The sequence below is a fragment of the Periplaneta americana genome, chromosome 7, assembly GCF_040183065.1.
Source record: "Periplaneta americana isolate PAMFEO1 chromosome 7, P.americana_PAMFEO1_priV1, whole genome shotgun sequence".
NCBI lineage: Eukaryota > Metazoa > Arthropoda > Insecta > Blattodea > Blattidae > Periplaneta > Periplaneta americana.
In genome coordinates, this window is record NC_091123.1 from 85380040 (window position 1) to 85517206 (window position 137167).

General features: G+C 34.7%; 2 protein-coding genes across 3 annotated transcripts; one reads left to right on the forward strand and one right to left on the reverse strand.

Moving 5' to 3' along the window:
• Nucleotides 1-374: 374 nt before the first annotated feature.
• Nucleotides 375-72015, reverse strand: SecS (Sec synthetase). Its single transcript, XM_069830976.1, has 10 exons — nucleotides 71904-72015; nucleotides 71377-71547; nucleotides 54861-54990; nucleotides 51234-51377; nucleotides 45427-45585; nucleotides 33311-33575; nucleotides 30482-30603; nucleotides 25452-25637; nucleotides 18792-18932; nucleotides 375-5443 (listed from the first exon to the last, which is right to left on the reverse strand). Exons 2-10 carry the CDS (start codon nucleotides 71488-71490, stop codon nucleotides 5133-5135), a joined length of 1572 nt encoding a protein of 523 aa, XP_069687077.1. The 5' UTR covers nucleotides 71491-71547; nucleotides 71904-72015; the 3' UTR covers nucleotides 375-5132.
• On the forward strand, nucleotides 71996-114356 carry LOC138703249 (grpE protein homolog, mitochondrial-like). Of its 2 annotated transcripts, XM_069830977.1 has the most exons (6): nucleotides 71996-72152; nucleotides 83590-83788; nucleotides 92816-92929; nucleotides 103473-103592; nucleotides 110603-110686; nucleotides 114006-114356. In XM_069830977.1, exons 1-6 carry the CDS (start codon nucleotides 72064-72066, stop codon nucleotides 114114-114116), a joined length of 717 nt encoding a protein of 238 aa, XP_069687078.1. In that variant the 5' UTR covers nucleotides 71996-72063; the 3' UTR covers nucleotides 114117-114356. The 2 variants fall into 2 exon arrangements, with proteins under 2 accessions (XP_069687078.1, XP_069687079.1); XM_069830978.1 differs by lacking the exon at nucleotides 92816-92929.
• The last annotated feature ends 22811 nt before the right edge of the window (nucleotides 114357-137167 follow it).

A 137167-nucleotide genomic window follows, 5' to 3' on the forward strand; every position in this document is an offset into this window, starting at 1 on the left:
TAGTCTGATATCTGTAAGAGTGAAAGAACAGCAATCTTGGAACATTATATTGAACTCAAGAGTCAATACACAGAATATAGTAATATAATACATTTGCTTGATATGATGGAAGGAAAAGTAGCTAATTTAAATTACAAGGCATTTATTAATGCAATATAAATAACTGAAGAAAAAAATACTGTGAGGATAAAATTAAAAAAAACTGTAGGAAGGAACAATAAATTCTACAATATAAAATAAAAAATCAATGCAGAACATGTATTCCATTCTGCTGCAAGATATCTCAGTTGAGAATAATAATTTTTTCATTATCTTGTGCTTATTTTCATACCAATGAACGTAGGATTATATTTCGGGAAATAATGCTCTTCATAAATTGTCAAGTAATTTATTACTGTTTGAATCAGTCATTTATGTAACTTGCAATATCTATATGATACACTGTTTATTATACAAGATTAAAGCTTGGTTTAAAATCCCCAACACGGAAATTGGAATGACCTATACTGTTGTGACCTATATTTACAGTCATGCACGTAAAATACACCAAGTGTATATAATGATTTAAAATTAACTCTAAGGAATGTTCCCATGAAAATTAATTCTGAAAAAACTAATCGATTGTAAAATATGGATGCTACCTAAGTGAAGCTTCCACACCACACTGTATTGTGTTGTCAACATACGTGACTACTTTCATAGGACTTGTGCAGTGACCACCTGCACCAGCTCTGTCATAACATCAACACTTTCTACATTTGACTAATGTTAGTAACAGCACTGTAAACTAATGTAATTATCATAGGTTCTTAAGAGGATAAAATCTGATTAAGTCTGTTACACGAAATGGTGAACAGTAAATGACATATTGTAATAGTATGGGGATAGTGTCTCACGGAAGCATACTGCATCTTGCTGCTGGTTTTTAGACTAGACACTTGACACAATTAGTGCATTCCAGAACTGTTCAGAAAATACAGAGCACAAGAAAAGCCCCATAAAAACTGGGGGTGCACAGACGACAATAGTCAATTTTCTGAACAGCTCATCTAGTGCAGATTCGTAAAATTGCAAAATAGTTACAAATGTTGTCACTCATTTTCTGATACACAGCAGACAAAATCTCCATAGGATCAAAATTAAATAATCAATTATGCCAAGTATTATACTTTGTATTAATCCTATGTTATTGCCTAATGACCATAAAAAAGTTCTTTCTGGTCTACAGCTTTGAAGAACACAGTGTATGTGAGAAACTAAATGCCTTTGTAATCACAACCTATTACCTCAGTAACAAAGTAGATTAATTTTCCAAATGGGAATTATGGGTTACTGAACACAATATATATTTGTAATAAATATTGAGGAACGCCATGTTTTTATGGTAACAACCATCAGATCACTTTCATATTCACACTCATACGTCACTAGTTGTGGAACGACACAAAATTATAATAAAAAGACAATTCTTCTTGTAACATGTCACACCAATTCACTATAACTCCATTTATAAATAAACCTATACAGTCAAATTTTACATAAAATAATACAATTTAATACAATAGCACTTCTGAATTTCTAACGGTCTGTGATATAAATTAAATTGGCCGGATATTTCAAAGGGTCCGTTGGATGGACACACATGGATGGAATAGGTTAATCTACAGGTTTACAAGAAATTAAAACTTCTATTAACCCAATTTAAAATCTGAAGTGCAAACAATAACATTCATTATAACAATTTCTTCTTAAAAATGTAAACACTTTAAATATATTAAATATCTAATCAATTATGTAACTTTAATATATACAGTTACACAGTTCAAAGCATATGTTTTCTCAAATAACGAGATTTATTTTGTTGCTGAAGAGTAATTCTTTGAAGTATATGAAAATGGAATAGGAAAATTTTGATACAAAAAATAATTTATATAAAAGGAATATATAGAAAAATAATCAAAATATAATACATTTTACACTACAGAGAAACAAGTACTGCTCTATTTCAGAATGGCCTAAATTCTTAAAATGTAGATAAAGCAGAAAAAATATATAAACATGTTACAAAAGTAGGATGATAGGACAGTAAGAAAGCACTGAAAAGGCTTAAAGAGATTCTAAATAAAAATTTTCAAATTTTAATTATCACAATACATAACACTGTACACCACCAAACTTTCTGTTAAAGGAGGGAACCAACAGTAGAAACATCCAATAGAATTAAGGCCTAATTCTCCTACATAAAGAAAATAACAATTATATTCTATAGATATATTCACATTGAAAAAAAAAGATACAAAAGGCCAATCAGCATGTAAGAATTAATATAAAATACCACTTGGGAAAAATTAAAATTTGTTCAAGAATACGATATTAGGCAAGTTGCAATCAATTTACTTCCAACATACTCAACAGACTGATACTAACAATTAAAGCTGTATAATTTCTCTCACCACAATGCTCACTCATTATTGTCAGCAAACCATTCTCTATGAAGAACGACCTAAATACTGTAACTTCTCTCTTATTAATTAACTGCAATACCCAATTAAAAATACAAATTTCCTGTTATTTCTGAATATTATCACTTACAAGTATGTTCCCTTCAAATCATGAAATAAACATGTAATAAATGATGACCTCTTATGGTCACAAAAGCACATGTTCTGAACAGATGCTGCCTTCCACAGAGACACCTACTATTAACTATTACACCCGTATATAGATTGGCAACAATTGCAGAAAACAAAACATTTGGTTTAGATACACTAAATTGACAAGAACAATCTTAATATGTTCTTAGTATGTATTTGTCTGTTGGTGTCCAAAGAAATCCCTGTTCTTTAATTTGACTTCAGGGACTCTTAATTTGCCTTTAGTTAAATTCCAGTCAGCTATGAGCTCTAACCACATGATTAAAATTTGCACTCATAACCATTTAAACATTACTTTGTCCCATTTGAAAGTTATTATACATAATCATTTCTCTTTGTTTGTAAATTATGAACACTCACTCACACAAACTAACATTCACACTTGTAGTCAGTAACAAACATTTCTACTTACATCAAAGTGGCATAATGAATAAATGTACAACTTATAAGTAATACACGCAGGTATAAATATCTGCAAAGTGTCTTTTTTTTTTTTTCTTTTCGTTGCTGTCATCATTGGTACTCTTTAAAAAACACAGGAATAATTATTATAGGCGAGCAGCCGATTGTTGGCTTATGAAACATTTGTAGATGATGATGATGATGATGGCAAACTCACTGCAATACAATACAGTATTTTAGAATCATTTTAAAATATGTGTGATCTATAAATAAATGAACTAGATGAGATAACACAGATGGTACTGATCATGATTGCAACGAAATCAGATGGCTTGTCAAATTAAGGAACTTTAGTATCAGATAAAAATTACTGGGTTCATAATGCAGTAAACGTAAGAATGATAATTGCATGACTGTTCCCAGTAAAAATTATTTTAAAGGAGTTGTTCAGAGGGCTCGTAACAAGCCAGCATTTCCATCGTTACTGCAAGAATTAAATCTACATCAGACATAAAGCCAATTTACAAATACCAACACATGGCACTATTTACTGAGAGGACTTTCTTCACCATGGAAGCCACTAAACACTTGCGACAAAAGCATATGGCATTTATTTCTTGACAATACAATCACATGGCCAATCACGACTAAGCACAGTGTTTGTAGATAATTCATCAAATAATTAATCTTTGTGTGAAGAAGTGAGACCACTGGATGGTTCCTTCTATTTCGGTATTTTTGAGATTGTAAAAATGTAACGAAATCTAATAATTCCATACCATGGCAAACATGTCAACAGACATATGCTCCGTAAGTGAACTGTTTCATTTGATGGATTAATAACAAACATACTGCACTATTTCCCTAAACCCCATTTATTCGATCCTTTTCCCATTATTTACATAATATATACAGTGTATGCTTGCCATAGAGTGTGGTACATTGATTGAAACTCTAGCAATTGTTTGTACTGCGTGTCGGCGATGCAGCTGGCAAAATCCATCAAATAATGGATGCGAACTGCTTTATGATTCTACCATAGACTGACTGCAACAGCTTAATGAAAGTATTGCAAATTCTATTGCAAAAGAAAATTCACCTTTGGACAAGAATCACTCCCTTCATTTTTGTATAACTTCAATATTAGTATTGGTTTGTGTTTTAATTTAAGCGAACATAAATATGTCATGGATTCCAATCATGGCTATACAATACCCATAATAATGGCTGTGCCCTACTTAAGTTTCCTACAATTCCATCAGTGATAAAATGTGATGTTTTCATATCCAGCTGTGACAAATACTTACAAAGTAAGACACGGATATTGCAAAAGCATATTATGGACTATGTCATGATATGGACCCAGAATGAATTCCAGAATTGCAGTCAGACCTTGTGATGTGATCACCGGGCACCGTAGAAAAGTCTGTGTGATTAACATAGTGTTTGGGCACAATTTGAAAATATCTGTGCAAATGTTTCCATACCTTTTATGCACAAAAACACATTACTTAAATTAATCCCAGCAATATATTTATTTGAAGGGTATGGTAGTTTATATTTATTATTATTATTTTATTTTTATATACTTTTTTTACTTTTAAAGAAAGATATCGTGAAAAAAGAATTCAAGCACAGTGCTTCCTGTATGGGAGTGCGAGATGAGAATTGGGCATGAAGGTTTCAATTAGTTTGTGTCCCAGCCAGAGCAAAGATGTGAAACATGGGAAGAAAACTAATGCACACTTCCACAAAAGAACTGGTAGAAATGCAGACTCTTACTGCCTCCACTTCAGAGTGATGCAGGTCCTAAGGAAAGACTTCAAAGGCAATCTCATTCCTTATAATGGAAGGAAATATGATCGCGATTTCAGGACTGCCATCACTTTATCCCCTATTGATATTTAAAGGTCTTGATAATTGCTATGTTTCACCAACACATTAAAACAAAACAATGTTTGAAAGCCATACTTTTTATATTATGTACTGTACAGCAGAGTCTACATCTTCTCAGCAGAATTCTAGCCACGTTTCACCTGCCCACTGGGGTTTGTCCAGCTGGTGAGAGCTGTGCTATCACTTACGCAGGCTATCTTTGCTGCTGGCTAGTGAGGTGCTGGTGCTGCTCTGGCTGTGTTGTTCTCCACCACTACCACTGCCACTTCCACCTTCTCCATTAAGGGTGCTCGAGCCACCTCGCATCACTCGTCGCATAACTGCTAACTCTTCTACAGAGGTAGGTGTAGGAGGAGCACTACGTCCCTTTAACTTGCTTAAAACCTTGTCCAGACGATGTGAAAATAAATCCACATCAGATTTGCGCATTCCAAGGGCAGCTGCTGCTGTGAGGTATGGCACAGGGTAGCTACTGTTGTGAGCACCCCAACCTAAACATTTAAAACCACATATATTTTTCAAACGCCTCTTTACCGAAACTGATAGCTTACTGCAAAACAATGCTTACTAGGTAAACAGTATTATTACAATGATAGAACTTCACATATCTTGTAAACAATTAATGAACCTTCCCATAACAGCAAATTTCATTTACGCAAATGTTCTTAGAGAAGAGAGTACGGTACCATTATGGCATGGATGATTCCATAGAAAACAAACTTATTTTCATCTTCATTGAAATTTTATTTGATGGAAAACAAAGTGAATTTCAATATCGAGACTAATTAATACCTTGAAATACTCAAATTTGCAATGACTGTGATTTTCGAAAGTAGCACTTCATAAAATTCTCTAACTTCTGAACAGTATACAATCAATCAATCAATCAATCAATCAATCAATCAATCAATCAATCAATCAATCAATCAATCAATCAATCAATCAATCAATCTTCTTAATGTATCCAGCTGTTTGCTGACAACATAAAGTCCACTATAGTCCACTGTAGTCTATTCAGTTGTGTTTTTCACAACAAATGAGGGGTATTTTGATCGGTGTTCATTATAGATGCCTGTTGCTAGTAGCCAAAGTTGGGGTGTAGTCAATATATACTACAGGACTGTGTCTTCTGCAACTGGTACTGATGATTTTAATTTACTTCTTTAACAGTATACTTTCATAAGCACTCATTTCAAAATTTACATAATACACTTTCAAAATATTTAAATGAAGTTTCAAAACCCGTAAGATGTTAATAATCAATTTCAATTTAACTTTTGTTTACAAAAACTACAGTACCTTCACAGAAAGCAAGGTCATACACATAATATGCTGAGTGACCATTACCTACTGAAGGCCATGAACTGCTCCATTTTCTATAGTCTTTCAACCAAGCTCTAATTTTGCAATTTGATAGTTGGTAGGGGCAGCTAATATTTTATAATTGTCTACCTCATGTGGAGATCTAACTACCTGCGCAGTTTGAGAAAAAATCTGACATGAGCTCATGAATAGTTTTGTAGTAAGATTTTAACAAACATGCTTTCAACTGCATGGTTATTTAATATCACAAAAATGCGAGATTAATACTTAATCAGGTAGTTTAAAAACGCATATCTTAGTTCATTGAAGGAGTTGTCCAATGATATGTTCAAGAGACAAAATGAATACAACGAAATTTTATCAGTCAGGATTATTTATATATATTTCCAGAGCTTACATGATTAGTCTAAAACCAACACTGTGCAGTCTTCCTTCACTTTCATTATACAGTGAAACTGCTCTATTTTGGCACCTCTGGATGCCGGACAAACTGTTATATTGGACTATTTTCATGGACAAATTGCTATGCTTTTACATGTCCAACAAATCCTCTATGTTCTACAACCCTTCATCCAAGATGTCGGACAGGACATCCCTTATGGTCACAGCTAGGACATGACCTCTAATTTATCTTTTCTCCTCTATTCCTGATTACTCTTTAGGGTTGAGTGGCATTAAATTCCGAACTTCACAATGGGTGAGAGGATGGTTTCTCTTACATGTACTGTAACTGTAAACTTTTTGAACTTCTCTTTACATTCCCACACCATTGTTCGTTAACAGGGTGTAGTAAAAGGTTTTTTTTATAACTCTAAACTCATCAAACTTAGATTTCAGAACTTCCTACAATCTTACAATATTGTACTTGACAGTCTTGATAGTGTGTACTTCAGTTGCAGTTGAGGTAGTGAGTGTGATATAAATAAAGTTTTAAGTGTAACACATTGATTTAAATGCAAATCAGTGAAGTTAACAATTCTGCAGTGCTTGGGAAAAGTGACATAAGTCAGTTTTCACAAACCTTTTTTGATAATTTGACAACTTACACTGGTTCATGTCGATTTGATTTTTTTCTGTATGAATTACTGTAATGGGAGGAAAACCTATGTACTTTTTTCCAAGCGAATATATGTTCTGTAAGTTGTCAATAAATTATCAAAAAAGGTTTGTGGAAACTGACTTGTGTCACTTTTCCCGAGCACTACAGAATTCAAAGACTCAGTAAGAGAGGGGAGCTATGCCACAAAATATGAAAAATTGAGTTATTGCTGTTTTCAAACTTCTCTTACCATCTCCTGTCTATCCTGTGAAATAAAACAATATGGCATAGCTTCCTTGTACACTAGAATAGTTTTTATCTATTTCATGTACACACCCTTTTCAACGTTTTTGTTGGGTCAATGTAATGTAATCTGTGGCGCAACAGCCCATTAAGGGCTAAGGCCGACCAACCAGTCTCACGACCACATGCCTCAGCAGAGGTGAACGATCATCCAGCCAGAAAGGAGCAACATGTGGTCAGCACTATGATGACTGAAGGGAGCCATTACAGCTGGTTTTCGAAAATGGATTTCACCACCTATCATAGCTTCCCAAATTCATCATGGTGGGTGGACACTGGTCTCATGCCCTGGCCGAATTTTTATGAGAAAATCCCTTCCCCATGTGGACTCAAACCAGCACTCATTCCGTAACATAAGTGCCTTAAACCACAGTATGATATGAAACTATGCCACTAATTAATAATATCTGCTTAGGGAAGTTCATGAATGCCAACATAAGAATTTCACAGATGGTTTACTATTTGACTTACCATATCAATGAATCATGAAAAATGATTATAACCTGAATTAAAATGTTCACAGACTTATGTTTCAATGTGTGTATGCTTATATTACTTTGGCTATATTAAAAAGCACACTATCTTCTTTTACTAGTTTTGATGGTGACCTTAATATACACAGTTCTAACAAAGTTGAATCCTTGGAAATCAGAAAGTAACACCATATTTTACACGTACTACGTTCTTGCTACTAGAAATTTGTACGATTCCACCCAATATTATTTCCTTGTTTCAAGGCATATACAGGAGATTCACAATGAAAGGTCATAACTTTAAGATATGTTTTTTCAAACTATTTTGAGTAAAAAGGTCCACATGATCATGCATCCAATTTCAAACGGTTAAGGAGCTGTGGTCAGTTATTATGTAGGTAAAATGAACACAACACTATGAACTCCGCACTATAATATGATTTCCTGTGTCATGAACTCGTTAAAATATTATTCAGAAGTCATAACTGTGTGGGAGGACATATTATTGAAATTAAGATAACAGGAGCTATGCTATGCTTGCACACTGGATGTCATGGTCAAGGAGAAATTATTAGTGTCAATATTGGTGCTGCAACAGATACGTGATTCAATGTGAATGCAAAAGCATATTGATGCATTTGAAAATTTACTGTAAGCATTGTCTTCGACTAGCTACCTATGTAGCAATTGTGTTAATAGGAAGGAATACTGTGCGGATTTAGCAAAATGCCAGCTTCACCACATAAACAAAAACTCATATTAACACTATCAGTACATTAAATTGCAGCACCATTACTTATTCAGCACCTTAATGGTTATAAGCAAGCAGATCAGATGTCATGAGAAAGCTACACATACTTGAACCACAACAAACAACAGTAAGTTAATAAACAACCTTATAAATTATGACAAATGTATTCTTGCATTAGTGAACAGAATACTTGACTTGGGAAAGTAGATCGCTGGCAGAAAAGGTACGAGTTACAGTGAATACTAACTATTTTAATTATATGAGCCTTCAACATTACTATGATAGTAACAAAAGCCAATAGAACAGGAACACATCCCTCCTTATCGTCTACTCACATAATTTTATTTTCTTAAAATTCACAGCAATTTACTCTAAATAAGCTGCTTATACCAGTACAGATCATGCATTTTGTCAAGACACTCACGATGTGCAGTACGGGAACAACGTTTCTGTGGAGGGAGTAGGAGTAAAAGGGAAGGTCGGGCGTGTGTCTACCGAGTTCAAGGCAAAGATTAACCCATTCCCCTATAATTCGTAGTAAGTAGACTCATCCAATCTCGTCCGCAGCTCTGTAGGAAGAGTGGAGGAGTGTCTGGACATAATGCATACACTGTATGTATACATTCATGTTCTTTGTAAATAACATATTGCTGGGATTCGAATGTGGGTCTGCAGTCAACATAAGCCAGTGTTCTGCCACTTCAGCTACCAAGCCTTATTTACAACCATTATTTATTTCTCTATGTAATTACTACGACAATTGGAAGTTTTCAAAGCATGGTACAAGCTTTTAACTGACTTCATCAAAGAAATTTGCTGAAAAATAACATAGTCAATTCTTTACAGCTGCTTTTAGATCTTCATCATTCACAGAATGCCATTAGCTTGCTCAGAGAAAGTATATGAGGTGCAAAAAGTAGTAGTAATTGTTGGGATCAGGGTCAGGGCTGTATGGTGCTAACAAGTTCCATTTGAAATGTTGAAGTGGCTCAAGAGTGCACTATAAGGTGTGATGGTGTGTGCTACTGTGTAAGAATATGGCACCAGAATGTGTCCCTTATTTATTACACATTACAATTTTGTTACAATCTTATAGCAAATCTCAGCATAAATAATGTGATTCCAGGCTCCAGAACTCAACCAGCAACACACCTCTCATACTGTATATGTTTAAGCCATTCTAACTCAGGGGACATTAGGCCCATAAACATTGCGTAACTGGCAATGAATTTCTATGGTGGTTAGATTTTTGCATAAAAGAAGTGATTCACTACACTAACCTCACAGTTCAACATATATTTCGTAACGAAAAATTATCATACAGGCTCACAAACTGATAGGTGCCTTCCCAGTGACTCACTTCAACTGAACTCTTGATTGTCAGATATATTCGACCAGGCTTTACTTTCAGAATGCCCCTCATACCATCTGTTTAGACATTTTCAAAATCTATTATCAATATACCCTCATTTTCGGATCATAAAAAACGTCCTAATTCTAAATGTACAACACTATCATTTTCTTTTGTAACAACATTTATGGTATGGATATATGGGATCGTCTGTTTGCTTATCAAATGGTCAGTCACAGTCACATCAATCTTAACAAGTAACAACATTACTAAACTCGGCATAATGAACCTCGAGGAGTGACGTCTTTTCTATTGAAGAACTTTATTACCAATTTGTATTTATGCCAATGTATTTTACTCATCTATCTTTTAACTTTAAATATTAACATTTAACTTAAGTTATTGTACCACATGATACTCCAAATCATTTTACATATCAATATATACCTGAGGCATAACATCTTTTCTACTGAAGAATTATATTATCAATTGTATTCATGCCGACGTATTATTACTTATTTAAATTTTAACATTTAACTTAGTTATTGTATCTTTTTTTATTTATTTTATTGGGTTATTTTACGATGCTGTATCAACATCTAGGTTTTTAGCGTCTGAATGAAATGAAGGTGATAATGCCGGTGAAATGAGTCCGGGGTCCAGCACCGAAAGTTACCCAGCATTTGCTCGTATTGGGTTGAGGGAAAACCCCGTAAAAAACCTCAACCAGGTAACTTGCCTCGACCGGGATTCGAACCCGGGCCACCTGGTTTCGCGGCCAGACGCACTGACCGTTACTCCACAGGTGTGGACAGTTATTGTATCACATGAGACTTACTTCAAACCAACTTATATCTAAATATACAAAATAATGTGCACATCTGAACATTTTATACATAGTAATTATCATATCCACACAATGGACGATTAATCATGATGGTTTACATCAGTGTTCCGCAACCGGTGTGCCTCCACAAGGTGAAAGGTGTGATGCGAACTTTTACCATATTATTGTAAGAAATTAATAAAATTAATTAAAACTAAATTAAAATTAAATTCCTCTCTCTGGTGACACAATCAGCCGCCGAGTTAGTGACATGTCCAGTGACATCCAAGACATTATGAAGGAGAAAATAAAGAGCAGTCATAAGTTCTCACTTCAGATCGACGAGTCCACCGATATTAGCGGTCACACACAACTTCTTTTCTACATTCAGTACATTCGTGGGGATGTATTTGCATTTATTTTTTTCTGTGCAGAGAAGTGCCCAAGCGAGCAACCAGTGAAGAAATATTTCGTACAACTAATGAATATGTGGCCATGTATTGTGGGTCCCTATCACCATGGCATGGCGTGTCCTCAGGTTGCGGATAGAGGAGACGGCCTCCAGATATGGAGGGTAGCTATGAATATATTGAATAAGCAGTCGTGGACAGCCGATAAGGGGTGGTCCTCCAGCTTGGGGGTTGGGCGAAGGGCTAAAAACCCATCACCGTAAAAAACAGCTTGTTACGAATCCCTACAATAAGCCTCGAAATAGGATTGATTCTCTGGCACGACCACAGCAAAGGAATAAGGTTTTGAGATTTGGCACTTGGAACGTAACTAGTCTTTATAGAACAGGAGGGGTAACAGTAGTAGCAAAAGAACTAGCTATATATAGAATAGACTTCGTGGGAGTACAAGAGGTTAGGTTAGATGGGAATGGCATATCACAAATAGGAGATTACTTGTTGTATTATGTGGAAGGAAACAATAATCACCAATTAGGAACAGGATTCTTTGTTCATAAAAGAATAAAATCAGCAATAAAAAAGGTCGAATTTATCAATGACAGGTTATCATATTTAGTACTTAAGGGTAGATGGTGCGACATCATAGTTATAAATGCTCACGTCCCTACAGAAGAGAAAGACGACCATATAAAGGATAGCTTCTATGAAGAATTAGAACATACTTTTGATCAGTTACCTAGATATCACATGAAAATTTTATTGGGGGATTTCAACGCTAAAGTAGGACGGGAGGATATTTAAGACCAACTATTGGAAAAGAGAGCCTACACGTAACTAGTAGTGACAATGGAGTTAGATTAGTCAACTTTGCCACATCGAAAAATTTAATTGTCAAAAGTACAACATTCCCCCATCTGGACTTCTCCAGATGGATTGACACACAACCAAATAGATCACATCTTGATAGATAAACGGAGACACACTAGTATAGTAGACATTCGAACTTTCAGGGGTGCAGACTGTAATTCTGACCATTATTTGGTAATTGGAGAATTAAGAGAAAGACTATCAGTAGTCAAGCGAGTAGAGCAACAAGTTAATATTACTAAATTCAATATTTTGAAATTAAAGGACGAGGAAACTAAGTAAAATTATCAGGTCGAAATTTCGAATAGGTTTGCCACTTTAGAAAGTTCCAACGAAGTTGAGAAAGAATTAGATGTTAACAGCGTGTGGGAAAATATCAGAGATAGTATCAAAATTGCAGCTGAGCAGAGCATAGGTTATTATGAAACTAAGAAAAAGAAACCATGGTTTGATGAAGATTGTTGCATGGTAGTAGAAAGAAGGAAACAGACAAAATTGAAATTCTTACAGGATCCAGTTGAGGAGAAGAGAGATAATTATTTCAATGAAAGACGGGAAGCAAGTCATACACTTAGGAATAAAAAGAGAGATTACTTGAAGGAAAAACTGAATGAGGTAGAAACAAATAGTAAGAATAAAAACATTAGAGATCTATATAAGGGTATAAAGGAATTTAAGAACGGATATCAGCCAAGGGTAAACGTGATCAAGGATGAGAATGGTGACTTGCTTGCAGACTCTCCATCAATCCTAAACAGATGGAAAAACTATTTTGTGCAACTATTAAATGTACATAGGCCAAATAGAAATGATCGGGACGAAATTGAAATACAAACTGCTGAGCCATTTATACCTGAACCCACGCTTTCAGAAGTCGAAATTGCGATAGAAAATCTGAAAAAGTACAAGTCTCCAGGTATCGATCAAATTCCAGCAGAATTAATACAAGAGGGTGGAAGTGCATTATATAGCGAAATTTATAAACTTGTACTTGCTATTTGGGAAAAGGAAATTGTACCAGAACAATGGAAGGAGTCCATAATTGTACCTATTTTTAAGAAGGGGGACAAAACCAACTGTGGTAACTTTCGAGGAATATCACTTTTGTTGACGTCGTACAAAATTTTGTCCAATATTCTTTTGAGAAGATTAACTCCGTACGTAGATGAAATTATTGGGGATCATCAGTGTGGTTTTAGGCGTAATAGATCGACTATTGATCAGATTTTTTGTATTCGACAGATAATGGAGAAAAAATGGGAGTATAAGGGTACAGTACATCAGTTATTCATAGATTTCAAAAAGGCATATGACTCGGTTAAGAGGGAAGTATTATATGATATTCTTATTGACTTTGGTATTCCCAAGAAACTAGTTCGATTAATTAAAATGTGTCTCAGTGAAACATACAGCAGGGTCCGTATAGGTCAGTTTCTATCTGATGCTTTTCCAATTCACTGTGGGCTAAAGCAGGGAGATGAACTATCACCTTTACTTTTTAACTTCGCTTTAGAATATGCCATTAGGAAAGTTCAGGATAACAGGCAGGGTTTGGAATTGAATGGGTTACATCAGCTTCTTGTCTATGCGGATGAGGTGAATATGTTAGGAGAAAATCCACAAACGATTAGGGAAAACACGGAAATTTTACTTGAAGCAAGTAAAGCGATCGCTTTGGAAATAAATCCCGAAAAGACAAAGTATATGATTATGTCTCGTGACGAGAATATTGTACGAAATGGAAATATAAAAATTGGAGATTTATCCTTCGAAGGGGTGAAAAAATTCAAATATCTTGGAGCAACAGTAAGAAATATAAATGACACTCGGGAGGAAATTAAACGCAGAATAAATATGGGAAATGCATGTTATTATTCGGTTTAGAAGCTTTTATCATCTAGTCTGCTGTCAAAAAATCTGAAAGTTAGAATTTATAAAACAGTTATATTACCGGTTGTTCTGTATGGTTGTGAAACTTGGACTCTCACTCTGAGAGAGGAACATAGGTTAAGGGTGTTTGAGAATAAGGTGCTTAGGAAAATATTTGGGGCTAAGAGGGATGAAGTTACAGGAGAATGGAGAAAGTTACACAACGCAGAACTGCACGCATTGTATTCTTCACCTGACATAATTAGGAACATTAAATCCAGACGTTTGCGATGGGCAGGGCATGTAGCACGTATGGGCGAATCCAGGAATGCATATAGAGTGTTAGTTGGGAGACCGGAGGGAAAAAGACCTTTGGGGAGGCCGAGACGTAGATGGGAGGATAATATTAAAATGGATTTGAGGGAGGTGGGATATGATGATAGGGACTGGATTAATCTTGCACAGGATAGGGACCGATGGCTGGTTATGTGAGGGCGGCAATGAACCTTCGGGTTCCTTAAAAGCCATTTGTAAGTAAGTAAGTAAGTAAGTAATGAATATGTGGTCTGTAATGAATTAACAAGGGACGATTGCGTTAGCGTTTTACAGATGGAGCCGCTTCTATGAAAGGATTCGTGGCTAAAGTACGTGAAGTATTATCACAACATACGGAGCGACCATTGTCTCATTCACCGCGAAGACATTGTTGCTAAGTCTTTGGCATCTCCTCTGAAAATTGTGATGTATAGTTGAAAATGACAATAACACAATAACAACAACAATTCCTGAACTCAAGATAATAGAACTGTTAACTTAACCAACCTCCAATTGACAAACCAAGAAACTGAAATCCTGCAAAATGGATACAAGTACAAGTTCCCTCCTACCAACATCCATAATTTAATAGAAACACAACACGTAATTTCAAAATGTAACCACGAAAACAAAGAATATCTTAGCTACAGCACAGCTAAAATCATAGGAAACTATATCAAAGATCCTAAAATTAAAGGAAATCTTAAACTAGTTAAAACCAATCACAATAACATCATGAGTCTTAAACGGAAGTTAGAAGAAAACAATATTACTCATATTAAAGCAGACAAAAATGACGCAGTAGTTCTCATGTATAAATCAGAATATATTTTGACTAAACTAATACATTCCTTAGCAACAATGACATAATAGAATTGAAATCAGATCCAACCGACACATACCAAAAACAAATAAAACTTGCAATTAAGAACTCTCTGAAAACCTCCTGAAGATTCATAAAATAGAATTATCCATGAGACCAATAGTAAATTGCAGAAATGCCCCCAATTATAAAGTAAATAAACACTTATATAATTTCCTAAAAAGAATCCTGATCCAAGATAATGAACACACCATTAGCAACACAAAACAACTCATAAAAAAAACATTAAAATTAAAAACCACGAAAGAAACAAAATTATTATCCTTGGACATAACAAATTTATATACAAACATTCCAATCATTGAAATAATAGCAATAATTTCTTCCAAATTTAATGAACTGCAACTTAATAGTGATTTAATAAAACAAGTTACCAACTTACTAGAGCTCTCCTTAAAACAAAATTATTTTAAATTCAATAACAAAATATATTCACAACAGAAGGGTCTAGCTATTGGCGACCCCCTATCTGGCTTTTTGGCGAACATATTCTTACAAAACTTAGAAAAAATTACACACTAGCACCCTTTCTAGCAAATTTAATATCTCCACATATGTACGATATATCAATGACACACTGGTTTTTTATGAAAGCAATGTAGATAACACTGATTCCATTACAGATGAATTCAACAAACTACATCCAAATATGAAATTTACACATGAAGCAGGTACCAAAGGAAACATAAACTTTTTAGATTTAAACATCACGCTGAAACCCCCATCAATAATGTATAAAATGTACAGAAACCAACAACCACAACTCACTCAATACATACAAATTCTATTCACCCAACATCTCACAAAATGAGTAAGTTCAGATATTTGATTGATCGTATGATTACAACCCCCCTCAATAAAGACAACTACAATAAAGAATACAAATACATTCTAAATACTGAAAATGGTTTTGGGAAACAAACAATTAACAAATTAATTAGCAAAAGGAAAATGAAATTATCTATAATGAAATCCACTACACTTTCTCCCGAGAGCTCACAAACCAAAAAATCCTGGCACAGAATGACATATTTCGGCAAGATTTCCAACAAATTAAATAACTTCTTTAAAAAACAGAACATTCACATTGCCCCCCGGACTAACAATAAATTGAATAATATAATATCCAACAGAACGAACAACACTGAACCCCATCACAACAGCGGAATTTATCAATTAAAATGCAAAAATTGTCCGAAAACATGTATATGCCAAACTCGCCAAAATTTTAAGATTCGATATCATGAACACATAACAGATTTCAAATACAATCGTAATCGAAATTTGCCACACATCTCACCGAAGAAGGCCACGAGTTAACCAATATCAAAGAAGTCCTACAAATAGTAAAAATCATTAACGATAATAGTTTAATTGATACCTCTGAGCAATATTACATTTCCAAAACATTTAACCAAGGAATTCCAATCCTAAACGAACAGATTAGTAACACAACAAATCCTTTATTTAATTTATTTCAATTAATAACGGTAAAACAACCTCTACAAGCATCCACACAGGTACCCCTCCCATACTTCCAGTTCCGGCCAATGTACATTAGCGTAAGCATATACCGTGTGAGCACAACTCGAATTTCAGTCACAGCCGAGCAGCTGACACGTACACATCCATCTCAACAAGTAACATCACGTAAGTCAACATCCTAACAATTGCTTAATGCGAGATAGTTCAAAATAAATTTTGAAAAGTGACTCAATTTCATTCCCATGTTACAGTAAACTCTGCATGATGAACCTCGAGGCGTGACGTCTTTCCTATTGAACTTTATTACCAATTTTTATTTATACCAGTGAACATTTTATACATAGTAATTATCATATACACACAATGAACGATTAATCATGATGGTTTACATTATATAATTGTATTTACTAAAAATTCTTGTTCCATCTATTAAGCATGTTTTAATGAATGACTGTATGATCTGAGATTTACTTCAAACCAACTTATATCTCAATATACTAAATAGTGTGCACATTTATGCATAGTAATTATCATATCCACACAATGAACGATTAATCATGATGGTTGACATTATATAATTGTATTTACTAAATGTTGTTCCATGTATTAAGCATGTTCTAATGAGTGACTGAATGATCTGATGATGGCATTAAATGTTAATCAAAATAAAATGTTAAATAGTTATTAACATTATTTTACCATTTGATAAGCAAACAGATGGTCCCATATATCCATACAAAGTGCTTGGATTATTCAACCATTGATGTAGTACTTAATTTTTAAAAATATTATACAGTGAAACCTCTCATTTACGGACATCGAAGGGACATAACAATCTGTCCACATCTGGGAGGTGTCTTTTATTGGGAAGGAGGTCCCCAGTCTAACAATACGTAGGTGCTCGTGTAAAGGGGATTAAGTATGAATTGACTAAAGTGGGATAAGTAAAGATATGAACCCTCCACGATTACTTCTGTCTTGTGTTAAAGGGGTTAAACCATGCTTCCATCCATGATGCAGTTACAGTGCTCCATATTTTGTGACAAAGGGGTTTTGTTCAGTACCAAAGGAGAGAAGTTTACATACCTTACAATTTGACTTAAACCCCTTTACATGAGCATCTGCGAATAAATTTATAATATGCATTATATATCCCAGGGCATGTAGTACGTATGGGCAAATCAACAAATGCATCATATGCATATATTATAGTGTGTCAGTTGGGAGGCTGGAGGGAAAAAGACCTTTGGGAAGGCCGAGACGTAGATAGGAGGATAATATAAAAATGGATTTGAGGGAGGTGGATATGATAGTAGAGACTGGATTAATCTTGCACAGGATAGGGACTTATGGTGGGCTTATGTGAGGGTGGCAATGAACCTCCGGGTTCCTTAAAAGTCCATAAGTAAGTAAATTATAGTATATACCTTCATGCTTTAAATAAAGTTTTATGAATTTGCTTATCCACCTGCTTCCAGCAAAACAAGGAGTAGATGGCTCGGCTAGCGGTAGCCTACAAGATTCTTATTGTCTTCTTTCATGTTAAAGAATTTTTGTACAGTCCTCAAAACTAAATTTTCCATCTTTGTAACACTCTGGGTCTTGAAATCCAAGTTCTGTCCATAGTCAGGAGGTAAAGCAAGCTTTATAACTGTCAAATAGCTGTCCGTGTCTGTATCTGAGAGTGTCCGTAAACGAGAGTTGAATTTATCATTATTTCTATATTATTTCAGTTAGGACATAAAAATCTGTCCATATATGAGGAGTGCCAATATCTTGGAGGTGTCCATAAGAAGAGGTTTCACTGTATATAAACTATGGGAGTTGAAATATCAAAAACCACAAATTCTATGCAAAAAATCAGATTCTGAATTGATAAGAACACTCCCTCTAGAACATACAATACTATTTATGTTGCTAACATAATATGAACTATATTTCTACCTTCAAATTTGTATCCTGCTACTTCCTTGAGGTCTGCTCCAGTGACTACTCGTGTTCCAGAAACACAGCGTAGGAACAGCATTGAGCCAAGCATTGTCACAGTTTTGCTATCAGAACCAGCCAGAGAAGAAAGCGTCATTCCTGTTATAAATCACAGATCACTAGTCAAGCATCAATTTCATCAATTAGGACCTTTCTACGTGTAAACATATGCTCTCAAAATCTGAAAATCTATGTAAATAATAAATTGTAATCTAAATAATGAAGAAGATGATTATAATGATGATAATGGCAATATATTTATAGTCACGATGCTGTTTCCTCCTCTTTGCTTACGTCTTAGAAAGTGAAGGCTCTATAAAATCTAGGTAGGTAGTATCATTTGCCATTTTTGTTCTTACGTTGACAAGCTACCATATGAGGAATCTATTTGCCACACCGTTAAACATTCTTATGTCGTAGCTCCTAAGATAATAAATCAAATGCACTGTAATTCAGCAAATAATTGAGTGGCAAATAATGTCTTCGTGTGCTTTCTGCGAACGCCAACGAAAGAGCCAAAATGGCGGGCGATTATATTAAGTAATTATCGAGCCTTAAGAAATTAATAACGTCTTCATCAGTGAATCACAAGACGCACACATTTAAATGTAGCTGACCTGCAACGCGATTGGCTGCCGGAAATTAGAGCGACGGGACTATACATACAAGACAATCCGCTGAAGTGCGAACCAGTGTGCAGCACTTGTGCTATTGTTGAGCACAGTGCAGGTATCATTATACCGTGATAGTGTTGCAACCATACAAGGTCACGTTAGTAAGCCAGTGGCTGCCTAGTGAAATAGTTCTTTTAGTAGAAGTTGAATGTTTTGTTTGTTGTACATACATCTTAAGTCTGATTAGTGTAATATGTTACTAATCAGTGATGTATCCAATGGAGGGGGAAAGGAACTGACCACCCTGCCCAATTATTTCCTGACCTAGTTGCTTCGTAACTGGTGCAGTGTTGTATCACTTGTGAGGTTCAGACCTGTCTTTGGACAGTTGACTAAACAACATGTCAATTTGAAGAAAGATTCCTGAGTGTGAAAGTTCCAGGCTGTACAACAATCCATGCTCCTTATAATAAATTTCAGGTGACAGAACGAGTTCAGGCAAGGAACCAAACAGACAGAGTAGGGTTCTCACCAAAGAAACAATTGATGACACGTAGGCATTGCTTGGAAAATTCATTCGGTGCATTTCACAACAAATGGAACTTCCTTATGACTCTGTGCAAAGAGATACAAAATTTTTAAAATTAAAGTCATAACTGTGGCATATAAACTTCAACTGGGTGATAGGAACACATTTTGTCAGTGGATTCTGAGTCAAATACATAACCGAGAAATAAATTCAAAATAATTGTTATTGATGGTTTGTAAAACCTAATATCCTTCATGAAATGTTCGTCCAAAAAGAAAAAATTTGTGTGTGGTGCATCATAAGCAGTTAAAGAATCACAGGACCAATTTTATATGAGACAACAGCAGATGTGCACATATACATGAATACAATTTTGATCACCTTTCTTGTAGAATTAACTAGCAGAGAGCATAATTTTTTGTTGTTGTTTTTTCAACAAGACTCTGCCACATCTCATACAACTAACGTTCTGATGACAGAAATTAAGAGAATTTTCAATCATGACAGAGCTAATAATAGGGATTTTATTTTTGTGTTAATGCCATACACAAGACAAACTCGCATATCTTGGAAGAACTTAAACTTAACATCTACCAGAAGATTGTTACCATTTCTCAATGAGAACTACAGAGAGTGACAGACAGTTTCTTAGAGAAGTGCCAAAGATGTGTGGGCAAGAAAGATAGCCAGTTTCAACACATCCTTTCATAAAATTGATAAGTAAGTAAGTAGCTAACTTTTTAACTGCTTTTATTCCACAGATTGTTAAGGAAATATATATGCATCATTGCATTACATCCACTACTCTACAACAGTTGCACATGGCAACAAGTGCCATACTCGATAATAGCACAAATGCTACATGCTGGTTTGCACTTCAATGGCTTTCTCTATATATACATGGCATGATGATATACTATAAAATTACACAATGTGATAACAGTGTGATACAGCGAGTCCCAGTGAATGTCTTGGTATTTCTGTCAGCTGACTAGCAGCAGGTCCTCCCAACTACTGCCACTGCTAGCATCCACAAACTCAAGACATTCTGCTGATTAAAACTTACGAACTATGTTATTAATATTAACATTTGGTATTCATTCTCCACATAGTAGTTGCTGGAAGTGTTCTGGTCTAACTTATCCAGAGAAGTATATTCTAAAGCTACATAAAAAGTGAAAATAGATTGGAATCATCCGCCCCATCATACTGGTACCAAGCAAAACATTCTGAAGACGCAATAAATGCAAACTGCCATATCTATATTCAAATCAAGTCATCTTAAAATAATAAAATATATTGTATATTGTATGAAGTGGCATAAGCAAAATTTTATCAAGAGAGGGGAGGCTTTATTAAAATTGTTTACAATTTACATGATTGGTATTTAAAATGTTGTGTATTATTATTATTATTATTATTATTATTATTATTATTATTATTACTGTTGTTATCAGCTGAGTTTTCACAGGGGGATGTGAAACTAGATCTGGGAAGAACATTCACAACAACATCGACTGCGGCTGCGAAGAAACATTGCCAATGTGAAATTTTCACTAACCTCGCGAGAATCACTATGTGACTTTTTGCTAAATATAGTAAAATTGAGCTTTGCAGTCGCTTAGACATATGAAAGAACCCGGAACGATATTGCAAAATTTGTATTAAAAATATGAACTGTCAAATGCACAAAACATTAAATGACGTTTGACAATAAAGTCAGAACTCAAACTAACAAAAGGATGAATACTACTCTTAAAATAAGTTTAAAATCGACAATGCACAATATTTAACAACATTTCCGCTGCAGAACTCTCAAAACAATTTTTCAGTATGTTTCACAAGTTAAATTTCACATTGTGTCAGCTTCATTTTATTACAAGGTCGGTACTAGGTGGTAGGTCTCTATAATAAAGATAGCATTGTTATAATTCGAACATGCCGCAGCAACAAGCACAGGGATTATATCAAAGGAGGGGTAGGAGGACTGCCTTATGTCGATGTAGATTTTGTTACTCTGACAGTGAAAAATTAGAGAAGGGGAAATGATTATAGATAAAAAATACACAAATCTACATATTTTGTCATTTTTTCAAAAAGTTCAACAGGTGGGGGGGGGGTGGTTTCAAACATGGTAATCCCCCCTTGCGTACACTCCTGGTTGTATGTATGTTTAGTCAGCAGTCTGAAAACTGGTTGTAACATCATAACTGGTAACATTAAGTCATCACTCATAAGGCAACTAAGCCAGAAGATGATGGGGTACAGTAACCAGTTCCTTTCCCCCTCCATTGCATACATCACTGATTAGTTCACTAATGAGACTTAGGATGTATACAAACAATTGTTCTTCCTCTGACACATATTGTCATGTAAGATGTTCTGCCTGATAATAGATGTATCAGCCAGAACCTCAATCAGAACAAGTCTCTCCACAAATATACTGAATTGCATCAGCCCTTCAAAATCTAACAGAAGCCATTAAAAATTAAGGAAATTTGATCTCATGAACACTGTTTAATCAAATCCAGGAAAAGCAATAACAGTGTTCCCCATTAAATCACATCACATTATTCAAAGAACCTATTTCATTAAATCTTGATATTTCTTCACAGCACTTCTTTACATGTAATGGTGTGCCTCACATTTCTGTATCCGGTGCCACCATTAACATATTACAATAACACATTTGCAGTACACGTCTACACAAATACTCCCAATTACACTATGTACCTTTTTTGTTACTTGGTCAATCTCCCCTACAGTATTTCTCCTATATTTCAATTGCTATTCTCTATTTGTTCATTAATCCTAATATATCTAATATTGTATACTCCTTTCACACCCCCCTTTTCCTCTAACTACTATTCACTAAAATCTCAAATTCAATTTTTCTCTATAAATTATCATATTGAATTATTTGTCCTATTTGTTCTTTAACCTTTTATTCACTTACTGTTCCAACGTTCAAATGTTAGTACTAATTTTATGCTGTCACTTGTTCACTTCTCTTAACCCTTTCTCACTATTTTCACTCATTCCTATTTGTGCACACTTCCATTTTCTCACTATTCTGCTTACACCTAATCCATTGTCACTATTCCCACTTCCTATAAATACTTACATTTTATTCTACACATCTGCTTATACACTTTCTCTCTCCCCTATACTTCTCGATCTTTTCCAGTTTCACTTTACTTGCACTTTTTGATCACATCCCCAATTTTTTTTTTTACACATATCAAATATCTCTGCTAAATCCTCAACTGTCGCAAGTTCTGACCTTTCATTACTGTTTGTCTCTGCCTTATTTCTGTCTTTGTCTTTCTTTCTATTTATTTCTTCTTCTATTCCTCTTTTATTTCCCCCCCCCCCCACGCTTTCACTTTTACATACTAGATTTCCTTATTCTTTACACTACTTTCTTCCCTATCACTTCCTGACTCTTGGTTCCTCTTTTTATCACCCTTCGCCTTTTTTATAGCGCCTGTGTTGTTTGTTCCGTTATTGTCAGCATTCCTTCTGGAGTGCGCTAACCTTACCGCCATCGTATGGAGATTAGGAATCCGCTTACGCTGCATGATCACGTTACTGTTTTCTTCTCCTTGCAGTGTCACCATCTTTACACTTCCTCGTACGTCAATATGTGGGTTCCTGAACTCATTACTAATCACTCCTGTTACCATGTGTTTATCTGCGACAATCACTTGTTCTGTCCTTGAAGTTGGGATGATTTTCTTCTGCTCCTTCCCTCCGCTTATGTAGCTAAGGTCGACTCTCTGTTGCCTTCTCGTTGCTTCCCTCTGCAAAGTTGAAATATGTCCACTGTCCTCTTTCGTTCTTCTTGTTAGTCCAAATTCTGGATGATCTTCATTCCTCAGGCAAAACTCCAGATCATACCATTTTCCGTTCACTTTCAGTTTATCCTCGTACATTTTAGCAAAGTGACCCTTCGCCGTCGCTGCTTTCATAGAAGGTAGTAGCTGTTTTCTTCTATTTCTTACTTCAAATGGCATATCTCTTTCCACTTTCACTCCTGAACCACAGAGCCGTCCTAGGTTATTCAGAATAGCTTCCCTTATTTTTGTATTCCTAAAGCTCAACAAGATAGGTCTTTTGGACCCGTTCCCTAACCTGTACGTATGGTCGACATGTTCTTGTCTCAACTCGATATTAAAGATCACTTCACATAAATCTCTCACTTTCTCATAGGTATCCATCTCTTTTTCCCGGCCCCTTTCTTCGACCCCGAAAATTATTAAGTTATTTTTCCTCATCTTGAGATCGTAGTCACTCATCTTCTTCTTTAATTTGTTATTCTCTGCTATCAACTCTTCTATCTTTTCACTGATGTTTTCTACCTTCAGTCTTAAGTTTTCTAAAGCCTGGTTCTTCATTTCTACTTCTACTTGATTCAAGCCTGCATTATTATTCCTTTCCTCTCTACTTAATTCACTTACTTTATCCTTTTCTGACGTCTCTTTCTGTAACCACCATTCCATCTTCTCTTACTGTATTCTTCGCTTCTTCCTCAGGCCAATAGCCTTTATATTGTGTTAGCGAGTTGTGCACATGCGACTGCTCTCTCCGGCATTCTGCTGTAAACTGATTTCATTAAACCTATTCACTAAATTTAGTATTATTTTTCTACGTGGAACTGGGAGGTCAGGAAATTTACGTCTAAAGTTTTCTCTTATTCTGCCACATGATTTCTTTTCCTGTCTGTACTTTTTTAAAATGTGTACTCGTTCATGCACTGAATATGTAGCCATTGCAAAAAACAACACAACATAATAAAAAGCACTTATTATAGCCAATTCACTGTGTGCTTTTCTTGAAGGCTGCGAGAGAGACTGACACAGCTAATCTCGGGAGACAGGAATTCAGCAACCATGCAGCTTTCTAGTGGTGATCTCTCTTCCTCACTTTCTCCCTCTTGACATGTATACAATAAATCCTGATCCGTGAAGAGTAACATGAACACCACTCAGGAGTAACAAAATAAGCTAAGCATTGGGGGATTCGCCAACCATGCAGATAAGGAGAGACGAATTTGTGAGAATAGTCAAATCAGCATCTTTAATGGTTAGTCATTTAATAGGGATGTCCAATTTTGAAAACTTACTGAATTTATTAATATAACATAGTGCAACAGAAACACTAGGAACATTTTGATGGGACTAACTGCATATATTAATGTGGTGGTGGTGGTGGTGGTGGTGGTGGTGGTGGTGGTGGTGGTGGTGGTGGTGGTGGTGGTGATATGACACTAATAACAATTGTTATGTCACGAAAGTTAATTAGGCAAATATGTCCGTCTTCTTATCTATTAGTTGTTCCAAAAGCGAATTTAATAATGAAATTAAGAGAACTTACATCAGTCTCCATTCAGTTCAGTAAATCTGTAGTAAAATATATTCACATTTAATTACATTGTGGAGGAAATAGGTAGTTAAACATTAAAGTAATTATTACCCAACGATATTGGATTGTTCTTTGTTTCTAAAAGTCTTTCCCCATGTTTTAGGGCAACTTTGGTGAGTTCCTCTTTGAGGTAGGTGTACATTTCTTTTCGCTGAGTGATGAGATTCTTGTAGCCATTCATTCCAAGAGACAGAAGAGTAATAAAAACATCCATTGCTGGACTGGATGAAGCTCGACCTGAAATAAGTAAAAATGTAGACAGTTTATGTGTGTATGTATCTCAAATCGACCGAAATATAGAGAAAATTGACCTTGCAATTTTTAAATACAATGAAACTTTTTCTGTCCGTAGACAACTGTGATACAATGCTTTGTGCAAAGATTGAGGCATCAGAACTTCATAGTGTTTAAATTAAAAATATTTAAATTTATCGTATTTTCATAAAATTAGCAACTTTAAACTGTTGTGGTTCCGAAATCCTTTCACCCAATGATCAAAATCATGGTTTATTTTGATGCTGAAAAGTTAAAGTTTATATTGACATGTAAGCAATTTTTCTTACTTTTTATGGAAATGGAGAAATTTAGATTTTTTTTCATTAAGACACCTTTGCCCACGAAAAACTATTTTTAAAATATATGGTTAGATTCCGCATTGAAAGTACAAATAAACACATATTTTTTACTGGGCAACGTTGATAAGAAAGTATTGAAAATATCAAATAAAGAAAATAAATCGTACGCGTGTGAACTAACCAGCTGACTGTGAGGCGGGAGCTAGCCGAGGCAAGCAAGGCCAGGAGACATAAACACGTGACGTATCATCTAGTAGCGCACAGCTGGGCTAGCTTTATCACAGGTTTTCATAAACACAGGAGTAAAATGACGCCCAACGCTCGCTTATCTTCATCTCTCGGCAAGTACGTGTGGTGCTGCGCCATTCAAGTCCAGGCATGTGAAAATAATTTATTTAATACCCTCAAAACTTATTACCGTGACAGCAAACAATGCCGAATCCCTCTCAATAATGCAAGGTTTTTTTCTCAATATTTTTTTACATTTTTATAAATGGGCAAAAAGCCTAAAAAGTAAGTAAAATCAGATTATATCTCTCTCTGTATACAATAAAAATAAGGATTACTTCTTATCATAACCTACCAAATGTCAGCTTCAAAATGAGCTCTCGTTCAATTTTCTGCAGTAAATGGTTCCAGAGTTTTGAGCGCTGAAAGAGGCTGAATATGCTAAATTTGTTGCTCAACAATACGAAAACCATTTGACTTTCGATAGTATATTTTTGCAAATGCACTCTCCTCAGCACTTGCATAAATAGGGGAAAAATTTGGGTATAAAAAAATGCGAGGTGTTTTACTGATCAATTTCATATGGAATAGCCCATGAGTACTATTACAGAAGAATAACTTTCTAACCTCAAAAAATTAATTCTAAAAGTGACAATGTTAGAAGCAATATATAGAGTGGAAGTAATATAATTGTGCAGATAATAACAGCTTATCCTTGGATTAGAGTACAACAAAATATTATAAACATTATAACACCATGTTAGTCACTTTTCTTAGAATAAAATAATTTTCCCCTAAATGTTGTTGTTGTTTTCTAATGCCAGGCGTTTGACAATAAAGTCATTTGACCTCTTCCACTCCAATATTTTTCAAAGATATTATCATGACCAGCCACTGAAGCACAGATTTTGAGGTGTTCCGAATCCATTTCCCCTAAATGTTAATACTAATTTACTTGATAATAATTACTATCTGTACAATTCTGATTATTATTCTTGTCATTAGAGAAACTAATAAGGAATGATTTATCTCTTACCAGTTTTTAAATAAAATGAATAGTTTTCTTGCAAATTAAATAAAAAGAGTAACAATGTCGTTATTTCTTGCCAATAGCAGGTATGGCAACCCTAATGCAGTGACTAAGGACGGAATGTTACTATTCAGACCTGACTTCGTGTATATTTGTAGGTTAGCCAGTGATGTGCTGTTGTCTAACTACACAACTTTCAGCCTAATTTTCTACTCTATCTATCAGTCCCCCTTGAGGAGAGGAACATGGGCTGGGGACTGCCCTCGCAGTAGGCACTTGGGTGGGCTCACTGTACTACCTGGAATGGAATGATATGCATGCTCTAAGGGCTCCCGCGCTACAGATGCCCCCATGAGCCATATCCAATCTTCCTTACAGCCTACAGAATCCCTCTTACTTTTCTGTGTAAGCATCACTACAGTCCCTCAACTCTGGTCCCATGAGCTACCATGCAGGATTATTTCACTTCCACTCTGTATATACACATATACAGAGATAAGAAATGTCATTAATTCTGGTGGATGATTCCTTTAGTAAAGGGCAACAAAAGGGTCAAACACCATTTTGCTGTATTTTGGATAGTTTTCCAGAAAAATGTTTATTTTAAAATACATGAATTACAAGATCGTGCAACGCCTTGTAATCAGCAGTGTGTGTACATAGGGCTGTGTTGCTCTTATCAACCCGTTCACCTGGCTTGTTATAAATGGCAAAGTTGAAGGTCATTACCACATACATTGTTTTTAAACTTGTAAGAAAAAATACAGATGATAGACTGTTTAATTTTTGTGTTTAATCTGTGCTAGAGAGCGGAGAATTGAATACTGCTCATTTCATATTAAATAAAATCTTGGAATATTTAAAATAAACTCTACAACCTAATTTTAATTAAATGTTCAGAAAACGCAGACAATAAAATATGCTTATTTCAAAATAAATTTAAAAGATTAAGACATATTTCTACTTTCCCATTTCAATTCAATATTCTAGAGATTGTAAACAATAATGATGCTTATGTGACATTATAAAAACAAAATTTTAAAACATTTAAAGCCCCAAAGGAAAAAATAAAAATACAATATGCTTATTTATGTTGAACGAACTAAATTAAAAATATTTTTAAACTCTTCGATTTAATTTTAATTAAATATTTAGTGAACATAGACAACAAGAAAAGCTTATTTTACATTATTCAAATCTAATTGGTGATTAAAAAAATCTCTGTTTGTTGTACTACAAGAATTTTCTTCAGGCAATTAGAAATAGTAGTAACCGGTAAACTTACATATAAGAAATAAAATTTCCCTTCAAAGCAACTGTGTATTTTACAGCACTTTTATTTGCAGACGATCAAGTAATTGTCACCCATAATGAAAATGATCTGCAAATAGCAATTATCAAATTAAATGAAGTTGCCAGTAAATATAATATGATTATCTCAACAGATAAAACAAAACAAAAGTAATGGCATTCTTAGGATCTTACCCAATCAGAACAAAAATTGCACTAAACAATAATATCATGGAACAAGTGAATACGTTTTTTTTTTTTTTCAGGTTTAACGTACTAATTTATTATAAACAAAATTTTACAAAGTGAAATATATAAATAATAGAAAGCGTAACATTACTAGTATTTAAGATAATTCTTAAAACAGTTGATATTCACATTGATATTATGTTTACATTTCTCGCTGTCTCATCCATCTTTTGTATTAAGCGAGCTGCATCTCTCCAGCTGGCAATAACCTTTACAGGATTGTCAAAGTACATCAAGTTTTAAAATTCCTTTGCAGAATGAAAACTTACATTTGTTGAGATCAAATTTCTGCACATTTAAATGACAAAACTAAAATTCTTTCAATCCTTTATCATCATAATATACTGCACTCTTAAATTGGCTGAGCATATGAGGAATTAATTCAATAGTTTTCCCAAAATACGCTATGAAATGTTTGATATAAAATATTTTTTTTCTCGAAAAGTAAAAACGAGCAAAACTGTATTAAACTTTTGTTTGAAATATCTCAAAGAATAACCCCTTGAAATTAATTACATTACTTATGGTTCACCCTATGCCTTGAATCTTCTAAAATGTTCCCAACAAAACTACATAGTTCCTATCTCATATCAGATATTTCAACGTGAATATTATCTGAAAATTTAATTTGTTAGATGAATTTCTATTCGAGCAATCTTATTCAATTTTTCCTTCATCCAAAATGTGCTTCTTTTGGTTTCTATTTTATTGATCACTGAATGAATTTCACGAAAATCTGTCACCAATTTATAATTCTGGATTTACTGATACTACAGAATTTGGATAGTCTTTACAAAATTTTCTCCATAAAATAAACATTTCATAAAAGTCTCGAATGTAATAATTCCTTATATTCACATTTTACACCAGTGACAAGAGAACATGGCCATATTGTTGTCTAACTAACATTACTGTACTTGCCATTGGTTTTTTGGAATTGTGAACTCAGCTTCAGTGATAATATTAAAATTAAGAGTATACACATGCTGTGATGAATACCCATATCTGCTGTCAATTTTGGGAAGGACTAGACTCATGCTCTACTAGCAACTTCATGTATTATAAAATGTACTTTTTAAGGGATTTAATTAAGATCAAGTCCACCCTGTGGAGTAATGGTCAGCGCGTCTGGCTGCGAAACCAGGTGGCCCAGGTTCGAATCCCAGTTGGGGCAAGTTACCTGGTTGAGGTTTTTTTCCGGGGTTTTCCCTCAACCCAATGCGAGCAAATGCTGGGTAACTTTCGGTGCTGGACCCCAGACTCATTTCACTGGCATTATCACCTTCATTTCATTCAGACGCTAAATAACCTGAGATGTTGATACAGCGTCGTAAAATAACCCAAATAAAAAAAAAATTAAGATCAAAAGTTATATGTCAAAGGCAGAAAGTAGTTTGAAAACCATTTTACTGTTGTTACATAATGTATAAATATTTTATAAACCTTCAGGAAATACAAGTTTCCTTTCTCTGGAATCAATGAATATGGAACAGTATTATAATGTGTTAAGATTTGCAAGGGAATTACCATTTTCACATCGTCGTTATTTGTGAATATTAAAAAAAATAAATCATGACTATGTCTCAGACACATTAATTTTTAACATTCTGCAACATCTGTACAATGTCTAATTAAAAAGCGCAGCTTCAAAATAGTCGTCAGTTGTGCTCATTTTACATGAAATTACTCTATATTAAATTAAAACATACCAGGGTACATCCTAGATATTCGTTCCACAAGACCTTTGTCAAATCCAGCAATAATTGCTCCTCCAACAGGTACTAGAAAATTCTTATCTGTGCTCTGTACGAAGGCATCAACCCTTCCTTTCCTGTAAACAAAATACATTACATTAAGACAAATTTTACTGTGGTTTCCTTCACGTTGGAAACAATACAAATAAGACTATACCGACGAAATTTCTATGGACGAGAAGAAACAAAATGCCTGTATTATGGTAAGTTATTAACTACAACTGTGTGGATTAAGACAGTTTCAAATGTTAGACTCTGTCTCTAAATATTATGCAATTAACACGTGACAAGATTATTAACTATGTTCCTTTTAATGTTGTTCTCCAATGGCTGAATTTGGGAGCATTTAAAACATTCTTCTTCTTCGTTTCTCTTAATGTTTACTGTGTAATTTCAATTAGTTATCATATACAGTAGCTCCAGAGATGTATGTAGTGGAGAGGGGAAGGAACTGGCCACCTACCCCATTATCTCTTGGCCTAGTTGCCTCATGAGGATACCTTATTGGTGTTACTTATGAGGTTCAAACCTGTCTTCAGACAGATGACTAAACAATAATAATAAATGACAATACAGTAGAATCCCTCTTAAGTGGAAACAAAGTGACCAGACTAATTTTGGATACAAGATTTTGCCGGATAATTGAATAAATATTTAAACAAATTACCTGTTCGTATGTTATGATGCCACTTTTGAAACTGAAATCACGTGAAGCTTATTTCTCAATCACTTGATCATAACAAAATAACATAAAAACTGTGTGGATTTTCTTTATTAAAACAGCTCACACAAAACAAATAATACATTAATTTTTTGTTCGGAAATTTACTGAACATGAAAGTTCATGTGAACTTCCTAATGTGGCAACACTGACTGCTTGGCTGGGCAACTCGGCAGATTTAAACATTTTTTTTTTCTTGCCTAGTCAAAACTGTCGTTGTTTTGGTATTTCCGGTTAATTGGGTGCCGGTAACGAGGGATTTCACTGTATTTGGAAAACTGTTACATGAAAAAGAAATCAGCCTCTGAACACCAATTGATTTATAAATTGTTAGAGTAAAACACATTTTTAACATTCTACTAAGAAAATTAAGTTTTACCAGTACATATTACAAGAATCGAACTTCCTAATATGAACAATTGTTGTGTACCATCCTTAGGGCTTAATTAATGCTTTGATTTGCATCCCATGAATACGAGATTTTCATGGTTTTTCTATTTCAGTATCAATATATCAGATATTAAAAACTTTTTCATTAAAAATTCTCTGTGTTCAAAAAAATTACTTTTCTTCTCATGGACACCCTGAAAACTAGCAAAAGCATAAAAAGTAGTATAAGTACTGTATAATTAATGGTAAATTTGTTTCAGTAAAATAATTCAATGGAAGTAATTTATGAATATCTTGAGAAAAAAGTTCTACCACTGTAATGAAGTGAAAAATATGAACTACAAAACACATTTGGCTTGCAATTATTTCTGTTTAACTTTGTGTCTCATTGTCACCAATACACGAAATAAAAAGTGCTCCAGAGATACTAAGAAATTAAGAAAATACTTTGTTTAAAAGTTGAGTAGTGGTAATATGATAGATTATTACTATACTAGTTTATTGTAAATAGAAGAAAAATATGGACCGATGGCTGGCTTACGTGAGGGCAGCAATGATCCTCTGGATTCTCTAAAAGCCATTTGTAAGTAAGAAGAAAAATATAATGTTTATCCTAATACTTTGGTCACGTCTACAGCAGCAGTAAAAAGAGTAGAAATAGGAGCAGAGCAATAGCATTAGTTGTGGCAATGGTAATTATAGTCGAGATTAAACCATCTAGGAAAATGTCCCAAGAGGGTAATCATGTGAGTGAGAGCACTGAGATGTAGGAGTGAGTGTTGACATCTCCTCCTCGAGAAGGCTTTGTAACCTGTACAAGTCACACTCGATGCATGAGAGCTTGAGTAACTCTGTAATTGGTCGAGCTGTCATACTGCTTTTTAAGACCTTGCAATGAAGACTAAATTTACTACCTTCTATATTTTCATAAAAACAAAAGATTAAAGAGCATGCACGTGAACTGAGACCTATACTAGTAACAGACAGACAACTGATAACATTTTGGACTGATGGGTACTTTTGGGTTGGGTTACGACAAAAGTGGGAGTTAGGTGAAAATATGCATGCACTATCTTTCTGCATGACTACATCTCTATCAACTTAAATTCTGGGTATACTTTAACATATAACCTAAACTGTGTAGTATAATGACAATAATTTAGGCATTTTTCATTATGAATTCAAGATACACTTGCAGTTTATATCTTCACAATTTCCTAATTATACTAATAACTAAATGCTTCATTATGATAAAATTACTGTAAGAACAAACATATGAAAACAAAGACCCTTTCACAGCATTACTTAAAATTTTACTTCGTTCATGTGAGATAAAACACTTAATAAGTAAAAATAAATATGTGATAATCAAACAAATGAAATCTGAATGAAACAACTTGTTACAGAAAGTCTTTTCATACATAAAATCAGAAGACAATTCTAAACCTGGTTCAATAAACATTTCATGTTAAAAAATATAAAAATATAAATATAATTATACGGTATTTCTCATTTTTATTTCTTTATTTATGTTTAAAAATAAGAAGTACAATTTGATAAGAGACATTTTTAGAAAGTAGCAGATTTCATATCAAAATCTATATACCAACTGATCTCAATTCATTAGAAATTTCACAACACAGTTTTTTATATACAGTCAATTAAAATATTACCTAGCAGCCTCCTGAATAAGATGCATACAACGAGAACTTTGAAGTCCGTATGCATTATTGATTATGTGAGGGATGTTGTACCGACTACAAAGGACTGCTACCTGCTCCACGGAATCACTAGCTCTGGGAGCAAAGCAGCTGGTAGTAGTGAGAACACAAGCGATGTTCTCAGCACCTAATGTTGACATCTGGTGTTCCATTGCTGTAAGGTCTGTTCGAAGCTCATCTCCACATGAACTAGTTTCAATGATGATTGGTTGAAGACCTGCAAATTTACAAAGACAATTTATAAAAAAAAATGAAAAACATAATGCAGCCCATTGGAGCAAGTTAATGGTAACAATCAATTGAGTGGGCCAGCGCAACAGTGGTCTAAACCACTTTTTTTTTTAATGTAGAAAAAGCAAGTTAAAGTTATATATAGATATAAGTGATATTTTTTTAGGAGAAAAATTACATGTTTCCTAACAAGCTATATAATGGTGGATTGGCCTATTCCACTTTGTAGGAAGATAGTTCAAGTCAAAATCAATAGAAAGCTCAATATTTAATTTTTATACATCTTGATTACACAACTTTTAATACTGTACCACTTTGGAATATGTATGATAAGAAATTTCTTGTGTTAAATATTATCGTACCTTGTTAACATGTTTCGACCTATTTTCGGTCATCTTCTGGTCTGTTGAGATGTTTTTCGCATTGAGGAGGGTTAGACCACTGTTGCGCTAACCCCTCAATTGGTCTTCAGCATAAACTTAGGTTGTCATTACTCATAAATAAATTTAATAATACTAATAATTCATATACAGACGTGGACAAATTATTAACAAAATGGACGATTTTTATGATAATTCTATTTACAAAATTTGACTTTCAATTTAGACCACATTTGACAATTTTAGATATTTCCATCATTACAGTGGACAGAAATATGCAAAAATGTCAACTGTAGTTTAAATTGAAGAGTCAAGTTTTGTAAAAATATACAATAAAAGTCTTCAATTTTGCTAATAATTTGTAAATTAGCAAAATTGTCAACTGCATTGAAGAGTCAAATTTTGTAAAAATATAAAACAAAAATCTTTAGTTCTGCTAAATGTCAACTGTAGTACAAATTGAAGAATCGAATTTTGTAAAAATATACAATAAAAACCTTCAGTTTTGCTAATAATTTGTAAATATGCTAAAATATCAAATGTAGTCCAAATTGAGGAGTTAAATTTTGAAAAATATACAATACAAATCTTCAATTTTGCTAATAATTTGGAAATACACAAAACTATCAACTGTAGTCTAAATTGAAGAATCATATTTTGTAAAAATATATAATAAAAATCTTAAATTTTGCTAATAATTTGTCCACGTCTGTAATATATTTTCCAAGCTTTTAGTTGTCAGTTCACATAATTCCTGAACATAAAACTTCTTTACTTTTGGTGCAAAAATACTTTTACAAGCATGCTGAAGTAGAAATATACAGTAGCATGCAAATTAATCAGAACACGACATATTTTTACATTTTCTGTCATTGTTGGCCTCACAGCTGCTCATACCACTTTAATTGACATCTGTAATACGTGTAATTTCATTGTTGAAGGTCTATCATTATTTTTTTATAATATGTGACATTTTGCCTGTCGTTTTGTACTTATAAGCATTTCAGTTGTGTTGAAGACTTAATACTGCAATCCTGTGTACATTCTGTCGTCTTCACAAATGGATACAACTCCACGAAAACGGTCTAAAATTATAACATTAGCAGAGCATTTTTCTATGACACAGAGGCAAATTGCTGCAGAATGTCACATCGGTTTGGCTACTGTTAATTCGATCATAAAACGATACAGGGAGACTGAATCCATCACACCCCAGAAAAAAGGAAACTGTGGCTGGAAAAGGAAGACTTCATCTGCAGATGATCGTTTAATTGTCAGGAAAAGTAAATTAAATCCTAGACTAACTGCTGTCGACTTAACCCGCGAGTTAATGGCTACCACTGGGGCGAATATTCACGTCACAACAGTGCGGCATAGGCTTTTGGAAGCTGGACAAAGGGCTCGTAAGCCTATTAAGAAGCAACTGCTAACCCCTGTTATGTGCAAAAAACGCTTAATGTGGGCAAAATTACATCAACACTGGACAGTAAATGACTGGAAGAATGTACTTTTTTCCAATGAGTCTCATTTCGAGGTCCACGGCCACCGTGTTTCTTATGTACGGAAAGGATCCGAAAAAGTAACAGCAGCTCATCTCCAACAAGCACCCAAATACCCCCCTAAAGTAATGTTTTGGGGTTGTTTTACACATGAAGGGCCTGGAGCATTAATACCTATCAAGGGAATGATGAATTCTGACAAATATATTCACTTATTGGAAACCAGAATCGTACCCCAGCTGCAAAAATCATTTCTGGATGGCAGAGGTGTGTTCCAACAAGACCTGGCACCATGCCATACGTCTCGAAAAACTACAGAATTCTTCAACAAGAAGGATATTCAGGTACTCCCCTGGCCAGGCAACTCACCCGACATCAACCCCATTGAGAACTTGTGGTCAATTTGCAAAAGAAGAATGCAAAAAATGGATTGTTCTACAAAGGAGAAGATGATTTCTGCCTCATTGGTGTATGGTTTCACGATGAAGAAATGAAGAATATTTGTGGGAAATTAGTGGAATCCATGCCAAATCGTCTCAGAGCTGTTATTAGGAACAAGGGAGGCCACATAGATTACTGAGGTATGTCTTAGATCCTTTTTTTATCCCGTTTGAGTGTTTTTGCATAAGTAATTACATTGTTCGGATTAATTTGCACGCTACTGTAATTGTGAGTTATCATTTTCTTGCCTCAAGGGACTGAATTCATGTGAAGAACAATGTCTCAACATATGTTAAGATTTAATACAGCATTTTCCATGTTTTGGAATTACTAAGCTTCACCACAAGAGTCATACCATTCAAGATAATATGGTCACCTACTCCAGTTGCTTGAGGTAGTCAAGTATAACTTATAAAATGAGTCTGTGAAACATTCTGGTCTTGATTGATACAATCCTGGTAGTGGAACCTGGTAGTAGTTTCGAAATATAGGATATATTACACCTTAACACACAGTTCAAAAACTCAAATTATTCTTCACAATTCTATCACTGGAAAATTCTAGAGTCTTCTATAATTTTTTATATGTATTAATTCCATGTAAAGTAGTAACATTCTCATAAAATGTATCTCAACTTCAAGCATCAAAATCCTTTAAATGGTAACAATAATATCAATAAATAAATTATACAAATTTCAAATAACCATTTATTGTCTTCTAGCAATCACTCTCTTTTTCCATCTTTCATATTTCTACAGATTATGTCCATGTTAACGTGGCATGAAAATCATTTTACAACATACTTTTTAGTGTCATGAATGTGCCTGTTCTTTTTATTTATATTTTTAAGTTTCATGACTTAACCATTGGCATCAAATGATAAGAAAAATTTTCGTACATTCATGATGCAATTCGGCAGAAATTAAATTAAAATTAAAATACTCTTCAATCTTTCTGAAGTTCAGAATTGGCATACAGAATCAGAATTTGAATCAGTGACAATGAAGGCAAAATATTAAACTTCATTTCTGCACCACGATTTTTTTAAATCTGTGCAGGTTTGTCCACAAAATTAACTGAATAAATAAGAAAATGTGACTGATTTTATTAATCATAATAATTTGAGGTAAATTGACTGAAATCAAACAAAAATAATGGGGGGGGGGGAGGAAAGAAGGCTAAATTTCGATTGCTATCAGGTTACAACTGTCTTTCTTGCCTACTACTATCTCCATACAATTAGCATCTCCAAAATAGATAACATTTTTTTTTGCATTTTCTTAAGTTGAACTATAATGTCCAATAAACTAGAGATATTTCCAGCTTATACCCATAAGCCAAAGGAAACATGACGAAACAATCAAGCCTCGTAAATAAATAAATACAGAAATGGATGAATGAGTAAAACAAATGAATAAACAAATGAGTGAACAAATATATGGACAAATAAATACATTTCTGAATGAATGAATGAATGAATGATTGAATAAATTAATGAATAAATACAATGGAATCTCGTTAGCACGTTCCTCAATTCCACGTTTTCCTGTTTAGTATGTCTATTTTTGGAAGTCCCAGTCCCAATTCCATTATAAGTATAAAGGCACAGTACATCAGTTATTCATAGATTTAAAAAAGGCACATGACTTCGTTAAGAAGTTTTATACGATATTCTTATTGAATTTGGTATTCCCAAGAAACTAGTTTGATTAATTAAAATGTGTCTCAGTGGAACATACAGCAGAGTCTGTATAGGCCAGTTTCTGTCTGATGCTTTTCCGATTCACTGGAGGTTAATATTTTTTAACTTTGTCCTAAAATATGCTATTAGGAAAGTCCAGGATAACAGAGAGTCTTTCTAATTGAACGGGTTACATAAGCTGCTTGTTTATGCAGATGACATGAATATGTTAGGAGAAAATCCACGAATGATTAGGGAAAACAAGGGAATTTTACTTGAAGCAAATAAAGAGATACGTTTGGAAGTAAATCAGGAAAAGACAAAGCACATGATTAAGTCTCGTGACCAGAACAAAGTACGAAATGGAAACATAAAAACTGGAAATTTATCCTTCCAAAAGACATAAAAATTCAAATACCTAGGAGTAACAGTAACAACTATAAACGACACTTGAGAGAAAATTAAATGCAGAATAAATATGGGAAATGCCTGCTATCATTCGGTTGAAAAGCTTTTATCATCCAGTCTGCTCTCAAAAAACCTGAAAGTTAGAATTTATAAAACAGTTATATTACCAGTTGTTCTGTATGGTTGTGAAACTTGGACTCTCACTTTCAGAGAGGAACAGAGATTAAGGGTGTTTGAGAATAAGGTGCTTAGGAAAATGTTTGGGGCTAAGAGAGATGAAGTTACAGGAGAATGGAGAAAGTTACAAAACACAGAACTGCACGCATTGTATTCTTCACCTGACATAATTAGGAACATTATATCCAGATGTTTGAGATGTGCAGGGCATGTAGCATGTATGGGAGAATCCAGAAAAGCATACAGTGTGTTAGTTGGGAGACCAGAGGAAAAAAGACCTTTGGGGGGGCTGAGACGTAGATGGAAAGATAATATTAAAATGAATTTGAGGGAAGTGGGGTACAATGGTAGGGACTGGATTAATCTTACTCAGGAGAGGGACTGATGGCGGGCTTATGTGAGGGAGACAATGAACCTCCGGGTTCTCTAAAAGTAATTTGTAAGTAAGTATTGTTAGATGTGCAATAGAAGTATGATCTAGGGCTTTGTTCCACAAACATGTATACTTCCTAAATTCTTCAATTAACTGCTCATATTCACAATATGTATCCATTTATTCAAGTAAAAATACGTAGAAAACGCAAGTTGTGAAGATGACTGTTGCAACCTGAATGCGAGTTGTGCACTTGGCATGAAAGAAACCTGTCCAATGGTCTACTGCGCATGCATGTACACAGCGATGTTTTGAAAATATAGGTGAGAATTAAACACTCCGTGACACAGCTAGAATAAGAAACATCACATACGCAGTTGTGTGTGGCCAGTCCAATTGTGAATAAAGAGAGCTATACTTTGTGAACATAGCGAAAATCGCGCTCTATGTGGCGTCAGCATTAAGCCTGAGTAGCCTGTAACAGTCTCTGTCTATCTCTTCTTTGGTCTTCCAAAATTCCTTAGTTCAGTGCAAGATTAATTTGGTCTGTCTTTTCTGATCCATTCTGTCAACATGATCTTTCCATTTACTCCTCTAATTTTGTATGTACTGCAGTACAGATTACATTTTCAGCTCTTTCAAGATGCTTTTATTTCTTTGATGGTTTAATAGTGTGCATCCTATGGTTGGTTACAAATTTTATCTCTGCAGCTGTCAACCAACTTTCATCAACTTTCTTATATCTATGCCTTACTATCATATGTCAGGACTGATAGTGGGAGAGCTTTATACATTTGTAGTTGAGCATGTCTCCATATTTCGAAAAGTCTAAAAATTTGGTTAATTATGCCTGCAACTGTAATACATTTTTGTATTTTTACGGCCATCTCTTTGTCCTCATCAAGCTGAAATCTAAGTAATTAATTTCCAATTATAATATTGTTAATGCATATTTTATTTCTAATTTGTTCTTTCCCTTTGAATGTCATAATAATTTTGAGTTTGGTAGGAGATAGTTCCATGTGAGATTGTGAAGCTATCTTATGCAAATTGTAGACTGCCTTTGCAGATCATCTTCGGTAGTAGCTATAACCACTTGGTCATGACTAGGCCCTGGATTTTTATGTCATGTTAAAGTGCGAAATATGTACATAAAAATGTAGTAAATATTGGAGAAATATATAATTAAATATGTAACATTCATAAATTATGTAATTTAAAATCATTATTTATTAATGCATTAAATTTACAAAAATGTCGTCACAATTTAACTGGTCAGTTGAAGTGGGAGGATGCAACCTGGAAAGTCGATTTATTATTTCCACCCCATTGTATGGCTTGCAAATACAACTTGTCTCTGCCACAATCTGTGTTTTTTCTTGTGCCTTAAGATTTCCTAGAAAAATATGTCGCACACATAATGGTATTTTGAACTCTTACTTGACACCTGACCCAAACCCCTCGCTAATAGCCTACTTTCAATTTGTAAGAAAGTTAAATGACCAGTGCACCTGACCATCCCAGATTCTGAGAAAGCATTCATGTAAATGTATAGAGTTGAGGCACTCCGAACTACTGTGTTTTACAGACAAAGGATTGGAATCACCAGTTTTATGTTTATTTTTATTTTGAAAAGAACTTTTCTTTTAAGCCAGTTTTAGAAATTAAAGGATTTTCTATAGTTGTGAACAGAACATAACGACATCAGTTCCCTCTTTACCAGCATTGTGTCCTATAGTGAGAACAAAAGGTGGCCCTCCAGGCCATGATATGGGACAGGGACGTTAAGATTTATCTCCATGTATATATAAAAGAAAATTCAATATTATACTCTGAAAAATACAACGAATTTCATTGCCGTCCTTACATAAGCCCGCCATCGGTCCCTATCCTGTGCAAGATTAATCCAGTCTCTATCATCATATCTCACCTTCCTCAAATCCATTTTAATATTATCCTCCTATCTACGTCTCGGCCTCCCCAAAGGTCTTTTTCCCAACTAACATTCTATATGCATTTCTAGATTCGCCCATATGTGCTACATCCCTGCCCATCTCAAACATCTAGATTTAATATTCATAATTATGTCAGGTGAAGAATACAATGCATGCAGTTCTGCGTTGTGTAACTTTCTCCATTCTCCTGTAACTTCATCCCTTTTAGCCCCAAATATTTTCCTAAGAACCTTATTCTCAAACACCCTTAATCCCTGTTTGTCTCTCAAAGTGAGAGTCGAAGTTTCACAACCATACAGAACAACCGGTAATATAACTGTTTTATAAATTCTAACGTTAAGATTTTTTGACAGCAGACTAGATGACAAAAGTTTCTCAACCGAATAATAACACGCATTTCCCATATTTATTCTGTTTAATTTTATCCTGAGTGTCATTTATATTTGTTACTGTTGCTCCAAGATATTTGAATTTTTCCACCTCTTCGAAAGATAAATCTCCAATTTTTATATTTCCATTTCGTACAATATTCTGGTCACGAGACATAATCATATACTTCGTCTTTTTGGGGTTTACTTCCAAACCTATCGCTTTACTTGCTTCAAGTAAAATTTTCGTGTTTTTCCTAATCATTTGAGGATTTAGAAGTAAAGAAATGCAATATGTAATTACATAAGAATCTGGGCCCTAGTCATTACTAATATCAGAGGATCTAAACATACACCGTTCTGAATATAAATCCCTGCATGATGACGTTGTCTCCACTATTTCAAGAGATTATTCACATTGTAAATAAGAGGGTAGAATGACTACAGCCTTGCCTGTTCATTGTGGCCCAGTGAGAAATTTGAGAATTACATATAGTGTTTGGAGTTCAGAAATACCATTGCATGGTGGAAACACAGTAAAGGTGTGGGACTGCGCATGCTGTTGCGATAGCGGCCGAGGCGTGTGACGTCATCTTTACTGCAGACAGCGATCGCAGCTCATTGCGTTGAGTACATTTTCTTTAATAAACCTAACTAGACATTAATTACAATACATAATTTGAACTGATTGTTGCCAATTTTATTCATATCCTTTTCATTGTGCGCTTAAATTCATGTACTCTTTAAAAGAGTTATGAATAAAATTTAAAAAACATATAAAAAATTAACAGTAATAGCTTAAAAGTCGCTCCCTCAAATCTGCCGTCCTAGGCAGCTGCTTAGTCTGCCGAGGCCTAAATACGCCCCTGATTGCATGTAGGCTACTGTACCTATTAACTTTCTTTCACTTCAGCGCAACAGGAGCATCCAGCACTAATGTAACAATGGAAAATCGCGGAGCCACTGAGTCTACTGTCACAGAGAAATGCCAAATACTAATACAAAGAATTCAAGAATTAGAAGAGAAGAATTACTCCCTAGAAACGAGGATTAAGGAATTGACAGCTGCCAACAGGAAACATGAAGAAGACAAAAGAAAATTACATGAGGATGTAATTTCATTGAAAAACATTAGACAAACAGAAGTTAAATCTAAAGTGGCTGAAATTTTGAAACCATTTTTCACTATTGGGCAAATTGATGCTCTTTTGAATAAAAAGCGTAGGGTGATATGGTCTGTAGAAGATTACGGTACTGCAATAACACTTCGAAACCTAAGTCCAAAAACATACCGATACTTAAGAACAAAATTAAATTACCCGTTACCTGATTTGTCAACTCTGAGAAAATGGGCAGTAAAACAATTATCGCTTGAGGAAGGGGTACTTCATGATGTCTTAAAATTAATGAAGGCGAGAGCTACAAATATGTCGGAGTTAGATCGTGTAACAGTATTAGCATTTGATGAAATGTATTTAAATGAGGAGGTTTCTTTTGACAGTAAGGAAGAACAAATAATTGGACCTCATAAGGCAGTGCAGGTTGTTTTTGCACGTGGTTTGTTTGCAAGGTGGAAGCAGTCCGTATACTATAAATATGATCAGACAATGACAAAAGAAATCCTAACAGACATAATTTGCCAGTTAGAAGCAGTGGTTTTCAAGTTGTGGCCACAGTTAGCGATTTAGGTGGAAGTAACAGAAAATTGTGGCGTGATTTGAAAATTTCTACCAAACTAAATTGCAGTTTTCCTAATCCAAATGATTCAACTCGAGAAATATTTGTTTTTTTCAGACGCTCCACATTTATTGAAATTACACAGGAATCACTTTCTAGATCTGGTTTCAACTTGAACGGATTGAACATTTCATCAGAACCAATTCATGAACTTTTACGTGCATCCTCATCTGATACAAAATTAGCTTACACGTTAACTCTGTTACACTTAAGTGTCCGTGGTACCCAAAGACAAAAAGTTAGTTTGGCAGCACAATTATTTTCCAACAGAGTTGCAAAGGGTTTGAAATGGTGTGGTGAAAACGAGCTGTTGAGATCAAATGAATGGAAAGAAACTTCAAAGGCAATAAAATTAACAAATTGGTTTGATTTATTTAATACCGTTTCTAAATTCGGTACCCACCGTGGGCTGCATAGTTACGGAATAAACCTTCAAGATCAGAATATTATACTCTCAGAAATGAATGACTTCATGACCACAGTTAAAGTAGGAGAAGCAAACAGGAAATTACCTTATCAGGAGGGGATTCTAATAAATAATAAATCATTAACATTGTTGTATGAAGCAATGAGGTACAAGTACAAAATTGAATACATCATCACAAGAAAACTTAACCAAGATCTGGTAGAAAACTTTTTTTCGGAAATTAGAAGCATGGGTAGAGCAAACGATCATCCCTCTGCTTTAGATTTTAAACATAGACTGAAGTGGTACATACTAGGTCGAAATCCATTATCTCAGTTTTGTGAGAACAAAAACACCTCCGATTTGCTTTCGGAAGAAGAGGCATTAATAGTGGGTCCTAGTACAAGCCAATCAGAAGTCAATGATAATCTGCAGAAAGAACTATGTGCAACGGCAGAATTTCTTAAAGGCATTCTGAAACCGGTTAAATTTACCAACGATCGAGATCCTGAAGAAAATATAGGCCTCCCAGAAAAAAATATATGAAATCTCTGCAAGACAGCGGATATCCCAGGAAGGATTCAAATATATTGCAGGATATGCTGCATCAAAACATATGGAGCAATACCCGAATCTTGGAATTCCCACAAAATTGTCAACTTCTGCTAATCAAAAAGACTGGATTACTACAGTGTCCCGTGGAAACTTAATTCTCCCTTCTAAGGATCTACAATTGGTTGCCATGCTTGTTGAAGTATATTCTCAGATGTGCACGGAGATTCTGTTTCTTGTGAGAAATTTATAATAAAAAAGACTGTAAATTTGGTTAATTCTGCCATGAAAAACGAAGCAGAAATCAGTTCTCCTCTTCCGCCAGAAGTAATTACGACATTGGTTAGAACAAGAACATTTATTAGAATTAAAGAAATTAATAAAATAATAAAAATGTCTGGAATTTCAAAGAGAAATATTATAAATAAAATGAAAAAGATTGCATAAGAATAAGTATTTACTTAACAGAGTGGGATATATAATGATGAAATTATATTATGTCGTGTTTGGAATAATAAGGTAAATAATGTAGTAGACTATATTATGTCTCCAATAGCCTGAATATATAAAAATATTTGTTTACTATAATGACAAATTATTCCAAGAAATTCATATACATATGTTAATGAAGATTCAAAAGTATTTGAATTCATGTACAAAATAATGTATGTTATAAATAACTGTATAGATCTAAGTATGTATATATTTATTACATATTGTATTGTAATTATTATAAAACCACGTGTATATTACAGAAGGCAATATTATTAATGACACACTGCCATATCACATTGTTTCTCGAAACTTGGTTTAATATGTAATAGATCATAATTTTATTACGTTATCATTTCAAGGTAGTTCCTATTGTACTTGAATGCATGTGTAATATAATTTGTGTGATATATGGGCCTAATTTTGTGCATATTTGTAGCATAATGTATTATAATTATTATAAAAGTACGTGTATATTACAGAAGGCAATTATTAATGTTGCACTACCATATTGTATTATTTCTTGACTCTTGAATTTAATTTATTGTTCACTATTTTATAATGTTATCACTTCAAGATAGACCCTATTATAGCCTATATTGTCAATATTTACTGAATACACAAACCATGAGTTTTATTTATTCATTTAAATCTATGGACGCAGATCTAACCATCAACAATCTGTTATGTTGACTGTGTCATTCGAGTGCGGCCTGCAGTAAAGGTGACGTCATGCGCAGACTGAACGAAAACACGCACAGCTTGTCCCACACCTCTACTATGTTTCCACCATGTACCATTGGGTATATAGAAGTCTTCTTAGCAGACATCCCCCTCTTTGTAATATAACTGAAGAAAGTTATTTACATATTTTCTAATGTATATAAAATAACAGAAGTAAATCTAAATACTGTAACTAAGCGTTGCTTCAAAGTTAAAGGTTTTATATTGCTTATAAATATACTTACATATTAGTTTATTTGTATTTCCAATAACCAAATAAATGGAATAGATTTACGTCTGTTATTTTAAATATGTTAGAAAATATGTAAATAACTTATTTTACTTACATTATAAAGAGGAGGGATCTTCGCTGGGGAGACGCCTACATACCTAATGGTATTTTGTAAACTGCGAACACTCTATACTTCTTATTGCTATTTCGTTCTGATCATATTCATTATTAAAATTTCAATCAGCATCAGGTCCACAGAATTATGAGTCACTGGACCACCATGGCGACTAGTTTTGAAAAGTAAATATTATTGTATAAATTTGTACAGAATTTCGTAATTATATTACTTGGTACAGAGAATGAAACATGAAAACTAGAGAAACTGCTGAATTGACTTTCACTAATATACACACCTGCAGTGATTATGCTTTTAAAACAAGCCTTTTGGTCAATTCTGGACCATAACACAAACTTTGCTTCTGGCCGCTCTTGTTTCAATGTTAACATACAAAGTACCAAGCTCATTCCCGTTGCCATAGGTACAACAAAGCATCCAGCAGATGTTTTCACACCTGCAAGAAAATTATATTAAAATATTTAGAATAACATTTCTTGCTGAATGAATGAAAGGAAATGACAAAAATTTCGCATGCACACACATTGCATACACGTATACACACAAAAGTACCACATACATACAAAATTACCATAGTTACACAAAGAAACCTTTCGTCATCGTTATTTTAATTTATTCGCCTGGTTTTATAATGTAATGTGGGGTCCTGTGATAGATTTTTATGAAATTTGAAACTTCATTTCACTTACGTGTCATAAACATTTTATATTTTAATCTCGAATCAAAAGAACAGATACCATGTTACTTGCTGCAGACTTCATGTTATGCATCACCTCTTCACAGCTGTTCATTATAAATTAATTAGTCTTAAATGGCGGATTCGTAAATTTATGATGTTATACAGCCCACGAACTCCTTGATTCCTCATTATCTCCATCGTCATCACCATGTTCTGTCTAGGAAGTAAATTGTACCCATAAAATTAATCTTTTCAACTAGATACAAATAGGAACTGAATGAAGTACTCACTATATAATCCCAAAATTATTTTGATAACTTTTGAAAGGAAAGGAAATAAAGCAGTTGGTGTATTTTATTGCCACAGCCAAATTACACATAAAAGACTAAATAAATAAAAGCAGCTATAACCAAAGATTTTCGCATATGTAGTAAAAACAAGCTTTGGGAAACCCTCTACATCAACCCAAACATCATTCCAGATGAACCAAGGAGAGATGCAGTAGCAGTCTTTCGAATGGAGACTGGGTAAGACTGTTTGGTTGCACGCTTGCATAGACTATCCTCATTGGATTTCCCTCACTACATCTTATATAACGAATTATCCACAATATAAGAACCATCTCCTCCAGTACAAGGAGTTGATAAAGAGCATTATATTGGGAAACCCGATAATGGATGACATTAAGTCAAGTGTCTGACCATTAGGCTAATAGTACTACATTTTATTGCAGTAAGGAGATAATAAACAAGTATAAGCAATGTCAAGTGAAATAACAGAGTAAAATAATATCGAAAGAAGACAGCAACTTAATTGTTACTTGAGTGCATGTAATTCCTGCTTGTTTAGGGTTTCAATATATTTACAACTTTATCATAGCTTTTCAAATATTCTCCTCAAAATTCTTAGATGGAACTATAATACAGTAAAACCTTATTACGCTATCCCATGTAATACGCTTTTCTTGTCCGGTCCCTGCACATTTCATATACAACACCTTTATAAAATACCCCGTTTGTTGTGCTCAAGTCCCGCATAATACGCTGATTTTGTGGAATATTTTCGATATAATTTTCAGCCATGTACTGTAACAGCAATGAAACATCTTGGTCATTGAACTCACTGGTGCCATTAACGTGAAAAGTATTGATATTCGACCCTTTACCTGCGCATTTAAACCTTCATACTTCATACCTTAGGCTTGTATTCACAGTCTACACTTTATATCACCACTTTGCAAAATGACTCTTTTGAAGAAAGTGGCTCTTTCATATTAGTGGTATTCATAGACGATTGAAGAAGTGCACTTTACAAAGTGTCACTTTACGCCAGCAAAGTGTAGAGTTAAAATTTGGTTGGTAACAGAAGTCCCACAATGCCTTTCAAAACAAGTGAACAAACAATAACAAATTAATGTGTAACCCACAGATTATAATGCCTGTGATTTGAGTTGGGAGCCTAATAGATCCCACGAGGAAGAAAATATATATTTAATAGTTGTTTTATTTCAGTTTCTAGTTTTTGTTGCCGGTAATTTAGATTAGGTGAAACGAGCGTTGAGCGGATTCCGCCGATTTTGGAATAGACACCGTCGTACTTGAACTGCCAACATAGAAAACAAAAAATCACACTCAATCGCTTTCACCTTCATCTTGACGGGATAATAAAAGCCTAAACTAACCTAACCTAACCTAAGTGCGTCGGTGTCTATTCCAAAATCGGCAGAATCCGCTCAACGCTCGTTTAACCTTAGATTATTTCAGTCAGTTCAGATATATAATATTTTATTAAATAGGTAGTGATATTGCTGGTGAAATTAGGTTAGGTTCTGTACAGTACATAGCTCATCCATTGATTTATATAGTTAGATTAGGTTTTGTACATATCTTTTTCATTGATTTATATTGTTAAGTTAGGTTTTGTATTATCCGTTCCACTGATTTATATAATTAGGTCAGATTTTGTACATATCTTCTATTGGTTTATATAGTTAGGTTAAGCTGGACTGAGTAGGTTAAGTTTCAAGATAGTCATTTATATCGTTAGGTTAGGTTTTATAGGTATCTGCTTCATTGATATATCGTTTTATTTCCTTTATTTTCATTTTTGTATTTTTCGTGAATAGTGAGTAGAAGTCATAAGAATGAAATAAACACATTATTACTGCTATTATTATTATTATTATTATTATTATTATTATTATTATTATTATTATAATTTCTCTTGCTCTCTCTCTCTCTCTCTCTCTCTCTCTCTCTTTCTCTTGTCCATTATTGCCTGCTCTTCAGGAATATTTTGAATGCCGAGTTTTTCTAGAATGCAAAACAAAATAGGCCTAATGGTATGAGATCTCTTTTCATGGTGAGGTTATGACTACACTTGAACTAGAGACAATATCTCAGCAGAAGCAGCCATATCAGATGTATTGCTTACCGGCATGAAAATTATATTATCAAAAGAGTAATGATTATAATCAAGATAAATCTTATCTCAAAATATAGGTAGTCAACAAAAATCAAAGTCATTTTAAACCCAATGTAATTATGGAATCTGCTTAAAAAGCAGACGCGTGAGATCTGTCAATGCTAATTTTCAAGATAGTTACGCCTACATTAGATTGAAGTTAGTTTAATATTATTTAAGTTAAAAAATTCGTTTCAGTAATAAAAAGTAGGTTATATAGGCATATCTACCTACGTATCACTCTGGAGTGATAGATGGATATCGAATTGAGGTTATAAATATATGAATGTTACGACAGAAATACCTGAACTATAATATTATAGATATTAATGTATGGTACATATCTGTAGCATAGAATTTTAATGCAGTCAATAACTGTATTAGTGGAGGCACTGGCAAACCTCTATTATTCGTTTTTGTCAATCGGTCATCGAAAAGATGCGCAGTCTCAACAGTTTCTTTATTGAATTGGAACCGTTTTCTTTAATTCTGTATCATTATAAAATTCCACAGGATTGTCTTTAGGCCTATCTCTAATGTAGCGCTTTTGTACATTGTCCCATAATTGTGCCACCTCTTCCGCATGTTCTAATAAATAAATCGACAACTTCCAAGACGTCCACCATTTTTGTACAAAGTGACACTTTCGGCTCAAAGTGTGGTCGGAAGTACACTTTCATCCAAAGTGTTCCTTTGCACCAAAGTGTCGACTGTGCAACAGAAAAGTGAAACTTTGCGTCTTCCAAAGGACACTTTAATCGAAAGTGTCGACTATGAATACCAGCCTTAGTATACCCCACCCTCTTGTTACACTCTCTTATTCGACTCCTTATTTGCGCAGTTAAAGCCTACATACAGTTACAATACCTCACCCTCTTGCTAACCCTCTCTCTCAAACAGCATTCCTCACTCGGCCGTAATAAAATTCTGGAAATTTTTGCTGGCCAGTTTGTTGTCCTTTAGTTTATTGAAGTGTCTGTGAATGTGATTATAATGAGTGTTAAACAAAAAGAGCTTTCTGTGTCGAAAAAAATTGGAAATCTTACGAAAGTACGATGAGAACAGTACTCTTATTCAGAAACAACTCTCTGATGCATTAAGAATCCCATCATCGACATTAAGGACGATAATAAAAAATCGCGACTCAATCACTATAGCTGCGATATCAGGAGGATGTAAGCGCAGGAAACTGAAGTGTGGTAAACATAGGACTTGGAGTACATGCACACGGAAAACAACTATAAATGACTTTTTTTTTTCGAAAGAATTAAGTGCAGTACATATTGTAAATGTCTTTGACATACAGTACAATAATTACATAATGGAGTAATACTGTATTGCCTTTCATGAATCATGTATTTCAATAAATAAAAATGCTAATAGGTGCTGTATATAAGTCAAAATTAGTATACCCGCCTAATACGCGGTCCCGGTTAATACGCGGTTTGCACTCGGTCCCTTGAACCATCTTATCGGGGTTTCACTGTATTTAATGTATGTTTCTTCACATTATATGAATAAATTTTACACTGTCATCTAAATCTCCATCAGTGAAGGCAAAAGTACACCACATGGAACTCTTAAGTGTGTATGTGTAAATGTACAGGGCTTCCATTATATGTACTGACTGCTGGCGTGGGTGATTTGTTTCTCAGCCGCGGCAAGCCACTCCCCCAGTATAAATATACTGTTTTCTCGAACAGTGTACATTTGTTCACGAAGATGGTTAGACAGCTGACTCTAGAGCAACGCATTTTTATGTTGAAAGTTTATTATAAATACGAATCAGCTCGTCGTGTTCATGTGGAATTTATTCAGACATTCCCTGGTCAATTATCTCCTTCCAGAACTGCAATTCATGATATTGCGAATAGATTTGAATCTACTGGTTCAGTGTAAAACAAAAAGCACATGCAAAAACGTACAGTTCTAACAGAGAATAAATTAGACCAAACTGACGAATATCTTAAACAGTTGCCAAGAAAATCACTCCCGAAATTAGTACAAGTTAAGGTTTCAGTGTCCTCTGCACATAAAGCAACAAAATTGTTAAAACTGAAGTCTTACAAGTGTACACATGTCCACTGTTTACAACAAACTGCAGTGGCACGAGTGCATTATTGTGAGTGGTTTCTTTCATCAGTGACTAAAGGTTCAATCGACCCTCGGCTCGTGTTATTTTCAGACGAGGCGTGGTTCCACCTGACTGGTCGTGTAAACAACCAAAATACTCACAATTAGTGTTCTGAAAATCCATACCGTGTATAAGAAATTCCTCTTCATGATAGAAAAGTTAGAGTTTGTTGTGTTGTTAGCACAAGGCGAATAATCGGTCCGATTTTTTTACAAGTAGAACACACTTTGCCTACTCTTCATTGTTCTTAAATTGAGTATTTTAATTATTGTAAGGTTAAATATCGTATGCACCAGTAGAACGAATGAAATCAGAAACATTACAGTGGCCGAACTAAATTTTATACACGTTTTAAGTGGGGTTAATGTACGAGTGCAGCCAGCTGCGACATGTCCAGCTGCCGAGAAGCAAAACACCATGCCAGCAGTCAGTACATATAACAGAAGTCGTGAATATATCCAAACACGATATTGGAAATTGCAAGAATCAGAAAACATCTTATTCAACAAATTCCTATGAACTATATTTTCAGCCTTTTTAATTATATATATTCAAGAAACGTATGGCATAATTTATCTCAATTGAGTATTTACACGAATTGACACAAATGCATGCATGCAAATATACACACACGACAATTTTTTTTATAATTCTGCAGTTTTGGAAAATTGATATATGTACGAAATATATTTGCAAAGAATAATGGAAGAAAAGACTAAAATTTCAGCAATATCTGATATGTATTATATGAAACTCAAATAAAATAATTAGAAATTACAAATCTTCCTACTGAGCTCTCCATTCATACCCATAAAGCGGATGACATCAAGCACCAAAGAGTTTGTGAGTTTGTTCATAAGACTAGAACCAGCTGCTTTAGGCTGCACTTCCCCCAGGTCTCCTGATCGACCAATACCATGACCAAGCCGGTAGTGACGACGTGCAACCAGTGCTGTAATGAAAATATTGACATTTAACCCAGGTCATGATCTCATTCATTGTCGTTTATCTCACAAAATTGCACTGATACTTTTACAATAGAACTGAAAACTAAACACACACATCACTTTAATAATATATTTGTACTGATAAAACTTTGTAAATGAAACATCATAACTGTGACCAGCCTCATGGTCTAGTGGTGAGATCTTCTGGTTACAGTTCATGAGGTCCCGGGTTCAATTCAACAGGAATTTTTCCTTAAAGAGAATTATTCCTGTGTTCGTCCATGGTCTGGAATTTAGGTTAAGTTTAGATTTAAGACCCATTCTGGTGTCACATAATTATATGTGGTCATTCTTTCATATCTTCTTGATAACATAACTCCATCTTCCTGAGACCCCAATCTCAGAAGTGGGATACACATACAGCAAGCCAATTCCAGGAGAGAAGACTAGAAATGTCGAAAGATAACTTGGTGGCATTAGAAAAAAAAATCAGAACTGTTACAATCTGAATATGAAAGTGAAGTAACATACTATGTTACTAATGAAACAATTTGTGTTCTGACAAAACTGTTAATCTATACAAATTTTACAATTCTACAATTTGGAATTTCTTGTTAGAGATCTTTCCTTCTCCACTCGGTCCTAGAGCAGTGATTGACGGAGTTTTTGTCATCACACTTCTCTACCTGAAGACAAAAATTATGATAAAAATTCTGTCGATCACTACTCTAGGACAGAGCAGAGAAGGAAAGATCTCTAATGAGAAATTCCAAATTGTAGAATTTGATACACCTCCACAAATGCTCTTGCTTTGCAAATTTTACAAATAAATAGTATTAAAACTGTTTAAAAAAAATATTTCCTCAGTATTCTGATTGACATAAATTTTCGCAAATTCTCTCCCTCAGGTGACTAAATGAATTTATTTTGAAGTACAGTATTACATTAATTAATGTAATCAAACGTCAAAAATATTTAATGAAATAGATCCTTCTCAATCTGAAAATAAGAGTGAAATATTACATTACGTTATTAATTAAACAGTTACTATGATGATAATACTAGGCCATACCGAGAACTTCAGTACATTTCACTTAAAAATTAATATTTATTATTTATATTTCCACACAACAATTATACATTCATATGCAGGACTTGAGGTGGGGTGGGATGTGGTAGGATGGCATCCTGGTTCCTTTTGAAATGGCTTAAAACCATCCTGTTATTTCTTCGCACTTCCTAGTATGTAATGCATGTGTGACTCTATTTTAACTTACACTATTTAAACTACTGTAATATATTTATAGGTCTAGATGAAACACAGACTATACATCACATGATATATTTTCATAACTTATGTCTATGAATTAAAATGGGGAAACCATCCCGGTTCTTTCTTCATTCCACCTCAAGCACTGTTCATATGAAGATATTTAATTATAGAACATACTGGTAACAGTAACACTGTCATAGTTAAAACCTAACAAACAGACTTTTAATAGATTGTTGTTACTTGTCTATAGAATCCCAACATGTTGGGACTGATGGATATCCTCTATGCTACAGTATTCTTGGACATGTGAATATACGTATTTTTACACATTAACATCATAAAAACATTTGTAACATTATAATTTCTTATGCACTCTGTATGATATTATATTTCACAACCTTATCAGAGAAATATCTTTTTCTTACATGGAGTGAAAGATAATAAGGCAGCTGATTTCTTGGCCAAGAAAAGTTATCACAATATTCCAAAGACATCTGCATCTGTATCTTACTATTCTATCAAAAGAATAATAAGATCAGAATATAACTATTTAATAAAAAAATTACAATGCTCTGAAAGCAGTGGAAAAAATTGGGAGATATTATGCAATATACGTAACTTAACTGAGCTTCCACAAAAATTTGCAGTGGCAACATTCAGGTTACGTACAGACCATGACTGTCTCAATAAACATTTATAAAGAATTGGTATTACACAACCTCCTACATGCCCTTTCTCTAATCTTGATGAAGGTAATATAGATCAGGATCTTCTTCTTCACTGTCCAACTTTTACCCAGTTTTCCAGTCTTTCTGCTAAATATCAGAATGCAGGAGGGCAAATAACGTCAACTGCTCAACGTTAGATACAAACCACCCTTTTCTTGTAGCCCTGGAATTGGCTTATTGACAAATTCATCTTCACAATAAGCTCCATGCCCATCTAGAATTAATAAAATATCTGTCTTGATGATCTAAAATGAATGGAGTATCAATGAATTATCATATTTCTCTCCCTTCATGTATCCCAATTGAGACATCACAACTTGGTGATGATATTTCACCTTTCTTTATAATGAAAGGAGGGATATTATATTCCTACCGCATATGCACAAGCTATCACTGATCAAGTTATCATATATTACTTCTCTGCATTTCTTTGTAAGTAAATGATAAGTTTTTTCCTTTCCTTTATTTCAGGTTTATATATACAGTTTAATGGTCATTATATATAGATTCAGAATTTGGAAGGTGCTTGAGCGAGGTGACAATTTTGTACAATTTTTAATAAAATAATTTCACCTTTATAAGTCCTTTAACTCAGGAGTAAGAATGTCTTCCTGCCCTTTGTGCAATAAGACGAGGATGGCAACTCATAGAACCATACAACCAATCATAGCCTGTAGTCTCAGTTGCACACAGAATTCATTGTTGCTATGTTGTTTACCTCAGCAAATCACAAGAAAATTTCCTTAGTTCAGTCAAATTCAGTTCATTTGATTGAACCAAGCTTTCTTAAATTCAGTTCTAATGCACACTGTTGTTTAGAACTAAGCTACATTCTATGTCCAATATTTTCCATCTCAATGCTCAATGTGTATTACATAGTACATTGTACTTTACTGCTGTAGTCTGAAGTTTTAATTTTTTTAATTATCCTTCTGCAGGGCCCTTATTTTCCACTTTGTAAGAACTCCTTTGTGATCTTTAACTAGTGGCATCTGACACAAGACTAATTTTGAAGGGAAAAAAGCATAATAACGTAGTAAGTGTCTGCTGGCCCCAAATAGAAATGTTTCAAAGTAGAGGACCCAAGTATTAACAAGTATGCCTTATAATCAACAGATTAAAATACATATCCATAATCACACATTAACATTGTGATTGGTCAAGGTTCTTGGTGAAAAAACGAGTCATAGTTCCACTCAATGTTTCATTTGCACAGCAACAAGACATTAACAAAATAGGAAATTTTACATGACTAGTTATAAAGTGACATGGACGCTTATCCTGATATCATTACCAAACACCTCAGACAATACTGGTCTTCAGTATTTCAAGTACAACATACCAAGCAACACACTACTTTTCAAATGAGGTTGTATATAATGGTGTAAGAGTGGAGCATAAAAAAGCTTAGAAATGTCTGTCAGGTCCAACTGTCCACTGGCCCCAGAATTATTCTACATACAAGAATATTTATTTCAATTGTATACCTGACGCAATTCTAGCTTCCCTTTCACCTATTCCACAGTTTCCAGGGAAGTTATTGCTGTCCATTTGAGCCAAATCAGCAAGAAATAGTTCAATAGTGGTGTCATCCCATCCTTCTTCTGGCCATTTTCTCTGCAAACATAAATTGCAATTCAATAAAAGAGAAAACCAATTCCATCAGCTGGATAAACAAGATACATCTTTAGAATGTAGATTAAAATTACACCATTTGCACAGATTTTCCAAATATCTCAGATCAACATCATAGGAGGAGATACGGAGGACAGAGGTCTTAGTCTTACAGATTTAGCAGGGTGGTACTTGAAACACAAGTGCAAAAGTTTATGATGAACACACAAAATTAATGTAAAATATAAACAAAGATGGAGAATATCAGAACGATAGCTGCAAGGAAAAAATCAGTAAGTTGGTGATGAAGTGAAAGATGACACAACCATCACCACTATGAACTTTTCTAGACAAAGCCAATGTTACTACTGCAGCTTGTACTATCAGTAATGACACTGCCATTGCCATCAACTATGCTGCTAACCCAGATTCCCTGGTTCTATGGTCAGCATGGCGCAAAATGATAGCCTTAGTCAACATAAAACAACACAAAAGAGAAATGGATATAGGAAATAGGTTAATATCCATTTACTTGGCAGGAAATCATATTATTACGCTTTGGATTTTCAGCAACAAGTGCTTCAATGCTGAAACTGAAGGGGAGGATGGAGTAACTACTAAGTAAAATGCTATAGACATCAACAAACAGAACAATATAGGGAGCTGTAGTGGTCCACTTTTCTCCCATACGAAAGCAATTTTACTGCCTTACGTACAACAGCACAGGTGTTGTTAAATCCAACAATCGTTAATCTGAGAATTGAAGACCTCCCTCGTATAAGGGTGTGACCAATAAATCTATAATACATGTTTCAGGAGAAAAGAAAATAATTTCAGGAGCATATTTCTTTAGGCCTATATTTACTAGCAGAACCATTTGACTAATCAAGGATACAAATTTATTCAGCTATTGGATGCATTCATTTATTGTTATATGTTTAAAAATTTCTTTTTCTACCGAAGTCACATATTTAATTAATTTGAAGTTACACCCTTTTTCGAGGGAGGTCTTCAACTGTATTCCTTGCCAACACTTGCAAGAACTGAAATCAGGTATGTACTTATTAATACATAAATTTTCCTTTGTTTCAAAAGTCTTGAATTTCTGCATCTTTACCACACAAAAACAACTACATATTAACTTTCTTTCTCTTCCCATCTAGGAGCAGTTGCCCAATGATATACCTTCTCCTGCCATGTCATCTGAACTGAGATGAGCTGCTGTTCTTGTGTGGATATCTGCCTACATCAGCATATTATGATAACCCCCAAACGAAATGCATTTCCCACCTACACTGGCCGACCATGCTAAGGCCCACTGTATATCCAGGTACACCTACAGACAATGCCACATGTCTCCTGAACCAGCCTCCTCTGCATATCACTGACCGGTAATCAGAAATACTGATGAAATGGAGAAATGTTGATGCTTATATTGAGAATACAGGAGAGCCCCGAGAAAAACAAAAGCAACCTTGTCTGCCACAAGTGTTACTATGGATTTTTCAATGATAAATTCCAAGTCTGACTGGAACTCAAACCGGACCATTCTCATGATTTAGTTAAACGAATTTTTCTCCAAAGTGAACACAATTAATTTTGTTGATACCTATAAGGTACAAAATGTCTATGACAAAGTTCATGTTTTCTTTCCTGGCTAATCATTGCACAATTTTTCTATTTTAAATTACAGCTTGTACCGATTGTTGAATATCCCTAGTCATCAAAGTCTCATTAAATAACATAATAATTATTTCAGAGAGTGGCCACCATGAATTCCTACCAGGTTTCACTGCAAATGTGTGTTTAGTACTGTGAAAAATAGGCTGCTATCATGTTACTAGAACTGCAGTAGCAGCAGGAGTAGTAGTATCTAAATTTCCTCAGGCTATCCAATGGCCATTCTTTGGTATGTTACTAATATTTCAAATTTGTTGTATTTGAATGAGCACTGATATAAAATTTTAAAAACATTTTGTGCAAAACAGGAGATGAATTACACTCGTAAGATATCAGTATTCATTCGACTCACATGTTAGATTAATAGATTAATATTCTAGGCCTATTACATGGAATTTCCTAATGACATTGTCTAGATCGAGATCATAAGACAAATTTTCCAATAATTCCTTTCACTGCAGCAAAGAGAAGAAAAAGGAACAAGAGAGAAACAATAGAACAAAAAAATGAGAATGAAAATAAGCATAATAGAAAAAGGTGGCAGAGGATTCATAGAATCCCTACACTCATGGGTAGACTTGAGAAAACAAGGCTCTTGGCCCTGCTCCTAGCTCTTCTCCCTGCCTAAGCAAAAGCTCGACTCGAGCTGAGCTTTCTTCAGGGGCCCAGCTCTTCTCGAGCTTTATGTTTAGCAGAATGCCTTGCGGTAGATGTTATCCTCGAGAGTGACTTACAATACACTAACTAACCCAGCCTGGCAGTAAAACAAAGAAACAGAAATGACAATCTTAAATTTTACGGAGAATATTTACCTTTATTTATTCATATAGAAAAAAAAAATTGGTTTCTAAATCGAAATCATATATGCTTATATCATACTTGCATATTTATTTCTTTTCTTAAATCTATAACAGTTTTTAATGAAAATCACTAAATAAAATAATCTGAATATTTATGTACAGTAGTCAAATCCTTCCAATATGACAACTATCTGAAAGACAATAAATTACTTTTCACAGAGTAACACACTCAAAGTTTCATTCTTCTAAAAGAAACTCTTAACTGAACATATTTGTGGGAATGTCTTCAACTTAGTTTCATTCAATAAATATTATTTGTCACGTTCCCAAATGCAACGAAAATTCAAACTTCTATAACAAAATGTTGACTCTCTTACTAAACGTAAATAAAAGCTTGCTACAATCTTAATTATAATTATTGCAAAGGATTACTTCATTATATGTGTAGCAATGAATAGTATAACCTTGCTAATACAGGAACAACATGGTCGATTCCTAAGGAAAAGAAAGGTTGCTGTGAAGGAAAACCATATCATTCACATTATCAGGGTGCAAACTTGAATAATGTCTCTCATTGAACACAAACCCTGCTATACTGAAAGCGCGTTCGCTGGGTGCACTTGTGCCTTGCACACACAGAATTTTCTTAGCCACACGTGCTAGGTTGGAAAATTCCGTTTTGTGAGTCTTCCACCAGACGAGGATATTATCTTTGTGCAACGACTCATCCAAATTTGTGGCTACCGAACAGTAAACATTAATGTCTCTGTCGATTGTGGAGGATGTTTGTTTACCCTCTTTAGAAGAATTTAGATGTCAATAAACATGAACAGCAACTGAGAACTATGCAATGCAGGTACAGCTGCGAGCCTGCGAGTTAAATCCCATTGTCGGCTTCTGTAAGCTCGTGATCCTAGCTCCACATTGTGGGGAAATAAACTGACTTGTATTGCCGATTGCCTAGTAAGCGAGAAAAGGCCAAGCAAAGCTCGAGCAGTTCTCATTTCTACTCATGGGCAGTGCTGTCATGGTAATTTTTCTCTTGACCATATGCAACACCCCTTGTTTTCTCCCTTGAAATATATTTTACTCTCCTCTATCTCTCCGACTGTCATGTAATGATTTTTTTAATATTAAAGAAGAAGCAAAGAAATTGTTTTGCTTTACATTTTAATTGTACAACAAGCTTGATTTAAAAAATACACCATGTAGCTCTACCGTGGATGCACACTTGTCTCGATGAAGCTTGAAGTGTGTATTTGAATTATTTTTCAACCATTATTTTATATAATTCTAGATTCCGGTGCTGCAGAGGTGGACAATTTTTGTTTTTGAACATCAAACAAAATACATTAGGAACAGCAAAAGATGATCTAAGATCTGTAGATCTCTATGTACAAAACATACAAATTTTTTTTTCTCATACAATTAATTAAAAAATTGTAGGTTCCCATACAATGTATGGCCCCGTATGGCCTCCATGACAGCACTGCTCATGGGGAACATTTAAGTTGGTTGATAGCTGTATGATTGTATGGGTTTGAATGTTAGTAAATTATGTGTATGAAATAATCATTAAAAGGTGTAAACTTGAAGAACCTTTGTTTCATTAGTTTCAAATAATCGTAGGTCACATCTTGATGAGAATCATCTTAGCATGATCATAAAAAACAATCAATGCCCACTGAGTGCGCTACTCCATTATTTATTTATAATCATAAAGCAAAGTACTCGAACCTGTAATGAATATCATAACCAAGGCAAGAAAATAAATGCAGCATTTTCTGTTCAAGCCACTAGCAATATCCAGAATGTAATACATATAAAGGTGTTAAAAAAAAGTATCCAATATTTTAAGAGGTGCTAGTATGGATCAAAACAAGAAAATAATGTCTAATAAACATGGGTCCTACAACACATACTTTCTGTGATCTGAACACTTGTTCATATTGAGGTGCTCAATGTGACGTCCATTCATGGCAATGCATTCCTCTGTCCTTTGGCGTAAGAAATCACGCACTTTTTTAAATTGACTGGTTGTTCTTATATGTGCTGACATGCTTTGAAGATGCGATCCTGTAGTGTCTGCACATTGTTGATTGGAGTGGCGTAGACCATTTTCTTCATGTATCCCCATAACCAAAAGTCTAGGGGATTTAGGTTTGGGGAACGAGCAGGCCAAGGTGAGGGGCTTCCCCAACCAATCCAGTGATAATATGTTAATAAAGTCCTGATAACGAGCCCCAGTTAATCTCTGTGGTAGCACGTATGGCCCTATTAATCTATCACCAAGAATGCCTGCCCATATGTTGATTGAGAATAGGTGCTGATGCCTTGTTTCTTCAACTGTATGAGGATTTTCATCAGCCCACACATGCTGATTACAAAAATTAACAACAACATCTCTGCTTAACCCCCACTCATATTCACAACCAGACTTTTGTTTTCAGTATGCCTTGTGACGTATCATTATTCCATGCCAAGGGTGTCAACTACGGTATGAGTATCTGTAGTCTGTTGTGTTGTAGGGCAGAGAAATCCATTGCCATGAATGGACGTCACATTGAACATCTCCTATGAACAAGTGTTCAGATCTCAGAAAGTATGTGTTGTAGGACCCATGTTTATTAGACATTATTTTCTTGTTTTGACGCATACTATCAGCTCCTAAAATATTGGATAGTTCTTTTTTAACACCCTGTATACTATATTGTTTCGACTGATTATTTTTATCCTCAGAAGATGATCTGAATACAATTACTCGAAAGGGTACGAGACATCCACCACATGACTGCAAAAAATGTTATATGTATGTATTTTAGATATTCCACTTATCTCTTTCAAAGAAGAGTATGTTCGTACAAGAGTGTGACAAAACATATTCCAACACTAAGACTGAACATATACTTCAAATATACAATTTTATTGTATGTGGTCTTCTATAATTTAGAAAAAAGAAATGCGTTTATAATAAATTTAATATTTTAATAAACTTCATATAATTCGAACTCATAATTTTCTAATGATTGGAAACAAGAAAATATTACTCAGCAAAAGTGAGTAGACAGTAGACAAAAGCGGGTGGAACTTGGAACTATGTAATACTACAGCTGTTATATACGACCACTTGACTAGAGCCATGTACAGTTGTGTTCCCTTTCAGAAGTGAGTAGATAGCTATGGATAGGAAGCTAATAATAAAATTCACGAACAAGCTCATCGTGTTATTCACAATGTTATCAAGTTTGCAGATGTAGAGGAAGAACAAGGCTCGAAAATTCCCACTGAAAAAGCAACAGAATGAGCTGTAGAGTTTACTGGTTACAACAGATCAACTATTTGTAGAATACGAAGGGAAGGCCATCACAAACAAAGTGGTGAAGGCAAGATGAATAGTTCTTCCAAAGGTAGTCCCATTTTCTGCTAACAAGATTGAGACATACATGAACAGATGTATCATATGAAGGAAATTCCAGGAAAATAACGAAATTCATAAAGAAACTCCAACTTTGCGTAAAATGCATTTGACTTTTCTGGAAGCTATGAAACATTCCGAAAAATTGTGAAATGTGTAGGGCTTATATTTAAGCAATGTAAAAATTGCAGAAGTTTTCTAAACGAGTGCCCAGCACAATAACTCACAAGGCATTGTACCTTCCAACACTGAGGAAAAATAAAAACGGAGAAAAGAAACCTATTGTGTACAAGGATAAAACATGAATCCATATCCAATATACAGTACATAAATGCTGGCAAAGTGATATGATTTCAGGGATTCACTCATTCATAGTTTTCTTCCCAAGGGCACATCTTTCACTGCAAACTCAGCATTCTCCAATGTTTTCTATTTTCTGCCTTTCCCTTAGTCTCCTCCTAAGAACCATGTATCTTAATATTATTTATCATCTGATATCTTCTTCTGTCCCGAACATTTCTCCTGTTCACCATTCCTTCAAGTGATCCTTCGTAAGCAGTTTCTTCTCAGCCAATGACCCAGCAAATTTCTTTTTCTCCTCCTGATCAGTTTCAGCATTATTTTTTCTTCATTCATTCTTTCTATCACAGCTTCGTTTCTTATTCTTTCTGTGCATTTCACATGCTCCATTCTTCTCCGTATCCACATTTCAAATACTTCTAGTCTTACTAAGAATGTATACAAATGATAATCCTGGACAGCACTTGATGTTGATTCATGCAGGAGGTGAAATGGCATTTATTTTGGGTGCATGTTTAATTTACAACTCAAAATTGAAGACATCTGTCACAGTGAAACAGATGCTGATAATTTTAACAAATGGATAACAATGCAGCTGATACCTGGATTACCCAAAGAAAGTACTGTTGTCCTTGACAGTGCGCAATATCAAAACAAACCACTTAATAAAGCACCTACTTCTAATAGTTTAAAATCAAACATTCAATCATGACTTAAGGAAAACAATATATGGCATCATGAAGAAATAATGAAAGTAAAGCTTTTCCATCTAGTGAAACGATTTCGATCAAAACCCTTCTATACCATCAGCAATATTCTTAAAGACAGGGACTTTATGCCACTTATCTTACCTCCTTTCCACCCAGATCTGAATTCCATTGAACTAATTTGGAATCTAATACAATGAGAGTGGCAGGAAGAAAAAAAAACATACCATTGTCAACAATGAGGACACTGAAGACTGGAGAAAGTCTGTTGAGAAAGTGGGAGATATAACTTAGATAATTGTTGTATTCTTTGTAGCTTGTAAGTTCATTCATATATATATATATATATATATATACTTTTTGCTAGTTGAGTGGAAGAGAAGGCCCTATGGCCTTAACTCTGGCAGCTAAAATAAGTCATTATTATTTTTTTTTTTTTTCCTTTATTGTGCTAAAACAGCATGTTCCATTGCATACAAGAATTATTATTATTATTATTATTATTATTATTATTATTATTATTATACAGCAGATATTTATTGGGAACAGGATGTACTAACTGAAAAAGTCGAAAGGATTATTATTAACATTGGACTTCTAGCAGTGAGGAATTGGAAGAAGATGAAGAGACGCTGGCCACTCATGGTTTTGACATGAAACAGCAAGTGACATTGGTTCAGACACTGCAACTGCTAGTGACTCTGAGAATAGCTTCAGTCAGTAAGTTGTAACAACAGAAACATTGTCATTAATTTCGTTTAATCTAAAATGTTGTTTCATTAAATGTTATTATACAGTACTTATTCCAAATATAATTTAATTATATACTACATAGTATTCGGGTAGGCTCCTGAACCATGAATGTGAGAATGCCTGATGCATCTGTTACTTGTCCAGAGCCAAGACGAATAATAATAATATAATAATAATAATAATAATAATAATAATAATAATAATAATACAATCATCATCACTGTCATAAGATATAATTATCGTCATTTCTTCATTTCAAGACATCTGAAAGCATTGTGAGTAGTGCCAGTTGTCTCTATAGCCTGACTGTACTGTTTCAAGTTCAGTTTCCAATGTAAATAGTGCAGGTAACGAGCGACCTTATCTTCAGGCTTCTACCTGCCTTTGTTGGGAAATACATGAATCTTAAATGGAAGGAATTAATCCTAATTTTCACAAAATTTTCATCTATTGACTTGAATTTGATTCTAAAAAGTAGCTTTTTTTTTAATTAGTTTATTTGATAGGCTCTTAATGGGTTGATGGAAAACCCAGGGAAAAATCTTTATCAGATAAGTTGTCCCAATCATAATTTGAACTTTGGCCTGCACATTTCATAGTCAGTCATGCTGTTACTCTACAACAGTTGACAAAAGTAGCTTTTAACAATGTAGCAAACAAACAACATAATTAATAATGACATCGCAAAGATGTCATTGGTAAAAAGTAAAGGTAAATATGATCGTTGCAGTGCAGGAGGATAGAATTTCCTGACTTTTGTGATCACAGCATAGGACAATAAGATATCAACATTGTCCTGAAGATATAATAAATCGTAATATTCATTTTATAGAAGACAGGATGAGGTCCAGAACATTTATTAGTATGAAAATACTTGCTCTACTGGCTGGGCCATTTTGCCACTGTGTTACAAGCAGGCTTTCCCTAATTAGCATGAGATTTTTCTGATAATTCGTAATTAATATTAGTGTTTAGCAAATTACAGTGAAACTTCGACTTTCATTATTTCTACTAACCATTGACAGTCACTGAAATTCTACTAATCGTCAATTTTACTGGATTATGTACTAGTATATTTCTCCTACATGACTAACAATCACACAATCTCGAACATGCAGCCATGCACTCAATCAAAAGATGAAGGTTATTAAACAATCAAGTCTTCATAGTTATTCCAAACAACAAGGTGAGCCAGCAGCTCAGAATCCAGCCGCTCACTTAAAAAAAAAAGAAAAAGACATCATTTACTTCATGAGTTTTCACTTCTCGAGCCCATGAGGAATTCTCTTAATCTTCTAACTTCCTCTAATGTCCTACGCTTAAGTAGCATTTCAGCATGTGGATCTGCCTTCCAAATTATTGTAAATAGGATTACTCTTTAAATCTGCTGATATACCATAAATGACAGTTTTCAATCATATTTATTAAATTATTACATATTGTTTGCAGTCATCATAATGTAAATATATTTTGTAAGGTTATAAGCGTTTGTTCCTATACATGATCACGACATTTGATATCCTGTTGTTTCACTGCCTCTGTCACATAGGCACCTAAGTGTGCATCAGCTGTTAAAGGCTCCCTTCGACCAAAAATCATATGTTGGGATTATCATAACAGATTATAGTTTTCTGTTTACTATGAGCAATGACAAAAACCATGCCTTTCTTCGACGACTATGAGTCCAGTTACAAGTCACTAGCTGCTCTACTGTTGTAAGTTCTTATTGCGCGTATTGCAGCTAATAATGCAATAACTGTTCCTGCATAAATGCACAGATTTTAACATTTTTAAAATTAATCCCTACCAGTTTTCAGATGTCGGAAAATGGAGAGGAAGACAATGCTGGTGTTAAAAAAAGTATCATTAAGGATAAATGAACTGATGACAGCAGAAGTGGTGTAAGTCAAAAACTGTAAATGAGGGTTAAGTAAAGGTTCTATAAAATACAGTGCAACATAGCAATTTATACCTCCTTCGTATTATCCACTGATTACTAATATGTTCAACTAAAATTGACCATTTCACTAAAAATAGGCTATATATATATATATATATATATATATATATATATATATATATATATATATATAAAATTAAAAATATATGTTTTCATCATGTTCAACTACACTGTTACAAAAATTACTCACACCACTTGGATGATGATAATGATGATGATGATGATGATAATAATAATAATAATAATAATAATAATAATAATAACAACAACAACAATAATAACAAATATTTTTCGGAATATGTATTATATGTCTTTCTCGTGTTAAATTTTACTGTACCCGGTTAACAGGCTGAAACATATTAACCAGGTATGGTAAAATTTAATACGAGAAAGACATATAATACATATTCCAAAGTGATATAGTCGGCCTTGGTAGTGTACTTCGTATAGCGCTGGAGGTTGCGGGTTAGATCCTGGCCCAGGTCGATGGCATTTAAGTATGTTTAAATGAGACAGGCTCATGTCAGTAGATTTACTGGCATGTAAAAGAACTCCTGCGGGACAAAATTCCAACACACTGGCGATGCTGATATAACCTCTGCAGTTGCAAGCGTCGTTGAATAAACCATAATCTTTTGAATTTTTTGTGTAATCAAGATGTATAATCAAGATAAGACGATAATATTTTTATATTAGATTGCACTGTAATTTCTATTCCTAATTATGCTTGTTATGAAGGCAGAAGACCTTGGAAAGAAAAAAAGAGAGGGAGAGAGAGAGAACAAGAAAATATTTGAAACATATTAGGCATGTTCTTAAACTCAGCGCACGCTCGTACGCATCCATCGACAATTCATCAGAACGTTCTGTAACTCAACGCTGAAATCCATCAGCTCGGTCCTATTTCCAGCGCTGTATGCCTCGCTGAACTATTGGCTCCATCGTTCTCTGGAGACTGATGAAAGTGATGGATACCTTCTACTAACCTAAATGTGCAGACAGCCAAATGAGTTGACTGAATATGGAGCTCGCCGCTTGTAACATTTTAGTAAATAAACTTATGCACGAATCTTCCGATTCCACTGTTTCTAGCGACAGTGATAGCGATATTGATCTATTATCTGCAATCCGCGAGAAACATGTAAAAATACATAATTATTTTTCCATAATATCACAGTATAGCGATTTTGATTTCAAATCGCATTTCAGGTTATCAAGAAGTTCAGTAGAGGTAAATATGAAATGAAATTAGATTAAAACATTTAATTTTGTATTATGATACATAATTATATTGCAACTAAATAATTTGAGTATATTTCTTGCGTTACAGATTTTGATTCAAGATATTGAAAGCCACACTGCCAAACCAGGCCGGACGGGAATTCCCGTCAAAGATTCGCTACTACTGACGATATGGATATTAGCTAATCAAGAATCTTTTTGTTCAGTTGGAGATAGGTTTGGCTTAAGCAAGGGAAATGCCTACACCATATTTATTGACATGTGCAAAATAATGTCACGGAAAATTGGGAAATATATTTCATGGCCTACGGGACAGAATGCAGCGAAAAACGTGAACGATTTTAATTCATTGAGAGGACAAAAAAGTTTTCCGCGTGTTTTCGGCTGTGTTGATTGCTCACATATCCCAATACCCGGACCTATCAATGACAATTCCTTCTACAACAGGAAAGGTTTTCATTCCATATTATTGCAGGGAGTCTGCAATTCCAAGCAAGAATTATGGATGTATTTTGTGGATGGCCTGGTTCTGCACATGATGCTCGAATGTGGCAAAACTTGCCAATTTTTTTAAAATTAGATGCAGGACATGTGCTACTTCCACCAAATTCATACCGCTTGGGTGACTCTGCATATCCATTAAGAGAATTCATAATGGTCCCATTCAGAGACAATGGTCATTTGACCCCCAATCAGAGGAAGTTCAATAAGAGGCTTTCCAGTAGTAGGGTTGTTATTGAACAGGCATTTGGACGTTTGAAGGGTTTGTTTAGGAGATTGAAATATTTGAATGCTGTCAGGTTACAGTACACAAAATATATAATATTAACATGTTGCATATTGCACAATGTATCCCTTAGGGATGGGATTGTATGTGAAGAAATTGACGAATGTTGTTTTGATGATTTCGAAAATGGTCCTGAAAATGGTAATTTGGAACCAGTAGGTGCAGTGCAATTAAGAAACACAATAATGAGTACATTAGTATGATTCTTTATTAATATCATACACAAATGTAATGGGTCTTCAAGTATAGGATTAAGCAAATGTTATTAAAAATGTTAAATTAACAAATTAAATATCTTCATCGTGTTAATTAACACTAATATTCAAATTGTTAATTTAACAAGGTTAATATCATTAGTCATTCATATTATCATTAATGTAAATACAAATTGACTACGTTATATAAATTAATTGTGTGTTATGGTGTAGTATTAAGATATTGTTATTATTATTGAACTTGTTAAATTAATAAATGAAATATCTTCACTGTGTTAATTAACACATATAGGACTAACAAAAAGAAACAAACTAGAACTGCGAATAATCAATTGGAGGTAGATCATAATGACGAAGTTTTAGGGCACAAAGCTTCCAGGTAACGGCAGACAGAATTACTTCAGGGGAAAAAGGTTTAATTTCTTAATTTAACAAGCTTAATAATACCATTAGTGATTTGTTTGATTCTTGATTAATGTTTATCTAACAATGACTATGTTATACTAATTGTGTCCATTGTAGAATTAAAGTAATGATATTATTAAGCTTGTGAAATTACTAAAGTAAATATCTTCACGGTGTTAATCAACACCGTGAAGATATTTAATCTGTTAATTTAACAAGCTTAATAATACCATTAGTGATTTGTTTGATTCTTGATTAATCTTAATCTAACAATGACTATGTTATACTAATTGTGTTCTATGGTGTAGAATTAAACTAATAATATTATTAAGCTTGTGAAATTACTAAAGTAAATATCTTCACTGTGTTAATTAACACTGTGAAGATATTTAATCTGTTAATTTAACGAGCTTAATAATACCATTAGTGATTTGTTTCATTCTTGATTTAATCGAACAATGACTATGTTATACTAATTAATTGTGTCCTATGGTGTAGAATTAGACTAATGATATTATTAAGCTTGTGAAATTAACAAAGTAATTATCTTCACTGTGTTAACACTGTGAAGGTAATTTTATTAATCTGTTAATTTGACAAGCTTAATAATATCATTTGTGATATTGATATGCAGTCGTTAAAAGTGTGAACGTAATCAACAATAAAAGTAATACAACAATAAGATTAATATTCTAAACTTACTTCTACATTTATTTTCTACACATTTTTTCTTTTACTCCTTCCTTCCTGAAATTGCTCTTGCTAATTCTAAAATAGATTCTATTTCCCTCTCCTTCAACCGTAATTTCTCCCTCTCCATTTCTTCCTTCCTCTTCTCCCTTTCTTCATGCAACTGCAGTTTTTTATGCAGATAATCACCGACAGTCATTTTCCTTTTACGGGTGGATCCTGATGATGCTGATGAAGTTGAAGAAGTTGATGCTGAAGCTGAAGAAGATGATGTTGAAGCTGAAGATGTTGATGTTGAAGCTGAAGAAATTTATGTTGAAGCTGAAGAAGTTGATGCTAATGATGATGTATCTGTATCATCTTCCATCATACTTCCCCCAAGCAATTCAGTCTGTGGCGAACTAGATGCCTTGTGCCCTAAAACTTCATCCATAATCAAGAAATATTCCCAATTAATTGACCCTTCACCAGTTTTTGTCTGTTTCTTTTTATTGGCCCTGTATGTGGCCAACAAATTCCTATATTTTATATCGCACGCCTCCCCAGAAATGGAAACAGTCGTAGCTTTGGATATTTCATGTGCAATGTCGTTCCACAGTTTCTTCTTTTTACATGTGGGACAATTGAACGACGATTCATTTTCCAACCTTTTATTTAGCAGTAGTTTTGCTAGATTATGCGTCCACTTCAACGCAGAGTCAGACGAATCCGAAACTCTTTCAACATGCAGCTGGCTAACATCGGATCCGAATTCTTTTAAAGAACCATTTGCCAACGCAGCTTCTATGTAGTTCCTTGTAAAATCATCATCTGAAATGAGATGTGAATACGTGATTATATAAAAAAAGTTATAGGTTAGAATGTGAGAGGCTCATTAAATAAGCTCGTCTTTAATTAATTTGCCTACAATACGCAATTATCTGACAGAAATAAGTTACATTACCTGTACGAAGGAGGTTGATATTTTCATCTGTATCTTGAAATATTATTTCGACTCCATTTATTAAAAAGTTTGCCATTTTCACTTTCGGAACTTTCAAGCGTCTCTATTGTACTGTTCTGAATTCCAGCGATTCATCATATCTATCGAACATAGATCGATGACGTCACTGAGGGAATTCAGCGCACTTTTTCCAATGCATTTAAGAACATGCCTATTTATTACTTTACTTACAGTATGGTTTAAAACTCCTTGAATCTGGAGTATTGAAGATGGCTGAATTCCTGAAATGATTCTGATTGAGGTACAGGTGTAATGCATTTTGGAATATTAGCCATATAAGAGTTCTCCTCTGAAGACAATGATAACTCATCTTTCACAGCTGATATAATTGTGTTTATTACATTGTCCCTCTACGAGTCCTCATCTTCCTCTATCTCTGTCGAGTCCTGGTCTCTCTCTTTTTCTCTGTTATATCCTGATCTTTCTCTTCCTGTCTGTTATGTCTTGATCTTTCTCTTTCTGTTGGGTCCTCGTCTCTCTCTTTCACTCAGTCACGTCTAGGTCTTTCTCCCTCTCTCAGTCATCTTGATCTTTCTCTCTCTGACATGTCCTGGTAATTTATCATCTCAATTTCACGTCATAGTCTTTCTCTTTCTCTCTCTTTTTCTTTCTGTCGTGTCCTGGTCTTTCTCTTCTCTGATGTGTCCTGGTATTTGTCTCTCTCAATGTCATGTCATATTCTTTCTTTCTCTCTCTGTCGTATCCTGATCTTCCTCTCTTTCTCGAGTCTTGGTCTTTTCTCCCCCCCTCTCATGTCCTAGTCTTTCTCTTTTTCATGACCTGATCGTTTCTTTGTCTCTCTCTCTGTCGTGTCTTGGTCTTTCTGTCTCTGACATGTCCTGGTCTTTGTCTCGCTCAATTCCGTGTCATATTCTTTCCATCTCTCTCTGTCATGCACAGGTCTTTCTCTCTTTCTCTCTTTTCTTGTGTCCTGGTCTTTTTTTCTCTCTCTCTCTCTATTACAACTGAAAACGCAACAATATGGCAGATGTTGATTGTTAAGACGTATTTCTCACTGATGTATATTGTGCTGCAAGGCTGGCTATGAGACTGCAGTTCCTATACAAATTGGTTTGGATATACTGAATCATTCATATTCTAAGTCAGCATATTACGTCACTTCTAGTCTGTGAAGTCCAAACATTTTACAGATGATCAGTTTTAATCAAAATATACCACATATTTAAATATATGCTGTAAGAGGAAATTAAACAAGACTACATATAATTACTAACTTGTTCATGATTCAAACATCGTCTGTGACAATCATAACAATGTGGTTGCTAAAGCAGTGATGCTGACTTGACAAACATGTCATATAAGCTTACCACCACAATTAATCCGCTGTGTAACTTTAAATGTCATATTTACAGACGCGCAATTGGTAGGATTATACACACTATAAAATCATATGCACCTTAATAACTAATTCTATCTTGACTTCAATGTATTTCCTAAATTATGAAGCAAAATTCTCATCTGAAGGCAAACAGCCTTATCTAGATTAAAACAATTGTTTCGTTTCCTCTGTCAATGCTTAGAAGTTATAAATTGTTTCTTGTAACGATCGTGTTGCAAACCAATCAAGGTCAAAGCTTAAAGAAATCAAATTCTTATATCCAATAGTATTACTGCACTGATGTAAAATGTATTCGTTCTGAAGAAGGCCTATATATAATAGGCTATAATCTATAGATTTCATGCAACAAAATTATGGAATGAGAAATGAGAAGTTCCTCTTTAAATTACGAGTATTTTTATACTATTGTGTTACCACGCTAAGGTATAGATATATTTACGTAGGCCTAGTTGGCTTTTAGTCGAATCATATATACTGTAAACAAAAGAAAACTTGAGTGGCAACACCAATTTCGCACCAAAATAAGGGTGGGGAAATTGCTGTGAAAGTCATGGCTGGTGGAGAGATAGGATCGCATGTAAGCTTTTTCGTAGGTACATAGATAGACAGAAAGCGAGTTTTCATAAGGTCGAATATTAGTGACAGGTTAGATTTCGTTAATTCAGACTTTTAATATGCTTAGCATATACGGATTTTGGTCGGTAGGTGGGTAGGGATAGCAATTTACCTTCATTTGGTTACGCAATTGTAAAGAATTGCACTATGTTTTGTAGCTAATGGAAAAAGCAGCATCATTTTGAGACTCCTGAATACAAACATGGTAGGCCTACTTCACATAAACTTATAAACTTACATATGTTAAGATTCTATTAATACTTAGTGATTAGACCTATGACCTCTTGATTGTTCCGGAGTTCGGTTAAGCTATATTTAAAGTAACAGAGAGGTAACATACAGTAACATTCGGCGAAATAAACACAATTAATATTGTACACTATGTTTATAACGCTGTATGCCAAACTGGTAAACAATATTGTAAGATTCGGTTTTCCAATAGCAATAGACGACCCACCTGTTCTATGAGCTGCCGTATGAGACTCTCTCGAGTTTTCTTTGCTGCTGCTGCCTGTTGCAGATAGGTTGCTGGGATAAGTCGCTCAGCTAGAGTAAAACTGTGGCTGTTCATTTTCCGATGTCAACCTAGGCTGCCAACGAATGCTTAATCACTCCAATGTCAACATTTCTGAAAGAAATAATGTTATCGATAAACGTCTTAAAAATCAGCATTTCGAACATAATTACGTTTGTAACTTTTAACTATAGAGCCGAGATTACACTGAACGTGGAAAAATATGAAATTAAACACCTGCTACATGGACATATAATGCATAAATACTTCAAAACATTATTTGACTTTAATATCAGGTCATGAAAAGGTAACACCGGCAATATCTTAAACTTTTTGTGCCGCACCATATAACTTCACAATAGACATAAAATTCTTTTGTGGAAGGATATGTATTTCTGACTTTACATGTTATAATTAATGTAAACTGTTTAATAAGAGTTTATTGTAACTTTAACCATGAAATCACTTACCATTCATTTCACTTTCCCATCCCAATCATAACATTCGATACGCTCGAACATTCGTCGAATGTTTTTGTAAGTTCTAAAATCCCTTCGTAGATATCGCTAGTCATCTCATTACATCGCTGTATTATCTATGGCTTACATCATCTCGCAATCTTCTTGAAACATGGCATCATTGGTTGTTCCTGTATCGTTAAGATTTGGGCGATTTATTGGTGAAAATGTAGTCAATATTGGAAAATATGGTACTGCAAGGTTCGTATACTTCCCTTTAGTTATATTTCTTCGAAATGTTATGCGGCTATTCTTATACAATTGAATAGAAAAGTTTTCATTGCCTCCAAATTTAAACAGGTTTCATTAAAATCTGAATTAGGCCTATAAAATATTATCGGTTCATAAATGTATTGTTATTAAAATGTAATAAAATTGAGGCCTAACTGTAATGTGACTTACGTGTAGTGTGTGAAACTCTTATGTCATTGTTTGGATTTAGACATTCTGGTGTATTGCAATGTGTACTGTGCCTACTAAGTATTTTTCGTACAGTAATGACAAATTTTATTGAATATTTCTTGAAGTTCATGTCTTTAATGCATGTATTGCTGTATAAATGCATGTTTTACGGCACTTGTTTAAGTAATATTGTAAACAGGCCTAGGTGCTCACTTTAAGAAAAAAAACTGTAGGTCTACGTATTTGAGCTTGCACTCCTTTTACTATAGGTCTCGCAAGCACGGAATACCGACGGAAGGAATGCGAATCAAACACTGCGATAAGGAAGAGCGGGCAACAGGAAAGGTCACGAGATAACTTTAAAAGATATTCAAGAGTACAGTCGGAAGAGAAATGACATCGATAGAATCAGTCTTTCGTTGTGAAAGTTACATTACGACTTTAGTTTGTTCCATTGCATGTGAATGTGTGTCTTGTATCGAGCTGTATTATTATTTCATTCGTAAACATATGTTGCGCGTTTAATTAGCTTCGAATTTTTTTTCTTGCTACGTTGTTTATTTCCACAGCGATGTCCTCGTTTGTTCATCTTCTTGGAAGAGACAGTACTTCCATCGGCTCGCACCTCTCTCCTCTTGGTGTGCCTACATACACGCATCAAAACAGACAGCAACGCCACCATTGCTTTTCGGTAATCGTTTCTTGCGCGAGCTATACCTATGGCTAATTTAATAGTCACACTTGATTTTGACAGTATCATTACAGCATTTCGGGGAAAATTTCAGTATACGGATTCCTTACTGAGAGTTATAGGCTATCTTGAAATACTAAAAAGAGCGCACAAGGTTGAAATTTTGAAGTAAGAGGGAAAGGAAGGAATACGTGTTCTGAAATTTATTCGTTATTCTTGTGGCTTGGAAAACAGTCTACACCAATTGAAGTATTTTTTTTTCCCCCCCAACAATCAATATCAACCTAATAATTTACATGCTATTTTAAGCGTTGTAACCTAATTTTGTGGAGGTAAATTAGTTGAAATTATATTACTTAACTGTCTTCTGAACTAGGTACTTAGTTTTAAATTTGTACTGGTAGGCCTAGCTGCATAATGATAGCCTAGTCTGTTATTACTAGAAGTCTAGTTCGCTAAATTGCATTGCCGGCTGATAAAAGGTAGGGCAGTAAGAGTGATGCTTGTTAACAAGCAAGGTGCGAGAATGTCGGTAAGGAAGAACTCAACTCAGGTTTATAGGTGAATATTAGAATGGCTGAGTGTTGCGACTCTGAGTGACAGTCTTCCCGTGGGGATAGTTGAAGCAGTCTCATCAAAAGATTAACTCAACGACGAGCTCATTGTTCGTACTAAATAAATAAATTTAAATACATTCGTTCTCTCCCAAAGCAGTAGTCTGACAGACTCAATGGAAATGAATTTGTCTATGAAAAAAAAATATTATAAGAGTGTGGGGAAAATAGATGAAATATACAGAATAAACACACACAAAGTACATATTTTAGGCAAATTTATCAATCTTATCTATAGATAATAAAGTAGAAACGCGCACGAAAGTGCATAAGTTTGTTGGGTGCACTATGGCTCTTTACTATATTCGCTTAATGATTTTGTGCAATTTTTGCATTTGTCAAAATTATATCTTTCACATTTCTTATGGCACAGATTACACACGCAGTTTTCACTTGGTTCATGGAAATCTATAGATTTGTTGTTTTTATTGAATCCAAAAAGAGGAGTTTCAGGAAAAATGAATAGCCTACTTACACACGAGTGTTTCATAATAGGCCTATGTGGGATCCACTTCATGGTCGGATTCAGAATGTAAATTTCATTAAGAAAATTTGTATAAATTCATGACCGAAATTACTTTAATACCTAAGTACCTAATTGTTTTTGTGTTTCAGCAGTACTATAGACCTACTTCAGTGAATCAGTTATGACCATTCACTAGAGGTCTCTCTCTCCCGCCTTCCCCTCCATCTCCCTCCCTCTCCTCTTCTCTCCATCACTCTCTCTCCAAGCCGATTGTTCACTTGTCTCACTCCAATTTTCACTCTTCCACTGAAGGAATTTAGAGAGTCTAAAAGGGAAAAAATCCGAAAATGGACGTATCTTAATAGGTGCCAAATAAAAGGGGGGGGGGGATTGTTACAGAGCATGATCTGCAATACAGCTGATCAGCAGCAGGACAGGGGTAGAGCAAGTGGTGAGTGAGGGGCTTTGCCATCCTTGCAAGATAAGATACCTAAGCCTTAACACTGAAGGATGTACCATTTCATTTTGAAGTACAGTGCAATCGACAAGCCCTGCAGTGCTTGTGTAGCTGAGAATCCATTAGGCACGAGAATTCAAGTGGCAGCATTTGCTGGACTGGGGTTGTGAGGCTGTCAAGCTGGAATGAATGTGAAAGTGCAAACTTTCTCCTGGGTTACTAGAGCTAATGGAGCTGTGGAGGGTCTTATCAGTCGCACTGTAGAAGTTCATTAACGATAGAAATTGTATTTTAGTTACCGGTAATAAAAAGATTGAGGATGAATTACTTGAATTATGAAAGTCATAAGTTTCATGTTCAGAGGAGTGTGACGATATTGAGTTAACAATTGTATGACAAATCCTTGAGAAATATTTATTAAATTCATTAGCAATTTCATTGTTATTTGTTATAGGTAATTCATTATGTGATGATATAATGTTTATTTTAGTATTATTACGTTTGATTGTGTCTGTAGCTTCATTAATAGTTTGCCAGATGTTTTTTAGATCTTTATTATATATTCGAATCTATTCTTCGTAATATTTCTCCTTAGTAACTCTTATAATTGTTCACAAGTATTGAACCGCATAACCCACAAATATCTAACCAAAAGGGAACATCAGGATCCTCACAGAGCACTGGGTCAGTACTGAATAGTGTTGTCCTTGATGGAAGAAGTCGCTTAACCTAATATGAGTGTGTGAATCTAGTAAATAGATTTGAGAATTATGGAGATTTCAATGTTTATGTTACATTTTTATTGTGAATAATATACAGGCTGTTATTTTATATATTATTTAATATAACTAAGAAAATAAAAACTTTATTTATTGTTGTCAAGATGTTCCTGTATTTCTTATATGTATGCAATAATGATAAGTTAGAAGGTTCCTTTTTTACTTTATATGCCAATTTGTCTCGCATTCGAATTGATGTTACAATAACATTAGTTATCCAAGGTTTAATTTTTCTGAACTTAGAGGGAATAGAATTCTTTTTGATTATTGAAGACTGCTTAATATGATTAATCAAACTATCATAGACGTAAAAGCATCTTCTGCTTTCTCAATATAATATAAGGGATACCAAGATTCTAGTTTGAGACTATTTATTAACTTATCTGGATTAATGTGTGTTTTTGCTGCAGTAGAGAAGTCTTGTGACTGTTGTTTAGGTTAGATATACTGGGCAGAAAATACACCAATTTCAGTGAAATGGTCAGTTATTGAACTACAATAAACACAAGTATCAAGTTTCCAATTGTTGACACTTTTAAAGAATATATGATCAACACACGATCTTTTAGACTCCCACCATCGTGTGGTCTCTTGAAGGAATTTAGTAAATCCGTATTCAGTTAGTATGCCCATGTATCTATTACTATTATTATCAATATAATCGTCTAAAATCTTAATATTAATGTCTCCAACTAAGATATGGTTAGGGTATGACTTATGCTTTTGTAGATAGTTACCTAGACTAAATAAGAAATTATTTTTATTAAAAAAAAATTAGGTGACCTATAGATAGCTGTTATAATAAATTCTATATTTACTGTCAGATTTATGTGTAAGCTATTAGATTCATTAATATCATCATTCATTAAAGATTACTCTAAATAAATTATTTACATATACCAATAGATTTATCTAAATTTAAATAAATGTGTAGTGAAGATTATTGCTGGAGAACCTTTTAAGTGTAGTGAAAATATTTGTAATTTAAATTTATGTATTGTATTGATTAAGGCTGGTTGAGTGGAAGAGAAGGCCTTATGGCCTTAACTCTGCCAGCGAAAATAAAACATTATTATTATTATTATTAATACACCATCACATTTATTATATTTATTTACTTTTATGAACTTATTATAACCTTCTATATCATAACCTACATCAATATCAAGCCATGTTTCAGTCAGAATAATTATATCAAATTTTATATCAAAATTTTGTAGCATAATGCAGAATTCCGAAAAGTTTTTATTTATACTAGGGATATTCATATGAATTCATTTTAGATCAGCCGTAGTATTGCAAAGGTAATTATTACAAGTATTTAAATCTTCAAAAACATAAGTCTTACTATTAACGCTGTAATTACCGAGCTCTGAAATAAAAGAATTAACTTTCATAAACTAACTATACAAATAGGTATTAAATAACAATATTAAGTGACCTGAGAAAGAGGTAGAATGGGAGGTTAAAACCGTTACAGATAGTCTACATCTTCCACAGAACTTATCTTAATTGCAGGGGATCTCTCGTCCTTCTGTACAAACACTTTGCAGTCTCATGTCCACACAAACTGATAACCCAGTTGCTTGGCGGCGTCCCTTGTTGTGTTAAGTAGGTTGCGGGTGGTGTTGGTAAGTTGCTCTCCAGCTGTGAATCTTCCTGTGGGTAGCAGAGGGTAGATCTTTTGTAGAGACAGACCTGGACCGTCACTTTCCTTTCCTTAATTCTTCTTTGAAATGGTGCAGCCATAAATCTCGACTTGTCCTTTTCGTGAATTTAATGAGAATTGACCGGGGTCGGTCTGGTTTCAATGGAGGTCTGTGAGCAAATGCTAATGTCTGGTACAAGACTTGTGCTGCCGATGGCTTCAGAGACTTTATCGATCACCTGGTACATGTATCATCAGGTGACTCCGGAATTCCGAAAACTAAAACATTATCTCTGCGAGTGTACTGTTGGAGTTCACTGATTTCAATAAGATACTTGATAAGAAAACTCACCTCGTAGGAACACAAAGAGCCAATAGAAAAGGGAATCCATGGGAGGTGGTTTGTAAGAAACTGAAATGTGGCGAAATAATTTCGAAGGAAAATTATTGCGATATTTGCATCCTAAAATGGAAAGACTGGAGAGATATATTTATGCTCTCAATGAAACACTCCAATGAAACAGTAACAGTTAATAGACGTACAGGTCCAGTAGAAAAACCTCTTGCTGTAATGGATTATAATACTGGAAAGAGTTCTGTTGATGTATCAGATCAAATGCAAGTTACAATACAGCTCTAAGGAGAACACTGAAATGGTACCGGAAGGTTGCTATTGAACTCATATTTGGAACAACAATAGTAAATTCTCATCTTATCTACAAAATCGTGAACATTACGGAATTTAGAGAAAGAATAATAGAAGATCTGTTATTCTCAAACGAAGATCCGACTGATCCATCTGAACAGCCGAAACCATCGACATCTAGGAAAAGAAAAGCACTAAATACACAGTCATTTAAGAAACATGAAGGCCCAGCTCATATGATGAGAAAGTATTGCAAAGGATGCTACAAACAGAAAATAGCAGGTGTGATATCCAAAAACAAAGTAAAGTCACAACTTACTGTGAAGAATGCAAGGGAAAGCCGCACTTTTGCTTAGAGTGCTTCGCTAATTTTCATAATTAGTACGTGTGAGATTCTCAGGACTATTCAATTTTTTTTATCGTTGTCCAGTAAATTAATTTTTAAGGCGAATATTTTTCAAACAGCTTTCAGTAGTGTATTTTGTTATATTATTTGTCAAGCAAAATATATGTAAATTATAGATTGACAAATCGAACTGAAGCCCTGTCCAAGTTACTAAGTGAGCACTGGCTGTCTTGGGGAGGAGCAAGTGAGAAAGCACGGGGGGAAGTGAGAGAGCACTATGTACTTGCAGGTCCACTCACAGTTTGTCAAACCTGCTAACAAAAGCATTAAAAGGTTGACTAGTTGCTTGCAATGCTAGCATAATGGAACCTTCCTAGACGACAATTGAGGCAAAAATGAAGAATCCGTTATTGTGGTAATACTGGAGAGTGGTTCTTGTATTGGTCACGATCCCCACACACACCCTCTCAGATATTTACGTGGTGATTGGTGACTGAATGCCGAGGAGCGAGGGCGAGAGAAGAAAGAAAGAGAGAGATTCCAGAAGTTGGCGTGTTTTTCGGGTTTCACTTGAAGTTGTCACACTATACTCTCTTTCATACAAGCTTCAGTAATGTAAATTTTCTGTAACTTAAAAGCTGCATTTCTAATATTTTCAAGCAAGAGAGTATGATACAATATTTATCATCAGTCTCAATGTTACTGTAAGTTTATTAAAAATGGTCAAAATAAAATGTTGTATTCATAATAATATGCATCTTATTATGTTTAGATTTATGGTTCTATAATAAACCCCAATGATAGAAAAACTTTGATAAGGGCCACAGCGGTCCGATCCATACTTAGAATTCAAGACTGCAGCAGCCAGGTGGCCTGTAGAGCTCACGAAATAACGTGGGATGCTGGCGGCCATATGGACCGCCTTGGTGCACGAGAAAATATACATAGTGGACCACAGGGACCACTCAGGTGGTCAACATATTAACAAAAACGAAGTCAGGCTGGTGGGACGAAAATCCTTAGGTCTAAAGTGGGTATTTCTTCCAGACTTTGGAATAAACACGACTTTAGACTTCCTGCTACGAGATAGGAACATATCCCATTGTTAGACAAGATCTAAAAATTCTAATGCAATAAGAAAGAAGAATTTCCTGTTCCATTTGTAGTAGAGTCGGGAATATTCAGTCCATACCTGCACTCTTGAAGGAGGCAAAGGGATTAATTGCCCTTCTATCTTTCTGAAGGACAGTTGGAAGAAGGCAGTTTGGCTTCAGGAAGAGAAAAGGTACGAGGGATACAATTGGACTAGTACAGACAATCTGCAAAAGATACCTAGGGAACAATAAAGAAATGTATATTAGTATTTGTGAATCTGGAAAAGACATTTAACAGAGTGAATTGGAACAAACTGATAGGGATCCTGAAGAAAAGAGGAGGCAGATTCATCACCTTGATTCAGAATTTATAATTCTGTAATATTTAGGTATTCTTAAAGAGCCTTGCCTCTGTAATCATCATTGTTTCTTCCCCAAATCCAATGATGGGAATTTGAGTCTTATCCAACAATAAAATCGAGACCGTTAACCTACAATACTCTTGAGTCCTTTAAATTCCCTTGTTGGAGGAGGAGCTTCAGAGTCAGAGGAAAAATAGAATGAACATACCAGTATGCTTATACATATATATCACTACAACCACTACTTGATCTCTAAAAGAGAAATCACGTTGTACCCATGTGTCCATATTCTTGTTAATATACATGCTCTCAGTCCTTTATCTCTTTCACCATGGAAAACAGTGTAGCCAGGAGTGATTCTCTAATACGGCCCTCACTTAACTATGGTTCCTGCATTAATTCGATGTCAATATTGTCAGCTACGACCCTATTCAACATGACCTTTGATGCTGCGAAACAGTGATGTAAATTAACTTGTATAGAAGATAAACGAGGGCATGCTTATATTTACTTTTCTGCTGCCTTCTGCTTAGGTCCCAACAGGGTAAATGAGGCCTTAACAACACTGCAGCAGGGTTGCCATTTTTGTCTCCAGCATTCAACAGAGCCCTGACAATACTGAGCACAAGATGAACACCATTGGCCTCCTTGTTGCACTTGTACACCCTCCACTGCCCCATCTGGAGACCTGAGTTTTGTATTTGCATTCTCTTCAGGTTGACTTTCTTCTCGACAGATGGATCAGAATCCACCGACAATTCTCTTGAAGGTAGGGAGTGCATCCGTGCCCACAACTTTCAGCCTGGATCCCTCTCACCATGTCATCCTTGGAACTGGGCCCTCTAGCCATTCCTTTGAAGCCTCATCCTCACAGATGAGCACATTTGTTCCTTTAGACATGTAGCAATCTACAAACCTGGGAATGATTATCTCATCTAGGAGTTCATCCACAAACTCGTCTATCACTATCTGTATCTTTCTTTGTTACTCTGGAGCGAGATGAGCCTTTGGATAGTTCATGACCATTCTGATATCCTCCTTCACTACCTTGAAATAGCCTTGAAGAACTTTGGTCTTCGTGGCATGGTCCTTATTGGACTGAATTGTTTGAGAATGTTGCTCTTCTTCTGTTGTGGCATGGATCTGCCACCAGACAAAGTCCCTGGTGACCTCAGTCACTTGCCTGAAGCTCCACAGCCTTCCATCTTCTGGCTTAGACCACTAGTCGAAGCCCCAATGGCTCATAATAGAGCCAGCCCCAGTGCTCTCAGCTAGCTGTCTTGTCGCTTGAAATGTTTTTTTTTTTTTTTTTGCAGCTCTGCTGTGGTTCTTCTTTTTCAATTTGATAGACTCAACTTTCTCTTTCAGCTCCATCACCAACTTCGGTTTTCCCCCCAATCTCTGAGGCCCTTCTCCTTTACAGGGAGAGTCATTAGTTATGGAGGCTTCCTCCAAAGCCAAGAGAGATGAGTCCCCAGTTAAGGAGCATTTGTTTGTCTGGGTTGGAACCTGTTTCCAGAGTCCTTCCTAGAGCCCTCACCCTCTATTTCATATTGGGAATGCAGCTTAGTCCCACTATTAGCTAGGGATAAATCTGGTCCACAGTAAGGCTAATTACTGCTTGGAGGTCGGCTGGTATCCCAGAGACTGTTTAAAATGGACTAACCCAGTGCTATTCATCTTTCAGCACAGTTCTCATAACACCTTGGATTGGGGAGTTAATCTGCAGTCTTCTATTTGAATATCCAGAAACAGGTTAGGTGTATTCAAACCCTCACAAGAGCAGGTCCCCCTCCATCTGTCACCTGCCAACACATCCGATATCCACTCATTATTGAATCTTAAGGGTTTATGGGTTTTACATCTCTCCAGTGATCTGATCCTGGATACACAGTATTTTTAGAAAGGGACATTGCATCAAGCTGCTTGCCAACTGGCTTTTAAAAGACTTACGGAACAATGGCCTTCACAGCTGGCAAAACTAATTTTCCTCCACTGGTGTGTGATTTTCCTACCCGAGCTATTTGTAGACTAGCTTTGAATGATGCTTGACCTATTGGTCATTAAAAATAGAAACATACACAATTTTCATCTTACTGGTCTTTAACTCAATTTCTTTTCATCGAAAAAATTCCATACTCTTGTTTTGTAAACCATCATGCTTTGTTTTGAAGTGACATTGAGATGAAATGGTTTTGTAAAGCCATTGGACAGTGTTTCAACATAGGCTCTCTTTCCTCTCCCATATAAGTAAATCCATACAATAAAAAATGTGCGAGATCATATGTGTTTGGTGACCTTCCTTCACTCTAGGGTACGTGTGTCTGCTTGGAAGTGCTAGGATGAGTAGGACTGCCCTCTTTTGCATTCAATGTTGCTAATGTTTTCATGGAATCACGTCTGATGCATTGCCTGTTCTTGGTCTTTTACCAGGAATCCTTGATAACCATTTATCCATTCCACAACAGTAGCAGTTATGTATATGTAGCAATAAGGAACAAAGAAAACTCACTAATTGGCAGGGAGAGAAACTGCTTAAATACTACTAAAAAAGAGTCAAGAAACTGTTCAAATGTTATATAATTTTCTAGCACTTATTGTAAGGACTTACAGTTCGTACAGCTGGTGTAAGATGACAGTTGTATAAATTGTCTAAAATTTCTAAGTCTCAAAGTTCGCGCAGCTACTGTAAGATGACAGGCTTTATTGATGTTTTAAAATCTTTCCTGATCTCCTCATCACATACCATCAAACAATGAAATATCTCATCTGTTGAAAAACATTCATTTTTATGTGACGTGTTTTAATATTTGTTAATATAGGATCTTCTAATCTTTGAACTAGTTCATTGGTGTGCATATGAATTAGCATTGCATAATTACTGAATTGCTGGGCTCTTCTCGGACTGTGACTATGCAAGTCTATGGAAGTAGCCATTTGGTGAACTTAAGTATGACAAGAAGTGTGATACAAAGACCGAGAATTATGTTTGCCATTTCCCATAGTCTGGATACTCTTCTTTTAAATTGTTACATAGCTGTAAGTACATACAAAAGCTGTACTGTTGATCGTGTATTCTATTTTCTTATGATGGGATGTGGACCAACAATGGAGTAGATTTTTTGCTTGAGTAATGCTTTGAAATTAAGTGTGGAGAAACATGATGAAAGTTCACTACTATGGAGTAATGGTTAGCATGTCTGACCATGAAAAGAGTGGACCCAGTTTCAATTTCTTTTTGGGACAAATTACCTAGTTAAGTTTTTTCTAGGCTTTTCCCTCAATTCATTAAGAGCAAATGCTGGTAATTTTTTACGCTGGACCCTGGACTCATTTTGCTAGCATTATTATCTTCTTGTCACTCAGACACTAGGTAATGATCGCAGTTGATAAAGCATTACAAAATAAATTAATTTAAAAAAGAGACATAAGGAACAAGCCAGGAAAGATCGACACAATGTAAGCTATTTAATTATTGCCACTTATTTCCTAGCTTCACAAGAGCTTCCATAAAATGAAACTCAGGATTGTGATTGATAATCGAGAGAACTATGTAGAACTGCACTACATTATTTATTGCCACAAAAGACTGAATCCTTGTCATCGTTCTGCAAGTTGTTTCAAGTGATATTCAAAATGATCTCATTGATTCTATTGCTAAATTTATGCATGCAGAAATTGTAAAAGAAACTGAGAAGACATGATTTGTTGCCACTGTTATTATGGATGAGATTGTTGACATTGCTAATAAATCTCAGCTTTCAGTTGTTTTGTGATACAGTACTGTATGTTTCATCAAGTGGTGAAGTCTGTGGAAGTTTTAATGCAATTTGATGTTAGTGATGATCGAACTGCTATTACTTTGGCATACTATCTATTCTTCTGCATGGCTGTGTTTAATTGTGGAAATAAGCTTGTAGCTCGGATTATGGTGGTTATGTCAGTTGTATACAGTAATCCCAACAATTTTCCTTGTAAATTAATTCAGAAATGATTAATGTGAATACAATATGTATAATATCTAATTAAGTAGTAGATTGTCATACTTCATGTAACTTTTTATGCTTTTGAAGATATGTCCTTTCCCCAGTTTCCTATATCATTACTTATTTATTATGTGCGTGTGATTGCAGGTGCCATGCACAAACAACTTTTCTAAATCAATGGCCAAGCAGTCAGAGAAGTATGAGTGCTGTGACGTCAGAGGAAACAAAACAAAATAGTGACACAACTTCAAGTGAAGAATCCGAGAATGAAAAGAAATTAAGAGTAGAAAATGAAAATCTTACGAAAGAAATTGATTTACTAACAGAAAAGAAACTGGAATTAGAAGTAAGTTTTAAATGTTTACAAATTCTGAATATTGTCAGATGTTAGTTAACCATCTCCTTTTTCTGTTTTGAAGTTCAACAGGGATATATAGAAGGACTGTCTTCAGGATTCTTGGTAATTAATAACCAGACAGCAGATTTTTGGTCCCTACACAGTGACACGTCACGTCCCTTGGCTTATGAAGGGAGCATAGCAATCAGAGAGTTCAATGATTTCTCAGCAACTGATGTACACTTAATGTTCAGTATGAAGACCCAAAATCTGCTGTGTGTTAATAACTGATTTTAACTGTTCTGTGTGGACTGAAATAAGAGTTTCTTTCTGATCTGGGAAGTATCGACCTGGAAACAGAATATTTTTATGAAACCCGTACCACATTGTAGGTTGTAGGGTTCGAAAAACAGATGTCAGCAACATACAGTGTGCAAAATTATCAGTCTAGGTGGACAATATTCATTTATCGACTTGTTAAATCCTGTATATATTTTAATATAATATTGTCACAGACTGTACGAAGCATCATGAAAAGATAGTGAGAGATAATATTCTCGAGGGTATATTGGTTTTACGGCAGCCTAAACTTTGCCTAATGTTGGTGGTTGAAATCTCATAGCCCAATAGTAGCAGAGAATGCATTCTTTCAAGTGGTGTAAGTTAACTGTTTTTGCTGTTTCTCGCTTAAATCATGGCATTTGAAGAATATGTATGTACTTCAATGTCTTTCTTCATTTGTATATACAGTGTGTTAATTAAGTATGGAATATTGCTAATAACTCTTTATATATTCATTTTATGAAAAAAATACCAAAAACAAAAGTTGTTGCAGATATCTAATAAAACTTATGGCTGTGGTCTCACAAAAGTGTTGATTCGTGTACAGGGTGTGGCAAAAAAAACGCTTTTTTTTAATGACACACTATATTAAATTTTACATATTTGAAATCTCCATTCAATTTTACATACAAATAGAAGTTTGGCTCAGCATAAATGGTGAATACTCTCTTGTAAATGTTATGGTTCTTTCAAATGCTTTGATAATGTAACACAAAATAAATGTGTGTATTCATATGGAGTAGACCATGAAACAAACAAAACAGTAATACAACTGTTTCAGAGAATGTTTAAAATTATAACAAATGTTCAAAATGAGAACTATTCATGGCCAAACAATGCCCCAGTCTATCACGAAAGCAGTCCATTGACTTTTTCACAGTTTCAGGAGTGGTCACTTCCATCTCATTAGTTATTAGTTCATTACTAATCCTTAATTTCAGGTCTTCAATACTGTTTGGTTTATCACGATACACCCTGGACTTTAAGTAACCCCACAGGAAGAAATCCAATGGGTTGAGGTCAGGTGATCTAGCTGACCATTCAGTGTGCCCTCTTCTTCCAATCCATCTACCAGGGAACATTTGGTTGAGGAAATCCATTATTCTTCTACCATAATGTGGAGGTGCATCATCTTGTTGAAACCACATGTTCCCTTGACACACACCAGGAAACAACTGTCTGAAAACTGGGATAACATTATCATGCAAAACCTGTTGATACTTATCAGAGTTCAAATTTCCTTCTATGAAAAATGGACGAATTTTGCTGCTCCCCACTAAACCTGCCCAGACATTAACTTTTTGTTGATACGTGCTTCTACCATCCAATGGGAGTTGTGAGGAGACCAATATCGACAGTTATGGCGATTGACAGTAGAGAGGAAGTTGCTTCATCTGAAAATATGATACATTTCTCAAAATGTGGGTTCTGATATATCATCCCAATCATTGTTTCACAGAATTCATTCCTTCTATCAGAATCATCCTCATTTAACTCTTGTGATGTTATTTCTGTGATTTCAACAATTTCCATACTGATATGTGTCTGACATCATATTCAAGTGCCACCTGTCTAGTTGATTCTTCAGTGCATAACATCATATCAAGGACATTTTTATCACCTATAATTGTTTATGCTCTTCCAGCTTTTGGTTTATTATTGACACTTTCTGTTTCATTAAATACTTTTTACTATTTTTGAAACTGTTGACTGTGTTATGTTCTTATTTGGGTATACCTCATTAAATAAATTACATACCGCTTGTTGATTTCTCTTTCAGAAAGCATTACCATGATGAACAGTTTTAAACTCTGGTATGAAAAGGAGTCATTGTTGATTTATGGTATTGTTTTGATTGTTTCATGGTCTACTTCATATGAATACATTTGTGTTACATTATCAAAGAAAGAACCATAACATTTACAAGAGAGTATTCATCATTTATGCTGAGTCAAACTTCAACTTGACTTGAGTCAAGTATGTAAAATTTAAAAAAAAAGTGTTATTTTTTGCCACATAATGTATGTGAATCAATTCTTTTGTGAGACCACAGCCATAAGTTTTAGTTAGATATCTCCAACAACTATTGTTTTTTATATTTTTTCGTAAACTGAATATGTAAAGAGTTATTAGCAATATTCCATACTTACTTACACACTGTGTAAGTATTAACATTCGTAATATGCAATTAATACATTAAGGAGGAACTTTCGTATATTAAAAAAACTCAAACATTAAATAGATTTATTTTATGATTTCTGCTGATCATGGCAGAAATTATTATTATTATTATTATTATTATTATTATTATTATTATTATTATTGTTATTGTTATTTTCTGATATGATTACCGTTGTGAAATTCAGTTTAAGTTGTTGCAACAGTTTGCAAATTAAATGAAATTAATTATTTTCAGAGACACAGTCCTCAATTTCCCGGCAGCAGTTTTCTTAGTTCAGATGTGGAACAAAGTGAAGTCACAAAACTATGAATTTTTAAATCATTTTCTCAGTGTGTTAGGATTTAAAGATATTCCAAGTGATATTGAGCATAAAATTAAAATCAGCCTGAGAAATAATTTATCTTACAATATCATGTCAGAATGGACGAAATGCGAAAGGAATAAATACAGGTCCTAAATATAATGCTGAATGGCTTTCATGAAATTGTTTCCGAAAGAAGTTAACAATTTTTTTTCTCTACTTGAAGGTGAGGTACCTGGTTCGAGCAGAAGTCGTCCAAAAATCTTTTTCATGAAAGAAGCAGTAAAAGTAAGAAAAAAGAAATTAAAACTTTACTGGAAACTATTAGTCCAGAGAACATTTCGTTCGTGGTGGAGACATGCTGCAGGAAAATGAAATGCAGCAGATCTTGTAAAAGAGCTGTCAGAGGCATCTCTACAAAGGGCTACAAGAATTAAGAAGGTTAGACAAGCTCTGCCTTTTTCTCAGCCTACACCATATTCTGATGACGAGACTTTCCCCCTTCCCGACCTCCAGTGGGGTTATTGGTATTATTATTCACCAGTAGGAATTTATACTATTGACAAATTAAAAATTAAAAAAATATTCGAGAAAAATGACCCAATAATTTACAGAATGTAAAAAGGATATTGAGTTGCTTATCTCAGAAAATCCAGCTTTCCTAAAGCAGTTTGAAGTAATCTAGGGAATCCATTCTTTCTCATACTACAGGGTGGGGCAGAGCAACTTGCTTATTTCAATTTGGCGCCCTGAAATGATGGTTGCTCCAAGGAGGGTGGAGGTATGCACATTCGAGAGGGCGGGGCGTAAAGTAGTAGCTCCACTTGGTTTAGTTAGCATCATGGAGTGGACGAAGGTGGAGCACACGTTCGCTGTCGAGGCATACTTTTCTAACGGTCACTCAATCATCACTACGCAACGTGCATTCCATACCCATTTCAATATTGCGCCCCATGGTCGTGTTCCTGGCCGGCAGTCAACGACATGCCATTCACATAAAAAAAAACAGAGAACATACTTCGAAATTTTATGAAATATATGGTGCCACATCAGAATAGAAATCACTACTATCAATATTCCACTCACAAATATAAATGAGAATAAATAATGTCGAAAACATAACAAATATGAAACTGTGTATAGAAATGGAAATGTCTAATTTTCATTTACAAAGATATACCACTACATAAAAATATTTTAACATTTGTAGCTGTCACAGCGATTTAAGTTTATGAAATACTGTAAGCAGTGCAGTACATGGACACCGACGACATACAACAGGAAGTCCCACTCATGGAGTACACTGGCATTGGTGGCAAGGGTTTAATATTAAAGAACTCGCAATTGCAAATCAAATGAGTGATCACACAGGTCTGTAGCTGCTCTCGATACCGAGATATTACTGAGAGAGGTTGTTTGGAACAGCTAATTTTATATGCAACTTCAATACCCTCATGCTCATAGCGAGGGGAGGTGGTGTCTTGGGCATAGTCACACAAGTTACATTGGTTCATGGCCAAACTACTATAACATTGTTATTCGACTATGACTTATTATGTTACAGTAAACATTTGAAATACTGCCATTTTTCTTTTATCACGGATACCAGCATGAATGCCCATATTCAGTGTGGGAAAAGACGTATTCCACCCAAAACCAGGCTTATGAATTCTTTATTTATTTTAAGGAGAAATTGCAAGTTGAACATTACAAGGTATAGTATCAGCTTTCTAACATCTTCCATCTTGCCTTCTGCCAAGCAAACTGACCAATGATTTTGGACAAGTCCATTTTCTCCAAACTCCTGCCCTCTGTGGGATGATAGCTAGTGAATTGAGATGATCCTCAGTCATGTTTGTGCGCAGATAAATTTTTACTCTTCTTAGAGATAAGTATGTGCATTCTGCCGAGCAGCTGGATGCTGGAATAGACAGGAACATCTGACTAAACAAGTAGGCTCAGACAATAGCATTTGATACTCGCATTTGGAGAGCCTGTGTTCAAACCCTGTGGCCGACCAACCTGACTGGGGTTTTTCATGTTTTACCTCAGTCACAAAAGGAAAATGCCGGATTTGAAATTTACATACCATGATTCTTCACCACCTCAGTCACCAATATCATGAACATTAATCAAAATCTAAAATCAGTTACATGAATACAAGCCTACAACACACAATAGAAATAGGAACTCAACAATAGTGAAAACAGCCTACTTTGCTATACCCAAAGATCCTAAATCATGCGATATGACCATAGATGTTAAAGCGTATATAAATAAACTTTACCAAAAAAAAAAATCCAGAGAGCAATGTTAGCATTTGGGTAAATCTGCTGCAGTCGGTGTTGTCATTATTTATAAGTAAAATTATCCGCAAGTTATAGTTCTCTTAAAATTACCTGTTGATTTTCACTTTTCAATTTTATTTTTGTAAATATTTAGATGTGTGAATAAGACCTACATGCTTTCATTTAACTAGTCATGTAATGCTACAAGCGAATAAATCTATTCATATATCTGCACTGAAAATAATAATATGAAGAGGTGAGAATGAGATAGTCGAAAGCCACACTTTTAATATAAATAGTTTTTTATATGAGTTCATTTGTTATACATATGAGGAAGCTATTAGTAAAATATTATAAAATTTACACAACAAATAACAGAAGTATTTGTCGAAGAAATTATCATACCACACATAATAGCATTGGACTGTAGACTTTTAATACACTCTCCTGTGAAATTTTGTGTTTGTGACTTAGGATTATATCATTCTTACCCTTTTGTATCATAAACCATTATGAAATCTTCTCACCAGTTAATTTCAAAATTACCAACATTCAAATTGTCGAAAAAAATAAATAAAAGTTTCTGTAATAGACTATTGTAACACTTCCTTTAGTCCAAAATATTACATTAATTTAATATATTAAGACACTAGTATTAATGGCCTTCCATTTTAAGAGGCAGATTTGTTATTTAAAGATTTGCCACCATAGGCAGCTGCCTACTCTGCCTATGCGTAAATTTGCCCTTGGGTTTCATGTTTGTTTCCATATTGTCTATTGATTCAGGGTAACACAGGACTACATGCTTGCGATAAGAGTGCTTTTGATCCTTTGGTTGTAGTTTACTTCTTGTGTTAGGAGGTAAATATGCAACCTCGATATTTTTTAAACTTACATTTTTGGGGTTGTGGGGCAATTGTCGACAAACAGGAAGACCTTGAGAATTGCCAACACCATTTTGTTGTCAGAGTCCTTCAACCATGTGACAAATAGGTCCCATGTCATCTATGCCCTGCTTGGTCTTTGTAATCATATGGTAAATTCTTAACATTCTTGAAACAGCGTGGTTTGTGGGATTTACCTGTTACCAAGAGCAATGGCAATTTCTTGGAACTGTCCGAATTTGCAGCAATGAGTACTATGCTACTGTCTTCACTGACAATGGACTGTAAAACTGGCAACTAGACGATCAGACTCTCTGTATAAAATCTTGTAGATATTCGAATTCCATTCTATTGTATTCACTAAACACAACCTCAAATATGCCTTGACGTGCAGGGCTGCAGGTTCTAATGGTAAATTGAGAATTCCTTCAAATATGTTTTAAGGATTTTCAGATGATTAAAATGGATGTCTTAAATGGGATGACGATTGTATTAAGCTGCGAATTTTGTATAGGGTATGTCAAGGGACTAGGAGAAAAGACTGTATAATATGAGATAGCATAGTAAATTGATACATATTATCAGGGTTTCATAATTGACTATCGATGTCTATAACTTATGTATGTTGGAATCTACTCTTTAAACCCTACAAGCCCCATAATTTGCATGAGTTTTTAAATGTAAAGTTTCCAGTTCGCAGACTTGCCTTGAGAGGTGTTTTCCTTCTTTTTTTGGTGAGTGAGGAGGTAGAGGGAGCGAAAGAGATGAAACAGGATAACTTCGTGACTTTCATAACACAATTTTTCAAATCTTTGAAAGCATATAAGTAAAGCCCGGATTTATATGCACTATGACTTTATATGTATAACCACTCCCCTATACATGTCTGATATCAGATATGTATTTCTGGATACTTAGCCTTTAAAGAAAAGAAATTTAAGCACAGCATCTCTTGATAAACACCATAATGGTAACTTGGACATAATACGCTCAGTGCATGGCTCAATAGGTGACTAATTGCCTCCTTTAAGTATTATTAGATGGAGACTGGAAGATTTAAACTTCGTAATATTGTAAATCATGCTTTCTTAACCATAATATATATCACGCCTACTCAGATATGGTGATATGGTTATATCATGTTTATCTTATAGTATATATAAATCCAAGTTCTGCTTATAAGATTTCAGAAACAAGTTTAATCTGTAACTTTTTTTTTTATCAACTTTTAATGTGACAGATGAATATATTACATTAGTCAAAAAAGATAGACGATAAGGTAGAGGAATTCAGAAAACTAATTATGATTTTCTTTTTCATCATACAAAAAAAAAATAATCTCAGCAGTAAAAATAATACTTACATATAGTATTTTTAACTTCTGTTACCAACAATTTCAAGTATTTAATACTTCTGTTTGCTATAAAGTGAATTAATAATATCATGAATGACACGAGATAAATAATAAATGGAATTTTCTTGGATTAAATTGGCAATTAATTGACATGTAGGCCTCTACAGTAAGTGACAGACTCGGATTAATATACTACATTAAACATTCATGTGCTTTTTTATGGGTTTCTAATATATTATTAATGGATATACAAAAAGGATATTTGTGTACTTTATCACAGAAAGGAGTAGTGCTAAAATACTTCACAAAAATAACATTGGAAGATGGAATAGTTTATTGGAATTTTTTTTAAATAAATAAGAAAAGTTGAGATTTGACTTGAATGTATAGTCTTAAAAAAACTGAATTCTTGGAGCATGAGTTTTTCTAAATCCCCCTTGGGTGAACGTCTTATTCACAAGTGATTGCATGCTTAAAAAGAAACAATTTTTACTGAAATTGTTTCTTTCTAACTTTCATTCTCTATTCACAATCAAGGAAAACAGGAAAATAAATTGTAAATACAGTATTTTAGTTAATATGATATTGGGAACACTCATTTGCACACACTTCATAAGTGCTCAAAATGCTCACCACCCTGTGCTAAACAGTGCTGTGATCCCTTTCTTACGTCTTGCGTTGCTTGAAGGATTTCGGTACTGTTGAGATACCCACAGACTGCTCTAATTATTTCTTTCATGTCTTTCTTTGTTTTTGGACGCATTTGGTAGATGATTACTTTAATTATTGGCCCTCACAAACAGTTATTTGGAGATGAGTTAGAAGATTGGGGTGACCAAGCTACTAATCCTCCTTGTCCAATGCACCATCCAGGGAATAACTGGTCAAGAAGTTGTTGAGCCATGAGTGAAAAGTGAGATAGACAGCCATCTTGTTGAAGGTACATTGTTATCCTTACAGTGAAGAAACATTGAATGATACAATGTATGCAGGAATGGAATGGAATTTTGGGAGAGGGAAACTACGACCCAGCACTGCAATTTTAAAAATCTATTGCATTAATCCTTAAGCTAGGTGCATTCCCAAATCCACACCGGCTAAGGTACACTGCATACCCAGATTTCAAACAGACAACTCCCCTCATCCTTAGGCCAGCCCCCTCCGTGTATCACCAGTCAGTATTTGGGAAATGATATGGAATGATGACGAAATGAAGAAATAGAGACGGAATTATGAGATTCCTTATATGAGGAAATGAGAGAACCCCAGCAAAACCCCCAACTGCGACCTTGTCTACCACAAGTATCACTATGGATTTTTTGTATCCCAGGCCTGACCAGGACTCGAACCTGAATGTCTGCATGATAGGATGAAGATCTGTCCATTCTGCCACCATAGGAGTAATATATGCTGTCCAGCTCACTTTTCACTAATGACTCAACAACTTGCTGATTAGTTATTTCCCAGATTATGGATTGGAAGATAGGAATAGGTAGCTTGGCTGCCCTGATCTCCTGACTTATCTGCACATGACTTCCTTTTGTGGGGAAAAATTAAAGAAGTTGTCTACCAGGTGCATCCAACAAGGAAAGAATTTGGAGGCTGGTCTTTGTTTTTTGTCGTAAGAGTGATAATGTTTATAAAAAGGGAGAGCTTATAAATGGTGTATTTTTTTTTTTTTCCAGGACAAATATAAAAGAGCACTAGCAGACAGTGAAAACATGAGACGGAGATTAATGAAACAAGTAGAAGATGCAAAACTTTTTGGCATACAAGGATTCTGTAAAGATCTGTTGGAGGTATTGGTCATTTTAATATAAGCATTACTTTATCATACCTACTAACTTTCGAATTTAGGCGAGACTGGATTTTTAAACCACTCTGCAGATGTCTGAATTGATAATTCTTCCTCTGGATTTTTTTTATTCATTTCATTAGCAGGATTTGGAAAATCTCCATTTTCGTTTTGTTACATGGTTCTTCAGTAAATCAACAGGAAGTGAGCATCTGGTTATGTTAATGTTTAATGTTATGTTTTATTTAACAATGCTCACAACTGTCGTGGTTATATCAGTATCACCGGTGTACCGCACACTTAAATGCCATCGACCTGGCACGGGATCGAACCTACAACCTCGGGCATAGAAGGCCAGTGCTATACCAACTGCGCCAACTATGCCAACACATCTGGTTCTTGATTGTGAAAGATTGTGTGGTCGAAATAGTTCAGTATCTTGTGGGATCTCATTGTTAAAGACTACTACTGTAGTGCAACCTTGAGAGGTACAAGTGGTTAAACATAATTATTTTACCTACTGGAATTCATATTGTTCTATCTCAAAGCTATTTAAAGGTATTGTGCTGTATATTGTTATGGTATGTGAAAATGTGTTTATTTTCAGCTAATGTAAATATGTGATTATTACATCCATTGGTATCAACAAAACTGGCATCTACATGTGAACTGTATGTTCAGATCCAGAATCCCTAGGACAGTTTTAAATTACCATTCAAATATTAAAAGATTTTTTAGGTCACCCTAGGAAGAGATGGAAGGAAAATTTCTTGTAGATTGTAACGGTTCTTCTTTTTTTCTATTTAGAAAAAAAATAATGAAAAGAAAGGATAACTCAAAACAGTTCCTAGAGCTCCTTGGCATTAAGGTGAGAAAAATTTTGAAACATGTATGCACATGATGATTGTCTCAGACAAAATGTTTGTCTCGACTTCTGCAGCAGTGGCAACCACTAACAAGCTTTTTCAAAAGTGAGATCAATGATAAGAAAGATAATTCAAAGAGGACATTACTATCATTTAAGATTACGAATCTTAAAGTTAAGAAAATGTTAATGTTAAAATTAGAAGGAAGCAGATGATAGTCTCAGATTCTTCGAAAAGACCAAGTTCAGAGCCACAATATCCAATCACAGCAAAGAAAATCTAAACCAGATCTTGAATCATCAAAATTATCCAACCTATCGAGGGAAGAAAGACTCTAATTTTTCTTTCATCAACCTATATGCACATAGAATTATTCCACTTCAGAAACAACTAAGTAAACTAAAAGAACTCCAAAAGGAAATAACATTTCAATGGATACCTAGTCATTGTGATATACCTGGAAACGAGAAAGTCGATAATATTGCAAAACAGGCAACATATTTGCAACCAAGACCTCTTCAAGTGATATCTTTGTCTAGTGCTTTTGCTTCAGTAAAGTCTCATTTTACAAACCTATGGGTCAACAATTGGCTCTCTTCTGACAAAGAAAAAATTTTACAGTTTGTACAGAAGAAACCAAATGACCTGAAAATGTACAAAAACTTGCCCAGACATATTCAAACATTTTTAACAAGAGCCAGAACAGGTCACATTGTCGCTCAATTGTACCTACACCGATTTCACATTTCTGATAATACTACTTGTCTGTGGTGTAATAATCATGATGAAGATCTGGAACACATTCTTCTGTACTGTCCATCCATAAACCACAAAAGAAGTAAATTAAAATCATCAGTACCAGTTGCAGAAGACACAGCCCTGCAGTATATATTTGACTACACCCCAACTTTGGCTACTAGCAACAGGCATCTATAATGAACACCGATCAAAATACCCCTCATTTCTCGTGAAGAACAACTGAATAGACTACAGTAGACTATAGTGGGCTTTATGTTGTCAGCAAACAGTTGGATACATTAAGAAGATTGATTGATTTCATCCAGTTTGAACAGAAGATTTGTTTGTTCCAATGTAATACCAGTCTTTGAACAGCAAGATGTTACATTACATTTGGCTAATTACATAGTTGGGTTTTGTTCCGAAGTTTTCCCCAACTGTAAGGTGAATGACAGGTAATCTATGGCATCACTCATGAGGTAACTAAGTGGGAAGATAATGGGGTAGGATGACCAGTTCCTTTCCCCCTCCATTGCATACGTTGCTGACTAGTAACATATTACACTAATCAGACTTCAGATGTATACGAACAATTGTTCTTCCTCTGACACATATTGTCAAGTGAGATGTACTGGCTGATAATTAATAGACGTACATATCAGCCAGAAGGTGGGATAGGTTATTAAGAGTCATTATAAAAAAGACGCCTCTGAAAAGAAACATTGTTCGTAAATTCCTCAGTGATTTCATCTGCACCGATGGATGGAAAGCAGTCTGCTTAGCAGGGAAGGAAAAGCCGAGTTTGTCCGAAAACACACGAACTATGCCAATCCTGTCCGGAGTTACCATTTGCCTATAGCCAAATGGTGATTAAAAAAAATTTAAAGTTATTTAGGGAATATTTTTGTTTGAGTTAGGTAAATCTTCGAGATGTTTCTTATAATTTACTTACTTTGAGAGATTTTACATTCATTAGGAGGTGTCCAGGCACCCCTCGACACTCACTGTAGCTCCGCCTGTGCCAGAGTTATATGAAGATTTATTAAACCCAAAAAAATTAAAGAAGCAAATTCAATATTTCCTAAAAAGTTAACACAGTAAAGAAGTTGTAAAGTTAATCAGTGTCAATATTAGAAGTTGATTATCACAGCAGAGTAGACCAGAAGAATGGTTTATGGAAAATGCTACATCCAGTTTTGTGGAAAACCTTGAGAAAAATGAGAAACTCATATATTTTTCTTTTCTGAGAAAGTAATTATTACTGCACAGCTTGTGACATAATCATTCATAAATTTCCTTTAAAAATTAGGTACTAATAAAGGCAGAGGTTGTCAATCTAACATCATTTACAGGTGTTCAGTTTCTTGTTAAAAAGAAAAGAATTAAAAGATTCCCTGCAGTTTTAAACTGTGAAGGGAATGATATGGACAAAAAACTGAATGTGCTACAGATGCAGTTTTGCTTCTTGAAGATGGAAGATTTTGAAGACATGAATAAGGAAGAAAGGATGGGTGTTGAATAGTCTTTAATAGGAAGAATGAAATCTAGAGATTGGAGATTAAAGTATGATAAACTTTCAAAGTTGATGTTAGGCATTCTTTCAATTCCATACAACAATGCGAAATGTGAAAGGATTTTTAGCCAAGTAAATAAAACAAGGACACATTTCAGATTTTCTCTTTCTGATCCCACTCTGGAAAAACGAAACTCTGCTAAATATGTAAAAAAAAGGGGGAAGTGTTTCGAGCAAACGTTTGATGCCATATTCCTGAAGGCTAAATGTTTGTCATCTCAACAGTAAAAATTAGTAATAATATTGTTTCAATGTATAGATAATTTAGAATTCACGATATACGCTATGAAAGAAATGTCTCCAGATTTTTTTTTTCAATTTCTGAAGTTGGCAGGTATGTTTTAACCATTAGAATTTTTATATGATTGGTGTATGAAATATAAAGACAATACTTTATGGTTGTATGAAATAAAAAGACAATACTTTCCTGCTACAGAATACAAATTTTTAGATATCTCTGAAAATAATGTTTTTCGTCATTCCCAGTACCAAAAAGTAGTTTTTGTCATGCTTTATCTCCAAACTATTGGACAAACTTTCTTTATATCAAGGCTCTCTTTTAATCAAAAGCACCATGAAGTGTGATTTGAGACTTTCACGGTATTGAGCTTGGTGCGACATTTTGTATTTTTTGCACTTTGTCATGGATGCAGAAATATCCAATGTATCAGAACTGTAGGCTATATCAGCTCCATCAGTAAGTCAGGAATAGGGAACATATCCATTAGTTCCATTATCAACACCTATTCTCTAGATTATATTTAATGTTAGTTAACAAAATAAAATGGGAGCAATGATGGGGTGAATTTGAAAGGGGAAATTGGAGATCCCAGAGAAAAACATCTTCATAACCATTTTTTTCTCTCATATATCTGAAAAAGATATGTAGGAAGGAGAGTTTGAGATGAGAAACTGTCAATTCATGAAGCCACATATAAAATGAAATATTTTGATAATGCAGTTGAACTTGGCTATAGCAACCACAGATAGTGTGATACCTTGGCTACAGTTACAGTCTTTAAGAAGTATGGTTTTTATGTATATTAAACAAATGTGATTTATTATTTTTGTAACACATTTTAATAGCAATTTGTTTATAGCGGCATTCAGCAACAGTGTAAATTCTTTAAAAATTCGTCTTCTGTGTATATTAAACAGAGATCACTGTTGAGAGAAATGTACAGGTAGCTAGTAATCTCATTAGTGACAAATACTGTTTTTATTTACAAAAAGCACTTTACAGTCCGAGAAATGGAATTCTAGGAAAAGTAGATTGAGTGTTGTGGGGTAGGCCAAACTCTTCTGTCAGGTCAATCATCCTTTACAATCAGAACTAGGCCAAGTTGTGTATCCAGACATTCAGTTTAGTCTGTAACTTCAGATATTTAGTTTCCAGACAGGTGTTACATATAGAGCAATTCCACGAAAATGTCATACTGAGGTGAATTTCTTGAAATTGATGTAGGAGTATTTTTGTTGAAGAAATATGTTTCTTTATACTTTAAATCGCCTTATTTCGTAAGATAATGTTTAAAATACTCTTTCTTTTAGTCTATAACTTGCTGCAGATCTTGTCATATTCCAAACGCTTAAAAAAACACGTATAGATACTTATGTTCCGTGTCACAATTTGGACACGTAAATTTGTTTTATTTCGAGCCGTCTTTTTTGTATACTATATTTTGGTCTTTCCTTGAAGTAAATATGTAATTAGTTGAAGTATCCTAAGATCCTAAATAACTTAAAATCATTATAATTATTTGTACTGTAAGTTACGGTCAGTCCGTCACAAGAAACATACAAAAACTCTTCCACACAGCACAATAATTGGCAGATTAAAATTTCCTTTGGTATTCTGCGTTATTACTACATGATCAATAAAAAAGTATTAGAACATTTTCTTCTAAAGTGATTTCATTTTCCGCAGCGGCATTGTGAGTGACTGACATGTCTCGCTCTCAGCTGTTATGTTGTTCATTCTCACAGTGTGCTTAGTTACTCGGAAGGCCTTGGTGAAGTTATACGTGAACTGGTGATAAGTGTGCAGTAATTATACCTGAAAAAAGCAAAATGAGATTCAGGCAGCTCATTGGAGCAATAAGCAGATCTCAATATTTACTGCTGTTGCCTGGTTTAAACAGGAAGGTGACAGGGAAGTTCAGAAGAAATCGTCTGCATTAGTGTCAGATTATGTAGCACATGACAAATAGGCTATGCAGTGAATGTTTGTCTACGAAAAGTGTTTTCGGAAATTTTGGTGATTCTTCCGAACATTGAGGTGGTAAAAATATTTTCAGATAAAGCAGCGAGTCATTTTAAACAGAAGTAAACATTGAGCAATGTGACATTGCTTGCTCGCATATTTGGATTTAACATAGAATGGAACTTCTTTCAGTCACATCATGGCAAAGGGGCCGTGGATGTGATTGGAGGCCAAGTAAAAAGGATGGCATGGGTGCCTGCGAAATCGGGGAAGAAGGTACAAAGCGCTACAGAATTTTGTAACATTGTGAGCAATAAAATCATCCAAATTATTGTTAAGGAGGTAGCACAGATTGAGATAGACGAAGGAAAAAAGTATCTCGAAAAACGATTTGAACATCTTGCACCTATTCCGGCATCTCATGGAGTTCATTACGTGAAAGTGTTAGATCCCTATGTTGTAGAATATGTACAACTGTCTTGTGAACAATCAGTGCGAAAGGTCCACAGGTTCCGTGTGTGAAAAGAAACTAAAGTTTGTTCAGATAACAAGTGACATATTGACAGTGTTCCTGCAGTACATACAGTACTTGTTAGACTAAATAAGTGAGTCAACGAGTGCCGTGGAATGCTTCTACGTGTTTAATTCCAATGGTTCAAATTCAATCTAAAAGTAGAACTCAACATTCTAATCTATTATTATGAACATAGTATATAACGGCCATAGGCATGGGAAATATAAACTGTGATCTGCGTCACCTTATCGTAATCGATAAGGAGGTCAGTGCCAGATGATTAGGAACGCGCTGGAATAACGTAACATACTGTCTTACGCTGAGGAGTTGATGCCATATAGAGTGATAAGCGCTGTCAAGGTTGCTGTGACACTCTTAATAGTCCTAAAATTAAACACCAATGCATATGGCTTGTTTATACAGTATTTAATCACAGAGAAAGAACTATATATGTTATTAAGTAGGCCTATGTAATACTTGTATGGGCATTAATTTGTGTCATTTAGATGCATGGTTAAGCAAACTAATTTTTGTATTCTGGAAAACATATTATTCATTTAAATTAATCGTTATGTTAATTTACTACTTATCAAGTTTCATATTATTTTGTACTATTTACGGTTCTGTAAGTGCAACTTCATTTTAAAATTCACAGATGTCAGTCAGTTACAGAATGAGATCAATCTGTTATACATCACTTTTTCGGCCATAACTCCATTACTAATCGTGGTTTGGAGGTCGTTTTCAACTTAAACTGAAGATTACAATTTCCTTTCCGAACTATATTTTGCAAAATTGTATCAGAAATGACAATTCAGAGAAATCTGTGGAGAACCATGTTCACCCAAAGAGAGAGTTGACATTTATGTCAGTCTGTTACACACACTTTGGACGTAAATAAATAGTATACTTTTCCTATTAAAGACGTTTATTTTTTATATGTATCTTAAGTGTACACTTCGCTCTATAAAATCCTGCGGTGACACAGTCTAATTTCAACCCATTATACAATTTAGGCAGACATTTTGCTGTCAAAGTGTACTGTAAATGTCAGTCAGTTACACGTGGAATTGCTCTATAGTACAATGGAGCATGGAACAAAGAAAAGAAATGTTTTAAATGTGGAAGAGAGAAAGTTAATTTTATAAAACTAATAAAGAGTGGTAAAAAGAGAGGTGATATATTTTATGAATATGCTTGGTTAAGGAAGAATTAAGAATAATTTACTGGTGCAGTATTGTACAAAACAGGTGGTGTAAAAAAAACAGGATTTTTTTTTCAACCTAGATTTTTAATAATTGTAAGTAATATATTTTAATTACTTCACATTGTAGTATTTTACTCCATACTTCACTATTTCCTATGCTTCAGTGCAGTATTTTTATCTTTAAAAAAATACTGTAAAGTATCGGTGTTTAAAGCAAGTTTTAGTACTGTAGGCCTACAGTAAACTGGAGTTACTTTGAACACAGAGGAAACTTTGAACATTTTTTCAGTAAATCATATTTAGGTTTCTACATACTGCACTTGTTATAGATGGAGATAAATTATCATAAAAATCATTCTCATACCAAATTTATCTCCATTGAACAAGTGTAGCATCTAGAAATCTAAATATGATTTTCTGAAAAAAATGTCCAGTTTCCTCTGTGTTCAAAGTAACCCCAGTTTACGGTATATAAAATTACAAATTAAATTATGGTGGTGTACAAAATGCGTAATATTGTGAAAACATTTCGGTTTTTTTTAATTTTATTTATTGTATTAATATATTTGTTTTTGCTTACAGCAACTGTCTTTTATTGCAACATCATATCTTAGTACTTTCGATGAGGCTATAACCACAGTTTAGTATATACAGTTGCGAAGCTTGGGATGATTTTTTGCATTTCTCGCGATAGTTGCTATAGTTTGACAACTTCAAGTGAAACCCCTTAAACATGCCAACTTCTGGAATCTCTCTCTTTCTTTCTTCTCTCTCCCTCGCTCCTCGTCATTCAGTCACCAATCACCACGTAAATATCTGAGAGGGTGTGTGTGGGCATCGCGACCAATTGAAGAACCACTCTGCAGTATTACCACAATAACGGATTCTTCATTTTTGCCTCGACTGTTGGCTAGGAAGGTTCCATTATGCTAGCATTGCAGGCAACTAGTCAATCTTTTAATGCTTTTGTTAGCAGGTTTGACAAACTGTGAGTGGACCTGCTAGTACATAGTGCATAGTGCTCTCTCCCTTCCCCCCGTGCTTTCTCACTTGCTCCTCCCCAAGACAGCCAGCACTCATGTAGTAACTCGGTCAGGGTTTCAGTTCAATTTATCAATCTAGAGCTGCTTGGAGTGCTGTAAGTACTAGGAACAATAGACTGTGTCACTGCCATCGTGATTTAATATAGGCAGACCATGTGACTCACTTGACCCAATCACAGAGGGTGGCGTCTCAACCATATAAATTAGTTGCAATGCATAAAGAGTAACATCTATTTCTCTAAAATGTAGTGTAATTGCATTAATAAATTTAAAACAATGATTATGAGACACTTCAGAAATAATTCACTTGCGAATTAAGGTGTAATATTATTTTTGGTGTGAAAATTACGTTGTTCGTTTGTGTAATACCTGACTTTATTCGGATTAAATATTGCGAAATTATTGTACATTCATTTATGCACGATTCAATAATTTTCAGTTGCACTGCACGGATATTTTGATATGTTGAAATTATATGTTATGTTTACTGTATCATTACTTCAATATTCGCATTTATACATTATAATTAAGCATAAAGTTACGTGTGATAACTTGTAAATGCAATTTGTCTCTATTTCAGTTGTATTTATTGATTTCTTATGGTACTCCAATCTGAAGTCTGATTAATGTACTATGTTAGTAGGCTAAACTAGCACAGAGGTAGTTCCTTTGTACCCATACTCCTTGCTTATACGATCACCTGCACCTCCACAAAAAATCTCTTATAAATTAAACGATTTTCACTTCCGAAATCGCAGGAACTACCTCAATGCTAGTTCCACTGCTTTATGAGTGCTGCCTTATTGGCCTTCGGACATTTGACTATATTGAAATACGGTAACCTCACAGTGCTATTATTAGAGCAACTAGATTTACAAAGTCTCCAATGCTCTGCCATTACATATGTAGGCCTATGTTATGTCATATGGAAATTACAGGTTGTTATTTATATTCCTTTATTCGCAATTATGCATTATAATTAAGCATAATGTCATGTATGATATGCCGCACATTCAATTTGTCTGTATTTTAATACTACAATCGAGTACGTACTGAATTATTGTATTTATCTACTTCCTAAGAGACGAAGTAACACAATCGTACGTACACTAATTTCATAGGAGTGGTATGGTAAATTTTCTATCTACAATTAAGGAAGGTAGATGTGCTAAATGTTGTTGTTTTCTAATGCCAGACGTTTGACAATAAAGTCATTTGACCTCTTGCACTCCAATATTTTTCAAAGATATTATCATGGCCAGCCACTGAAGCACAGATTTTGATGTGTTCCGGATCCATTTCTTGGTTTGAGTTGCACAATGGGCAGTTAGGGGACTGATATATTCCAATTCTATGCAGGTGTTTGGCCAAACAATCATGGCCTGTTGCCAATCTAAATGCAGCTACAGACGATTTTCGTGGTAAATCGGGAATTAACTGTGGATTATGACTCAGAGAGTTCCATTTTTTCCCTTGTGATTGTGTTAACAAATTTTGTTTGTTGAAGTCTAAGTATGTACATTTAATAAATCTTTTCACTGAGTAATACGTAGATTTAGTAACAGGTCTGTAAGTAGCAGTGCTGCCCTTCTTTGCTAAAGCATCTGCATTCTCGTTTCCCAGGATTCCACAAAGATGTGTTAAATTAAAATCACAATATAAATTCTTTTTTATTAAACCTCAAAATAGCTTCCGTTCTAAACTTAAAATGTTGATGTGAATAGATTATGTTAACATGTAAACTTCTCTTCACATTAAAATAACACGGTTTTGTAATTATTTCTGCAACTAATTATGCAATAAGAAGTAAACAGAACTTATGGACACATTACACTAAATAAAACGTAGCAATGATACGCAATAAAGTTATAATATAATATTTCACTGAGCTCCATACACTGAAATAGAAAACCCAAACATACATTATCGTCTGCTCGGGAAAGGGTCTGTGCTGAGGCGTTAGTAGCGATCCTGGTGGTCAGCAACTATCTATGTATGCATATTTATTAACTATTGAGTTTCACAACTGTATATACTAAACTGTGCTATAACCAAGTTCAACTGTATACATATTTATTATTTATTTTATTAAATTTTACATTCGTTGGTATTCATACATCGCTTCACAGCTAGAATATGGAACATGTCAAAAAAAATCTTAATAATACTACAGAGTCTTAATAATTACATTATATATACATAACACTAATAAGATAAAGAGAGTTATCAAACAACAGGATAATGTATACAATGTATACATTATGGAATTAAACTAAGTAGCTTGGAATTGAATTAGTATATCTGCAGTAATTTTCTTTCGAAATTGTATGTTTACAAAAATGTATGTAAACTTGTTTGGATAACTCGTTCTTTAATCAAATGTATTTTTTTCATTTGTATCAGGTTGCAGATATTTTAGGAAAGGCAACAGAAAGTGTTCCAAAAGAAGAAGTTAGAGAAAGTAACCCACATTTAAAAAATCTTTATGAAGGTCTGACAATGACTGAAGCCCAGTTGCATCAGGTATTTGCTCTGCATTACTTTGTAATAAATATGGTTCGTTGGTTGATTATGCTTGGAGTGTTGAATTTCTTCCAACTTCCGTATTGCATCCCAGTAATATTTAACTAGTTGAGAGTGTAGATCATTACTGTAATAAATACTAATCTATACCTAACGTATAAGATATAATGCATGTACTTACTCTGAGAAGAACTACTGGAAGTCCAAAACCAATATCCTAAACCGGAAAGACTGAACTCACCCCTGGTAATCTAGGTTCTTCCAAGATGATGGCCAGGGTGTATAGTCTGGGTCAGCTTACTTAATACCGTAAGGGTGAAACCTAATCATTTTTCCCCTATTACTACATATGCTAGTTGATTATAGTGATTTTCTAGCTCTCAGGTTGAATTTTCTTTTACCAACTTCATTTCGAATTTTGGGTACTGACAAATACTACAACTGGCAGTTATTTTCTAACTGTTTTGTTGGCAGCAATAACTTCGGTTTGCAGTAAAGTAAACTGATGAAAATGCAAGTACCTTGGCTTGTGAATTAATAATTAATTAGTAATACCGGTACTACTATTAATATCAATACACAATTCAGTTCTGTTGCATTGTGATCCCAATTCAACTCTATATTCAGGTTAAGTGTAATTAAATAAGAAATAGCTTATAGACCTACTTCATATGAAACGTGCACATAAATATATTTGACATTTTAATGAAATTCTTTCGTGTTTAGATTTTTATTAAAATGTCCAAGAGAGGAAATAGCATGATAGCGACTTCTCCAAGAAAGAAAGTGCTTGTAAGTATTTTGGTGTTCTATTTTCGGAATTCATACTAATCCTAATTATCAACATAATACCGTATGTGAGAAGTCTAGGAGGAAAATATACTATTTCAAAATTTATTGAACCATTTAGAAAATACCTCGCAACATAAAGATAAGATGTGGTAAATAAGTAAGATAGTTATTGTTAATTACTGTATTATTATTATTATTATTATTATTATTATTATTATTATTATTATTATTATTATAGTACGTAGCATTGTGATTTTCCCCTCTTTGGTGATAACTGGTATTAGTTGGCAGCACTGAAGAGACGACCAAATTAAACTTTTGGGAACTACACTTAAGTGATCCTCACTATACAATGGTGGCTCTTTTACTTTCTCTTTCCATTTAACACATTCACTTTATCATCCTTGTGCCACTTTCAAATGTCTTCCATTTTCATCATTTCATCCTTGCTGAACATCTTAGCATGTCCATTTTATAAGATTGAAATTTTAGGATTTTCCTGCATGTAAGTCATTACCATCTTCCTTTTCTAGTTGTTTCCTTATGATCATTAGGCTTATGACCTAATGAGAGCAAAAGTAGTAATAGAAGACAAAGCATGAGAACAAGTGAAAGATTTTTAGATATCTAGGAATAATATAAGAACAACAAAGAATCAAAATTTGGACACACAGCTGAATAAATTTCATCTGCTTTGCAGAATGGTAAAACAAACATTACTAGAGAAAGTAAGAATTGAAATGATATTAATATTTTATAAAGTGCTAGCCATACCTTGTTTGTTTTATGGATCAGAATACTGGACAATTGATGAAAGGGAACAAGAAACGCATAGGGGTAGCTGAAATGAAATTTTTAAGACCAGTTACGGTATAGAAGAATGCATAAAAATATAACCAGGAAATAGTTTTATAGCAACAATAAATAAACATCATGAAAGGATGATGGATAGCAGGCTACCCAAATATACAGGGTGATTCAGAATGTATGTTACAGAAGAATATGGTAGATAGAGGGTACTAAAACAAACATTTTTCATTAAGCAATGTGTGTCCTATTTCGCACCGGTTTGGCGCTACACTTGGTTTAGTGTTGTGGTTGTTTGTTGTTGCTATGTGCATTGATATGTCATTGTCTCAGTCCACATGTCATGGCAAATCACCTAAAGGGAGAAAATTACAGGAACTTTCTGAAAAACACCCTGCCCGTTTTATTGGAAAAGGTACCACTTGCAGTACGCACCAGGATATGGTTCCAGCATGACGGAGCTCCTGCACACTTCAGTTTTGCGGCAAGACAACAGCAGACGCCAACATTTGGTGACAGATGGATTGGTTATGAAGAACCCATCCATGGCCAGCAAGATCACCAGATCGTAATCCGCTTTACTTCTTCTTGTGGAGACATCTGAAGACCTTAGTGTATGCCACACTTGTAAACCAGATGGATGATTTTCTTCCACAGATTATCGACACTTGTAACATCATGTATACTACACCTGGCATATTTGAATGGATGTGACAGTGAATGTTTTGGCAATGCCAGTACTGTTTACAAGAAAAGGGGCTTCGGTTCCAAGCTCTTCTGTAATGCACAAGTTGTTAAGTGTCATTGTCTGTCGTTTTTCATTGAAAGCTCAGTCAGCAGAGGATCAAGCCATTGGTCCTTACATGAATAATTGCCTGCCAGCCACAACACTGAAACAAGTGCAGCGCTGCCAGTGCAAGATAGGACATATATTGCTTAAAGAAAAATGTTTCTTTTAGTACCCTCTATCTACCATATTCTTCTGTAACATAAGTTCTGAATCACTCTGTATAATACAGGTATGTATACTACAGTGTGTCTGGCCTCATGCGAGCTCTGCTTACATATTCATTTCCTTCAGTTGTTGCTGGTTGACTCTGATTCCCTTATGTACAATAGTTACAACAAACTGAAGTCTATGTTGCTATAAACTGTACCAAAGGTGATATATGATTTTTGTAAGTTCATGTTTTGTAGTACTAGGACACTTTCCTTCATACCCAGGTATACACTGGCAGACAAAAAATTTGGGACATTTGAATTTTATTTTGTGAATGTATTCAATAGGTTACCAATATGTTTTAAATAGCGATTAATAAGATTATAATATTACTATCCAGAGAAATGAACATGACTTCATAACACCAATTATCAACAATAATGCCCATTGTTGTCACCACTCTGCATAAGCAAACTTTTGTTCAAATCTAGATTGTGATGTTATTGTTGGTAATTGTTGGTGGTATGAAGTCATAATCATTTTCGTTTTCAGTCTATGTTACGTTTATAATCGTATAATTAAATTAATCACCATTTAAAACATATTGGTGACATATTAAATACAAAGTAAAATTCAAGTGTCCCAAATTTTTTGTCCGTCAATGTCTGTGTAATTTTCCGGCATTGAGTTTTCAACCGTAAAGATTCTATGTCCAAACCACATCACTTTGATTCATCCTTACACATCTGGCTACTTCTCTTATTGATAGTCCTTGAAAAGAAATGACTAGGCAGACTTAGAGTTTGTGTTGCTTTTGATAGGTATAAACATTTGACATGGACAAAATGATAGACTTTTATTTGTTAGTTTTATTTACACGAGCCAACCTCAGCAACTTTAACACCTGGTAACTCATTCCCTTTCATTGATGCTGGGTCCTTCTTGACATACTGTCTACCAGCTCATCAAGCATTTGTAGGTTCATTTGTCCCCACTGTTCAATGATGATTCTACATAAATCTTGAAAATTGTATTGTTGGTCTGGACGCGTATAAACAGCCATTTTTAAACAATCCCAGACATGTTCAATACAGTTCATGTTCGGGAAACAAGTAGGTCACTCTGGTCGTACTATGCCTGCATAAAGAAGGAAATCATTAACAATATATGGATTTATCATCAGTAAAAATGAATTCTTCCCCAAAATGCTGATAATATGATTCCATTATTGGTTGGAGGATGTCATCCCTATATTGTTGAGCCCCGAGTGACCAGGAGAGACTTATAGTGACCCCAAGTAATTCTACTCCAAAACATCAGGGACCCACTACCTTATTGCACTTGTTGGATACTGTTGAAGATGTGCAGTCTGACCTGATTGCCTCCAAACATATTGTCAATAATTTTCTGGCACAAGACAGATGCGACGTTAGTAAACACTACCTTGCTCCAATTCTGAACAATCCATTCTGCAGTCCATGCCTGTGGAGTAATGGTTAGCGCGTCTGGCCGCGAAACCAGGTGGCCCAGGTTCGAATCCCAGTCGGGACAAGTTACCTGGTTGAGGTTTTTTCCAGGGTTTTCCCTCAATCCAATTTGAGCAAATGTTGGGTAACTTTCGATGCTAAACCCCGGACTCATTTCACCAGCATTCTCACCTTCACTTCATTCAGTTGCTAAATAACCTGAGATGTTGATATAGCGTCGTAAAATAACCCACTTAAATAAAAAAAAATCCATTCTGCATGTTATCATCTGTAACGTGCCCCATGATCTCGAGGTTAGAGAACTGGGCCTTGCCATGGACGATGAGAGTACAGATGAGCATCATGAAACACGATGTTCTGTGGCCTCCAGGATATCATTATAGAAAATGGTAGCATTGAGCTCAGAGGGGTTTGCAGTTCCCCTGCAGTTACACCCTGTGGCTGACTTGTGCAAGGCAAGTCCTGTATTTCTGTAACGATTCCATGACCAAACCACATCACTTTGATTCACCCTTACACATCTGGCTACTTCTCTTATTGATAGTCCTTCTTGAGAAGAAATGACTAGGCAGACTTTATCAAACTTAGACTTTGTGTTGCTTTTGATAGGTATAAACATTTGACATAGAGTAATGATAGACAAGATGTACTGGCTGATGCAAAACTTTTATCATGAATAAAATTAAGCCAATAGTTTAGCAACAAAGAAGTCACAGATGGTTGAGTTGGTGGACTGACAGATAAACAGATTTCCTAAAAGCATTTTATTTTTGTTCAGGAGAAAAAACGTGTTAGCTGTCAAAATACTGAGCAATTTAAAGCTGTTGCCTTGATAACAATGCTTCATTCCTTGCAGTGCAGTGGGTTGTTCTAACATGTTACCAGTCTCTCAAGGACATACCCAAAAGTTTCAAAATTTAATCTAAACCTCTCATTGTATTCATAAGTTTGTCTCATACGATTATAAGATATTCTTGGCCTAAAATTTCTTGGATGACCAACATATACTCTCTCTTTGTCCCTATTTGAGTCAGAATTATAACTTTCAATTGTTCCCGAAGTTTTGTCCTCAAAATCTAATCATACACTTCATTTACTTTTCACCAATAATGGAATTATTATTTAAAATTGTCATAGAAATAACCCTAATAATATGAGTGAATTTTATTAGCTCTGCTGTTTAAGAAACACTTTACTAATATTGTTAGACAATTTTACTGATTTTATTAAGGTTTATACTAATAACTAATGTTAACTAATAATTTTATGAAGCAGAACACTAATAATATTAGTTAATATTATAAGTTATTTACTAATAATATTAATTTATTAGTTTCATGAAACAGTTCCCCATTGTTAATTCTTATGTATGTCCCCATACGAATTTTATTTCTCTGTAATCAGTGAATTTAATCTGTTTAAATGCACTTTATTACAAAACTAGCCGTACCCGTTCGCTCCACTGCACCTGTTAGAAATAAATATAAAGTAATTACATAATTAAAATAGGACGTTTGATCCAGGGAACATTCGTGTTTGATAGAAGGATAAATCGTTTATTATGTTACTTCATTTAAATAATTAAAATGCGATCATTTTGGTGCAGAGACCACTCATTTGGTGCAATGCTAACTTCCTTTATTACTCTATTATTTGTTATTACATGCAACCATAGTTTAATGAATGTACAAAATTGCCTATTAAGTTTTCTGTGCATAAGGAGCTATTTTAATCTTACCTGTCCTCGATTCACTCAGAAGTTACTGTAATAACATTATAGCATTATGTCCATCTAGAGAAACTACACTTTCCAATGGTGAAATAATAATTAATTATACAAATCGGTTAATTTAGCATCCGATATTACTTCATACAAATACAGAAACATTCACTGTAGGCTGTGTTTAATATCTTTCGATTGTTGTTGTCCAAGACCCCTTAGAGACAAAGTCATTTGTTCTTATTTCATTGCACCGCCTTAGATGGCGTTATTTTAATTTTAAAACTCATTTATCTCATTAAATATCAGTCCTATCAAAATTTTGCAGAGAATAAAACTTATCGGAACTCATTTTTAAAGAAACTTTTGTTATGTAATATTTTTTACAAAAATCAATAATAAGCGAGATATTTCGATTTATTTAATTCAGGCCATTTTATAACCCCCCTTTCAAATAAAGTATTTTGAATGCCATATAGCCTAAAATCTAAGTTACAACGAACTTAATTTATATTCCAATGTTCATATAAATCGGTTCAGTCATTATCGCGTGAAAAGGTAACAAACATCCACACAGACAGACATACAAACAAAAATTTCAAAAAAGCGATCTTTGGTTTCAGGGTAGTTAATTATACATGTTAGGACCAATTACGTTTGGAAAATCGAAAATTACCAGAAAAATTTCGGCTACAGATTTATTATTAGTATAGATGTATAATAGGTTTTTTTTAATTATATTACCCCCTTCAATCTGCACAATTATCATTTTCACTCATTATGTAATTAAAATTTAATGCACTTATTTCTTTAAAAGCAATTGATAGGAACAGAAGCAGTAGTTATATAATTTAAAAAATGTGCCGGTTGTGATTCCAATTTACAAAAAGGGAGATCGAAAGAATTATGAAAATTATAGAGGTATTAGTCTTTTAAATGCGGATTATAAAATCTATGCAAAACTCTTACAACATAAATTGTATAATTTCTATAGTGAAATATTAACTGAAGAACAAAATGGATTTTGGCAAGGCATATCATGTGCTGACAGCTATTTCACACTAAAATTAATTAATGAAAAGTGGTGGTGGTGGCGGTGGTGGTGGTGGTTGTGGTTGTGGTGAAATGTGCCACATAACTTACTGTAAAGAGAGAGTGAGAGTGCATGTGTGCATGTACACGTGCACGCACGCTTGAGTTATAATTTATTATTGTTACATACTGTGTTATGTTTTACTACTGAATTTATTTAAATTTCCTGCAGGTCTTCAAACGACATGGCCTCATTCCAGTTAATCCAATTGAAGAAAAATTTGATCCCAACTTACATGAAGCTCTGTTTCAGCAGGTAAGGAAATACATAATATTAGCTTATTAATTCTTTAAGGTCAATAAGTCATCTTTATCTTGCATGGAAAAAAAACTCACCAGAACTTAAGCAATTGACGACATTGGTAGATGACTGATGTGTTTGTTGCTAGCTTACTATGGAATTTATAACAAAGTTATACGTAATTAGAACAGTACAGTTGGTTTAAACCAGCTGGCCCTCAACAACCAATAGACTTCATGCTGGCTGCATCTTGCGTTATCCTCCCATCTGCTCTGTGAAACAAAATACGAACATGTTAAATTATGTCATGCAAAGAAAGATTAAATATGAATAATTTAATTTCTGTTAAATTGATTCTACTTACCGTGAAAATGATGATAAAATTGTGTATCAAACACCATGTTTGTGATACAGAATGGGTGTGGTTTTCATTAGTAAAGACGAGGTTTTTACATTTTTCGAAATCTGCAACAGTGAAGGGAATTAAAATTCTTCTACTGCGAAATTTAGGTTAGAATACAGTGATCATTACTGAAATGGAAATAACTTCAGACTACGAAAACGTTATGGTTTTAGGGCGAATTATTTGTCATTATATGTTTGAAAATACAGATATTGTAACACTTTTTGTTATTAGAAAACTTGGTCCAATTGATATTTATTTCTTCAATATCAATTCATTCAAGACGAACCTGCTACATTTCCATCAATTGGATGAATAGCAAATTAATGGAGAGTTTTCGCACCCTCGTCCGTTTTATGGCCAATGCTATGTTGACATCAATAGTGACGTATTTAGTGATGTATGTTCACGTTCGTAAAACTTCAGAAAGAATCATAAGGGTTCAGTGAATGTATTACTTCAACGTAAGGCTGTATTATATATTTCCTAGCTCAGTTAAAGATTTTTCATGTCTTAGCTGCTATGATAATCACACTGTAATTTTTTAATTGATACCTCGATGCCTAAAGAAATGGAAATCCTTTTGTTAAAGTGAGAAAAAAAGTATTAACTTCGATGTGATCTGTTGAGAATAGACATTTACACCTTCAAAAGTTGGAGAGCAGCAAACTTTTTTATTTTTCACGTTAGATGGAGGTCAAAGTGAAAGAAATGTTGAGAAAGAATGGAAATTACTTTTATACTAAAAAATTGTATGGTTTTCAAGTTAAACGAATGAGCGTTTTTGCTTGGCAGAGTACTTATGACTCAACATTTTGTCTGTTGAAATCTGAACGAAAAATTCTTTCCTGATCTTTCTTGTACTTCAGGCTGAATAATTTATCCATCTTGAGTTGTTCTAAATAGATGTTAACATCGAATTAGGCCTACTGTAAACTTCGTTCACGTCCATGTTACCCATCAAGAGATAGGGGGTCCGCTATTGAAATAACGTAACATGAATGACTCTGATTGGCTCTTTTATCAATGACATCAACATAGTGTTAACAGTTTTGTGTACCAGTAGGGTGCAAAAAGTCTCTATTATTTCATGAATTGTAGTAAAGGGAAAATCCAATTTAATAACTTAGAAACCATCTAGTTTTAGTAAACGTACACAGATTATAAATGCAGATTGGTTAAACATATATTCAGTTACAGTTTTTTTATATACTTTGTATCACTTTTTCTCTCTCCAAAAAAGAAAGAAAAGTCGAACAGTGTAGAGTATTACACTAGGATTTTATCTTCCTTGATATCATTCTGCAAATATTTTGATGGAATCTTTTCCGTTGTACATTTGCACACAGCTCCCAAGTTCTCAGTGAAAAAACCCTTGTGGAAATGAAGAAAGTGTATTTGAGTGACATTCAACATTCTAGCTTCTGGCATCTACACAAGAATTCTTGCATAAGCTGTTGGTAATTATTGACTTTGTTATTAATCCAAACAACTTCCAGGCTTCTATTTCTTTTTCAAAGTTCACTTTCAGAAGTTTTCTGATTTCAGTCCCATGAACATGTCCTCTCATATTAGCATGACCAGGTTTATGTAACGAACATATTCTGTAGGACCAAAAAATTAATCTTTATGTAAATATTAATATTAATAAAATATGTTATGCTAAATCATCCACGTTTTTAACAAAATCCTTTGTAAGACTCAGCTTAAAATATACAACGGGGTCAGGATTATTACGTAAAATGAATTTACCAAAATGGTTTACTTCATATTATATTGGCCTTCGATGTAGCTCTCTATGGGAGATCAGTCAGACAGACTAGCTGTTTGTAATGATCCCCACAGTAGGTTTTCACCTGACGACGAAGAGAGATCCACTCTTCGAAACATTGTGCTACAATTTTAAAGTTAGGTTGTTATAAATCACAATACTACATACTACAATTATGCCATTATCAACTTACTGTTTCACTAACGTCACAATTTAATTTGTATAGCCACACAAATCATCATTTTGTTTGTCACAGACTTAAATTTGCAGGGAACTCTTCTACAAAGCTATTAAAATCACCAACTACTTTTTTTTTTTAATACCTCTTCTTCTTTTCCCTTATTTAGTTTTTCTGTGACCTCTCTTCTAGAATTTGGGTTATATCTTTTATTGAGTTTCACTGTGCTCAGTTAGAGGGGTAAATTTTGGAATTTATGAAGCACTGCATTGTTCAAAAGTTTAGGATATGGTACTTAAGAAGTAATTTCATAGGTGTGGCATCAGGTTGTCTGTAGTTGTCAAAAAGAATTACATCTTTTTCGTCAAGTGGTTGTTGCACACAGCTGATAAAGAGGTAGGAGCCCAATTTTTTCAGGTATTGCACAAATCCATGCTTGTCTCGATTGTAATGTACTATTATAGTTGAACTTAGATTTGGGAACACAGCATCATCTAGGCGTCTAAAATGAAATGTCATAATTTTTAGGTTAGGTAAGTTAAATAAATATAAATTACTATAATAATTCTTATCTTTATGTTTTTCTCATAGTCCAGTAAAAAAAAAACTGTTAAAAACAATATCCATTCTTAAAAAAACTCAATGTTAATTTAAATTAAAGTCTCACTACGATCTTCGATCATTCTTCCACACTTGACTTAAACTTCAGCTTGGAATCAGACTCGGTCCAATGTTGCCAATTCTAACAGCAGCATGGCTTGTTAATTTAAGGTGGCTGTGCTAAAATATATGGAAATAGATATCAAGCTGAGAGAAGTCAAGACAAGCCGTTGACTTAGTTGTGAAATGGTCGGCATTGGAAACTGACCATATATATAGCAGTACAACTGAGTACTGTTTTATTCTGTGCTCTACAGTAGTGTTAACTTTCTTTGAAACAAAAATGAAATTATAGTATATTTTGTAAAACATTTTTTTTCAGGAGGTGCAAGGAAAGGAACCAGGCACAGTTGTGGTGGTGTCTAAGATAGGCTACAAGCTTCATGAACGAGTTATACGACCAGCTTTAGTAGGAGTTGCGAAAGGCCCTTAGAGTAAATGCAGTTTAATAACATATATAACCTTATAGATCCTGGATTTACTTGTGTAGATATTGTTTGGTATGATTATAAACTTTGTAAATATATGGTGAACTTATTTTGTAGATTGATTTTATTTCATTCTTCAAGAACAAATATGCTGATATCACCAAACATTATATGTAATTACACAACACATAGATACTACATATGTGACAGAATACTTATTTTTTAAATACAAGAATTCAAACATCTTCGACTTTGTGATGATTTGTATTAGTATAAAATAGTTTTCACGAAATTGAGCAAATTGTTGCCCCATTTCAGTCTCACGTGAGAAGTCCAGTGATCTTTTAAAATATCCTATTTTGTAATTCTTATTCTCTCCCACATTCACCTCGTCCTCTTTATCTTTCGTATTCTCCTCCCCTTCCTTGTCCCTTCCATCTCGTTCTTTGCTTCTCTTCTTTCTTATCCATGTTCTCCTTATCTTTGTCCTCTTTCCTTTCTTTCTCCCCATCTTTGTGTCCATCTGTTACCATTTCATGATGTTGTTCTTTACTTTCTCCTTTATTTTATGCCCAGTCTTTTTTCTCTCCTTGACAGTTTATCTTATGGGAAGAAGATCATTTTACTATTATTACAACAACAGACATCTTTAAATAAATGCTATCCTGTGAACATTACCAAAAATTACAAGCACATGAAATATTATAATGTTCGAAAATGAATTACAATCTGTAATTGATTTTACTAGTATTCATTTTTTTAAAGGAATAATACAGAGCCATTATTATGAATGGTCCCAGAAAACAATGGCCGGCCACACTCTGCTTGGTTTCCGGCATGCATGTAACCGTTTCTCTCGCGCAATTGACCTCCAGAGCCTTATGGCATTCAGTGCACTTAGAAGTCGTGTTATGAAACTGTCAATTCTTCAGGTGTACGTTAGTTATTGTGTATTTAGCTAATGCCTAACAACAAATACTCATTCTGTTTTCTGGAACCATTGTACTTTGTAGTACTGTTATGGTCAAGACAGTTAAAGTTACTTTATAATACTGTAATCCTAAAAAAAATAGTTAGTGTCATGAAAATGACATACTGTCTCATACATTTGTTTTTACACATTTGCAGAGATGCCAACTATTACGAATTAATCATAATACGAATTTTTCCAGACAATGCTTTTACGAATGGTCAGCAAGAATTACGATTTTTTAGCTATTTTGAAGTATTTGATTTTTTACAAGCCAAAAGCAATATGGCAAAATTTTCAAATTCCATCTATTTGTTGAGCTATGGTTTAATTGATTCTCTGATTGGCTGATCAAGACTAATGGCCAATCAGTATTCACAGGCTTTGGAAGTGTCAGTCCCATATGTTGACTTGTTCCTCATGTGATCAGTCATGTGTTCTCTCTCTGTCTGTCTCACTTCAATCACGTCACGTGGTAAATTGTTGATTTTCTGCTTATTACGAGAAATTGTTTCTTGTGTTTGTTCCAGTCACAGTTTTATAATAATGTGTAAGTCTACAGTTTACATTACACTGCATTTATTGCAAAGCAGTAATAACAGAAAAAGGAGATTGTTTTAAATGAAGTGGTTCCTCTAATACAGAAAAGCGAGAAAAAGGAGACTGTTTTAAGTGAAATGGTTTCTCTAATACAGAAAAGTGAGAAACTAGTAGGAATAACAAAATTACGAAAAAAACGGGAGGTTACTGAGAAATTCAGAGAGGAATATACAAAAGAGTGGCTATGTTTATTGCATTCTTCAAAGTATTTGTCCCATATGTTTTGTGCTGCATGTTCACGTGAATTTTCGGTTACACTGTCCACTAATAGATGCCTATCAGAAATACGCAATAGTAAAATTCGTACAGATTTTGTGAATCTGAGGGCGTCTAACAAGGATTTAATGTGTTTTTTTTTTTTTTTTATAATTTTGAAATTATTTAAGACTTTTCTGGTCGAGCACAACCTGCTTATAGCCTCTAGTCTCCATGCTGAACATTTATTCAAGGAAATGTTTCCGAATTCGAAAATAACCTATAAGTAAAATTGTGCCAGAACAATAAATGGAAGGCCACTAGTGTGGTTCAGTGAGCTAAGGCACGTGCATTCCAATTTGAAGTTGCACTTGGGCATGAGTTTGATTCTTGCTTGGGCTGATTACCTGGTTGTGTTTTTTCTAGGTTTTCCCCAACTGTAAGGCGAATGTCAGGTAATCTGTGATGAATCCACAGCCTCATCTTACTATCGCCATTCCCATTGACGCTATGTGACCTAGTAGTTGATACAGCGTCGTTAAATAACCAAGTAAAAAAAAAACAATAGTTGGAGTAATTAGGAATGTAACTAAAACAACACCATCATTTCCCGTAACTATGGTCCTGAAACACTATTGTCCACGATATAACTCTTCGAAGAACATTGGAAAAGTAACACAGACAGTTCGTAGATAGCTGCAGTGACTTGACTTCAAACTATATTACAGCAAAAATATAGATAAACGAGGTACCGTCATTTCCCATAACTAATGAACACAAGTATGGTCCGTTCAAATTTTGTACTCCATAACATAGTGCTTCGTTTATCTATATTTTGCTGTACTGTAGTTTGAAGTCAAGTCACTGCAGCTATCTACGAACGGTCCATCTTACTTCCATAATGTTCTTTGAATAGTTGTATCGTGGACCATAGTTGTGTTCCAGGACCATAGTTATGGGAAATGATGGTACTATGTTATGGAGTACAAAATTTGAATGGTTGTATCTTGGACCATAGTTATGGGAAATGACGGTACTTGAAAAAATTGCTAAAACAGTGAAATCTCAACTCCTCAACGCTCACAACCAATGGAAGCAATATTGGTGATTCAAGCTACACCCAATAGTTGTGTCACACATTGATATAGAAACTGGTCGGAGATATCAACTATCATCCTGATTATTCAATAATCACGTGACAATACAGGGAAAGAAATTTTTAACTTTAGAGTGGTGAACTGAATAAGAGGAAAATCCTGTGGAAGAATTGTATTGATTTTGCATGTGGCAATGAGAGCATCATAACTGGTGTTTCCGAAGATTTGTAAAGAAAATCCAAACATTCATGTGGAGGACTGTGCCTGTCATCTTGTGCATGCTCAAAAAGGCAGTCATAGTTAAGAATAGGGGTTCCCAAACTGTGTGCCATGATGCCCTGGGGCATTGCTGCTATAAAGAAAAGCTAAAACTTATAATATATAGTGAAACACAATATGCAAATTTTCAGTATGAGTGCATATTTATTTTATAAAATTTTTCTCCGGTAATAGGTGGAACAGATGTGGGTTACAAACCTGTTTACAGTAGATTCACTATCAACATTCACTACTGCTGAGCAGGAACAGTTAACATTAGGAAGACCAGATTTACTGTCTACCTACAGGGACTGGACCCGTCATTTTGATGGGTGCAGGTTTATAAGGTTTTCTTTCCAAATATTTAAGAGTTTTGGGTAGGAATGTTTGTTTAGATAATTTTTAAATACTTTTACGGAATATGTATCATTTTTCTCTAGGATATGTAATTATTTAGACTTTGACAACTATTGACTTCATCTTAAGAAATCTAAGTACAAAATGAAAGGAATAATTTTCACATTTAAACACTATGCATTACACTATAGATAAGAATAAAAGTATTGACAAAAAAACACAAAAATAAGAATTATTTCACAATTGTTTATTCAAAACCATCGACTACATCATAACACCTTACACAGGTATACTCGGAACTTGCTAAGCATGGTCCACTTACGTACTTGAAGCACTTTGCACACTGATTTTTACTTTTATTCTTCCCTCTGTACCCTCCAATGTGACATGTCTTGCGAATGTTGCTCTGCTGAGGAATTCGTTCAGGAAGTGGGGCTGGTGGTCTAGTGGTTAAATATCTAGCTGGTAGTTATTTTCCCCAATTTGAATGTGAACGGGCACCAGGAAACTTTATCACCTGTTACTTACTTTCTTGTACAGAATCTATGCATTGATTGTGGCCAGATCCAGCACATTGAAAAAAAAAAAACATATACGCCATCTACATTACCAATATTTTACAGTGTAAAGTCGTGCCATTTGATCTATGATGTCAACACCGCACTTAGTTTCATTATAAAAAAAATCACTGTTTCAGGTAGCTTTTTTTTTATGCTGCACGTTGTTGGTAACTGTGCTGTGTATTGTGCTCAATAGGAGCACATTCTTGGTCTTTTTACACTGATAGGAGGTTAGGGTCATGTCACCTGACTTGTAAATAGTGGTACTGTGCAAGGGCACTCACTGTAGATGATTTTGCTGATGGAGGAACTTCCCGTCTTGACTTTTTCAGTGTACTGTCAAAGCTAGTATTTTTGCATTTCAAATTTTCTCCAAGACATTTTGCCGTGAAGAAATTGTCGCATATAATATTTCTTCCCTTAGAAAGGTAGAGCTCTGCCAGACGCAATACAACATGCTTTTCTAGCATCTACAACTCTTCCAAGATAAGGAAAACCTTTCACCAAGTATTTAGAGCTTGTATCAACAGCCAGCCAAAACTTTATTCCAAACTTGTCTGGTTTGCTGCCCATATACTGTATGAATGGGCAGCGAGCCTTGCAAGGGAACAAGTGTTCATCCATAGTGATGTTTTCACTTAGTTTGTAACATAGCAAGCAATAATTATTGCCAATGAAGGTATTTCATACAGGAATAGCAGCTGCAAAGTAGTCTGTTTGTAATCTTTGAAAACGTGTGGCTTTCTCGTCAAATCTGAGTAATCTCAAAATTTCAGTAAACTGATTTCTACTCATGATGTTGCGAAAAAATGTTTTTCCCCAAACCTGCGACCATAATAATTTTAGGGGAAATGTTTTTCCTCCATATACTCCTCTCACATATATAAGACAAATATCAGCTTCCAATGCTTCAATACTAAGGCCAGGTGCACACAGAATTAGACGCGACGCGGCGCGACGCGACATTTTGTCTCGTGGTACTTGTCTCCCATTGATTTCTTATGATGTGGTGCACACAGAATCAGACGCGGCGCGACGGTCGCGAGGAGACACAAGGCGACACGAAGAGACAACATCGAATTACTGCTTGAAGTTCGTCGCGAGGAGACCGTCTGATAGCGGCAGTGTACTGCGCATGCGTTAGTAGTGGCTATGATTGCACGCTTTCATTATCTACAAAAAATACTATTGTTGTGTAGGGTACATTATTCATAATGGAGCTCGATGCGGATAAATTAGTTGATTTAATACAGGAAAGATACATTCTGTACAATCTTTGAAACAATATCACGAGAATAATGCGGTTTCTGAAAATATGTGAAAAATTGCAAATGAGATGAAAGCACCAGGTGAATAATAATTTATAATAATAACACTGCGTAACAAAAGTTAACATTTTTTGCGCTAGGCATGTGATATATGTTTTCTACATAATTTGAGCCTCCTGAATACGAATATGACAATAAAAACAGTTGTTGGTTACGGTTTTTGAGAAATTTTGGAATTTATATCTATTCAAAATATTGTTTTATATAATGACAATAAGGCTAAATATTCACTGTTCAGAAGATTACAGCTTTCTTTTTCTCCATTTTCTTTTATACTGGGCATCAGGTACCTCATGAGCTAAAGTCCAACAATAGTCTGCTAGCATATTGGTACTCCATTGTCCTTGGTATCTTTTTTCCATAGTTGAAATTTCTTGATGGAAGCGCTCATCATGCTCATCACTGAAATCGCACAATTCTCGGGATAAAAAAGTCAAGATGTGAGTGAAGGAAGTGAATTTTCAGGGAAATTTTACAACCCCTAGTTCAATACGCCAACAGTAAATTTTTCACTAGTTCATCATAGTTCTCACTTCTACAGTTATCCAGAAAATTAGTTCAACCTCCTTGAATACAATCCAGACGGCTGTCTCTTTTCCTTCAAGCAAAGATTCGAAGTGATTGTCCATTATTTCTCTAATTTGCGGTCCATTGAGAACTCCCTCTTTTATTTTTGAATCACTAATAGCAGGAAATGTTAAGGAATGCGCGCTGGTCCGAGTCCTCATGGGGGAAGAAATTTTCTCATGAAATTTCGGCCAGTGCATGGGACCGGTGCCCACCTAGCATCGTGATGCACTTGGGGAGCTATGATAGGTAGCGGGAGCCGGTTGCGAAAGCCAGATATAACGACTGGGGAGATCATCTTGCTAACCAGACGATACTTCCATTCTAGTTGGATGATCGTCCACCTCTGTTTTGGCATGTGGACGTGAGGCTAGCAGCCGGCTGGTCGGTCTGGGCTCTTCACGGGGTGTAGCGCTACGGATTATTAATAGCAGGAAATTTTTCCTGGATATTTTTAAATGTTTCAGTTTTATAATTTATCCCTTTAACAAAATTCTTCATTAACCCTAACTTATTGTGTAAAAGGGGTAAAATTACTTCGCTTTGAGGTACAAGGGGTTGATGTATAACATTTTTCTTCCTTGGCTCTAGTGATTGTCGTTTTATTTTATAATGCTTATCTCGAGCGCGAGTCCACACCTGTGGAATAACGGTCAGCGCGTCTGGCTGCGAAACCAGGTGTCCCGGTTCGAATCCCGGTTGGGGCAAGTTACCTGGTTGAGGTTTTTTCCGGGGTTTTCCCTCAACCCAATACGAGAAAATGCTGGGTAACTTTCGGTGCTGGACCCCGGGCTCATTTCACCGGCATTATCACCTTCATTTCATTCAGACGCTAAATAACCTAGATGATGAAAAAGCGTCGTAAAATAACCCAATAAAATAAAATAAAAATAAAATATCTGGAGCGCGACTGTCCAATTCGTACAGAAAGCAGCAAAATTTTGTGTAGCTAATTGCATTCCAAAAAGCATTGCTACAACCTTCAAATCCGCACATATAAACCATTCGTACTTTGAATATTATCATTAAAGCACACTTTAAAGAAATAGCCTACACGTCCTACACAGAACACTAACACCACAGAAATATCCTGGTAAACTGAAGCGTTTTCATACGGCGAACCTGTTTCTTCCCCTCCAAGTGGAACCGAAAAGGACAATAAAACAATTTCCGCTTCTAGAAGTGGTTTTGACATGGTGATATATTGCAAAATATAAACTACAGTAATGTAATTAAGCTCACCGTGAAAGAAATGCACATTTCAAGTAAAATCAGGTAAACTCAAGTGAATTTATACCGCGAACCTGTTTCACTCCTCGAAATAGAGTCGTAGAAGGGCAATAACATAATTTCCCTTTCTACAAGTGCTTCTAACATGGTGCCCTACATATACTACATTTGTTTTCACATAATGGGTCTTCACATTTGTAAAACAAAATAGTTACACACGAAATACGGTGATTTTTAAATTAAATGCATAAAAAATTAATTATGTTGTGCATCTCGAAAACCCGAAGTGATGGAACATTTTGCTTGTTATTTTTTAATTCAGGAGGTCTAAATTATTAAGAATTTGTTAGTTTTATGTCTGGCGCAAAATGACTGTTGACCAGTGTAATTTGTAGTAAGCCTAATTCTCTGCTCTAAACTATCACTCATTATTGATTTAATATATTATTTTCCTTTATTGTGAGTCGTGAAGTAGTCATAACATAAAAAATGACGTTTGTGCAGTACATTTTAATTTTAAGACTCTTTCAATCGTATAGATTTTTAGGAGCTTGTATCCTTAGGAAATAATAAGCAACTACAATAGAATTTTTCATATAGACAGTCCTCTATTATTGACGCCATTTTCTAGCCTAGGCCAGTTTTCCAAACCCACACAGCCAACAAATCAGTTGTCGCGAGCAGACAGTTTTAAGCTGTCGCGAGACGTTGTAAAGCAAAACGTAGGCGTCGCGTCTGATTCTGTGTGTACCCGGCCTAATGGTTCAGCTGTCGTTTTGTAATTCATGATGTGCTCTGTTTTCAGTACATTTATTTATATTCAGAAGCATGCTGTAATCAATTAGGAGTTTCCATGCACTCAAATGGTTACCATTTATGATGGACCTCTTTGCATGGCCTGTAGTTCCGGGGGCTTCTGTCACGATATTCTGTCGTCCTCTTCTTCCAGGTGTAGCTTGTGGAGGAATAACAGTCCATTGTGTCACAGTCCATTGTGTCACATCAGCAGCTGTCTCAACACTTCCTAGGACAGGATTGTTTGTTATAAGCGAACAATTTTGTACTCTTCCTCTGCCATGGCCACCTCTGGTAGTTGGAATATTAGGAGCCAGTGGAAATGAAGCAACTGAAAACATAAATTAAAAACTTAGCTACTTTTTTTACTAAAGACACAATGCAATTCAGAAAATAGTGTTAGAGATTTTTTCATATTGCCACTGTGATAATTCGAAATGAAGTAACATACTATTTACAAAAAATATCGTGATGGAAATAATAATAGAAAAAGAATTATTAATAATAATAATAATAATAATAATAATAATAAATACGTAATAAATTATGTAGCCTACCTCTTATAGATGAAGTATCAGCTGGCTGTTCTATTTGCTTGTTATCTTGCCTCACATTATGCGAGGAATCATCATCTGAAAAGTCACTAGTTTCGCCTCTGCTAGAAACGTAATCTGCATCCTTATCAGCGTGGTATGTACAGCTGTCAAAAGAAAAACTGGCTGCTCTCCTGAAACAAAGTTCCCATTGGGTATCTTCGCTACAATTCGGAGACAGGCGATGTTACATGTTGTTGGACCACGTTGCCTGATATCTACAGTTATAATTGAAGTATTCTGTGTGTTATCGATAGCATAATGGTAGCGTTCAGGCCTCTTATTCATGAGGTCCTGCGTTCGACTACAACCACATGCTTTTTATGTTCTTTTTTGTTCTGTTTTTGAGAGAGACAAACTATACATAATGGCTCCTTTCTCTTTTACGATTATTTTAGTAATTAACATCAGGTTCATTAATATATTATGCCATGACTTCATCATTATGATATTGTGGCTGTAAATGGAAAGAAAAAAGATTTTATTCTCAATAAAAATATCTTTCGTGGCATAAACAAAACAAATTTACTGGCGTTGGCCTTAAAACATTCAAACAATTAAGCGTTCAAAAAACAAAACAAAAGCCACAATTCAATATTTAGTCTATCTTCCTCTTATCTCGATTATCTTGCAGTCGAGTGGGCATGGAACTGACTAGTCTTTGCAAATAGCGACTGTTTTTAGACACGATATTCCAGGCATTCTGAACATACATACATAAGTGTTCTGTCCATGGGCAGGTCTTTCATTGCAAACCCAGCAATCTCCAATCTTTCCTATTTTCTGCCTTCCTCTTAGTCTCCTCATATGATCCACATATCCTAATGTCGTCTATTATTCTTTTCAACCAGAAACCCAACCAATTACTTTTTATCTTTCTAATCAGTTTCAGCATCATTCTTTCTTCACTCACTTTTTCAAACACAATTTTATTTCTTATTCTATCTGTCCACTTCACACGCACTGTTCTTCTCCACATCCACATTTCAAATGCTTCAATTCGTTTCTCTTCATTTCGTTGTAATGTCCATGTTCCTTCCCCATACAATGCCACACTCCATACAAAGCACTTCACTAGTCTCTTCCTTAGTTCTTTTTCCAGAGGTCCGCAGAAGATCCTTCTTCTTCTATTAAAAGCTTCCTTTGTTCATGTTTGTAGTTTTTCTTGGGAAGGATAGGCCTAAATGCGGTAACATCCCGTTGCTTTCCGCACACCACTATCTCTTTCGCATCTTATTAAATTCCAGGGGGCCCAAGCGTGGAGATGAGGAGAGTGGATTTGACTAATTGGGCCTTCCGGACTTCACCGAAAGTCACGGCAAGGGTTAAATATTAATTCTATCAGGATGTTTGACCCTATCAGAGATCGGGAAATCTCAATTAGCCTTTGCCCCCCCACATCCTGGACTAGCTTCTACGAATCATCAGAAAATCTTGGAGTGTGATTGGGCCAATTTTTTCCGAAAATGTTTCCACACTTTTGCCCTCGTAGCTCTTAGATGTCAACGTCTCAGGTTCAATTCCTCGTTACTCCTTTTCATTTTATTGTGGTTCAAGATAGTATAATGTAATAATACAAAAAGAAAAACTAATAGCAGTATTATGCAACTGGATTTTTCCAAACCTAATATTAAATGTATGTTATTTATATTGCTAAAGAACGATTACAATATAAATAACTTGAATATTATTTATACAGTATCATTAAAGAAAGATAACACAATATAAATGATAAATATCGGTTTGTTTAATTAATATACGATATTATATATTACGTATTTAATTATCTAAATAAAATAACCTATTTTACAAAGAAAGATGTTTATTTGTGTTATAATAATTACTTACATAAAATACAGATTATTTATATTGCGAAAGAACAATAACAATATAAATAACTTGAATATTATTTTATAATGCTAATGAAGGAAAACAATATAAATGATAATTTGAATATTATTTATATCGCTAAAGAACGATAACAATATAAAAAACGTGAATATTATTCATATCGGAATTTCACAGATTTATTACAGATGTATTTAAGAAATTGTAGAAGAATAGCAATTAGTAACAGTGTCCTATTTATTCTTCTTGGAGCCAAATTTGTAACTTTTAAAAGTGTGGTTACTATGTTGAAGTGTATGTGTTGCAACGGATGCTTGATTTGTTGTGTATGAGAGTCAGTTATGGGATGCTTGATGTCGCAATGTCGTAATTATAGTTTGATTGTGTTTGTGTGACTATTGTGTATTAATTTATGATGTATAGTACGGAAAGCTGCATATTTGTGTTATAGAAGTGTTACGTATGTGTGTTGTTAATGTTTTTGTATGTTTCAAATTGATAACTGATATTTGTTTTGCAATCACAATGCCTAATTTACGGATTGTTTATGTTTTGTTTACATCACGTAAGCTAATATAATTTTCTTTTCCATTTCTCTTTATGCTCATCTTTTTTGTGTATAAAACTATAGCCCTAACATACATATGTAAAATAGGGCTAACCCCCATTGGAGATACAATAATAATTATTATTATCCATATCGTTATAAAACGATAACAGAATACAAATGATGACTTCAATTTTATTCATATCTCTAAAGAACGATAACAAAATATAAATAACGTGATATCCATCAAGAACGATAACTGGATATAAATGATAATTTGAATATCATTTACATCACTAAAGAACGATTAAAAAATAAAATGAAAACTTGAAGCAGGCGCGAACCCAGAACCTTTGAATCATTAAACAAGCACTCTACCGCTGGTCTGCGAGGAGCAGATATGGAACACTTTCGTAGTTCCGGAACTGCTTGTACAAGCACATGCATCGTGTAACATCGCCGCGACCCGAAGTGGACTTTGAAAATATTCACTGTTCACGAGTGCGGCCACTTTTTTTTTTTTTTTGACAGCTGTACCTTGATTTTCACATAATTCGTCAATTTCACACAGATTACGGGAATCTTCACATTCTAATTCGTTATGAGATGTAGTAATTAAATAGTCTATTTCTTGTTCTCTCTAATAACGTTTGTCTCCAGAGCCTGCCATTCGGAAACTGAATTTTCGCCGACAAAAATAGCGCACACTTGTCAAAACAACACACACTCAGACAGCAATATTTTATATTTAGGACTTGCCGAAGAGTCATAAACCACTCGTAGAGGTTGAAATGAAATTTAAACTTTGCTGCAACAATAGAAATTTCAACTGCTTCTGGTGTGTAGGCACAGCTGGTCTGAAACTTTGCAGAATGACGGGTCTGGTCCTCCTAGTGTTAATAGACATTTCTTCAGACTCCACACAGAAAATGACATTCTCTCCTGGGACTCTGCCACAGTTTTGGAACAGTGTCGCAAAGGAGTGCCCAGAATTAAGTAAGAGAGCCATGAGAGTACTTCTCTCTTCTGCCACATCCTGCCTTTGTGAGACAGAATTTTTAGATCTGGTGTTAATAAAATTCAGATACAGAACCAGAGTTAACTTTGATACAGTAAGGAATACTCTTGCCATATTTCAGATTTGCCCCAGTTACGTCTTGTGATGTGAAATGAACATTTTCTGGGTGCAAATATTTTTCTAAACATATAGTCTGAGTCAGCTAACTTAATACCCTAAGGGTGAAACCTAACCATTTTTTCCCCCATTACTACATAAGATAGTGGGTTATGGTGATTTTCTAGTTTGCAGGTTGAATTTTCTTTTGCCAACTTCGTTTCGAATTTCGGTACCGAGAAATACTACAACTGGTAGTGATTTTATAACTTATTTTGGCAGCAGTGACACAAATTGTCCGTAGTTTAAATTCTGAAAATTCAAATTGTTCTAGATTTCTGAGCCCATTACTGGAAGCCAGTGAAATTTAAACATACTAATAATTAATTAATATCAGTATTAATATTAATACATAATAGTTATTGTATCTGATTGCTTTGCATTGTGGTTACAATTTCAAGATTAGAGTCAGGTACTCTTAAGTGTAAATAAATATAACATATTTCGTGTAATACATCCCCTTGGGTAATCAATAGAAATACCATTTCACATTTTAATGAATTTCTTTCCTGTTTAGACTTCTATTACAATAATTGAGTAAATATTCTGAAGCATCGTTTCCCAACCTGTTATTATTATTATTTTAAAATTAAATTAACCCTATAATGCCCCTTGTTACATATGTGTAACATCAGGCATTTATCAGATTATTTCCACAATAAATTAATATTTAACGCGAATGTCTGATTTACAGTTAGGTAACAATGTTAGGAATGCATTTGATTTCGCTACAATGGAAATTTAGTCTGCCAGCTTCTTTGTGTTCTAACAACAGTACCGCGACCGGACTAAGGAATGGTTACATGGCTGTCAGGCCTTTGATTTTAGATGTTAATGTGGAATTTCAACAAACTTATATTTAATTTTGTATTTTTAACAATAGCCTACTTCTTCTTTCCTTGTGGCAAATACAGTAAATTGTCATTTGTGTATTAGAATCGTTTCCGTTCATATTAAAATGGATAACTGGTTGAAAAGTGGAAGTTTGAAAGGGAAACAAGGTTCAACAAAATCGCAAGTTAGTGTTGTGTCAACAGGTCATTCAGTTTCTAGTGATGTGTGTCAATCCGGCAAAAGTGAACCGTGTGTAAAGAAAAGAAAGTACGACGATTTTGGATTTTCATATATAGGTGACAAGGACTGTCCAAGACCACAGTGTGTTGTTTGTGGCGACATTCTTGCTAGCAGTAGTCTGAAACCTTCTCTACTTAAACGTCATTTAGAATCTAAAAATCCCAACCACGTAAACACATCTGTTGATTTTTTAACACGAAAAGCTAACGAGTAGAAAAATTATTTAACTACTTTTGTATCCGCTGCAAACAGTGACAATGAGAATGCTCTTGAAGCGTCAACGCATTAGCTACAGAATTGCTAAAAATACAAAACCTCATTCAATAGCTGAAGATTTAGTGCGGCCATGTATAAATGATGTAGTACAGTGCATGCTTGGAGAATCTTTCACAAAAAAAGTCAATATGGTACCATTGTCCGACAATACGATCAACCGCCGGATTAAAGACATGGCAAATTATATCGAAAATGAAATTTTGGAAAGAGTTTTTGCCAGTCCTTCTTTTGCAATTCAACTTGACTAATCGACTGATGTTGCCAATTTAGCCATTTTGTTACTTTTCGTCCATTATATTAATGGGGAGTCTGTAGAAGAGAAGCTACTATTCTGCAAACCCTTAAAAGAGAGAACTACAGGAGGAGATATATTTAAGTTAACCGACGAATACTTTCGCGAAAATTCAATAGACTGGACTCGCTGTGTAGGCATTTGTTCAGATGGTGCGAAATCTAGGACAGGGTGTTATGCTGGATTTGTTGCCAAAGTGAAATCGGTAGCACAGAACGCTTCTTGGACACATTGTTGCATTCATAGACAGGTTCTTGTTTCTAAACCCATGCCCGATGGATTGAAATGTGTGCTGGACAAGGCAGTGAAAATAATTAATTTTATTAAGGCTCGCCCTACAAATTCCCTCATCTTTGCAGTGCTTTGTGAGAAAATGGGAAGCATTTATAAGTGCTTATTGTCTCACACTGAAATTAGGTGGCTATCTCGAGGTAGAACTATTTCCAGACTGTATGAGCTTAAAGACGAAGTTTACGTTTTTCTCACCAGCCATGCCTTTCACCAAGCAAAGTGCGTGGAAGATGAAATCTGGCTTTAGACTTTAGCTTATTTAGCAGACATTTTCTCAAAAATTAACAGTTTAAACTTAATCTCTCCAGGGGTCAAATATAAACGTTTATATTGTGCAAGACTATCGAATCATTCATTAAAATACTTAATTTTTGGAAAACGTGTTTCAATAGCAATCAAACCGAGTGCTTTGATACCCTTCACGACTTCCTGGTGGAAAATGATCTTTCTTTGGACGAAAATGTCAAGAACATGGTTAAAGAACATTTGAAGGGACTTGGAAAAACCTTCATAGAATATTTCCCTGCTATGTCCAATAATAACAATTGGATTCGCAATCCCTCTGAAGAGTCAACAATTTTAGAATCCACATTAAGAAGTTATAAATCTTTGTCATTAATTGGTTTTTGGTTGAGTTTAAAGGAGTTCCCAGTGTTAGCAAATAAAGCCATAACGGCTTTATTACCCTTTTCATCCGCTTATTTATGCCAAAAGTCGTTTTCTTTATATGCCTATTTAAAAAATAAATATAGAAACAGATTTTGTGCTGAAAGTGATTTGAGACTTTATTTAACTTATGTGGTTCCTGACTTCAAAGCTCTGTGCCATGGAAAGCAGGCGCAACCTTCTCACTGAATTCCAAGGAAGAGGTGAGTAATTATAATGAAAACTTGTATTTATTATTGCAACTAGGCTTACACGTTGTATAACGTTGTATAACTGTAACTAGAGTAACTATAGGTTTTAACCGTTAAGAGTTAAGTTAATTTAAGGTTATTAAACCTTTTGCTTGGAATGAAATTTTGTGCATGTCTACTTTATGTATATTTAAAATTCAGTTGTTCACCCAACTCAGATTGTTGTGAAAGAGACGAAGTCAAAAAAGGTTTGGAACCGCGGTTCTAAAGCATACATTTCAAAGAGGCATTTGTTTTCAGAATTTGTACTAATCATTTCACGTGATCAAACAAAATACATTTTCAGGTTAATTCTCGTGAATCGTAAACTGTTTAATCAAAGCAATGAATTTCATGTTGTCAGACAAAATACATTTTAACATTAGATCACACACTAATCTACTAACTACTAACAATGTACGAGAGGTCCAGAAGAAAAATATAGTCTTTCACAAATTATTGAATCTTTTAGAAAACACCTCTTCAATATAAAGATGAGATGTGATAAATAAGCAAGACATCGTTATTGTTAATACTACATTATTATTATAGTACATGGCATTGTGTGATTTTATCCTCTTTTGGTGATATCTAGTATTGGTTGGTAACACTGAAGAGACGGCCAAATTAGTCTTTTAGGAACTACTCTTACGTGATTCTCAGTATACAATGGGCTTAAACGGCCAAAGTGTAAGGATCCAGCTCTCGTGAAATCAATGACTCGATCAATCAAGGCCAACTCGCTATAGGCCTATAAGTATTCGACCTTCAATTCTGATGTTAACATTATGAACATTGGGATACCTCAGAGATAATTTTGTTTACTTTCATCGGTGATTTTTTCAGTCGAGTATTTAACGATGCTGTATCACCTACTAAATTATTTATCATCGATGGAATTGGTGATAGCTAGATGAGGCCCAGTAGCGACCGGTGACCGAAAGCTTCGGTGAGGTCAGATGCAACTAGTTTGAGTGCTTCTGATGGGAAGTGTTTATTCATGATATTAATTATTATTGTTATATTATTAATATCATTACTGTATTATTATTATTATTATTATTAATGAAAAATAATGTCACTAAATAAGTTGTTATACTGTGAGTTTGTTTCAGAGATTGTTTGAGTGTGATTAAGCATCGCCGGCTACTATATATAGCAGCCGGCGATGGATGAAGGAACAAATATTATGCTGAGCTGAAGAAGTACTGTCCAAATTTCACGAGAGGATCCCTGCGAGGGGAGTATGGTCCTTGCGGGGTAAGAGGAGAGAGTAAGCCAGTAACTCGGCGTTCTTGAAGGAGCAGTTGGATGGGGGTGATGTCATTGGCCGGCTGGGACAAACAAGACTCAGTCAATGGTCGGCCGGTTCCGTGTTGGGAGTAGGTTATAAGAGTGGGGGAAAAACTCATTCCTTGCTCGGATCTTCTCGTGAAATGCGGACAGTATGTGTTGAAATTCTCCATTCTTTTCTTTTTATTCTTTTTCCTTTGACAGCAACAAACAAGGCCAACAGAAAAGTTTATTTTGCACCACATTACAACTTAACTATTTATGTTGCCCATGTCAGGATGCAATAGAAACTAGCGTTTTAAGATTATCTGTCAGAAAAATTGTCAGCAATGGCATAGGTATCTCGGTAGGTTATCTCTTTATTTATTTAAAACTTCCTTTCTTTCAATATCATTTCTTCTTGAAAAAGGACAATGAGTTAACTACATTATTTTTTGCATTTGTTTCTGTTTATATTTTCCCGAAACACGTAACATTGGACCAGACTCGCTACTGTACTACGAAGTACGATAGTACAACACCCTCGCTTAATTCATAAACTGAGACATAAGGGAAGAGAACAGTGTGGGTCTCGGCCTGCTAAACAGCGGGAAGTTGTATGTTATTTATGGCCTATTTAGGAAGACAAGTCACTACTGCTATACCCACCCCATTTCACCCTTGAGTCTGGTTCATGAATGGGAAGAGTGAAAGCTGACCAGACCACAAGGTCAGACGAATTGTGCCTCAGCTACAGCATTTCAAGTGCAACCTCAAAGCCCGCGAAAACATACGAAATGCAGAAGCCAGACCCGGCATGAGCGATCCTGGCCTGAGGAACACATTTTACTGCAAAACAGGTCTAATTATATCACAAAGTTTTCAAATATTTGTACAGTGATATATGCTTCATTCAAATAACTAATATAGCCTATTATATAAAAACACAATTTCATTTCAATTAAGCCAAGTGACTGAGGCCCGATCTTGCTTGTCTCAGTCAATCAGCTGCCACTGGAGGCCGAGAATATGCTGTAGATTACCTGACATTCGTCTTAGGCCGGGAATACATGGACGCGCCGCGGCAGTAATCCAACAAGGGTCGAACAGAATTCGAGGCTTCGTTCGCTCGTTTGTACGCGATTTCAAGCACGCGCTGCGGCAAGAACGCGTACACCTCAAATGCCGCGCAGCGATCCGTTCCCTGTCGGTTTTTCTCGCGAACACAAAGGGATTCGTTGCTGCAGTGTGGACGGGTTCGTCGCCATTTGTCTTGTGAAGCGCGCACACCTCAAGTATGGAATGGCCTGGACGTCATAAATTATGTCCAGTCTTGTGGAATCCTGGTGATATTGACTATTATAATAAAAACAACGGAACCTGCCAGTTAACACGCAACATGAGAAAGGGCTCCAAAACGAGCGAAAAAGCAGGATGATAGGTACAGAATTACTGGCAACTGCCGCGCCGTTGGAATTATGCAAGCCACTGCTGGGACGTTAATTTTTTTATTGGTTATTTTTACGACGCTCTATCAACTACTAGTTTATTTAGCGTCGGAATTTGTGGTAGCGAGTTGGCAACTGAAAAGATGAGGCCTAGGATTCGCCATAGATTACCTGACATTCGTCTTACGGTTGAGGAAAACCTCGGAAAAACGCAGTCAGGCAATCAGCCCAAGCGGGAATCGAACCAATGCTTGAGCGCAATTCCGGATCAGCAGGCAAACGCGCTACTGCCTGAACCACGTCGATGGCTTCTGGGAGGTTAAAGATCACTGTTGAACAATGTGAAGTCAAATCATTCTGTGCTTTCCTTTCATCGAATATGATAGCATATTGTGCGACTCAGCAAGCTATTTATGACATTCAGGTGAAAGTAAAACGAAACTTCTTTGAAATGCCAACTTACTATGGACAAGAACGTTTTCATTCATCTGCACTTTTATTTGACGTCTTCTTCCCAAATGGTTATCCTAGACAACCTGCTCCCGAACCACCACAACGTCCTCCGACTCAAGACTCTTCTCAAGCCTACCTTTGAATGATAAAATCTCCAATTCCATTCTTACTACACTACACCCATGTCACTTCCGGATTTGAATCAAACTCTCTTGGCTCTCTTCAACATCATCCAACCAAAACTCCGTCCCCAGAATGTTCATCACACAGGCTACTCCGATAGTCAGAACCAACACGTTTAATATCTTCTGTTTTTTTTTTCTTATTATTTTTATTAACTGAATAACAATTTTTGTAGTATTTGTTGTATATATTTTGCATTCCTATGTTTTATTTTAAAATAATTTTCTTTGGCTGATTTAAAATAACTTGTTTTGACTGTACACTTAAATTAAAAACATCAATTGGCAATCAAATTCTGATTACTCGAAAAAGAAAATGTTTGTAGTTTTATTGTACGTGTTTCTTTGTTATAGTGCGACTTCGAAATATTATTGATTTTTGTTGGTGTGGTATTTCGAATGTTTTAATTGCAATTCTGCCGGTGTTTCATTATTTGTATTGCAATTAAAATATCCCCATTGAAGAAGCACAATATGTTGGTATTATGATTTAACTCATCTTGATATTTTCCTGTAATTCGCTGACAATTGCTGGGTAGACGTCTGGGTTTATTTCTCCGATAACCTGTTTTGAAAAAGGTACTGAAGGTTTGTAAACGATTCCCCTGTCACCAAGAATCGTAAAGTCACTGCGAACCTGGCATATTGACATGTACTACAGACAATAAAAAAAAAAAAATTTTTTTTTATTCCTCAAGAATTATTGTTGTTTATTGTTAGTAAAATAACATGTACAAAAATACAATCTTAGTTCTTCCCTGAAGGAGTAAAAACTCGTGCTCAGGGAGATATCTAAACACAAAGATAAACACAAACAAAGATAATTATTTGACACAAACTGGGTCAAGAAAAAAAATACAGGAATATATATATATTTTTTTTCCGTTGTTGGTAACCTTATAGCATCTATTAGATGCTTTATGGTTGTGCTAACAGATGGAGTTACTTGTCCAGGAATAAATTAAATTTAAACATGCAATTTCAATTTTAACAATTCAAGTCATACAAATACATATAGTCTACATATTAAATCAATATATATTCTTCAAAAATTAAATTCCTAACGCTATTTTTGAAATTTCTGATACTAAAATTTTCCAAATTTGGGTATTTATCAATTATTTTATTGTATAACCTTGGACCAAAGTAGGTACCATGGCTCAGAGCTGTGCTTGTGAAACACTTTGGTTCCTCTAGTCGTATAAAATCGGATATTTTAGTTCCATATTTATGATACAATTTGAATTTATTACGATTTTTATGTATGAAGATTAATAAGGCAATACAATAAATCTGTTTAATTTTCAAAACATTAAAATCAGTGAACAAAAGCTCGGATGAGTAATCAATTGGTTTATTAAGGCATATTTTAATTATTCTTTTCTGAATAAGTATTAGTGTAGTGAGATTAGAAATACATGCATGTCCCCATCCTAAAATTCCATACTGGAGAATGGATTGAAATAAAGCTAAATAAATGAGACGTAAAATATTAATTGGTAAATATGACTGAAGTATAACAAAGATATAAATTGTTTTACGTAATCTGTTGCATAAATATGTACTATGTTTATTCCATCGTAAGTGTTGGTCGATTGTAATACCTAAATACTTAACTTCTGAGGATTCGGTTAATATGGGACATTCACAATTTTGAGAAGAACACTCTGAATGATGATTTTTGAGCCTAAAAGAAGATTGAGAAGATTGAAGACCACTGAACCTTAGTGAAAATGGAACAACAGTTGTTTTGAATGTGTTTAACGAAAGAGCGTTTGAATCAAACCACTCTTTAATTACCTGTAATCAATCATTCGCATTAATATAAGTGCCTTTCCAAGATTTTTCACCAAAAAGAATTACGGTATCATCCGCATATGAATATATAACCCCATTATATTTGCGTAAATCAGTTAATAACAAATCATTTATATAAATCAAGAATAAAATTGGACCAAGAACAGTGCCCTGAGGGACCCCTACTTTTATGTTTTGAGTAAAACTAAATTCATTATCAATTTTAGTTACATGATTTCTGTTATTCAAATATGATTTAAATAAACTTAGAACATGACCATTAATGCCTAACAAGTTTAATTTCTCTAATAAAATATCATGGTTAACGGTATCAAATGCTTTTCGAACATCCAAAAATATACCCAAGCATTTATTCCCTCGGTCTAACTCACATATGATTTTGTTTGTAACACATGAAATAGCATCATCTGTGCCAAGTTTATTTCTAAAACCGAATTGTTTTGAAGAAAGTACGTTGTATTTGTCCAAATAATTTAATAGACGACTTTTTATGCATTTTTCTAAGAGTTTAGATATACATGAGAGTGAAGACATTGGTCGGTAATTGTTCATGTATTTTTTATCTCCTGATTTGAAAATAGGGACACTTATAGCATTTTTCAATTTATCTGGAAATTTAGCATACAAGAAGCACAAATTAAATGCATGAACAAGCGGTTTAGCCAAGAAAAAACTGAACAGTTTAAATATTTTGGAGGGTATAGCATCTTCACCAGGGCTTGTGTTATTTTTTAATGAGGAAACATGTTTAATTATTTCATTTTCTGTTACAGGGAACAAAAACATAGAAGACTGCAGTTGTTTCATATTATTACAAAAATTACCACACTTCCTAGTTCTTATACTAGAAGCAATTTCAATGCCGATATTTGAAAAATAATCATTAAACTCCTGAGCTATTTCAAATTTGTCCGTAATTAATACACCATCTTTATTATATAATTCCGTAATATCGTCTTTCACTTTCGGTTCTAAGTTAGTTGCCTCTCTAATCGTCTGCCAAAATTTTTTTAGGATCACTTCGATTGTTTTCTAGTTTTTTCGGAATAATAGCTATTTTTTCTGTATTTTATAACATTTGTTAGAATATTTCGATATTACATACCAGTACTTTGTTAATTACACAATAACATTCTTCAAAGGATGAATTGAGTTTAGTACAATAAATACTCCCGTCTTGACTTGAGACTGGTTCTCGCATGTTGATGCCTGATTTTTTAAAGTTTGGTCCGATTTTCACCAATAATTCTCCAGAATTGGTGGATATCCTCTGAGTAGTCCTACGGGTTTTATACTGGCCGTTGATGTCTTGAAAGTTTATAGCATGTAAAAAATTACTCCCTAGCCGTTTCTCGTACAACTCCGTAGGTCTACGTCTATTTCTGTTGAAAGTGTATTCTACTACAACGAAAGTGCAAATAGCAGTTAGCAAAGCTTCTCGTTTTCCATGGTCGTGCATCATGCAAGATAGAATGGAACTAAAAAGGTGCTCGAGGCTTGCGCGCTGCTCATGGTTCATATCATGCGCACCGCTTGTTCGAGAGTGCACAATTTACTCCGCGCATTACATGTAATGCCGCGTTACTGCCGCAGAGCGCCCGTGTATTTCCGGCCTTATAGTTGGGGAAAACCTCTGATAAAATTCAACCAGGTTATGAGCCCAAGTGGGAATCGAACCCACACCCGAGCACAACTCTGGAACAACAGACAAGCGTGTCAATCGGCTGAACTATGCTGTCCATTGGTCAGAACGCACATCTAGCTGAACAAAACCAGTAATTTTTCTCCTATGTAATATTTTTTGAAATTGTATATAAGGTAGCGTCTATAGGTAGCGCATTTAGACAAAACTAATAACTTTTCTCCTATGCAATATATTTTCATCGAACTACTTATACAGCAGTCTAAACGGTAATTTCATAAATGACATAACTCCACATTTTGCATAAAATAAGTGTTTTTGCTTTAACGGCTCCTTATGAATAGTTACATCATTCTATAGGCCCATATAAACACGTAATTCTTGCTTGTAGACACATTAGAATAGCCGCGATAATACAGAGCGAATCAACCAGGGCTAGACCGACGTCAGTGGAAAGTCATATGCGTAGTAACTGCCGCACTATCGCAGTGATCTCTTGCTCGCGTATGTTTCGTGTTTAGATACGTAAACACCTTCACACAGTGTGGGTGCAGCTGTATACCGTACATTTAGAGTGCAGTAGTGTGTCCATTATGAAATATAGCCTTGAACAACGAGTGTTTATTTACGACAACTTTGTGAAATACGAAATTTCTTCACTAAATTGCAAATCATTGGTTTAGAAGGCTCTGGCGAATCAGGGAATGACTGACGGAAGTTTGTTACAACTGTTCTCCAAGATTCGTATTTCACAAAGTTGTAAATAAACGTCCATTTGTTGCGTTAATTTTCATTTAATGATTCATTGTTATTGCAGGAAAATATTGTGAATATGTTATTCGATAGTATTTCATGTATTTCAAGTGAAAATAAACAAAAGCTTAAAAGAGCAAACAGATTGAATAAAAAAAATTACCAGGATTTACGTTAATTTTAGAAACATAGTAACTCTAAGCACGTCAAGGTCAAATTTAAGAGTCAAGATGAAGTGCCTTGAGTCCAAAATTTACGCTATATTATATTTTGTTGAATAATGTCCTTAAAATTACAATGAGCACAACTTTTTATTTTACCTCAACTTTTCCACAAAACAGTTTTTTTTTAATTCCTGAAAAAATTGTTTTTGGAGTTACGTCGTTTCTAAAATTGCCGATTCAGGTCAGTTACAGTTAGCATTATACTGTAGTGTTTGCGTACAAAATCTATTATTGAATAAAAGAAATTAGCCCTTCATATGGGGTGCGTTTATCCGACATTTATAACTTTTCTCCTGGCTCTGGTGATATTCAAACA

Bases quoted from the DNA above. Each gene is read 5' to 3' on its own strand.
- LOC138703249 (XM_069830977.1), top strand. From the start codon at position 72,064: ATGGCATCATTGGTTGTTCCTGTATCGTTAAGATTTGGGCGATTTATT. The intron at 72,153-83,589 runs GTTCGTATACTT...GTGTGATTGCAG, and splicing joins GGAAAATATGGTACTGCAAG to GTGCCATGCACAAACAACTT. The intron at 83,789-92,815 runs GTAAGTTTTAAA...TTTTTTTTCCAG, and splicing joins AAAAGAAACTGGAATTAGAA to GACAAATATAAAAGAGCACT.
- SecS (XM_069830976.1), bottom strand. From the start codon at position 71,490: ATGAACAGCCACAGTTTTACTCTAGCTGAGCGACTTATCCCAGCAACC. The intron at 45,586-51,233 runs GTATGAATGGAG...ATTTTCTTGCAG, and splicing joins TGATGTCATCCGCTTTATGG to GTGTGAAAACATCTGCTGGA. The intron at 5,444-18,791 runs GTAGAAATATAG...TTAAATGTTTAG, and splicing joins AGCAGGATACAAATTTGAAG to GTTGGGGTGCTCACAACAGT.